Source organism: Oncorhynchus kisutch, linkage group LG16, assembly GCF_002021735.2.
Source record: "Oncorhynchus kisutch isolate 150728-3 linkage group LG16, Okis_V2, whole genome shotgun sequence".
NCBI classification, from domain to species: domain Eukaryota; kingdom Metazoa; phylum Chordata; class Actinopteri; order Salmoniformes; family Salmonidae; genus Oncorhynchus; species Oncorhynchus kisutch.
In genome coordinates this window covers 38,383,413-38,527,591 of record NC_034189.2, presented here as the reverse complement: position 1 = coordinate 38,527,591, position 144,179 = coordinate 38,383,413, and the positions used below count along the sequence as shown (strand labels likewise).

At 43.0% G+C, this 144,179-nt stretch overlaps 1 protein-coding gene and 1 long non-coding RNA gene across 7 annotated transcripts; one reads left to right on the top strand and one right to left on the bottom strand.

Moving 5' to 3' along the window:
* Positions 1–24,916: 24,916 nt before the first annotated feature.
* LOC109906779 (zinc finger E-box-binding homeobox 2) lies at positions 24,917–105,842 on the bottom strand. Of its 6 annotated transcripts, none has more exons than XM_031792354.1 (11): positions 105,621–105,842; positions 103,941–104,102; positions 83,916–83,921; positions 45,810–46,061; positions 40,157–40,225; positions 37,644–37,862; positions 36,319–36,533; positions 32,668–32,776; positions 30,231–32,323; positions 28,574–28,754; positions 24,917–26,995 (listed from the first exon to the last, which is right to left on the bottom strand). In XM_031792354.1, the coding sequence occupies exons 2-11, from the start codon at positions 104,011–104,013 to the stop codon at positions 26,418–26,420; spliced, it is 3,795 nt and encodes a 1,264-aa protein (XP_031648214.1). In that variant the 5' UTR covers positions 104,014–104,102; positions 105,621–105,842; the 3' UTR covers positions 24,917–26,417. The 6 variants fall into 6 exon arrangements, with proteins under 6 accessions (XP_031648214.1, XP_031648218.1, XP_031648217.1 ...); XM_031792358.1 differs by having other exon boundaries at positions 28,652–28,754; XM_031792357.1 differs by having other exon boundaries at positions 40,163–40,225.
* An 82-nt stretch (positions 105,843–105,924) lies between these two features.
* On the top strand, positions 105,925–124,055 carry LOC116353992 (uncharacterized). Its single transcript, XR_004203438.1, has 4 exons — positions 105,925–106,453; positions 106,809–106,921; positions 107,246–107,300; positions 123,610–124,055. It is a non-coding gene; the product is annotated as an uncharacterized LOC116353992 (long non-coding RNA).
* Positions 124,056–144,179: the final 20,124 nt, after the last annotated feature.

Here is a 144,179-nt window from a genome sequence, read left to right as displayed (position 1 = left end):
ATTGTCTGCCAGCCCGGCTTCCTGCTAGCCCAGGTCAGTCCTTATTAAATTACGACTTGTCAATGTCTGATTGATGACTGAGCATGCCAAATGAAGGACTCAAACAGTTTTGTGCTCCTCTATTTCAGATCCTTTCAGATTGATATTGACATTGAATTGAACTAAGGTGAAAAACTTCCTCCGATAGAAAGCAAGTTTTTTCATTTTGAAATCGTGGTCCTGTGAAATAACAATGAAAAAATTGTTCAAAGGATAACAACAAATTTTCACTAGCATTTATGTAAGTAAGCATATCACAGTAAGGTCTACCTACACCTGTTGTCTACGGCGCATGTGATAAAATTTGATTTGATTTGATTTTATGTGTATTTCTTTTGTAATGGAAGGGGACAAATGAAAGAATACTTCAAAGAAAGGAGCATTTAAAGTCATCTCCCTTTTTTTGCCTTTGGTCTCTCCAAGCATGTTTTTTTCAAACACTGGACAAACTAGAGCAGTTTGAAAAAGACCGGAGGCATGTTGAATGATTGTCAGCCATGCAAATAATCACTTACTTACACTCTATGAGTTTGCTTTGGATAAGGCAAATTACCATTTGAAAATGAGCTGAAAAACACTCTGGGCAACAAGCTTGCATCATGAATTTCAGCTATTTCACCACAGCTACATAAATAACCATACACAAATGCTTACAAACATACACAATCACACCTCCATCTACAACATATCTCAGAAGTCTGTTACAGAGATATTACTGTACATGTGAAGATGACCTGCCGCAGCATTGCCTTGCATTTAAGGTCAGTGATGATCAGTTTCTGTCTGAAGAGTGAAGCACTGGCACTGTATATCGTGAAAACAAAGTCTCCCTCAACATTTCTTTTATGATGCTTACTATCTTTGTCTGACAATATGGTAAGTTAATTTCAAAATCCCAAATCAGTCGGTTTAGGGTCTTAATGGTTGATACTACAATGCAAATAGTTATTCACGACACTACTGAGTTAAACTCATCCTACTCTTCTGTTTCAGCCTCAGCCACTCCTCCTCGGGGAGGGTGCTTCAACAATGTACTGCTGGTTGTTGCTTAGAACAATGTTCAGATATGTATACTGTTTACATAATGCTTTAAACTTTCCTCTGTGGCCAAAGTCTGGACTATATGGGACACTTACTATGAAAAAACAGGAAGTTGCTGAGCTAGGTCGAATGTAGCCACAATGCTGTTATTTGTCTCTCCAGACCTGACATCGGGAAATTTGATTGTAAAGCACTGCTTGACACTGCATGTCTGTATGAGCCATAGAGTTAGCTAGAGGACTCATCATATAACAGGTTTGGGTCCTCTAACTAACTCTATGGTATGAGCCATTCCAACTCTGTAGGCCCGTGGTCTAAGTCTGGAATGAGCACTGCGGTGGTGGTGGGTGGAGGGACTCATTCGGTGTTGACTCCAAGTTAGAACCGCACATCTGCCACAAAGTTGGAGTGAAAAAGGAGAAATTAACAATAGACCTGATCAGAAAACATTGTCCGTGCAATGGGTACATTACATGTTTTAGGAAACAGAATCAGTCTTTCCAATGCATAGTAAAAGTGTGAGATTAGAAAAGGAAGACTACTAAAACACTGCATTGTTATTGATTAACTTGTAACTAATTCATCTGCAGAAATATGTATTGTGGAACATTATGTTAACGGTCAGGCCATTTCTTGTTTTTTTATAGCAGAGTCTAAAAGAGGTAATCCTCCTCCCTCATCTTCTTTGTTGGTCTAGTCTCCAGCTTCTAGACAGGTGTGACGGGCCTATGAGCCTGAATTGGATTGCACTGTATCCATGTGAATAGCAAGGTGGTAGAAGAAAAAAAAGAGTATTGCTCCAAGCCCATTTCCCATCTGTCCTGATGATCCGTTTACTTGCTGAGTCTCTGGGATGAATTCAGATCTCCTGAGCACAACGTTAAGAGTTTCCCAGCTTCCAGATTCAGAGGTAAGCAACGCTCAAGCTACAGTACCAAACTAATGCCAGTTTGATTAAATGGTTGAGGACACGAACAGCAGGGGCGAGTATCTGATCCCTGCAACAGTGCAACAATAGTTCTCTGGTTTACACTGGGATCTGTCATTACACTCCCACGACAGCATATGGAGCCTCTTCGAGAGAAACACCCAACACTGTCTGCAATAAGTTATTAAGACTGTAAATACTATACGTTCATAACAAACAAATATTTTAATTACAGTAGAGTAATTATAGTGTGTGTAGACTCTTTTCGGGCTATGGTTAAGCAGAACTTCATGTCTTCATCACAGATCCATTCCACAGTTTGTTTTCTGAAATGTACCACAGACTGTAAATAACTTTTGTTTACCACTACTAAATTAAAGCTTATTTGTTTGAGATTATAAACACAAATCATAGCGATGGCAATTCAAGTCCAATAAGGCCTATCTTAATCCCCCATTGACTTAAACAGTTCACTGAAAGAGTCCAAAAGGACTGTCATACAGTATTTAACAGGGTTAAAGAAACAAACAAGGATAGATTGGCTGCATCATTTAGGAGAATAGCAATTCTATTCAATGGAAAAAAATTACAATATTTCTTGCGACATTCGTCTTCTTTATCAGTGCGATGAACAATCCTGCTCTTTCCGAGGAAGTGAGACAGACAGCCCCACTTTGAGCTGTCATAATTAACTGTCTTCCCTCGACAATGGGCTTGTATCTCTCAAAGAGGATGCTTATTAAACGCATAGACATTATGTGAGATTGAAGTGCACGGATCTCTTAGGGACCACAGAAGCAACTGTAAAGTGTTTTACCCTATTGTTTATGTTTTGCATTGTTGTATGGTACCGTGGCGCCAGGCAACCAACCTATAGGCCATTTCATTTCTGCTGGGCTAAGCACAGAGATAAGACGAGGCCTGTGCCCCCTGGTCTAAATCTGTCTGGCATGGCATGGCTCTCCCTCCCTCCCGTTCGTTACCCATGGGGCACATACACACCTCATTAACAACAGAGTGACCCTTGGCTATGCATGTGCGAGATTCACCGCCCTAGTACATAACAAGCACATTGCTGTCATGTTAGGATGAGGCCCACCTCATGTTTAGGGTCTTTTCTCCTAACATTCCAATAACAATGAAAAACTGTGACTAGGTTCACGCCCCTGGGGATTTTCTTTTTTTTTAAATCACACAAAAACGGGGTCCAAATGGAACAGGTAATGGAGATAAAGTAATACTAGCTGCATATTGTCTCAATATACGCTAATAGGAGAAATGTACATCGAAATGGTTATATGATGAATACATATGAAGTAACCAATGCTTAATCCTGAGTTTGAACTAAATAGGCTGATCCACGGTGTGTACATCAAGGTTGATTCGAAAATTAGATGTAGGGTGACATCGACCTAGTTTTGTTTGCATTGAATACCCATACCCCCCCCCCCCCAATTTGATTTCCCTTTTCTCTCTCTCTGCCATGCAGGGCTAGGTCAGGTCAGGGGCGATGTGGTTCAGGCAGGTTGAGGCCGACAGGCCTGGTGAGAAACAACCTGGAACAAAAGACAAAGTGTTCAAGTTCTGTCACTTTCTCCAAACATTCACCTTCACCCTCCAAGGCCTCGGCTCCCACTCCAACACAAAAAAAAGATCCCCTGCGGGGATGCTTCAATGGAGGCCTCTGAACGACGAATCACCGAGGTCTCGCCTGTGAAAAGTTTTGATCTCGTCAAGGGAAGTCCCAGTGGGACCTCATTGGTGAGCTCTAATGCAGGGAGTAAACGGTGGAAAAGGGTGGAATGCACCTGTTTTCATATGACAAAGTCTGAAGGGACAAAGAGTCTCAAAGGAATGATAACCTTCACAATCGGTTTCAAAGGTTGCATGGTGACCAAACATTCTGACTCTGTGGAAAGAGTTCTTCCTGTGACATCGGCACACGGGAGATTTAGGAATAGCAATACATATGCATGATTAGATTTGTTGGGCTAAATATTCTCAGTACTGAGAGGCTGAAGGGTATTTACAGTTTCAAAAAATTTCAATCAAGTAATACATATGCTAATCAAAATCATATATGCTATGAAATTTGATGAAAGAGTATTATTTTCATAGAGCCTCTCATATACTGATGAGAGAAGGCAATCCTATATATTGAGTTTTGCAGATAAGACTTTGAGAAACATTGGCATAGGCCTTCTACTCATGTCAATCCATTTAGAAAGCGACACGGGAGACCAGGGTTTTAGTCTTGAGAAGAAGAAGTAAAAGAGTTTGTTGTTTCACCGCCTTTGACTAAGGTCATACCAAATTAACAGTCTTTCTACAGCATAAAAATAGCACACCATTAATTTTTTTTCTCATAAATCTTAAAGGTTGACCTGATTTTTAATGTTAAACTATGTGAAGAAATGAAAGAGGAGAGGGGGGAAAAAGAAGAGAAAAAAAAACATTCCGATAAGCAGCCTGCCTGTCTGAACTAATTTTAGCAGTATCGTCTGCACAAGTTTTCATATGGGATCTACAAACCCTGAGATACTTTGGGTTCTGGCATGGAAACAATTAACAAAAATCAAAGGACCAAAAAAATTACTTGAGTGTTTCTCAGTTGTTTGAATTCAAATGTTTTTTGTTTTTTAAAGGGCATTTTTTTCATTATGTTTGCAGAGATTTGGCAACTTTGTGGTCAACCAATACTGCAATCCCTAGAATTGTAATCAATTTTCAGGTGATAAAGCAATAGCTAACAGTAGGGGGGATAAATTGTTTAATTGCCACCACATTTGTTAGCTAACAGGCTTAGCTCTGTCTCAGCACTATGGTCAGTATTCAGTATTTAAATAGATACTAATTATTTCCAGTTGAAGGACTTAAGATTTGTCAACTCTTGTGCAACACAATGATAAAGCACGGCTTCTTTCAGAACCTAATCATTACAAGTACATTAGATGAGCATAACAGGCTAAGAGGTTACGACTTTATTAACATGTGTACCCACTAGTAAAGAGGTCTGGCATTAGCCAAAGACAGATTATGTCTTCAAATCAAGCCAGAACTGATGATCGAGTCCCCCTAAACACAGTCAATTATAGAATTTTCATTAGGGTTCTTTTGTGCTGTGTATTTGTTATTGTTAGCTTGATAACATGGAACACTGACTTTGGATTGACAAGGATTTACAGTGGTGGATTGTATACAGAGTACAAGCCCATCCCATTCCAAAGACCATGAATACCAATTGGAAAGAGTCTACTGAAAATAATTACTGCAGTTAAATCGTGATTTTTTTTCTCAAAACAAGGGAGAAAAGCGAGAGATGTTTAGTGTACAGCAAGAGAATTAATAATATGCTAATCAGCCTCTGAAATACTGATGAACTTTTCAATCACAAAGGGTAAAAATTATGACTTGAAAGCTGCAATATTATCATGATAATTAAGTGTTTTCACGTTTCAGTAAAACTTATTTTAAAAAAGAAAAAAAGTCGAGAATTACGTAAGTAATTAGAATTGTCTGTCTAATATTGTTGACATTATGGAACACATGGTATCTAGGCTAATGTAGGCCTTCTACGTGTGATTCTAAGGTCACTACATCTGGAGGAAAATACATCCAAGGTTATTTTGCACAGGCTACTGTACTTACACTGGAAAGGAAAAAGGTGGAGCGAAGGAATTGACTGGTATAGCTCTCTTCCTTCAGCTAGAGGAGTAGGATTAGGCAGATGAAGTCCTGAGGTATTCGGAATGAAAGGCAAAGGGAAGTCCACCACATTATGCTAAAACCAGACCCAACAATGTCGGCTTTACTTTTAGCAATACGAACAAGTAAAACAACGGCCCAAAAGTAATATCATACACAATGAAGTCAAAAGAAAACATGAATTTTTCAATCTCTGCAGTCTACTGTACTATTCTTTCGCACATGAACAACTATAATCCGACAAGATGCCTGTCCCGAACTCTGTTTCCCTGATAGCCGATCAAAGTATAATTTATTGCTCTTCAGCTTTAACATAGTATCTCGCTTTTCCTCCATCGACCAGCCAACATATCATGGCAATTAAAGAACAAAGGAAAGGTTTACCCCCTAAAAAAACTCAACAGTATGATGAATGCTATTAATAAAATGCACATCTAGTCACTTCCAATGTGAAAGGCGAACCTATGAGTCTTTGAAGCTCCTCGGTTTCCCTAACTTAACCCAGTCCCTGCTCATCTGTAGCTCTGCAAGGCCTTTAATGTGGTGAGCCCACGAGCCATTCCTACGGCCACACAATCACGTCACTGTACATCTTCAGAATGGGGATTATTTGCATTTCCTGGTCCATTTGAGCTTCAATCAAAAAGCCCAGGACCCACGTACAAAAGAAAAACCACCCCCAAGTAAAGTAGTCCATAGACTCAAACCAGATGAAACTTCTCTATTTTTACCTTTTCCTGCCAAGAATAGTCTGAGACATCCTGTATGGTTAAGGTTTAGACCCAGTGACTCAATTGACTGAGGTTTGCTGAAGGAACAAAGGCTTTTGGTGAAGGAACAAATTTCCTGTCCAATAGTTTTTTTGTACACCATCTAATGTATTTTGATCTTGATCTTTGACCTTGCTAAAAAATAATCCTAGAAATTGCATGTTTACTTAAATGTGGCTGTTCTTCATCTTATCAAGCCTCCCGGAGGTGTTTTATTATGGCATAGAACAGCAGGTGCAAGAGGAAAACCTTTATCACGCACCCTCACCTGAGATGTAAAGCTTTTCAGAATGTTTTGTTGACAGGTGTGAAATAACTTCATTCGGTACTGGGTATTTCAGAGTTCTCTTCTCTGCCGAACGCTGCAAATTCCATAGTGATTCGCCGCTCATTAAGGAGTGTCCCCCTCTGGCAACAATTCTACACCTGTGACCATTCAAAAGAGGCTTGCACAAACTATGTACAATCAGTAACTACCATACTCTAAATAGAAAATAGATTTTTAAAAATATAACTAGAGATACCTATCAGCTTCTATGGTTATAATCAGATTAAGACATAAAGAGGTTGAACAAAATGACTTTTATGCTGAGATAAGAGAATCCAAAATAGTTCCTTCCTTCTTCCTGCAAAATGTAAAGCACTTGCCTTGTCTTTGTACTATGGGTTTCTATGGGAGTACAATTCAAATAAAATAAAATAATCTGTTTCCTAACTACTCTCAGACCCATATGCATTCAGAACTGGAAATTGAGATTAATTCATTGTATTTAATTCTAACCTTTTTTATAAGTCAAGAGCTCTTCTGGGTTAGTTCTAATTTAAAACTGGAGCTATACCAGCCATTAACGCCCCCCGATCCTTATTAAAGACATTTCAGGGCATGCCATAGCCACAAGGCATGGTTTAAATATATATCATTTAGTGTCATTTCGAAAGGAAGGTTTTAGAGAGAACTATTGTTACTCTAATTCCGTCCTTGCTTCTATGTGTTTTAGAAACAAAGATGGCATTTTAACTCGATCCGTTTACAAAGACAATGTATTTGAATGTGATCCTTTTGATATTACACAATTAACGGGAAATTCTGAAATTGTATCAAATTGGTACCGTTTCTAATGATTGCTAGTCGACGTTCTGTGTAACACTCCATACGGTAAAGGGACGGTATAAATGTTTTGTTGCGTGGTGTGTGTTTAGAACTGTGCTTATTTGAGGCCAAAGGATGTGACAGTAGCCTGGGAATGTAAACCAGCTGGAGAACCAACCATCCAACCATCCAGCCTTACTGCTTCCTTAGCTAGCCAGACAACATGTGGTTACCAAAAAGAATCACATCAAAACACGCAACAAATCAAACCAAACCAAAGACTAACAAAACAACTCATTTGCACACAAAGGAAAACTGAATTAAATATGGCCTTCCTCTGAAAATGACTCTTGTAAACAAGGAGCTGTGCTAAGATGATACAGCTGGATATCCACTCTATACGCAACGGTAATCATCACTCACTGTTTTCCTCAGCAGCCAGCCAGTATTCCTCTCTCCCTCTACCAAACAGTCTTAGGATTCCAAAACAGACCAAACAAGGACGGAACACAAGTTCAGTTGGTAGGCTAAATTAAGTTGGCGTAACTTAATAAAATGTCATTTATCAGTCTATTTCACCTTACAGTAGCATCAAATAAAATTAATAATGGGACACGACGACATCTATGAGTTACTGTGGAAATGACTGTGGTGTAGGTCATGGTTCTATTTCTGGAGGTAATCTCTGGTTATTTCAATGTGCCAGGTGCTCACTGGAAAACAATGCATGAGTTTACTGGCCGTTCTTGAGTTCACGATGTCCCAATAAAGAAGACTGCTCCCTCCCAGTCAAGGTAGGAGGTCATACCTCCATGCACTGTGTTGCCACCATTGGGAATTACGACTCGAAGTGATCAACAACAACAGACGCTGCTCAAACTTAGCTTTTCAAAAATATTGTGCTCTAACTCCAAACTTGGAGTAGAAACCGGAATAGTAACCCACAAAACAGTTGTTATGCCCCTAGAGTGAGAAAAAAATGAGATGTTCAAAGTCTTTTTAATGTCTTGCTTGATTGAATGGATAAATATCCCCAAACACTGGAGACCATTCAAAATGGAATTATATTCCTTTTCCAAGAAAAAAAGGAGAGAAAAAGATTATCGTATGTGAAGTGTTCTAAGTTCTTTATATTCAATTTATAGAACTGAAACTACTTCATCTTCTCTTCTAATTCCCCGTGCAATGTACTCACCAAGTTTTCAGGCGCACATTTTTTGGGTGACTTTAATTCAACTTGGCACATATTTCTTAGAATACAGTGAGGCTCAGGGGAAACCATCAATGTGGTCTCACTTGTTAGTGGATGTTTTGTGCAAAAAAAAAAAAATCTGACAATGGCTAAGGGAAAGGTCCGCTGTACGTCTTGCGAGGTATTGACACAGGAGCTATTGCTGAACAAAGTAGATCCGTGAGAGGGAAGGAGGGAGAGGGAGAGGGAGAGAGAGAGAGAGAGAGAGGGAGAGAGAGAGAGAGAGAGAGAGAGAGAGGGAGAGGGAGAGAGAGAGAGAGAGAGGGAGAGAGAGGGAGAGGGAGAGAGAGGGAGATGGAGAGGGAGAGAAAGGGAGATAGAGGGAGGGAGAGAGAGAGAGCTAGAGAGAGAGAAGATTATCTTAATTATCATTCAGGAACCGCTTAGTGCAGCACCTGTGCATGAATAATATCATTTATAGGCACATTGAGATGTGCATAATTCCCCTTAAATCATACACATTAGCAGTATAACAAGGGATGAACAAGTCTGGCTCTCTCGCAGGCTCAACTCAGAGAGAGGGGTAGTCATTGTCAGCCCCTCACCTCCTCAATAATAATGTAGTTCTATATTCAAAGGTTCTGGCTTTCCTTTCATTCCAACATTTGACTACTCAGTGTAGTCTGGTAGAGAGGTCTTATTAGGCTACATATGCCCAATTTCATGTCTGGTTTTGGGGTTTCAGTTTTTCAGCACATAATATATCTATTCCTTCAACCGGCATTAACCTAAAGAGGTTACAGTGAGTTCTACACATGCCATTGTCTAGATGTGAGAACCATTTGATAAACAGTATATGCGAATGACTCAGATATTCCCATGTCACAAATAATCTGTTTCGTTTATATCAAACTTCACCAAACAATACAAACAATATTGGTGAATTATAATAAGCTTAGGTATACAAACCTTTAGGTGAACAAAGAGAATACCCATGCTGTACAAGATCTTGACAAATGATAAATAAAGCATGGAATAAGAAGATCAGAGTAACCTTTCCTACAAACTGTGTAGCATGTCTGTCTCCACAATAATGCCTACGGAATTCTGTGACACTAGAAGACCTTGGAACAGCATTTATCGTTAGAGAGTTAGAGAGTTTAATATTCACATGTACATGGTTGCAGATATAATTATAGGATACAGTGAAATGGTTGTGCTCCGAGCTCCAACAATGCAGGACAAAGTGAAATAAAACAAAAAGAGTTAATAATAACAATTTAAATAATAATCTATACAGTTGAAGTCGGAAGTTTACATACACAGGTTGCAGTCATTAAAACTTGTTTTTCAACCACTCCACAAATTTCTTGTTAACAAACTATAGGTTTGGCAAGTCGGTTAGGACATCTACTTTGTGCATGACACAAGAAATTTTTCCAACAATTGTTTGCATACAGATTACTTCACATATTATTCACTGTGTCATAATTCCAGTGGGTCAGAAGTTGACATACATTTAAGTTGACTGTGCCTTGAAACAGCTTGGAAAATTCCAGAAAATGATGTCATGGCTTTAGAAGCTTCTGATCGGCTAATTGACATAATAAGAAGGCCTACCCTCTTAGCTTGATAACATTTTTTGTAGACTTCCACAATTCCGGTTCATCCTTGGGAGAATTTTCCAAACGACCGAAGGTACAACGTTCATCTGTACAAACAATAGTACGCAAGTATAAACACCAAGGTACCACACAACCGTCATACTGCTCAGGACGGAGATGCCTTTCTGTCTCCTAGAGATGAACGTACTTTGGAGCGAAAAGTGCAAATTGGAGAGTGAAATTGGAGAGTGCGAAATTCAAAGAAAAAATCGTAACATTAAACATTCATGAAAATACAGGAGTCATACATCATTTCAAAGCTTAACTTCTTTTTAATCCAACCGCGTTGTCAGATTTCAAAAAGGCTTTATGTTGAAAGCATATCATACGATTATTATCTGAGGACAGCGCCCCACAACAAAATATTTTTTTCAAGCAGCACAGGTGTCACAAAATCACAAATAGCAATTAAATAAATCCCTTACCTTTGAAGATCTTCCTCTGTTTCCAATCCCAAGGGTCCCAGCTACACAATGAATGGTCGTTTTGCTCAATAAAGTCCTTCTTTATATTCAAAAGTCTGTTTAGTTGGTGCCAATGATCTCAGTAATCCACTCTTTCAACATGCATAGAAACAAATCCAAAAAATTACCAGTAAAGTTAATCCAAATATATCAAACAATATTTCTAATTAATCCTCAGGTACTCTAATATCTAAATAAACTATAATATTGAATATGAATGGGGAAGATAAATAACAAAGTGCGCGCACCTCATTTACGCTCAAACAAGACCACTTTTCTAATGAGATACTCCTTAGAGTTCTTCAAGCCCGCTTGTTCTTTTTTCAAAAACCAAGTCTGAAACCCTTTCTGAAGACTGTTGACATCTAGTGGAAGCCGTAGGAACTGCAAACTGGGTCCTATCTATTTGTATATCCCATAGGCAACCATTGAAATAACCTGTGACCTCAAACAAAAGTATTTCCAGATGGATTTTCTTTTCAACTGTCATATCAGTTCTGTTATACTCACAGACATTCTTTTAACAGTTTTGGGTACTTCAGAATGTTTTATATCCAATGCTACCAATGCATATCCTAGCTTCTGGGCCTGAGTAACAGGAAGTTTACTTTGGGCACGTCAGTCATCCGAAATTCTAAACAAAAACCAGTCTCCAAAACAGGTCATTGACACAGTGTCCAAAGAAGGGCCAGAAGTGTACAGAATGGTGTCGTCTGCATAGAGGTGGATCACAAAATCATCAGCAGCAAAAGCGACATCATTGATGTACACAGAGAAGAGAGTCAGCCCAAGAATTGAACCCTGTTGCACCCCCATAGAAACTGCCAGAGGTCCGGACAACAGGTCCTCCGATTTGACACACTGTACTCTATCAGAGAAGTTGTTGGTGAACCAGGCAAGGCAGTCATTTGAGAAACCAAGGATTTTGAGTGTGCCGATAAGAATGAGGTGATTGACAGAGTCGAAAGCCTTGGCCAGGTCGATGAATACGGCTGCACAGTATTGTCTATTATCGATTGCGGTTATGATATCGTTTAGGACCTTGAGCGTGGCTGAGGTGCACCCATGACCAGCTCTGAAACCAGATTGCATTGTGGAGAAGGTACGACGGGATTCGAAATGATTGGTGATCTGTTTGTTAACTTGGCTTTCGAAGACCTTTGAATGGCAGGGTAGGATAGATATACAGTGCCTTGCGAAAGTATTCGGCCCCCTTGAACTTTGCGACCTTTTGCCACATTTCAGGCTTCAAACAATAAAGATATAAAACTGTATTTTTTTGTGAAGAATCAACAACAAGTGGGACACAATCATGAAGTGGAACGACATTTATTGGATATTTCAAACTTTTTTAACAAATCAAAAACTGAAAAATTGGGCGTGCTAAATTATTCAGCCCCCTTAAGTTAATACTTTGTAGCGCCACCTTTTGCTGCGATTACAGCTGTAAGTAGCTTGGGGTATGTCTCTTTCAGTTTTGCACATTGAGAGACTGAAATTGGTTCCCATTCCTCCTTGCAAAACAGCTCGAGCTCAGTGAGGTTGGATGGAGAGCATTTGTGAACAGCAGTTTTCAGTTCCTTCCACAGATTCTCGATTGGATTCAGGTCTGGACTTTGACTTCGCCATTCTAACACCTGGATATGTTTATTTTTGAACCATTCCATTGTAGATTTTGCTTTATGTTTTGGATCATTGTCTTGTTGGAAGACAAATCTCGGTCCCAGACTCCATCAGGTTTTCTTCCAGAATGGTCCTGTATTTGGCTCCATCCATCTTCCCATCAATTTTAACCATCTTCCCTGTCCCTGCTGAAGAAAAGCAGGCCCAAACCATGATGCTGCCACCACCATGTTTGACAGTGGGGATGGTGTGTTCAGGGTGATGAGCTGTGTTGCTTTTACGCCAAATATAACGTTTTGCATTGTTGCCAAAAAGTTCAATTTTGGTTTCATCTGACCAGAGCACCTTCTTCCACATGTTTGGTGTGTCTCCCAGTTGGCTTGTGGCAAACTTTAAACAACACTTTTTATGGATATCTTTAAGAAATGGCTTTCTTCTTGCCACTCTTCCATAAAGGCCAGATTTGTGCAATATACGACTGATTGTTGTCCTATGGACAGAGTCTCCCACCTCAGCTGTAGATCTCTGCAGTTCATCCAGAGTGATCATGGGCCTCTTGGCTGCATCTCTGATCAGTCTTCTCCTTGTATGAGCTGAAAGTTTAGAGGGACGGCCAGGTCTTGGTAGATTTGCAGTGGTCTGATACTCCTTCCATTTCAATATTATCGCTTGCACAGTGCTCCTTGGGATGTTTAAAGCTTGGGAAATCTTTTTGTATCCAAATCCGGCTTTAAACTTCTTCACAACAGTATCTCGGACCTGCCTGGTGTGTTCCTTGTTCTTCATGATGCTCTCTGCGCATTTAACGGACCTCTGAGACTATCACAGTGCAGGTGCATTTATACGGAGACTTGATTACACACAGGTGGATTGTATTTATCATCATTAGTCATTTAGTTCAACATTGGATCATTCAGAGATCCTCACTGAACATCTGGAGAGAGTTTGCTGCACTGAAAGTAAAGGGGCTGAATAATTTTGCACGCCCAATTTTTCAGTTTTTGATTTGTTAAAAAAGTTGGAAATATCCAATAAATGTCGTTCCACTTCATGATTGTGTCCCACTTGTTGTTGATTCTTCACAAAAAAATACAGTTTTATATCTTTATGTTTGAAGCCTGAAATGTGGCAAAAGGTCGCAAAGTTCAAGGGGGCCGAATACTTTCGCAAGGCACTGTATCTATGAGGGTGCCCATGTTTATGAATTTTGGGTTGTACCTGGTAGGTTCATTGATAATTTGTGTGAGATTGAGGGCATCAAGCTTAGTTTGTAGGATGGCCGGGGTGTTAACAATGTCCCAGTTTAGGTCACCTAGCAGCACGAGCTCTGAAGATAGACAGGGGGGGCAATCAATTCACATATGGTGTTCAGAGCACAGCTGGGGGCAGAGGGTGGTCTATAGCAAGCGGCAACAGTGAGAGACTTGTTTCTGGAAAGGTGAATTTTTAAAAGTATAAACTCGAATTGTTTGAGTACAGACCTGGATAGAAAGACAGAAGGCTATCTCTGCAGTAGATTGCAACACCGCCCCCTTTGGCAGTTCTATCTTGTCGGAAATTTTTTAATTAGGGATGGAATTTTCAGGGTTTTTGGTGGTCTTCTTAAGTCAGGACTCAGACACGGCTAGGACATCCTGGTTGGCAGATGTCCTAAATATCTGAATATCCAACATTGTGGGGGTGCTTTGCTGCAGGAGGGACTGCTGCACTTCACAAAATTGATGGCATCATGAGGTAGGAAAATGATGTGGATATATTGAAGCAACATCTCAAGACATCAGTCAGGAAGTTAAAGCTTGGTCGCAAATGGGTCTTCCAAATGGACAATGACCCCAAGAATACTTCCATAGTTGTGGCAAAATGGCCATCGTTACGTTTGGAGGAAAGAGGGGGAGGCTTGCAAGCCGAAAGAACACCATCCAAACCGTGAATCAAGGGGGTGGCAGCATCATGTTGTGGGGGTGCTTTGCTGCAGGAGGGACTGGTGCACTTCACAAAATAGATGGCATCATGCGGATGGAAAATTATATGGATTTATTGAAGCAACATCAAGACATCAGTCAGGAAGTTAAAGCTTGGTCGCAAATGGGTCTTCCAAATGGACAATGACCCCAAGCATACTTCCATAGTTGTGGCAAAATGGCTTAAAGACAACGAAGTCAAGGTATTGGAGTGGCCATCACAAAGCCCTGACCTCAATCCTATAGAACATTTGTGGGCAGAACTGAAAAAGCATGTGCGAGCAAGGAGGCCTATAAACCTGACTCAGTTACACCAGCTCTGTCAGGAGGAATGGGCCAAAGATCACCCAACATATTGTGGCTAACCGAAACGTTTGACCCAAGTTAAACAATTTAAAGGCAATGCAACCAAATACTAATTGAGTGTATATAAACTTCTGACCCACTGGGAATGTGATGAAAGAAATAAAAGCTGAAATAAATAATTCTCTCTACTATTATTGTGACATTTCCCATTCTTAAAATAAAGTGGTGATCCTAACTGGCTAAGGTGTATGCAAACTTCCAACTTCAACTGTACATACAGTACAGCAACAAATGGAGGTAGAGTAGATCAGCACACAGAAATGTCAAGTATTCACCCACTGCAGACCACAACCCGCGCTGTCAAAAGTTCAGTGTAATAAGGGAAGCCTTTGTGTGGTACTAAAATTCAACAGGCCTCCGTCTGAGTGGAATACTTCAGGCCGAACAATGCCAACAGAGATATGGCATTTGCCTCCATACATCATTAGCCTGCCGACCGTCCACTACAGTGGGATCTGTGTGTGTGTGTGTGTGTGTGTGTGTGTGTGTGTGTGTGTGTGTGTGTGTGTGTGTGTGTGTGTGTGTGTGTGTGTGTGTGTGTGTGTGTGTGTGTGTGTGTGTGTGTGTGTGTGTGTGTGTGTTTGTGCAAACCCTCCATGTTCATGATGCTATTAATGTCATTTATGGGGAGTGAGGAGATCAAGTTTTCAACAAATAATTAATCTCATGGTTGAACTGTAGCAACCCTCTACCCCTCTATAAATAACTATGGGTTCTTATGACTGTTTTATAGCAAGCGGTATAATTAAGGGAGCTACATGTATAATTTTCATTGTAATTTCAGAAAATGTCCATAATATATCTGCAGTATATATTCTACCATGTGGACTTTCTATTTGACAAAAAAAGTCAGACAGGCTTCTGTTGTCAAGACGGCATCACTAAGAGGCGCCGTCATCTCCACGTCAAGCACAACGAACAATGACAGACTGGGGAAAGCGGTAATGTAGAAATTGCTCTGTAATTTCCTGGATACTAAAATTCTATATCCTTTATTCTATTTTTAGTTTTTGTGAGAAGTTAAGCACTGAGTAGTATAGGGAATCATTGCACCATCTAAATTGCTATAAAAAAAAAAAGTTCTGTTTTTAAGAGTGTTTGAAGTTGTTGGACAAAAGTAAAATTTGTCTCCACCATGGTCCATGCCATCTGGGATCCTTGGGACATAACCGGTCCAAGCTGTCCTTGGATGCCGGATAGCACTAACCTCTCCACCGTGTTGTGGGAAATTGGATGCGTGGGAGGGGGAGAGTTGTTAATAGTGTTGTTTCAATTCCCCTCCATTCTACATGTAGTACCTTTAAGCAATAAGGCCCAAGGAAGTGTGGTATATGTGTCACGCCCTGACCTTAGATATCTCTGTTTTTCTATATATTTTGGTTAGGTTAGGGTGTGACTAGGGTGGGTACTCTAGTTGTTGTATGTCTAGGATTGTTGTATGTCTAGGGGTTTTTGTATGTCTATGTTGGCCTGATATGGTTCCCAATCAGAGACAGCTGTTTATCATTGTCTCTGATTGGGGATCATATTTAGGTAGCCATTTCCTCATTTGTGTTGTGGAATCTTGTCTATGTGTAGTTGCCTTAGTGCACATCAGTAGCGTCACGTTTCATTTGGTTGTTTGTTGTTTTGTTCAGTGAGTTTCGATTTACTAAAATGATGTGGAACTCTACTCATGCTGTGCCTTGGTCTCATCATTACGACGAACGTGACAATATGGCCAATATAACACAGCTAAGGACTGTTCTTATGAATGACTCAATGCAGAGTGCCTGGATACAGCCGTTAGCCGTGATATATTGGCAATATACCACAAACCCTCAAGCTGCCTTATTGCTATTTTAAACTGGTTACCATCGTAAATAGAAAAGTAAACAAATAATTTGGCATCATACCCGTGGTATATCGGCGTTCAGCGAATCAGCATAAAGGATCCAAACTACCTGGTTTTAATGCACTATACTCATGTGCAATTAATGCATTATAAATAAATCCTGAGTGCCTCAAACTGTTGCCAAAATCATGAATACACTCTGCCAGTATAATTTTGTAATTGTAGTGCATTGACCTTAGTACACGTGTCACAATAAGATTAAATAGTCAGAGTAACCCAGAGGAAATCAGTTTGTATGAATACTCTAATATTATGACGTCCTGGTTTATAATTAAATATTTGAACTCTGCTTTATTTTTCTCCCCACTGTTTGATTTCTATAACATATTGCCTCACAATAAATGATTCATGTCAATTAGCTTTTCATCTTCTAAGATACAAACTCATGTGATCCTTTCAACAACTGTTCATTTCATAGCGACACAGAGCTCTCCCTAGAAGCATACTACTATTGCCCGAGGACATATCTCTTAAATAAAAGCATCAGATCTTTGCATACCTACGATTTACATATTAAAGGAATGGGAGATAAATGTTAGAAGAATTGGGCATAGCAGTCTAATCATTGCCTACCTCTGACTGGAATTCTAAATTCTTCTGGGTCTCCCTTCTGAGACATAACAGAAAGAAAATGAAGAGGATCTTTTCAAGTTCATTATTCTCGAGACTTTTACTCTGAGCGATCAGACTCTGTTGGTTGTATGGTGCTCTGATTCTATTTCTGACAACTCAATTCCCAGAATTAATGGATAGCCTGTATTCTATCAAAATGGAGTGAGTTTCGTTGTCTTGGTTCTAATGAACCTGAAGATGCTCTTGATGTTTACCAGATTCACTTTTTGTACTGTATATACACTGAGCGTACAAAACATTAGGAACTCTGCTCTTTCCATGACAGACTGACCAGGTGAATCCAGGGGAAAGCTACGATCCACTTCAATCAGTGTAGATGGAGGGGGTTAAAGAAGGCTTTTTAAACCTTGAGGCAATTGAGACATGGATTGTGTACCATTCAGAGGGTGAACTGGCAAGACAAAATATTTAAGTGTCTTTGAACGGGGTGTGGTGGTAGATGCCAGGCGCACTGGTTTTAGTGTGTCAAAAACTGCAATGCTGCTGGGTTGTTCACGTTCAACAGTATCCCATGTGTATCAAGAATGGTCTACCACCCAAAGGACATCCAGCCACCTTGACACAACTGTGGGAAGCATTGGAGTCAACATGGGCCAGCATCCCTGTGGAACGCTTTCGACAACTTGTGGAGTGCATGCCCTGACGAATTGAAGCTGTTCTGGGGGCAAAAGCGGGTGCAACTCAATAGTAGGACAGTGTTCCTAATGTTTTGTACACTCGGTGTACGTAGATAAACCTTTTGGATATATCCAGATAAACTTTTGGGATATTAGCCTGGCTTGGTATCCAGTATTTTTGGAAGAATAACTTTTGAAGGAATAATAATTTTATCACCATGAGGGTAATACCTTCGACAAGATGGAAAAAATAACCATTTATGAAGTACTATGATACCACCTATGACCAGAGTTACAGCGTAGAATATACATCTCATCCACTAATCATTGTAAGGTCATTATGATAGAAACTGCCCTTGCAATTACAACCTATGCAGATAGAAGGCCCAGAGAGATGGCACGAACGAAACGTATCGCCCTTATCAAGCTGGCACACCATTGATTCATGTGCCCTATGGGTATGCATGCCCTGTATATGGGCAGACAGGAAATGAGGTTGCCTGCCCACTAAAGATGGCTGACCGTGGCTCTAATGGGTCAACTGTGTCATGGGTGTCATGGGCATCACTGCCATACCATGTATCGTCACTTTGACCAGTCCTGAGTCTGACCCACTTGTCCGCCCGATCCACCCATCCACACGGGGCAGTGGCGCCTTCCACTACGTCATCCACAATTGGGCCTGACACTACAGAGGTCAACAGTGATGCAATCTCACCACAGGGCTAATTAGGATATGCCTTCATAGGAGGAGGAAGTAGATGAAGTCTCCCCCCATTAAAGTCCCTCTCAGGGGAGACAGCAGAGTGAAGCTCCACTGATCACTTAAATGAAGGACGGAGGAGACACTCGGTCTCAACAAACTTCATTCCTGTCCACTCGCTGGCTAACTTCCGATTGAAAGATGTCAGCAGGACAAGCAGTACCCCGGAGAGATAGTGTGTACATGATTGGATTCAACAGTTACATGTCAACATTGTCAGCATGCCCTTAATTATACATCTAATCAAGCAACATTACTCACTGAAAATATAGATGCCATGTTATTATAAATGCACATAATGTGGATAGTTCACTAGCAAATATCCAAAACCAGCATTGTCTATCTATTCAGCTTTAGTCCCTCTCGTGGGAGGTATCATGTTTCAATCTAAAGGTGCATGTCTTAAAGACAGCAGAAATAGTAGTACGCGATGTTGTCTTAACTGTGTAAATGTATTCGTTTGAAGGCGTCGGTACACACAGACACCCGTCTATGGATGGATCCCATTAAAAGTGTTCCCTGGAAGGTCATGTCTCATATTACACACGGGACAGACATGGAGAGTTACAGTAAGACTGGCTTTGTTTTACACAGAACAATCTCAGCTACCACAGCGGTACAGCCTGGTCCCTGTAGATAGCTAGCGGCTGCCAAGGTGGGCCAAGCCACCCACTTCGCTCTGGTATCCCCCTCGGCACAGCACAAACACAGCACAAACACAGCATAGAGACACTTCCCAACATTATTCTCATTCTATTCAACTCCAGTCTTAACAGAAACAATCAACTTGTTTTTCAAATGGTTCAGCGCTGAATCAAGTCTCCGGCGTGAGAGGTCTCTGGTATTCACAAACCCTGTTTTTAATGAAGTAAAGACAACACCCACACAACCATCGCTAGCTTTTCCTGGGCAAATTTGGAGATGATTATAAGTGAGAAAAGCAGAGGGGGGTCTGGCTTTCTATCAAATAAATCATGTTTTTTTCCCTCCGTTCCTCTTCTTCTTGTCAACACATATTTCTAGGTGATTAGTAATGATGTACGCTCACAGCCACAACTAGGTCTCATTTACTGTAGATACGAGATAGATCAAATATATACTTACACCCTTAAATCAGAACCTGCTTGATATTGACAACCGGTCAAGCTTACCAGTACATGAAGGAAACATACAGTATATTTTTAGAAGAAAGATATACTGTAGATGTTGCAGGGTAGTGATACAGGTGTCCACCCTACAAACCCTCCATGAATTCATAATCTAGTACTAGCAGCCTACTCAAAGGCTTTCTGTATGTCCTGGCAGACGAAATATAGAATGAATTCCTTTACATAAATACAGTTTAACCACATGAAATGACATGCAAATGAAGTATGCATAATATTATACCCAGTGAATAAGTTAGCACTACTACAGCCTCAAAACCTTCTTTTTAGAGTGAAAAGACACTTTTACAATACAGTTTTTTGTGGTTTTACGTAACAGCCTATGATTGAATAATACTTTCTCGGGGGGTCTTTGATCTCATAAAGGGGAGGCAACTTTAAATGTTGTACAGATTAACGTTTCAAAGCAAAAGAATGACTGAGAACCCTTTTTTTTTTGCAGCATGAGTCAAGTATCATTACACTTCAAAAGTGCAGGCCTCACACTGAAGCTAATCATTAAATAATTCTCTGAAAGGAAATATACCTAATTATAGGGAGTCAAATGCATATTATGAATCTCTCTTGCTCACAGAGCTGAGCACTAGGAAATACATATTAGCCATTGGGGATTATTACTATGTTCACTAGCCTCACCACTTTCTGCATTATCAGCCAGGTTTGTTCCACTGACGTTCATAGAAGATGACTGAAATTAATCCCATTGAGTACAATAATTATATATGCTTACATGCAGATGACCCTGTCCCTATCTCAAAAAGAAAGAGAGACAGAGACACTGCCTTTACAAGATGGGCAGTTCAGTTGAATAAAGTGACTTTTCCGGTCCGTCTCTATCAAAAAGTACATAAATCTCTTCAGTTATAACAACGTTAGTCCATAATTGGTCAGTGTTATAGGTCCCCAGCTACACTATATCATACAGCCTCATTCAAACAGAACAATGTGCTCTAACGACTTATTTTATTGAAGCATGAAGTTGTATCAGATAGCCAATTCCCCCTAACAAATTGATGATAATTACGTGATACGATCAATACTAGCATACATACACACATGTCCATGGAATGAAATTATACTCCCAAAAAGTGCTTTATCTCAACAATGTTGGTTATATTCTTTCTTTTTTCTTGAGATATTAAGCAATTTAATTACTGTTAAGAGCATTAAGGAGTGATTTTAAGTATAATTTGCAGTTCATGAACTGTTTTAAAAAATTACACATAATGTAATTAACTGCTGTCATTAGGCCTAATCCCAGTAGGATAGGAGTGAATGCTTGCTTTAAGAAATTACATATACGTAAAATTGCATTAATTTCAATCCAACAAAAAGGTTTGGGCTGCAAAGGTTTGGCTCCCTCAATGGCATAATTATCTATTTCCAGAGTGTGCAGTGTAAAAACAGTGCTAAGTCCATTGACTCAGGCGCTTATTCACCGTGCATACTGTAATCATATACCTACCATGTACTAACCTCGTAAATTAATTGGCAATGGCCTCTTCAGTGCCAGCGCTAAATGTTGTACTGGGGGTTAGAGAGGCCATACGAACATCTGAGCTTCAATCATTCTAGCTATTAACAATACCCTGTTTACTATAATTCAAGCTGCATACAAATCATGGCTTGACATCAGAAAGGAGGGCAAGCAGACAATGAGTCTTGCGAGAGTTAAATGACTACATGAACCGTACTTTGAATTACATCGTCCTTTTTCTGTCTGGTGGTGAAGTATCTAATTAAAATAGAGATATTTTCCTGTCAAAAATAGTGGGGACCATGTTTAATTAAGTCAAGAGGACAGTAACATATTAGTGACATGAAAGTCTCGGCAGTCATCCACCATTTGCATGATGCCTTTCATAAAAAATGCATGTGCCCATCTCGAAAGGATCACTATAATTTGGGAAGGATTATTGTGCACCATTGAAATGAATGTCCCTGGTAAAGTTTTGTACAGAAAACCCTGAAGGCGATTGCTAGCTTTCAGAAATCCAGGCTATAGCCTTATCACCCTATATGGATAGGGGATCATGTGGTTAACCGTCTCATTGATAAGGTTAAAGAAGTGTCTTGGCCAATGGTTTAATCACCTCGGAATCTTCTCATCCCTCTATCCTATGGCATGGCAGATTATCATTGTCGTCGGCCATAACTGACCAGTAATTTAAATAGATATGATTACACCTACACCGGCATGCTGGGCCTAGCACGAATTAAACTTCCCTAGAAATGTGTAATGAGTGATGTTCCCTGTACCCAGCTGAGGCCCTGCAGACACAGCCATGATCCAGCATTCTAATCACCCGTCAGCCAAAGCCGCTGTTGCTTCGCATTAAGAATCTGTGTTTGTGCATATCAAAGATTCCACAAACGCGTTGGGAAAACACATAATCACTTTCCCATCAGAGAGATGGAGAGAGGGGGGGGGGGGGTTGTAAAGGGGTGAAAGTATGGCTGGATAAACTGTGCAGACTGGTTTGCAAGAAAAGAAAAACAAAACAAAAAGAGAAAAGAAGCCTTGGTAGAGGAACTCCCTGGAAATTGTATCAATGTGTAACATTGATTCAACAACAGTGTGCCCTCTCTATGTAGGGCAATGGTTTGCTATGGTATGAGAGTGTATTGATGGACTGGGGGAGGAGGGGTCCAACTCACCACATCACAAGACCAACACTGTCTAAATGGCTTCCTTACATACAACGCTTGCTTTTCCCGACATGCCTCCTTTACCATACCACTTCAACTATGCTGCCTGGGTGTGAACAAGTGCATCAAATAATACATGCAAAATAATAAAAGTCTATGCTGGGTTCTTTGCTCCACACAATAGCCAACCCCCTCCAATTTTGGAGAGCATTGTTGTCTTTGTGTCCTTTACTGCTCGCCTGCCTCCTCCCCGCTCTGCACCTGCTGCATTCATCAGAGTAGCGAATGCAGGCAGGGAGAGGCTTGGACCTTTAGTACTCCCTCAACTGAGAGTGAAGGTATTCAGTCTGCTTGTTCTGATGCGTTACCTTGGAAGTCAATACACGAGATAACGTTGAAATACATCACCGTTTGTATTTTGTTGGTAAAGAATGTATTGTGATCAACGCAATACTAAACATCTACAGTTGAATATAGGTTGGTGTTTACAGCCCTTTTGTTAAATCTAGTATTTTACATCACGGGGCAGAAATCCATGTGTGTAAGCATCTTTGTCGCAGATGGTGTAGCCTTTCATGATATGCAACATATTTAAATCGTTGAGAACTCCTTGGCTTGCCACCATTCTCAACAGTGCCTTGGGGTACAAACTTCACGAGACTCTGCCCTTCAATGAGGATATAGTTCTGGTTGGGTGATTTTCTTTTATTATTATTATCATCATTTTTTTTGTCTGTTTTTGTCCCACCACTGGCACACTGGTGCACCACCTGCTCTGGGTCTCTTTCTGCTTGGGCCAGACTGAACAGCTAACAGCTGGCTGCTCTTCTGACACTCTGATTGGCTAATCCCTACTGGTCACTTGTGCTTCTCCTGCCTGCCTGTCATTGAACTTTCTCTCTCCCAGTGCCAGGTCTGGGCCTTCTTCACAGGGGCCGTCCTTCATACGCCCTGAGAATGATATGGGCAGCATATGGGGATATGTAAATAACTTAATGAGGTCAAACGTCTGAGCTCTCCTCTCTACCTCTCTAACCCTGGATATATCCTGGATCCTATTTGAACCTCTTATTGTTTTTTTTTGCTAAATGTTTACCAAATGTTTTGGAAATAAACTAAACGTTTTGGAAATATGCTGCGTATCCTTTATTCAGAGTTAATTCTACTGAATGTACCTTTTATTCAGTTCAGTGGTACACACTTCTATGCACACTTCTATTTGAATTTCCTTTTCATCTGAGAACTTGGGAATGCCAAGGGCCATAAAGCTTCCCTATATAATATGTCAGCGAGGTACAGTATGTGTTGAGCCAATGACAATATGAAGCAATGTCACTAATAGTAAGACTTGGAGATATTAATGGAAGCAATTGTGTACCCTGAAGGCAAAATCTACACTTAAAGTCTGAGTCTATACATATAAAACCAGTGATGAATCATCAGAGTTCATATGTTCCAAACACACCACCAATCTGGCCAAAACATACGGCAATATGACATTATTAAGAGTCACTGTAACAGCATGTTGTCATTGGGTGTGTTTTCCTCCCAAACATTCGACTAGCTCGGTTAAGTATTTTCAAATAAACTTTTAAAGGGAAATAGTTTTTTACTTCAAAATGATTGACTGGGCTAACAAATCACAGTACAAGTACAACTTCCCTTCTGACGTCATGATCTTCCTTATTGTGGTGCAGAAGGTTACTAGAATGTGTCAAATACATTTCACCTGGAGTGTTCTATCCTCCTCCTTGAAGGTGTCTTCTCCTGACCTCTGATCTCTGTGGAAGCGTCGCATTCTAAATCATCCCAAAAGTTAACAGTCCGTGGTGAAATTCAATGGCTAATCATTTAAGACCTCCTCCCCTTTTATCTGTGAGACAGCACCGAACGATCAGATGGCATCAGGATCAATATGAAAATTGGAATATGCAAAGCATGTTCTGTGTTTGGCATTGCTCAACCTTTTCCCTTTCATCTTAGCCTTTTGATGTTACTTTGAATCTGCATATGCAGTGTGAGCGGTTATCTTCACACGAAAGTACTTTTAGCTGGTATCCACCTTTCATTTGAATGACTTAATTTGTTTCTTTGCTTTTTTCTGTCATGGTAGTATGACTGTCAATAATCATTGTCTATTGAATGTTATAAAACGTTTGAAAATAATTATAAAAATAATGAATTATTGTGTGATTCCGTGTGTAAAAAGTTAAAATAGTACTAGGAAAACTCCCCATTTTGGGGGAATGTGGGTCTTTTACTTTCAGACAACTTTTTTTTTGAGTGACAGGTGTAGTTATGTGGCACTGCTACAAAAGCATGGGAAAAAAGTTGAACATAAGGCATTTGTGTTCTGTAATTTGGCTACTTTTATTCGAGCATTTCCAAGAGAAATTACAAATTAAAAATTCAATAATACTTTTACAAAGACATTTCAGGAAAGATTTTCTTCAGTCATGGTATCATACATTGTATCTTAACAGTCCCTCTTCATTTTTTTAGCAAAAAAAAAAGATGAAGAAAGTGGAATTTTTTTAGTTAAAAATACAGTGTTTTCACAATATTGTATAAAAGTTCCCAAATTTGGAATTTCCAGTAATTGGAAAATAAAGGAAATAAAACAAAATAATATAGTTGAAAATTTGCATTTCACAATTAATGTTTCAAAACACAATAAATGCTCTCTTTACGTAAAATTTGCCCCAATGATCAACGCCAAGTTCATTTTTACTAAAATATATCTATATATTGAAGAACTATAATACTGTACACTACAGTATGAAATAAATAAAATTAGGAAATATAAAATGGGCCACATAAATAAAATGTTATTCAACCTACAAACAAAATGAATGCAATTTTGTTGTTTAAAAAAATTGTTTGGTGTAATACTGACAAAAGTTAATGACATAAACCTGAAAATTGCACAGACATATGTAAACTAAGGAACTGCTGCCTAGTGTACTAATACTGACATGGGTGCTTCAAAGATCAAGGTGAGCTATCTCTTAATATCGAAGCTGGTGAAGAGGTAACATGTGTCACCCTCCTTTCACACAATACAAGGATGGCACTTGCAGAAACACACAGATTAAAAGGTTTGCATATAAGGCTTTTTCTTATCAAAAACACCTTACAAAGGCTTTCTCCTTAATTGTTCACACGATCCTTCCATCTACTGTACTGTACTGTCAAACCATGTTCCCTTCATTTCAAGGTCTCTTTAAGACTTCATTATCTTAAAATCAAACAGGTAATATCTGTTAAGTTCCTTCACAGAGAAATTCAGAGGCCTAAAACTGTGTGGCTAGCTGGCCTGACGACAGGGCAAAACTATAGACAACACATTAAGTGAAAGATAAGTAATAAAACAGATGGACTGTAGTGTGGAGACTACTGCTTTTTTCAACACTGTATAAATATATACATAGGCAATACTTTTTTATCATTTTTGTAGTGATTATAGAAGCGAAGTGCAATTTGTACAAGTCACTAGTTTGTGCTATAAAGACTATGGAACACAGAGTTTTTAGGATGTTAGCACCACACATATTTTTAGGCCTTAATACTGTACAATATTTTAAATGTATTAATTTATTCATTTTTCATTTTTGCATAATGCAGCCTCTTCTCCCCCCCCCCACCCCACCCCACCCCAAAATCAAACTTCAAATCAATGTCTCCTTGGGCAGACATATACAACCACCACCCTTTGAGTCCTTCAATACAAAGCTTCCTAGAAGCTTCCAGGCACGTGCATGTACAGCTTCAACACAGCAGCGTTAAAAGCAAGCAGGTAACAATAATGAACAGAAAAGTAAGATGGGGAGCTTTTTAAATGCAGTAGTTTTATTACATGCCATCCTCCATATTGTCCTCGTGATCCGATTTGGTTTCTGTTTTCCCGTCCAACGAACTATCGTCCATCGAGTGCTCGCCGTTCTCCTCCTCATCCCTCAACATGTCTGGATCTGTGTCCATGCTCTTGTTCTCGCTCTCCTCTTCCTCCTCCTCAAAGTCCTCTTCCCTACGTCCTATTTTCGCGTACGTTCCTTCAACTTCCTTCTGACGATCTCTCATGCCTCCGTTCATCCCTCCTTCCCTCAGAATGCCCTCGCGGTCCTCCAGGTCGGGGTAGCCCTGAGGAGTCATGCCCTGTAAGTAGGCCCGGCTCAATAGTAGCTCTGTGGGCTCTAGGTGGCCCTTCTCCCGGGCCTCTCTCTCGGCCGCCTCCCTCTCCTCGGCCTCCCTCTTGCAGTAAGAGTAACGGTGGTTCATGTGCTGGGAGTAGGAGCCCGAGTGAGAGAAGCGTTTCCCACACTTGTCACACTGGTACGGTTTCTCGCCCGAGTGCAGTCGTGAATGTTCTATAAGGTGATGCTTGTGTTTGAATGCCTTCTTGCAGATTTGACACTGATGTGGCCGTTTACCTGAGGAGACACAAAAGGGAGAGGAAAGCAGACATGAGTTTCCCCGCTCTCCACGTTGTTACTACATTTAACACAATTAAAAGCATCAGGAGGAGAAACAAACACAAACTTAAAGTACATTCCGATGATTCGAATGGTATGAAGCAACTTGAACTATCATTACAATATCAATGCTAACTTTGTCATCGTTTAGTTGTTTATTCCAAATGAGAAGACAAACAGCTTAATATAAACCACAGGGTCTGTCATGTGTTTACACTATGAAATTCCCTCCTATCGCTAAAGCATGGAGGAACAGAATCACAAACACTTAACAAACAGAAAGCTGTGGCAAATAAATAAACAAACAGGAGATGAGAATTGAACAAGAGACTCCTATCCCTGGTAATCTCCGTAGAATAATTCTAGTTTCTAGACGCCTCTGTCCCTCAATTATTTTTGGGACTCCACTCTACTCTGCTCCCCGTGTAAGATGGGATACCCTGAACGCAGAAGTGTGAGACGAGAAACTCGAGCCGCCCTACATTGATGGAGTGAAATTTCATTACATCATGCTACCAAAATGATCTGGCTAAATAAAAACTCTCCCAGCAGCCAGCAATGATAGCTGGTCATGGTGTATATCATGGGGTGGGGAGTGTGGGACAGTTGCACCCCCTTTTTGAATTTACTACACCTCAGCACATCCGGAAATATAACAGTCTATCTGACACAAATCAAAAGATAGAGTTTCTCCTTTGGCATTTCAATCTTCTCGTGACGCCACTTGTGCCACCAAGCACAGACCCCAACACATCTGGCCAATTCCTAGCCACAAATAGCCCTGGGATGCCTTCCATAACTGCTATACTTGCAACACACACCTCCTAATACCACAACTAGATAAACCGGCATGCGACATAAAGCATGCGGTATCCTGCTACGTGCTGCAGGTAGTCACGTGTTTAAAGAATGATTCAACTTAGTGAAAGCGTTTCATTGTGAGAAGTGTAATAAATAAATAAAAATATCATCAACACATAAATGTTCAACGGGTTAAACCGACCTATCACTGATTAGAGTGAGAGTCAATAAAAGACCGGTTTGGTCAAGTGACACTTTCAGCAGTCTGTCTCTGTCTCTTTACTCGTTATATATGTGGGTACGCTTAGTGTGTTTTGTAAATAATAATAGGGTTAATAAAGTAGCATGTGATGGATATAATTTTGAAATGGCCAAGGTTGACATTTACCTCAGACAGTGCCCTCATGCATTATGCAAAGCAATGACACAACATTTAGTTAGGCTCTTTCTGCCACATTCTGATTTAAGTATGGAGCTTGTAATATTCAGAGAAAGGTATTTCTGGCATAACCCTAATAATGTCATGTTTTGCTCTACATATTTAGGTAAGTATATCTCCTCACCCCTGTCAATGAAGAAACAAGGTTAGGTCTCGATTTACATTACAACTGAAAAAGAACAAAGCAGGAAAGAAGTGGGGAATGAACAAAATAAAACAATTGAAAGGGTTAAGTAACACAAAACATTAGAAATGAAAGCAACGGGGTAAAATAAGTGTTCCAGAACAGTATATACCTGTGTGTTCATATTTGTGTCTTAGGAGGGAACTGCTCTTCTGGAATGTTTTGTCGCACAAGTCACACGCGTACATACCACTTTCTGTCTTCTTAATCTTCTTCCTGGACAGACAGGAGTCTGAATCGGTCATGTCATCCAGTCCTGACATGTAATCGGCTGTTCCGTCTAGCAGCTCCCCCTAGAAAATGACACATTTATCAATCCACACATGTCAACTACATTTAGGTACAGGACCTCCTGATGTTTGCCTCAATGAAAGACTGAATGGAAGTTTTTTGACCTAATTACTAACACTCCAATAGAGAGCGCAGGTGTAAATATAAAAGGCAGACTACACTGTAATGGTTGACAATTTACCCTGAATGTTGTATTTTATTTTCATTATTTTACATTTTTTAAATCTGTCCTCCATATATTTGAATCAGTCTAATTTTATACATGAAAGAGTTTTCATTCCATATGTATCTGTTCTTCATAAGGGAAGATTAACCCGATAGGCTTAAACTTAAATGAATGGGGGAAAGTATTATTACATTAGAAGGTCATAATAATAAGAGAATGCCCTTTGCGGGGCATATTGTCATATTCTTCTCATTTCCAACTCATAATGATTAAATCAAGAGGTGTTCTAAATGACCAATATTGAGAGGCACCACTGCTCTCATTAAGAAGTGCTCGCTCTGGTCTGACAATGACTCCTTTGGCAGGGACACTTTCTTTCTTACACTGTTTTTAAAGAACAGAGCTACTATCGTTCCGCAATCAATTTGAGCTAAATGCCCGTAGCTGTATTTTAAAAAATCTAATTTAATAACTTAGAATAGGAAACATTATTAATACTTTTTTTTTTATCAAAATGGTTCCCTCTATGTTAAACAGCCTTCAGCATTCAGTGGGAATGAACATGGAACCTGTGCATTATTAATCTGCATGTAGAAACTCATTTTGGCTTTAGAGGGCAACTCTCTTTAAAATAAAATACAAGACAGTGGCAGAGAATTGGAGTTGGAGTCAGATCCTCGGTGCTGTGTGCAGCTCCAGGGCTTACCCTTTGCCTATTGCACAGATCACATACACGTTGTCCCTCACACAATTCACACAAAAAAAAATACCTAAGGAACAAAAAATAAAAAATAAACTAGGCTGAGACAGATTGATTTTAAAGGGTACGTAGTCTATGTTTTACTCTGGAATAGACTACACTGAACAGCTGGAGATGTGATGCTGCCTGCACTCTGCGGTAAGGACAATTCACGGTGGAGTCTGGCAACAACTGAATCCCCCACATCATAACCTCCTCTGAAACAGCAATTATGTACTGATATCGCTAATGACGTCTGCTTGGAGAACTGAACAACTCCAGGAGCGTTTGACAGCTGGTTATCTACCTGACTGTGTTTTCTCTCTGGTTCAATGTGCTGCAGGTGAGCATTTGAGCTCATTAGAGTACCTTTTAATTAGTGGCACAATGAGCAGATCATTTTATAGAATTTGAGAGGAGACAGAGAGAGAGAGAGAGAGAGAGAGAGAGAGAGAGAGAGAGAGAGAGAGAGAGAGAGAAGGTAAAGATGGAGAGAGAGAGAGGGTAAAGATGGAGAGAGAGAGGATAAACCTGAGGCTTAGAAACTAAACCACAAGCGGCTTATCTATTTACCTGGAAACCAGGCTTTCGCTGGTATTTTCTCCTCTGCTGCTGCTGCATCTCAGCAAAGGTAGCTGCTCCTGTTGCATAAGTGTAGGCCATGTGTGGTAGGAAGCCCATCTGATCCAGCCCTGGGTACGGCCTCAGCCCAGGCATGCTGGCCTGCATCGGAGACATGAAGGTGGCCGGTGGGAATGCGCTCTGTTGCGGAAGCGACGTGTACATAGGTTTGGCACCGAAGGGGTTCATCCCGAACAAGGGGCTGGTGCTTTTGTTGAGGTCTCCATTGTGGTGGTTCTGGCCTCTGGCTTCAAACTCCTTCTTGAGATAGGCCAGGTTAAGTGGCTCTTCGAAGTGTTCTCGTGGGGAGGGAACACTGGAGTGGTCATGGTGGTTAATACCATTTAGTTTAGGTCTGCTCTTCACGGTCATGGCATGTTTGGGCTCCTTCATGAGCTTTGGCAGTGACAGATCCAGTGGTTGTTCAGACAGGTTCATGTTGAGGTTCAGGTCCTCAGACATCAGGCTGTTTGGAGTATATGAGCTACTCTGGGAGTTTTTGGAAGATGTGGAGGAAAGGTTCAAAGGAGAAGGTGTGCTGCTCCTTGACTGGTGGTCCAATTTGGAGTGGTCACCCATGTGTTTGGTGTGTCCACTGAACGTGTTAGCTTTCATGAGTCTGAGCTGGTTCTCACAGTTGTTGACGTTGTTATGGAGCTCTGCAATGGAGGGGGACGTGATATGGTGGTCACGGTTGCGGTCACGGTTATTAGACTTGATCAGGGACACTGGGGATCTCGCTGCCATTGAGTCTTTAGAGGGAGTGTGGTTGTGGTTGTTTGCGACTAGAACCATATCTGCATGGTTGTTCCGTTGTTGTTCTAATGGTGGAGTTCTTGGGGTGCCGTACTGGTAAACTTTCCTCTGCTCGAACCACTCTTTGACGAATTCCTGAGGAAGGCCGACTGCTATGGAGATCTTCAGTAGTTCCTCTGAATTGGGCTCCATGTTCATAGCGAAGTAGGCCTTGAGCACTGACATGTGGTCCTTGTACGGGTTGATGGGGCTTTTCTCAGACAGCATGGACGAGAGCAGGAGGGCATGCTTCTCTGTAAACATCCCCTGTTTTGTGGGCATAAGGTTCTCGCTAGTCTGGAGAACTGTCTTGATCTCCTCATTCATTTTACACAGGTAACGTTCATGCTGATGCAAGGGAATTGGACCTGGGAAGGCTTCTTTGCAGTATTGGCAAGCAAAGGGTGTAAACATAATGTTATTCTCATGCATCTTATCCTCTGTACCTAAATCTAGCATGTGGTTGGATTTCTCGCGTTTGATAGTGCTAATTTGTCTCTTTGAGTCCGTGGTCAAGCTCTGGAGACAAGCTTTGGCTTCGTTCACTTTTTCTAATGTGTAGTCGATGATGCTTTTAGTGGCACCGTTATGGCTGATGACTGGCAGACCAATCTGGTGACCCCCCTGTGACGTCAGTCCCTGTTTCTGCTCCTCGATCTGGTTCCCGAGCTCCTTCATGTAAGCCTTGAGCCTGGAGATCTCCTCCGGTTTGCAGTCCATCTTCTGCCTGCACACAGTGTTGTCCACGATCTGGAGCACCTTCTGGACCTCGCTCAGGTTGTTGCTCAGGGACGGGTAGCCCAGGAGCTGTTGTTCGATCCCCATCCCCAGGTGCTGCATGGGGCTCTGGGCTGAGCAGTGGATCCCTAGCGGGCTGCTATTTCCCCCCATCCCTCCGTTCATGAAGGGCGCAGGTGCGCTGAAGCCATGGGAGGCCATCATGAGTTTGTAGTCGTTGAAGTCTAGTGGTTCTGTTTTGATGTTCAGGTGGTGGTTGTTCTGGTCCTGATGGTGGCCCAGGAGCTTGCCGTTTCCGTTTCCGTTCTCTAGCTTGTGTCTCAGCTGGGTGATGGCGGTGTTAGTGGGGGAGGACGAGGCTGATGTAGGGGAAGAGCCTGTCTTCATGTTGTTGCGCATCCTCCCGTTGACTGCTATAAGGCCGATGCACTTCTTGCTGCTGATGTGAGAGCTGTAGGAGCCTGAGTGGGAGAAGCGCTTCTTGCAGTTTGGGCATTCGTATGGCTTCTCACCTGAAAAGAGACAACAATGTATACTTAAAAAATCTGCCATGAGCGTATTTAGAATGGCATAAGGAACACACATATTCTCAATGATTAAATATAAGTGGGCTCAGGAAAAATGTATCAACAATGAACACCTTTAATTATGCCAAACTAAAGTGTAAACACTGAACAGCTCAATTGTGAGATTGGCAGATAGAAGGAAACAAAGTAGCTCAAGTTATCCATTGGAACAGTGGGAGAGAGAAAAGAAAAACGCAATCGATTTTTGTACAACCTGTGAAGTTCACCACAGCCTTAAATCAAGGTTATGCATATTCAAAGCGGAGTGCACAGGCCCCCTTGCTACCCACCACTGTGAATCCGCAGGTGTTCCTTCAGATGGTGCTTGTATTTGAAGGCCTTGCCACATTCTGTGCATTTGAACTTGCGGTTGCCAGCCCCCTGGTTCAGTAGTTGGTGCTATAGAGAAAGAAGCAGGTATTTACATAAGTTCCACTAACAACATTACAGGGGGAAAATTGTTCACTAAACAATCGCAATCAGCCCTCGGTGCAATCGACCGACAAGCCAAATGTCTTACATTGCTACACAGCCCATCTTGCCTCTTTCTACTTCCAACTCCAACGAGAGAGTACAAGAGTGGCGCCGATAACAGAGGGAATCACATACCTTTTCATTTCCTGGCTCTCGAGCCAAGGAAGCATGCCTTTAGAATTTGGCAGCCAATAAAATAAAATAAATGAAAGGGTCTCTTTTTTTAATATAGTTTCCCCCTCATTAGAAACAAGCAATCTGATCTGCTTTTATTCATTTGGGGTAATCACTCGAAAGATATTCTGACTATTTCACAAGAAGTCCTTCCCTGTATTTCACATACCTGCAAACAACAGTAATTTTACATGAAGAAACAACACATTTCCATAAATATTGAAATGTCTTAATTGGAACAGATTTCCCCTAATCATTTGAATCCTCAAACGTCTCTTTAATAATCTCAGACTATAGGATGGGACTAGGCCTTGATTCTCTGTTCAAAGGTAAACATCAGTTGCGGCCCCTCAAATTTGCAATTCAAAGAGGGGGAGGCCTCTGCCTGTTTCAAAATCCAAATGTAATAGTAACAACAACAACAATAACAACGTACGTGTAAACGGGAGGCACACCAGACGTGCACAATTAATTCTGAGTCGGAGGTGAACACGTTAAATGCTTAGGCAATACAAAAGATCTCTCAGCAGCACTTGCTACCAAGGCAGGCATAGCAGGAAGAAGCAGCCAGCGTCCTGATCCAGCCTGACAACTGCTGGGGTGTGCTGACTCTACCCACATTCCTGGGGAGACAGATGGCGTAAGGGAGGACACAGGGAGGATTGTTCAAACGGCAGCAACCTTCAAAGATCGAGCAGGAGTGGGTCTGTCTGTCGGTGGGGCCGCCAAGCGCCAGTCAGGGACCCCACCGCTCGTACGTTGCTGAGTTGCATAAACAAACAGCAACAGCTGCTTTGGCTCCCCCTGCTTCCCTCTGAGGACCGCAGTAAACTTTAGTTGTGCCAATAAGATACAATCATTCTCTAATCCTAATTGTCAATGGCACCAACACCAGCAAATGTGTTTTTGGCGGAGGGGGACATGCTATCCTACATGACTCAGGGAAGGTTAGGGATGGGATGTTGGATGTTGTGGGCGGGGCGCATGGGCTGGGTATTCAAATATTATTGGCGTGTATTAATGACATATTTTCTCTTGATTGGTTAATTGGATAAGGAGTGTTACAGGTTATTTTAGATTTGTTTGTGGTGTTTATGGCGAGGGCATCTTTTCCTAGGTAGAGACAGTTCTCATGGAACATGGGATTAGGGCTTGCCTGTAAGCGATGACACGACTATTCACTAACTGCACAACACATTTTATCTTTCTTTTTTTTTTTTTTTACCCCAAGAGGACTTCAATTGTCACTATTGCTTTGTTCAGATTCACTTCTTTTTTTAAACACGGATGGCAAGCAAATGCAACATCTATGACTAGGCTTATTTCTTCCACACAGGAAGTTGGATGTGATGCATGCAAATTGTCAACAAATTCCCAGGTTAGTTTATCTAAAAAAAAAAAAATTGCGAGTGAGTGAGACTCAATAATAAGTGTACATGTTGAACTGACATAAACTCAGCCAAAAAAGAAACGTCCTCTCACTGTCAACTGCGTTTATTTTCTTCAAACTTAACATGTGTAAATATTTGTATGAACATAACAAGATTCAACAACTGAGACATAGTGAACAAGTGAACAAGTTCCACAGACATGGGGCGAACAGAAATGGAATACTGTGTCCCTGAACAAAGGGGGGTTCAAAATCAAAAGTAACAGTCAGTATCTGGTGTGGCCACCAGCTGCATTAAGTACTGCAGTGCGTCCCCTCCTCATGGACAGCACCAGATTTGCCAGTTACCCCACTATTCCATCAAGGCACCTGCAAGTTCCCGGACATTTCTGGGGGGAATGGCCCTCGCCCTCACCCTCCGATCCAACAGGTCCCAGGCGTGCTCAATGGGATTGAGATCCGGGCTCTTTGCTGGCATTGGCAACACTAACATTCCTGTTTTGCAGGAAATCACACACAGAACGAGCAGTATTGCTGGTGGCATTGTCATGCTGGAGGGTCATGTCAGGATGAGCCTGCAGGAAGGGGACCACATCAGGGAAGAGGATGTCTTCCCTGTAACGCGCAGCGTTGAGATTGCCTGCAGTGACAAAAGGCTCAATCCGATGATGCTGTGATACACCGCCCCAGACCATGACGGACCCTCCACCTCCAAATCGATCCCGCTCCAGAGTACAGGTCTCGGTATAACGCTCATTCTTTCGACGATAAACACGAATCCAACCATCACCCCTGGTGAGACAAAACCGCAGTTTTTTGGCAGTCCTGTATGGTGGGTTTGTGCCCATAGGCAACGTTAATGCCAGTGATGTCTGGTGAAGACCTACCTTACAACAGGCCTACAAGCCCTCAGTCCAGCCTCTCTCAGCCTATTGCGGACAGTCTGAGCACTGATGGAGGGATTGTGCGTTCCTGGTGTAACTCGATCAGTTGTTGTTGCCATCCTGTACCTGTCCCGCAGGTGTGATGTTCGGATGTACCGATCCTGTGCAGGTGTTGTTACACGTGGTCTGTCACTGCAAGGACGATCAGCTGTCCATCCTGTCTCCCTGTAGCGCTGTCTTAGGTGTCTCACAGTACGGACATTGCAAGTTATTGCCCTGGCCACATCTGCAGTCCTCAAGCCTCCTTGCAGCATGCCTAAGGCATGTTCACGCAGATGAGCAGGGACCCTGGGCATCTTTCTTTTGGTGTTTTTTCAGAGTCCGTAGAAAGGCCTCTTTAGTGTCCTAAGTTTTCATAACTGTTACCTTAATTGCCTACCGTCTGTAAGCTGTTAGAGTCTTAACGACACAGGTGCATGTTCATTAATTGTTTATGGTTCATTGAACAAGCATGGGAAACAGTGTTTAAACCCTTTACAATGAAGATCTGTGAAGTTATTTGGATTTTTAAGATTTATCTTTGAAAGACAGGGTCCTGAAAAAGACACATTTCTTTTTTTGCTGAGTTTAGTACTGCATGAAGGAAATGCTTGATTTTAAAGAACATAAAATCTACTAGTTGAAGTGAAATTAAGGAGCAGATAAAATGTCTAAATTGGAAATTAACATAATCATTTGATCGTGAACATAAGACCGCAAAATCATATCAGACGGGGCCATCAAAAAACCATTTAGGGCCTCAATTAAAGTTATTACCATTAAAAGATCTGCATCTCCAAAATGCCATGAAAAATTCATAATGATTGCCAATCAAAATGATATATTTTCCTCCAAGGGATCGTAGCACATTAGAAACGAAGTAAGTGAGGGGAACGGGAAGGGGAGAGAAATAATAAAGGGATTGAAAACGGCAACAACAACAACAACGACAACAAAAAACGAGGGCACATGATCCTCACCTGATCTCTGTCGGGCTTGTGCGTGGCCATATGTCGCTCAAGCTGAGTGCGGTAGGCAAACGTGTAGTTACACAGGGGGCAGGCGAAGTTCTCCTCGTTCTTCTCGTGGCGGTACTTGATGTGCTCCTTGAGCGATGTCAAGCGCTTGTAGCCCCGGTCGCAGTAGGGGCAGGTCAACAGTTGGGCGAAAGCATCTGGAGTTCCAGGTGGCAGGTCTGGGTAAGGGAGACGGGGGGGAAAAGGGAGGGGGGGAGGAGGGGAGAAAGCAGTCCAAAAGGTCAGCAAATCAATGGCAGCTAATGGGCGTACTGCCCGGAATGGTATGGGAGGTATCACTGCAATCTGCTCTACAGAGTGCCGTCGTCTCAGGCTGGCATCCATGCCCTGACACACATGCACACATACACACATACACACACACACGCACACACACACAGACCCCCCCCCCACCCCCCTTTTCTTATATCACATACTAAGACACACGTGAAAATTCACACATACTAAATTGAATTAGCTTTTAATTGACCTATACACTTTAGAATGTGTTGCTTAACATACTTTTAGCTTAAGTAATTGTGTTTCTTTGACTTTTGATTCAAGACAAAAATGAAACATGATATCTAATCTTACACTGTTTTACACTGATATCTTACAAATGTCAGTCTGAAATAAAGCACCTTGACCTGGTTTTTAAGAACACTACCTCACCCACCCTCCCCCCTCGTCCTTCCTTGCTCCCCTTAACCATAGTCCCCACGCCTAATTGCTTTTAAGTGGCTTATTTAATACCATTTTTCCCACACTTTCATCATTTCTGAAGTACGTATCATAAATCCATTCTAATTCAATCCCTGTTCCCCCGGGGTCTGAGAGGTGTACTATCTTATTTCAGACCTCTGGCAGCTGCTGCTGCTTAAAGACTGGAGGACCGAAGGTAAACACAGAGGCATCCAGTGAAGAATCTGTGAGACCAACAGCTGCCCATGACACAGAGCCACAGAGACCAAGAAGAGTCCAGCCACACCACTGCTGCGTTGGGTTAGAGTCTCAAAGGAGGAGCGCTGATCCAGGATCAGCTCCCCCATGTCTATGTAATCTTATTCATTGTGGTCTAAAAGGCAACACTGATCCTAGATCAGCACTCCTACTCTAAAACATTTCAAACATATGGCCCCAGCTCACCCCTGTCCATGTAGTCTTATTCTTTGTGATCTAAAAGGCCAAATTGAACCTAAATCAGCACTCCTACTCTGAGATGCTTCATACATACAGCCCCTGTCCCCGGTTCTGTTCTTGCCCTCCCTGGCTAGTCTCTGGACTCTTACCATTTTCCTCCTGGCCGTTTATTTCAGGCGCTTCGGGCGTGCCCAGACGGGACAGCTCCTCTCCCTCGGGTGCTTCTGGGTAAATGATGGCAGTGTCGCCCCGCTGCAGGTACTCAGCGATGCTGACCACGTGGCTCTCGCTCAGGCTCTCCTCCTGGAGCTTACTACGCTTAGCGAAGAACTCCTCAAACTCTGAAGTGCAATCAACAACATTCTTAACTGAAAAGAAGAAGAGAAAGAGAGAAGTAGGAGGGAGGGAGAGAGAGAGAGAGAGAGAGAGAGAGAGAGAGATGGGTTTTGAGAAATTGGATTCTTCACTCCCCAAGAGAAATGTGTGTTACAGCAATACTGAGAACGTGTCGGGTCTAAATGGGATGAAGAAACTCCACAACAGACATTAAGGTAGTAGTTGTGGGAGAATACATCTGAATTACTGTGTTATCTTGTCACGCAACAGCCACTAAAACAAGAAATATGAGTTCATCTTAGAAAAGCACCACCTTAAATCGTGGGAAAGTATTTCAGATAAACATATTGTATTTCCTTGAATCGTATTACCAGTTACACAATAAATGGTGGGAACACAATTCAAACTGGTCAAATGACTTCTAATTTTCCTTCATAAGTGAAATGAAAAGAATTTGTATTTTACCATTTTGGATCTTTGAGATTATATCTATTTAATTAAGCCTCTGGGTTTTTAAGCCTCTCGAAAACAACATTTTATTTACACATTGTGTAGCAACAGCACAATCAAATTCCCCGTGTATTGACAAGGGGTCAATAAAATGTCTCTGGTTAGTGGATCGGCTGTGGAACAGATTACTGAGGACAAACAACAACGTTGCACAAAAAAAAGAAGCTTTAAACCATAGTCCTTAAAACACTTTCTGAAGCTGTCTTTCAGAAATTGCTGAAGTCACACATTGTGCGTTTTCTCATATCCTCCAGTCCCTTCTCTTTAGGGAATCCAGAAAGCTGCAGAGTAGAGATAGCTGTGTCTCCAAAAGTAAACAAAGCTCATCAAAACCCGGCAACCTTCATTAGTCAACAGCAGATGATAGACACTCAAAGGTTCACGTTCATTTCAAACTATGCTATACGGCATTCCGACAACCTGGGGCAAGTCTATATTCTATTTCCCCCACCTATCATATCACTGTTATAAAACTCGTCACATATAACATTGTCATGCTAAATGTTACAGGAAGTCACGCAAACGGTTTGATTTGACTGGATTTAGATAGTTACTTATTTAATTAGACATGTCCAAGCCAAGGTACATTTTTATATTGTGATTTGTATGGCAGTGATTATTTTATGGGTCCAATTTGTGAAAGGTCAAGGTAGTGTATTTGGTTGTCAAAAGTGGCATGAAAATGTCACTGGTGCCAAAGGAGCTTGTCTGAAATCGTATGAAACAACTGTTAACTAGGCAGCTCAATTTCCTGCATTCTCATTAGGACTTTGTGTGAACCGTTTGAGAATCATCTAATGCATTTTAGAGACACAAAACTGTGAGGATGCTTGAGATCTCTATATTGGATTCACAACTGACCGTTAAACAAATATGTCTTAAGGTTATAAAAATACATCAAAAAATATCAAATTTAGACTAATTTGATTTTGCAAATGAAATGTCATTTTGGATGTCACTGTATTGCCAACAAGCTACAAGCTCAACCTCGTGATGCCTCCCTTAAAATGACTTTATCCTCTGTAATAGAGGAAATCACCTGGATAAAAGAGTTCTTAGGTGGCAAGACGTGATTGCGAATTTCATTTCTTAAATGAAATCACATGTAAGTCCATGGTGGGTTCTTTCTACCAATGCAGTGCCACTACATTGTTTCCACGGCCTTAACAGAAACATTTGCGATGTCTACATTTCCACAAAAAAGGTCACCACACATGCACAGGCACACTCGCACACACGTGTGTGCTCACACACACACACACAAAATCAACAAACTATATAAATAAATAAAAAAAGAAGAATAGAAGATTCCTAAGGAAGTATTCCCCTTATGTGGTGAGTGTTTACCCAAACGGTGCCGAGGCCAGTTGTCAGCAGCGGTCAGGATGATATCATGGAGGGAAAACTTAATGCCCAAGAGGCTTGTCGGTGGAAATCAGCTTTGTTTACTTAATTAAAAATGGCAGGTAGGATTAGGCTCCACAGTTTTGTGTAGAAAGGACCATGCAGGGACACTAGTGCTCTACACGGACACACAGATACACAGCGACCCACACAGGGATTGGAAGGGTGGTTGGTCTCGGCCTCGTCTTTCAACACAATACAGATGTAGGATCTTCATTTGAGACAGTTTGCTACAGCAGAAAAATAATCCTGCAGTAGCAGGAAATGTGAATTATTATGTGGATTACAATTCAATTAATTCTGGTCCAGGACTATGCTTGCATTGCAGGAAAGTTCTTCTGCAACAGGGTTATCAAATTAAGATCCTACATCTGTACATCAAATCTCCTCACAATGGATTAAATCAACTCACCCGTACCGTTTCCAACTGTCTGAAGAGGGGCGTCAGGCCCCAAAGTGTCATAATCATCTTTCATTTCATCTGTGGAGAAAAGAGGGGAGGGAGGAGGGGAGGGGAGGGAGTAGGGAAGAGAAGGAAAAGAGAAGTTCAGTTCAATGCTGTAGTGTACCAAGCAAACCCAAGCCTCACAATGAAGCCTTCAGAGGAAGGTACGGAGATATAAAGGGCTTGCTGTGTTGCACTGTGCCGAGGCTTTGTGTGGCATTCTTAATCATCAGGACCAGACAGAGCCTTATTTACCTTAAAAACAACAACGAGCAGTGGGAAAGAAAGCTGCTCTGCCATTCCGGGGGTAGTGAGAGTTGCCAGAAAGAAAGATTAATTCAAGAAGCCAGCCCCATCCACCTGAACAGTCAGAGAGGAGTAACCTGGCACAAAAGGCCTTGCAGTTGTTATTCCCTCACTGTGACACTACTAACAATCTACAAGCGGCAGAAAAAATGACAAACTATACAGGGGGTTTTCGCATAAAATCCTGGACTGTGGGCTTAGAATCTATTGCCAATCAACGTAATGCATAGTCGTAGGAACGCCAAGGGCAGACTTGCATTTTGTCCTGGCACAGGTAAGACAGCCATAAATAAAGGACCCCAGATTGACAGACAGGCTCATAAACAAGGGAGAGAACAACTTTTGACATTAGTGGGTAAATTCTCTTGCCGTGTGGGCAGCGGCGAACAAGAGGACTTTTGTTGGTGTTCATGTCCACAGACAATTAACTTAAAGGAGTCCTCTGTGACTCCTTCCTTCCGTCCTGTCTTTGAAAATTAAATCAAGGTACTTCCGAGAAGATAGTGGCTGGTAATAAAAATGGCTCTTGTCTCGCTCTCTGTTTCTCCTTGTTCTAGCCATGTGATTTCTATGGTTTCAAGGATACTGTGTTGCCATGACGGGGTAAACAAACAAATCAGTGGATTAAGGGAATAGAGGAACTCTCTCCTTTACTGTCTCTTGCACCGTGGACTTAACAGAAAACATTTTTTGGGGAAATGAGTTTGAAAAGTAGCTGACAAGTTGTGTAAAATCTTCAGAATATAACATTGCCTGAATACTTGTCATTGAATTAGCATTCACGAATCACATGCAGGAACAACAAATATAATATATATATCGTATATTTTGGTGCAGAGTGAAAAATCTGGTGTTTTAATAGTTGGTTTCATTTCAATAATTAGGAGAGGGTTTTTTCGGTTTCTTTCGCTTGAAGTGAGACTGTTTCCATCTGCACCAAACAGATAAATAAAAAACAGCCAATAGCTTCAGAGAATAAAAAATGGACTCTTTTGAACGAAAAGTACTCAACTTTCCCTTGACATGAAGCTTGACTGTGTGTTGGAGAAACATGCCAGACATTTTTCATTTGCATATGAGGGGGTTTGGAGTGCCGTTGTCTTCTCAGTAATGACATCAAACCAGGCTGCACTCTAAGGAAATGGTCCTTTAGCAATATTGTTGAAGATACACTGGAGTATTGTGAGCAATCCAGAGAAAATCCTCTTCCACAGCCACAAATATAATTCTGGCGTTTAAGAGACCAGCATATATGAATAGTTACTTTTTGTTGTCATTTCTAATTTACTGAATGTTAATCAAGCTCTCTTTTCCTCTTTCCCTCACGTTTCTTTTTCCTGGAAAGTGGGAGAGTTCGCATGGATGCAGCCATTATGGTTTTCGCAGCCTTTAGTAAGCCAATTTCACTGCATATTTTTGATATGACTCAAGGAGCACAAGTGGGGATTTGCTTTTTGTCCCTTTTTGTCCCTTTTCGTTCCCTCTTTACCTTGAACAGTCCCTATTATCTGCGTGTGGCCAAGGAATGAGACTGAGGGAATTTCCAGCAGGAGGTAGGCTAAGACCACGTACACCTACCTCACTTCTATGGGCCTTTGCACAGATCCTTTTTGGGCCATTTCTATTGCTTCTGACAGCTACACATCCATTGGAGAGAGAGAGAGAGACCCATTTTTATAGTTGAAAGTGTCATGTGAGTCAAAAAGCCAGTCTGATTTCTCGCTGTCTCTCTCGGCCTGATAAATCATGTAAGGAGAGGGGGAGTGTGAGAGAAGGCCTGCGCTGAACTGAAGGATGTTTAAGTTTCTGACTGCGACCGAGGAGGGATCCAGAATACCTTTCCCCTTCCATACGTCCACCTATTTACTTAACGCCATTGATGCTGTTTGTTTTGAATACATTCCGATTTTTATGGCCAGTTACCAGTGGAAGAGGGCGCAATAAAAAACAAAGGTTCTCCTCCTCCTTTCTGTTAGTTCTCTGAACAGCCTTGAACAGAGCCAGGCCGGGAGAAGAAAGAGACACGGGCAGAAAGGGGAGAATGCAGGTGATTTGTTTTAGAATGATAGTGATGTCATGTATTCCAGCCCACTGCATCTAGCGGCCCCATTGTGGGATGAAAGAATGTCAAGGACCTTTCTAGAACACAAAACTCTGATTGTGCTGGCACCGGAAAGGCACAGCTAAGAAACTTTTTGCAGTGCTCTTCGATTCAAAACCTGTATCCTTTGGACAGGGGTACTAAAGCTGACGTAGACAAGGCAGGGGAGAAAAGCACAGCTAATCTCAGGGGAAAGCTACAGTATGTGCTGAGGTATCATTGTAGACAGTAAGGCACCCGTGAAAGAGGGGTGGGGGGGGGAGGCAGACAAACGTTCTGCCCACAAGCTTGGGAAAGAGAAGACTCCCATCATCTACACTAATTAACTACACTAGGTCTCAGAAATATGGCCGACTACGTTTCATCACTTGAGAAGCAGATTATCTGGGAATTGCAACATAGTTGAATTACAGACATTAAGGCACCACAGACTTTTATCAAATAAACAATTACTGTACGCTTTGACTACTTGTTTATTTTTTTAAATCTTGATTGATTTGAACATTTCTATTTTTAAAGAATCCAACCCCATATGGACTGTTACGAGTGGGGGCAGAAATATAAACATGCGTAAACATAGCAAAATAACGCACTGACTGTCTACGACAACTATGTTTTACAGTTTCTATGTCGATAATCAGTAACCACAAAGTGAACGTCCTCCTTTTCAATAGATTTTTTTGTTTTAAATTGAGCATAATAACATTTTAGATGGTGAAATATTTCCCCCTTTTCGGCACTCTACAGAACCCAGTTCATTAGGAGAAATGAATAGCTAACACCGGCTCATTTAAACGGGATGTCTTACATGAGTTCTCGCTACACTCTGTTTCTGTCACACCGCTGCAAGAATCATTGACTCTTATTATACATGTAAATGGCTATCATAAAAATAAAAATTTCATTTAAGATTGTTAATGACTTTTGCAGCAGTCTGGCTTCCTTTAATGATGATCCCCTAGCCCTAATTAAAAGTATTTATCTTTCAAGCATCCATGACTAGGCTCTCTGCTATCAGTGATGCTCCAAAGAAACTAAGAAGTAAGGCGCCTCCAAAGTTGTATGTATCACGTGCACGAAATGATCTAAACTAGATTATTAGCAAATTGAGCTACAGTGGGGCAGAAAAGTATTTAGTCAGCCACCAATTGTGCAAGTTCTCCCACTTAAAAAGATGAGAGAGGCCTGTAATTTTCATCATAGGTACACTTTAACTATAACAGACAAAATGAGAAAAAAAATCCAGAAAATCACATTGTAGGATTTTTTATGAATTTATTTGCAAATTATGGTGGAATATAAGTATTTGGTCAATAACAAAAGTTTATCTCAATACTTTGTTGTATACCCTTTGTTGGCAATGACAGAGGTCAAACGTTTTCTGTAAGTCTTCACAAGGTTTTCACACACTGTTGCTGGTATTTTGGCCCATTCCTCCATGCAGATGATGTTTTGGGGCTGTTGCTGGGCAACACGGACTTTCAACTCCCTCCAAAGATTTTCTATGGGGTTGAGATCTGGAGACTGGCTAGGCCACTCCAGGACCTTGAAATGCTTCTTACGAAGCCACTCCTTCGTTGCCCGGGCGGTGTGTTTGGGATCATTGTCATGCTGAAAGACCCAGCCACGTTTCATCTTCAATGCCCTTGCTGATGGAAGGAGGTTTTCACTCAAAATCTCACGATACATGGCCCCATTCATTCTTTCCTTTACACGGATCAGTCGTCCTGGTCCCTTTGCAGAAAAACAGCCCCAAAGCATGATGTTTCCACCCCCATGCTTCACAGTAGGTATGGTGTTCTTTGTCAGCATTCTTTGTCCTCCAAACACGACGAGTTGAGTTTTTACCAAAAAGTTATATTTTGGTTTCATCTGACCATATGACATTCTCCCAATCTTCTTCTGGATCATCCAAATGCTCTCTAGTAAACTTCAGACGGGCCTGGACATGTACTGGCTTAAGCAGGGGGACACGTCTGGCACTGCAGGATTTGAGCCCCTGGCGGCGTAGTGTGTTACTGATGGTAGGCTTTGTTACTTTGGTCCCAGCTCTCTGCAGGTCCCCCCGTGTGGTTCTGGGATTTTTGCTCACCGTTCTTGTGATCATTTTGACCCCACGGGTTGAGATCTTGCGTGGAGCCCCAGATCGAGGGAGATTATCAGTGGTCTTGTATGTCTTCCATTTCCTAATAATTGCTCCCACAGTTGATTTCTTCAAACCAAGCTGCTTACCTATTGCAGATTCAGTCTTCCCAGCCTTGTGCAGGTCTACAATTTTGTTTCTGGTGTCCTTTGACAGCTCTTTGGTCTTGGCCATAGTGGAATTTGGAGTGTGACTGTTTGAGGTTGTGGACAGGTGTCTTTTATACTGATAACAAGTTCAAACAGGTGCCATTAATACGGGTAACGAGTGGAGGACAGAGGAGCCTCTTAAAGAAGAAGTTACAGGTCTGTGAGAGCCAGAAATATTGCTTGTTTGTAGGTGACCAAATACTTATTTTCCACCATAATTTGCAAATAAATTCATAAAAAATCCTACAATGTGATTTTCTGGATTTTTTTCTTCTCATTTTGTCTGTCATAGTTGAAGTGTACCTATGATGAAAATTACAGGCCTCTCTCATCTTTTTAAGTGGGAGAACTGGCACAATTGGTGGCTGACTAAATACGTTTTTGCTCCACTGCATATCAATCATATACCGAAGCTCTGATCATATTGTGATTATAGAGACAATCAAAAGAGGTCATTCTGAGAAAATGTCATGTACGCTCTTAGTTTCACGATTGAAACTATCTGTCAATATCATCTCATGTCATTCTGGTTGACTTTAGCGAGGGTAAAAATATGTGTTGTGATTTAGCGCCGGGACAAGCCGAGTGAGTTTCGGTCACGTGGGGGTGTAGGAATCTTCACCGTGCCATCTTCAGTGGCACCATCATACGTTTCCTACTTATCGTCAAGTTACAGTAACGTCTCCTGAATCTCTGCTTGCCCCCTGTCAACTCCCTGCATGTCAAAACAGGGTTTGATCTCCTCCACTTCCTTATGACTGCCGTGCACGGTCAACCTCTGCCCCTGTTACTGTGGAGGTGGGGGTGGTGGAGGGGGGGGGGGGGGGGGGGGGGGGGGGGGGGGGGGGGAGTTGGCTAGCCTATCATCTCATGGAAACCCAAATAAATCCGGAAAACATTTTGGCCGTGTGTGACGCTCACCAGTGCCGTCGACTGAGGCGTGCAGCATGTCGTTGTCATGCCAGACATGGTCTACTCCGCTGTCCCTCATGTCATCGTCCTCATCCTCCTTTGTCGTCAGGGCCTGGCCCACCCTCGGGGATCCAGCGTCGTGGTTATTCAGGCTGGCAGGGCTGCACACCCCGTTGAGTAGGCCGTCCTCCTCTGATACCAGCAGCTTGTCCTCATCCTCTGTCTCTGAACCAGTGTCCATCACATTCTCATAATTCAACGCTGCAATGGGGGAGAACACAAAACAAGACAGGTCACTAGAGGAATTCAGATTTGGTGCTCAGTGTACTGACCTTGAAATGGAAAAAAAGGTAATCGAGGATTATGTCCTTAGATGAAGTCATGATTGCACTGCACTGTTAGGAGCTAGTAACACAATAATTTCGCTGCACCTGTTATAACATCTGCTAAACTGCTTGAGTGACCAATAAACTTTGATTTTATTTGATTACAGGCTAATAAACCCATTCCTGTTTGGGACATGGGCCCTTTCTTGTGGGGGTACATCCCAATTACAACAACACCCACAGCGACAGACTGGAACCTGTAACTTTACCCATCATGGTGTGTGGAGTCAGTCAGCTGCTACGTAGACACGCCAAAATAGCCACAAAGGTGACTGCCTGAGATGCCAACCTAGCTACACCTTTCAGTTGGGCTCACAGATCTAAAGCATACACGACGTGGCTGAGATACTCTGCACTTCTGATATTTACAAATGTCAAATAGCCATACCCCCTGGATTGAAACTTTTGAACCCCTAGTCATTTCATCACATTCACCACTCCTAAATAAGTGACGCACCACCGACTGTACTGCATTTTTCCCCAGAACTTGACAGATATCAACCGTCAAGTCAAATCCTTACAATGATAAATGAAATAATACATACAAGTGTAAAAAATAAAAAAATAAAATCAAAACAGGACCTGCACCCCACTCCTTTCCCTCCGTTCCCTCTCCTCTTGTCTTTTTCAGGGAGTGTTTTCAATGAGTCATGGTTGCGGAGAGAAATGCTGCGCAGTCGAGCCCCACATTAAAATAACTCACACAAGTAGCGGCCCGCTTGATTCCACAACACTTGGTCCCAGACACATGGCAGCTTCTCTTAAAATAGGCAGCCTGTAAATAAGGGCTGTGAACTCAATTGAAGGTGGCTGTTTGTGAATTAGTCTGCCCTCACAAGGCTGGTTCTCTAGCCTCTCCAGTCTACACACAAGGCCCATAAATTGTCGGTCCTACAAAAGGAAGCCTTAAGACGTATTAGAGGAATGAACACAGGACATTAGCTCAGCGAGAGAAACAGGGCCGGCACATCACCGCATCACACCCAGACACAGCTCACTGCTAGTTCCTAAAACACTACTCTAGAGAAACAGACTCAAAACAACCACAGAGGGGGGAAATCAGAGTATGACATCATGGGAACCGATTTCAAATGTGGCTAGGGGAAGGCGAGGAAAAAGAGTGCAAACATTTTTCAGGTCTGTTTTAATTGCTGTACTGTAGCTATATATGACTACTAAATAAAACCTTTAAAACCTTTAAAATTACAAAACTGAGAAGGGAAAAAAAATCTGATATTTTCTTATATATACTATGGAGAGTAATACGATTACGTTGAGCGTATACAGTATGTCCATGCATGATCTTTGTATAATCCGCGGGTCTGCACTTGCCTTCCGAACAACAGGTGCAAATTAAAATGAAAACGGCTACGTAGACAGGGCCAGCAGAATCAGCTGACCTGGTTAGAATACCAATTGATGGGGGAAACAAAACCTTTTCAAGAGGTGTGACCACAAGGGTTTAGGCAAGTTCAGACTGGGTAATGCTCTCAGACATGAAAAAAGCGAAAGCCCAAAGAAAAGCCAAAAAGAAAGTGAGACATTCAAACTCCTGCTGTGTGGTCCCAGATATACCTTGGCACTGCACTTGATAACATGTTATTGTTATTATTATATTTCCCCTTTGGTCCCTTCCCAACTTACCGCGACACCCCCTAACCCCCTCACCCCAGAGGTTCAACCATTTCCTAGCAACACAACGTGCTGTGGACTCCCTACTCCCCTTCTCCCAGGCAGGTTTCTAAGGGTGGCCTAGCAGGCGGGCGGCAGGGGTTAACAAAGAAGCAGGAGGCCTGGGAAGCTATTACCCCTCCCCCCGCAGACCTGATCTCTGGACACAGCCTGAATACCGACGAATACCCAGGAGGAGTGAATGACATTATCTAAGGATGGACAGGTTTTAAAAGGCCTTTCTTTACACCCCAAACCTCTCATAAGACTATTTCAGTGTGCTATAGGTCCATGTGTAGGGTATAGGTTAACGCATGAAGAGAGGCGCTACAATGTGACGTCTTCAATGTTGAGCAACGGACCTGGAAACAATGGGCCTTGGACATAGAGGAGAGGTGAAGATCATCCCACTCCCTGCAAACCGCTAGACATCTACAATTGTCCAAAACGAACCGTGAAAGCTACTAAACGCCCGGTTGGGGTTCTGTGCTTCCATACAGGTCCACGTGTTTTAGGGGAGAGGTGGGGAGTGCGAGAGGGGTGCTCAGTGGATGTGATCTCCAAGCTAGAACATTGGCTATCAGACACAGCGTTACACACACCAAAGAGCTTGGAGAAGACAGAAATGACAATGTGTGACTTGTCAATCAAAGAAGCAAATAGCATTGCCTTCGGAGAGCCTGCTTTGTTTAGGTGACATCTCTGACAGATTCCTCCGTATACTATAAGCACCAGCCTGACGTTGGGCATTGTACTCTGAAACAAAGTCATTCCGAACCTACTAATGTTAGCCTACACTATGCCATTATTTTGTTCAATACCTCGCCGCTAATCAATCTTTTGTGTTTCTAGACGAGATAGACAAAGAAATCATCATGTTTACTTTTTTAGGCTACGTTTTCTTTCAGATGACACTTTCCATTTTTCTCCTCCTTTAGTTTAAGTGCCACCCTCAACAAAGGCAATTACAGCTGGCATTTTTGACTGATGCCACCTGTTACCAGCTGATTTCACCAGCTCTCTTCTGATTGGAGGTAAATAAAGGGAACGACTTTTACAGATAATTAAAATGACACTTGTAATTGCTCGCTTGAGTCTTGCTTAATATCAGGCGTATTCGTGGCTGACATAACCCTTTCAAAGCTCTGGTATTAGGCTGTCAGGCATACCAGTGCAAGAGGGCAGTTTCAAAAGTGCATTGATTATGACGTCTATAACCTTCCAAAATGACCGTTTTTTTCCCCCCCGTCGAAGGATGAGAGCGCGAGTTATCCTTTCAATGTCTGTGACAAAAAGGAGTCTGATTTGAAATCTCAACATCTTTCTTTTAAAACAAATGAAGACATTTGACAATCAGTGTTTCGACGGTGGCAGTTTCTCTGTACCCTTCTAATAGAAAAAGGCCATATAAAGTCATCTAAACCCGGAAAGTGTTCTTCCAAAGAGAAAAGACAGCACGTTTAAGAACAAAAAAATATATAACTGTGTTTTACTGTTGAGCTGTTAAACAAACCATAACTCTCACACTATGAAATGTGCGTGTCATAAACTCATACATCAACCATATAACCCTTGAGTCATACACTGACCCTCTGAACATACCCAAAACACACACTCAAATAAACATACCTTGGGTGAATGCGCTGCAAACGTGCACCTACTCTTCCCCTTTCCCTAACACTCTTCCACAAAGCCCTCTCAGCAGGCTCCCGAGCTGAGAGGCGCTGGATCTGCACTCGGTCCATAACGAACAGCCCAGAAAAATATCCAAATAATCACTTCTGTCTGATGGAACAGGTGAGACAGAAGGCGCCAGAAGATCTATTCCACCCAGTGGGTCTCTATGTCTATCACAGTACCCTCTATTTGGAGGCGGAGACTTGCCAGTTCCCAGCCAGCTTCCCGTTAGATTGTGATGGGGAAAGGTGGTAGGTGACTCACACTGAGAGCCTGGCTAACTGAGACCGCTGAGGCTTAGCTCCAGGTAATGTTGTGTTTCCTGTGGCTATCAGTGTTGGTAATGAGCAAGGACATTCACCCTATTGGAGGAAAACTGCCCTGTCTCATGAATGAGAAACATGCAGATCACCTGAAGGGCTAGGAGGGCAGAGAGGGATGGGGGGTGGGGGGGTGGGGGGGGTGGGGGGGGGGGGGGGGGGGGGGGGGGGGGGGGGGGGGGGGGGGTGGGGGGGGGGGGGGGGTAGAGGTGGAGAATGGGGGAATAGGAGAGGTAGAGAGGCATTAAGGTAGAAATTAGGTCATAGCCTTGTGGCTACCCCACTGGAAGGGGTTTTAACAATGACCTTTAAACTTTCACAATTCCTTTTCACGACAGAGTTTAGGGCTCTGAGTAGGCCATTTAGGGTAGGAAGCGTTTGGGGGTTGTAGGTGGGAGGAACGGCGGGAAGGTTTAAATATATTTTTCTCTCTTCGGGAATTTGAAATATGTTTAACTTTGGCCTTTTACTCATGAGGAAAACTTGCTGTTTTACATTCATTACATACCGAAAATGCTTGTGACTGTCTGTATTCCAGTGAGACACACAAGAACGCTTGTGACTGTCTGTATTCCAGTGAGAGACACAAGAACGATTGAGATCTTGTGCACGTCTACTAGCCTGGTGTTTCACAGGGGCCAGAACAAGCAAGCCGTAAGCTGTAAAAGGACAGTGGCAGAGGGCAAACAAAGAGCTGAAAGGAGAGGGGCAGCTTTGTAGAGGCGATGAATGGTGAAAATTCAGCGATGTGTAAACCAACCTGGGAGTGGGGAGTGTGTGTGTGTGTGTGTATGGTTGTGTGTGTGTGTGTCTCTCTCTCTCTCTGTGTCTGTGTGCATGGGAGTGAGTAGTGAGTGATTCTGAGTGTGTCAGGAAGGGGTTGGTTATGTTCAATAATGTCTGCCATGAGGCACCCACAGTAGCCTGACTCTAATTGAATTAAACTCCCATTTATTTGCAAGGGCCTGAGCAACAGGCTGGAAAAAGAAAGCTTCAAGGTTTGCTCAACTGCTCAGAGGGCCCACCTTTACTCGCCCTGTACAGATCCACCATCTGTGCAACCCTGCACATGTTCCTCCTCCTCGACAAATGTTCTGGGCCCCCGCCTCCCCAACGCAGGAGCCAAAAAAAAGGGTGGGGGTGGGGGGAAGAGGCAAGGCACACAAAAGCTCCCTAGGCTGCCCTCAGGACTCGAGGCAGAAAGCTGGGGAGGAATTAAAAAATCATATTTACAAATAAAAATAACAATCTCCTAAGATCACCGGCTCAGGTGAGATCGATTTCCAGCGGAAGGTTCCTCTGGCTGCTGAGATACATCAAGCAAAGGAAAAGGTTAAAATTAGAAAATTTAATTTATTTGATAATTTCCCAGAATAATTAGTGTTAATATGGGTTAATTAATATGCAAATCTCTCAGCAGATGTTCTGCAGCGGGTCCTTGCTATGAGAGTGTGTGTGTGTGTGTGTGTGTGTGTGTGTGTGCGTGTGTTTGTGTGTGTGTTTGTGTGCGTGTGTGTGTGCCTCTGCAGCCTCTACTTTCTCCTGTCTGATTTTGGCTGTCACTTATTGGCTATAATTACTGTAACTAACCAAATTCACACAAAACCTTTCGGAGGAGGAAGGATGAAATACTTTCCAGTTTGAGTCGTTCATCGTGGGCAAACTGGTACTTTGCTCACACAATTTCACATTTTCTTTGACTATAGTATAAAAGCCCCTTTTAGGCTTCTTACCAATTTACCCAATGAATGCAGCAAGCGGGTACTTAAACTCTTCGAAATGTGTGTGCTTTTGTACGTAAATGGGTACAAATGTAAATTGTATAGTAATCACTACTGGGAATACCAAGGGAGCACCACCTGCACATCAATGTCGATGTTGGACTGTTGACAAATCACCTATTCCTGCTCAATTTAAGCAGATATTTATAAGCAGATAAATAATGGAGTGTCCTGGAATAGGAATAGGGGATCAAAGAAGTAAATGACGGGTGCTTTATACAGAAGAATCAGGTTTCCTATCAAATATTCATGTTACCCCCAAAAGGCGCTCATCTGGAAGCCTCCCCACAAACCCTTGTTTTAGTTTTATTCACTATCAAAATATGACACATAAATCCAATGTATAAGACACAGGGAGAACTCATCTTGCAGTGCGTATAAATGTAACACACTTCTTTTGGAATCGTATTATTTCTGGTTATATTTCAGCTTCCTAGATGTTCTCAGCCTGCTAGCTGGGTACAGTGCTCTGCTCTGGAGGCCTGCTCACTCATGAAGAGAGTATCCATGTTCTTGATAGTGGAGTAGTGTGTTGCTATAAGCTGAGAATCTTATCTGGACCTGTCCTCTCTCTCGCTCGCTCTCTCTCTGTTTCTCTCTCTCTCTGTGGCCCTGTCTCTGTCGGGCCTCCCGTCTCTCCCTCTCTCTCCCTCTCCCTCCCTCCCTCTATCTCCAGCCCTCCTTACCAGTTGCAAAGGGACACCATGGCTCGCTGCCACAGGTTCACACCCCCCACCTCCACCTCCCCGCCCCAGTGTGCCCTCCCCTCCGAATGCTTTTCTATAAACACACATACACTGGCATTGATAAATACACACACACACACAGAGAGAGAGAGATACACACACACAGTTCCAGTTCCGCTCCAGGTAAAGGAATCTGCTGATGGGGCCAGAGCAGGGCCAGGGCCTGTTGTTGGCTTGATGTGGGGAATGGGGGGGGGGGGGGGGGGGGTAGGCAGGCACCAATTTGATAGTCACAGCACTGTGTTATCAGCTAGCTGTTTAATATGACCTAACTCTGTTGCTCTGTCTGTTGTTGCTGTGAGTGAGCTCAGGCCTCCAGAGCGCCATCAATGTCATCAATTACAGTCTACTGTACTACAAGTGAGTGCTGCAGTCTGAGCTCCCGTGTGTGTGTGTGTGTGTGTGTGTGTGTGTGTGTGTGTGTGTGTGTGTGTGTGTGTGTGTGTGTGTGTGTGCGTGTGCGCGTGGCGTGGGTAAAGCGTGTGTGGGTGCATGTGTGTCAGAGGGGGGGGGGGGGGGGGGGGGGAGAAAGGGAGATGTGCTTCGGAAAATGTCTTCTGTCCCATTTCTATTTATCAGGGCCAAAGAAAGGGAAGGTGCATCACGAGGAGTATCATCTACTCTTACCAAGGCCACAGAGCATGACAGAGTGACTGCAGTAGATGTCAGAGGCATGCCTCTTCACAATGGAAAGTCTCAACTCTATCAAATTGACAAAATAGAGCCATTTGTTGTTGGATACTGGTCATATTGACAGGTCCTAACCTCGTCATATAAGGCAGACCTAACAGGAAGCAGTTTTAGCTTGAGATGTTGCTTGCATAAAAATGTACATGCTATTTAATGCAACTAAAGTGAGGATGTTCTGTGGAAAAAGCAGCAATGTTTTTTTTAGCTCAAGGGCCATGTGCCCCATTTTAATAAAAAGGAATCCATGGAAATAAATGACTTGCACTAAGTATATGCAAATTCAAATGTAAGCAATCAGTGCAAAATTAATTTAGCCAGAACTGATTAAAAGATTTAATAAATCTATATACAGTATTGCTTCAATCTGATATTGTAAATGTATTACACTTCCTGTAAGATTAATTAGTATGCTACAATAACATATTGCACTGCCAGAATGGATTACTGTAGGTTTTTGTTAATAACAGCTCTGCAGAACCTGAGTTGTAATTATGCACTCTTACAAAGTCATTTGATGGTGATTTCCTTTACAATGAGAATAAAATAAGAACCAAAAAAGTAATGAAATGTATAGGCCTGAGGTTATTTTTTAATTTATTTTTTCTGGCCTGTGAGAAGCTAAAACAGCTCAAATCCTTTCACAAGTCTGACAAGTTGAGTTGTTTTGTGTTCCCACAAATACTTTTCACCTTTCCTAACTCGCCATAACTATTGTACAGACCCTGAGATAAGTAAATGGGTAAAAACAACAGTTTGATCTGGTCAAGGTCGTGATGCATTCCTGACCAGGCGGCTGTAGCCTACAGCTACATTTATCTCAGGAACACTGAGTTTGCACCTGAAGCCTAACACAATCTGTCAGTTACTCTATTCGTTCTCTCTCTCTCTCTCTCTCTCTCTCTCTCTCTCTCTCTCTCTCACTCTCACTCTCACTCTCTCTCAATTCAATGGGGCATTATTGGCATGGGAAACATATGTTTACATTACCAAAGCTAGTGAAATAAACAATAAACAAAAGTGACAAGAAAACTCTCTCTACTAGATTCCATCTCTCCCCCTCTCTTCTCTCGCTCTCTCATTATTTTCCCCTCCTATCTCTCTAAAAGATTCTAATGGACAAAAACAAGAGAAACATTTGTGTTCACACAGTTTTAAACATTGCAGGGGACAGCTTGTCAATCTGACTAAGCCCACAAGAAAAACACTGAGCAAAGCCATGGCCATACAGCAAAGTTGATTTATTACCATTTCTTTCCAAATTCTTAACAAAAATAATTTACCGGCAGCCAAAACGATGACCACGTTTAATTTATGACCTTTTACCACATAAAATATTAGAGCTCTTTGTCGCCTATGAATGAAACGTATCCAATGTATGAAATAGAGGCTCACTGTCACAAGATAGCATCTTGGAAGACTTCCAAGCAAACCGGCATTGTTTGGGATTCATTGTTAGTGGCCGGGTTAGTAGAATTTTCCTGATGTGTATTAAACACAATGAACGAGGTAAAAAAAAAACGAAATTGGTGTGAAGGCACATTTTCTGAATCGCATCTGTGCTCTGAGCTGGAGAGAGACAGAGAGACAGAGAGAGAGTATAGAGAGGATAATGAGAGAGAGAGAGAGAGAGAGAGAGAGAGAGAGAGAGAGAGAGAGAGAGAGAGAGAGAGAGAGAGAGAGAGGAGAGAGAGAGAGAGAGAGAGAGAGGAGAGAGGGAGAGAGGGAGGGAGAGAGAGAGAGAGAGAGAGAGAGAGAGAGAGAGAGGAGAATGAGAGATAGAAGAGAAAGAGGAGAGAGGAGAGAGGGAGAGAGGGAGGGAGAGAGAGAGAGAGAGAGGAGAAAGAGGTGAGAGAGGAGAGAGGGGAATGAGAGATAGAAGAGAAAGAAGAGAGAGAGGAGAGAGGGAGGGAGAGAGAGAGAGAGAGAGAGAGAGAGAGAGAGAGAGGAGAATGAGAGATAGAAGAGAAAGAGGTGAGAGAGGAGAGAGGAGAATGAGAAATAGAAGAGAAAGAGGTGAGAGAGGAGAGAGGTGGGAGAGGAGAACGAGAGAGAGGAAAGACTGCTCACTGTCATACAACTCTGCTGGTCTGCCAGTGTGTCACCAGCTGGGGGCCAGGGGGAAGGGAGAGGGAAGGTAGGGGGGTTTAGAAGGGTGAGGGATCAGGCCCCTCAGATGTGATAAAGATCAGAGGGGAGAAGGGGAACCCATCCACCCATCCAGGTGAGGACCAAGCCAGGCACGGTCCCCACATCCCCGGTCTATTCTGCGTGGCCCCCAATCTGATATGATCCAGCCTGGGTCTCAGGCATTTCATTCAGATGCTAATGAGTGTGTAAATCACATCTGGTCCCCCCTCTGTGCCTGAATCTTTGTCACCTGAATAGCATCCCCACCAGGTATCAAACGAGCTGCAGGAAATGGGCCTCTTTTCATCCGATCATCCTCTCTTCCCCGCCAAACTCTCTCCACCTCTCTCCAATCAGCAAATGAGCGGCGGGCGAACCCCCTTGACAACAGGCCCCACAGCAAGGCTCCGCGTCCTACAGGGAGGGAAACCGCCTCGGGAGACTCAGAGGAACACAGACACAGAACCTGATACTGTTACCACTTCTCAATTACTCAGAGCAGCCAGGAGGAGAGGCCTCATCACCTGACACAGATGTCAACGAGGGTACCAGGAAACACATTGGCTGCAAAAACTACGATGCTCTTATTTTAACAGAGACATTGTATGCAGAGTCATACAGATTTCAGAACCATGTGTACTTGTATGAGAGACGAGTTGCATTCGTCAATAGGTGTTCTTTAAGGAGGCAGGCGAGAGGTGTAAGTCGCCTCTCTCTCTCTCTCTCTCTCTCTCTCTCTCTGTCAAACGAAATGAACAACATCATCAAACGTCCCAGCCTATAAGTTATGGATGATGTGTGTGTGTGTGTGTGTGTGTGTAAAACACTATCAGAGACACATTTTCTCACATTTTCTGCCTCCCGCCTACGACTCCCATGTTTCACCAGCCTTTTTCACCACGCAGAGCAGAGACGACGCCTTTAATTACGTCACAGGAGGGTCTCCCCGTCCCCACTGTCGGAGAAAACAGAGCTGCTTCTTCCAAGTCAATTATAAATGTGATTTCTGACCAACAGAGCGGCCAATCCGAAAGGAGGACCCACATGACACTTGGGGACCATTTAAGGGTCTTTGTCATGCTAAACACACCTTTATAAGACCTCATCTTGAACCAGGACGTTTAGACAAAACACCCCCCCCCCCCCCTCTAGCTTATTACGTAACAGAGAGGTTTCAACATAACAAAGAGCCACCTACATCCATCCAAATCTGTTTCTTCGTCATTAGAATGAAGGACATCATTGCTTACAGATGTTGCTGTTACAACAACGTTGTACTTTCAGATTTTGTTGTTGTTGTTTGAATATCACAAATCACAGTTTAAAGTCGTACTGTGACATGTTCTCACGCGCGACGTAGAACACATGCAAAACAAATGTTGCTTTTAAATGCACATCGTCCATCAAATCTGCAATACCTGAGACAATTTGGTTTCTTCAGTCGTTTTTCATAATAAATAAATTTCATTGAATATTGCCAAAACATGACCTCTTGCCTTGTCAGGCCCCTTGAATAAAATGACCTATCATTGAAAACAGTTGTTTTCCATACTAACCACACAAACCCATTTCCCTGTCAATTATATGCATACTTAGGTAAGTACTATATGATATATGGTATATGCTCGTGCCCCTTACATAATTGAGCAGTTTCTTTGGCATAGCTGATGTGGAAAGGGACCTGGGAAACATAACAGTGCATGCATACACACTGAGAGTTTCTTTTTTCCTAAAAGAGTATAAGGGAAATTTGGATCTCAGGCTTTTTCCCCCCTGCCTTAGCTCTACCCTTGGGTTCAGCTTCCCCGTGTTTCTGTCAATCCGTTTCCTTTTTTTGATCAGGAGCATGAAAGAGTGAGCACGTGTGAATGCTGCAGGTACCTGGGGTAATGCAAGGTGCTAATTAGCTCAGCGGGATAATTGATGTGTAGACCGCGCGGCGAACAAACGCTTCGACTTGTTTGCGCTTCTCACTTTTACCCTGCTTGCTCCCTCCCTCCCCGCCTCCCCTCCCAACACCCCCTCTTTACCTCAACCTTAATTAACAATTCACCTGCCTTGTTAAGAAGATGGCAGGGCATGCCAGGCTGACAAAGCAGCAACACAAAGTGCTTTTGTAGGAGGAGGAGGAGGAGGAGGAGGAGGAGGGGAAATCAGCTCCAACAGGTTGAGATACCTTACGTTCTATAGTCTACGTCAACCCTGGATCTATTCCCTGTGCCAATAGCCCGGCCTGGGGAGAAAAACAGCAGCTATTGCTGTTATATACTGAGAGGCGAGAGCATTATAAAAGAGCAAGACAAGCACATAGAAATTCTAAACCATTTCTAAACGAAAGAGCATTCCATTAGAGTGCCTCCAATAGGCCTCTATTGTTGTCCCCCCTATAATGCTATTTCCTTAATCTTTTGTCTTTGGGAAACTATTATTAGCTGAAGCACTCACAGCTGCCTGTGAATACGTTCAATAGAGGGGGTTTGAATTCGTTCATTAACAACTGAAAATCCGCTAACACATTTGCTGAGGCTTGCTAATAAACTAATAATGACTGTTTCTTTTAATTGGGAAATTGGAATGAGGGAAGGAATGAAAAAAGGTGCCTGAGGTTTGGTGAGAGAGAGAGCGAGAAGAGAGAGAGAGAGAGAGAGAGAGAGCGAGAGAGCGAGAAGAGAGAGAGAGAGAGAGGAGAGAGAGAGAGAGAGACCAGCCCATTAGCAGGACAGATGTGAAGGCAAAAGGTGAACAGTTGAAATGTCGCCTCCTCACCTCCCTGCCAACCACCAGTAATCTGTCTCCGACTAGTTTACAAGTTAAACACATTACAGTGCTTATATAGTCTCATGTTGAGACCGCACCATGCAAACAAACACACACACACACACACACACACACACACACACACACACACACACACACACACACACACACACAGGGCTCTGTCACTGCCTGTGAGCTATCACCATTCCTCTAAGACACACCATTAGGACTAAAGGAGGAGCGCTAAGCCAGGCAAAGCATTAAGCTCAATGTTTCTTGATACTTCCTCAAAGTTCCTTGGAAACGTCCTTCTCTCTCTTTAAGAAACCCCCAGTGACTTAGCTGGTATCAAATGTTCAGCTAGACCGGAAGTCATATTAATTCTACTTTCCCTGTTAGGGCTCTCTCAGGCAGAATGATTTGTACAATGTAAACTAGAGGAAATATGTTGTGGGAGAAGACTTCCGTACTGGCCTCGTTTAACTCTATACCTGCTAGGAAACTACTTTACACTTTTTCACAGAACTAACTGAAGAAAATAAGGTTGGGACATATGGCTATGCACACAATTGTCTACAACATAATCCCTAAATATCGTGTTTTCTTTCATATATATATTTTTCCCCCTGGTTTTCTTTTCAAGATAAAAGATATGTGGGGGGAAATTAGACTAGATCTATATATTTCATTTTTTTCACCTGTCCCCAATGTGCCTTTTCTCAGACAGATGACTGTGTCCTCCAAAAGGTTTGAGAAACAGAGAAACGCATATTTGTACATATTTGAGTCAGACAAACTGTCCGTTTCCGTCACCAACCTGATAATTCTCCCAACATCCCTCACCCACCCTGGCCTTTTTGTTTTCCCTCCCTGCCCTTTTCCTGTCGCCATCTCGGTATTTAATCTAACCCAGGCAGGCGGCATGAAGGTTTTACTTTCCCCCTCCAAGACAGGGTCGGCTACACAAGAAGGCAGGAGGAAGAGAGGGGAGCTAGGAACTTGCTAGGGACAGACAGGGGAGTTTCGCAGGAAGGCACAGGGAAACCTGTCCCCGTGGGCGACTTTTAACAAACACCTTTCATCTTCCCAGCTTTCCTCAAGACAGTGCACTTCCATTTGAACTATTACCTGATAAGGAGACGTCTCTTTTTTTCGTCTTCTTCTTTCGAGAGCCACAGAATGAAAAAGGGGGGAAAGTATCCCCCTCTGTATACACGTTAAACCTCTCATCGCATTGAACACGATATATATGGCTATTAACTCCTTCAAACCAGGTAATTACAGCTGTGGTAAACAGAGCTGTGGCAGATCAGAGTAGAGTAGCAGCTCAGGACCCACGTCTTAGGCTTGCGTTCAAAATGGCACCCTATTCCCTATACAGAGCACTACTTTCGACCAGGGCCCTGGTCAAAAGTAGTGCCCTATAAGGGGGAATAGGATGCCATTTGGGACATGCATGCTACACTTAGTGCGTTAGGTAGTTAACAGGACAGAAGTAATAATGCCAGGCTGCTGTGGGATCCATTTGCGGATAACTCCTCCGTCTAATCCATTTAAGTCAGGAGGTCTTTGTGCAAGGAGAGGGCTGTGTGTGTGGAGACGGTGAGAGGGGAGAGCACCCGTGGGTATATCTGATGCGTGGGTCATAAATCACATGGAGAGAGAAGTGTGGAGCTCAGGCTCCCACAGTGAGGAGTGGATGTGGGGAACGCCCCTCAGAGGGAGAGGGTTAAAACAGCAGTGAGCTCTGAGGAGTGGAAGGGGAGAACCATGGCTACACCCGTCACCCTCTCTCTCTCTCTTTCCCCTTCCTCTGCTCTACCCCTGGCTCCTCCCCTCCTAACTACACTCAAATACAGGGAGAGAAGGAGAGATGTTAACCCAACTAAAAAGAGGTGAAGTATTAGTTTGCTTCTCGCTGATCTACAGTAACAGGAAGTCCAATGCACTTTCAGCAGTGCCCTTCATTTTTTATTTATTTTTTATGACTTTTCTATCTCTTTCATCTGTCATAAGGAACCACAGTTGGAAATTGTTCTGTTCTTTTTAACTGCTGTGTGCTCTTCTGGAAAATGCATCTAATATGTTTCAGCTTTAACTCTCTCTCTCTCTCTCTCTCTCTCTCTCTGTCTCTTTCTCTGGCTCTCTCTCGCCCTCTTTCGCCCCCTCTCTCCCTCTCCCTCTCTCTCTCTCTCACTCTCTCTCTCTCTCTCTCTCTCTCTCTCCTCTTTCTCGACTGTTGTTTCAGTTGATGAAAACAAAGAGCTGACGAGACATTTTATGTTGTTCTTGTGACACACACGACATGCAGAAGACTCCCACATGGGTGCTCAGGGTCGGACAGGAAGGGCCAGTCTGACAAGGTCCCTAAATGTTCTGGTAGTCTTTACCTTTCTGTTTATGTTGTCAAACCTCCCAGATACTGACATATTTATATATATATATGTGTGTGTGTGTGTGCGTGTGTGTGACTTGTCTAACATGAAAACACTAAATCCTCTGTAACGGACAGTTAGTACATCCCTGGGGCTAACACAGGGCAAAGATAGAGCTTTCTGTTGACTCTTGTGACAGACAGACAGACAGAAAGGTATTTGATTGGCTCAACCATTTTTCCTGTGTAGCTGCTGTGTGGTGTTTCAAAGGTGCTATGTATGTCTGTTTGTTTCTTTTCTGGTTCTTATCTGTTTTGGTCGGTGTGAGGTGTGACAGAAGGAATGGGCAACCAGTTCCCCTTTTAACTGTGTTCACAGGGTGACAACCACCCAGCCGATCTACTGCAGAGAGGGAACTAATCATGCATTGACACCTTGAACCGTTCAAGTCTCTCTCTCAGTGTAGCAACCACATCTCTCCCCCTGCCTGGCCTGTTCGCTCGCTGTCAGTGCTACAAATTGGCTTCAAACGTGAATCCAAGGTGCCAGAGAACCATTACACAGACAAAGGCTTGAATTCCACCAAGGGCCTAATGTGTCAAAATCCTTACCCTGCACTACAGAGGAATAAACCTCTTCATTATAGCTCGTTATGGACTCTGTTGTACATTTGCTTTGCCAATACCCTAGCACTTTAGACTCAGCTCAACTCAAGCTCTTTCCCTATTGCTTTTCCTATGTCTATGCATCACTCCAATATTTGTCCGTGTCTTATTTGAGAAAGGGATATTTAGCCACAAAATCACATGAGAAAACACCAGAAAAATTCCTGACAGAAAAAGATGCTGTCATTTACCCACAAGAGCAGAACTATGTAGAAGTAGGAGGCTTTTCTAAACCTCAATTCTCAACAGGGTTAAAAGAAAAAAAAACAGGAACGCAAACAAGGGCATACCCAACCCAAACAGACACCTGCACCGTTCGGTAAACAGTTTACCGCTGACAGAAAGCTGTCTGTAATTAGACAAAGTAGTAATCTTGTTCTGACAGAGAGGATTATATTTGGTCCCGGTGTGACTGGGGAAGCCGATTTCATTTCCTGGAAAAACCTTTCCTTCCCCCCTCTCCGCTCCTCTCCTCAGATCCTCCACAGTTACCTGACTCAGCTGCTTGTAGGAATCAAATTCAGTCAACAGATAACAGCTAATCATTTGTCACCCTGAGAAGCAATTCCCTGCGATTGCCAAGGAAGAGTGCGTCACTTTATTCCGGCGCTCTGTCAGATGGCGAAGAAATTGCATTCCGCCGCGCCGCGCCTAACCTCTTGCTCTCCAGAGTCCCCCGTAACAACAGTTGACTTCATCAGGAGGAAGCCACCATGGCCAACCCTGAACAGCATCGATTTAGGCGAGGCCCACCCCTGGCCCCCTAAGCTCCCCTACCAATCCCCCACTACACCCAGACTTGGCAACCCAGTGGAAATACAGACAGACTCCACACAGCTGTTCCCTTCCAGTATTCCTTAAGGTGTAACACCGTGTTGCTCCTCCTACCGTCTTAATCAACTGATCATCATCGTCGTAGCTACGGTATCAAAGTAGCAGAACATATTCGGAATCCTCATTCCAAATTGCCAAAAGAGAATGCGTCCATGTTTGTTGGGACTGGAAGTAGCCTAGGCTGCTTATTGCAGAGAAAACTGTCAGGGCATTGCTTTTCATGTGACCTGAAAAATAATTTAAGGTTTTAGAGTGAGAAAAATGTCATAAATTCCCCAGGTTCATAAGGGTTTTCGTATGTTTTTGTTAACTGGCTCCTGGAATACAGCCATATAGCTAATTAATTTCATTATACATAGCTTGGAGATGTTCGTAGCAGACAGATGGCGAGAGAAAAAAACGTCATATTTCCAGTGTGCAAAAGTACCTATAACAACTAGCAAATGCAGTGATTTATTTGAAAATGACTATTCTATTAGATTAGCAATGGCACATTAGCGTCAATTTGGTAAAAGAGGCTAACCGAACAAAAGGTATTTGAAACGGTAGAGTCTCCGAGAGTGCTCGTGTTTGATTACGCAATGCTATGTCTGTGGGGTTGCAGATAAGAGCCAGGTACAGACACAGAGCTGGGGCTGGATGGTTTGTAGCCTGTGTGTGTCTCCGTGAGTACAGAAGAGAGACAGTTGGAAGGAAGGTCAAGAGGAATGAAACATCTGTTGAGTTTTTTACTAAGAAAGGGGAATGAGTCCGCCCTTCTGTCAAACAAGTGTCTAAGAACAAGCAGGAACTAGCGAACCTGACACCTTCACAAGGCCTCACCATTTCACACTGTGGTATAGGGTGCAACATTTCTGTCTGCCTTTACATAGTGTGTCTACAGTATTGTCGATATTTCTAGTAGATGAGTTATCACAAATGACTCACTACAGCCTCCGTGTAAATGATAACTATTGGCTTTGCAGAGTAAATGCAGTCAGAAATATAATGCATCCATCGTTGAATATTTAGAGAGGATTGTTCTTCAAAATCTGGATATTTGACTATTTCAACATTTTCCCATCAATTAATTGATGTAGGCTTTAGCTATTGTGCTGGGAGGAAAGAAAACGCCCACCCCTCTGAAATGGGCAGCAAACAGACACAAATTCCCAGGGAGAAGTCACATTTTCTCAGGTTCGACTAAATAATGTATGCATACATTTGGCATGATGAAGCAATTTTAGCCTTTACAACCTAGGAGTACTCAGGAGGAACAAGGCCCAGCTTCCTGCATGGCTGAACAATGCAAAACATCCAGGTGGAGGACACTTCTGGAGGAAGAAGAAAAGGTTTCAATTGGCTAGAAGAGTGTCCAATACAATCTCATAATATTTGCCTCTTCAAACAGGGGTAAGGGGACAGATGTTGACACAAGATAATAATTGACATCTGCGCATTGACTAAAATAAACACGTTTTAGGAAATCTAACGTAAAAAAAAAGACGAAAAAAGGAAATGACAGACTAAGACGTAAACACAAACGTGGCGAAATCAAAGGAGTTGTACTGAGAGAAGGTTTGGTTACCTCCCCACTCGGTCTGTCAGTCGCAGAGCGTCAGAAGTCAGAACCCAGATGAAGGTTAAAAATTGCATTCTGACTCAGTGTGTGTGTGTGTGTGTGTGTGTGTGTGTGTGTGTGTGTGTGTGTGTGTGTGTGTGTGTGTGTGTGTGTGTGTGTGTGTGTGTGTGTGTGTGTGTGTGTGTGTGTGTGTGTGTGTGTGTATGTGTGTGTGTGTGTGTGCGTGTAAAAATGGCATTGTGAGTCAACACCCTGCTGGCTTCTTGTCAGGTTTCAATATGTGCCACAGGGAAATTCATACGCCTTCTCTCTCACAAATCTGTGATGACATGCTCAGGATCACTCACAACTCACTGCTGTCTCGAAGTTGCTGGAGTTCAGGTTGCCTTTGGTGAAAGAAAATGCTTAAAAATACATTCATCCTGACTGAAAAAAATATATATCTACAAAATAGAATTGAGGTGTTTCAGACATCAAACAAGATTGTGTCTGGCAGTTTTGATGTGGTACATGGTCTGGGGATGACACATAGTTAGTTTGTGCTCTGAATATATGTAGGCCTCTAAGATGGAAGTGTGTGGGGGTGTGTTAAAGTGTATTAAAAGAAGGACATAGTTCACTATCTGAATCCCAGGACAGCTCAATCTTATGGTTGCCAAAGTTCAAAATGAGCCGAGGTGTCCAAGAAGCCTTCTCAAGAGAGTTCAATAAGGAGAGGGAACACCTTGACTTTAACAGTTTCAATCTTAATAACGGAATAACACTGGAATTGTGGTTTCATTATGGTTTGAAACGATACAGAAACTAGAACGGGAAGAGAAAGGGGAGGAGGGAGAGAACAAATGGAAAAAGAAAACAGTGGTTTCCCGGACTAGAGGAGGGATGTGTAAGTGTTTATCCTTCTACCTCATACTTAACACCCCACCGGCACTCAGTATCTACTGCCCTTGGTGGCCAAACCAAGAGAAGTATGTCGTCAGAAGTAATAAAACTCAATAAAGCAGGAACCCCCCCCCCAACCTGGCCAAAGGGCCACAGCGATAGGTTTTATATGTTGCAAGAGCTTGGATCATTTTCCACATCCTGGCAGCTAGGCCCTGGCTTCCTACGCCAAGACAGAGCAGCGCGAGGAGAGTGGGGCCGCTGCTGCAAGGCCATCTGGGAGGGCCTGGAGCAACGTGGTTCATCCCACAGAGTTGTCAGGATGCCAGCTCCATTGCATCAGTGGAACGCAGGATCACGCCCTCTGCATGGGACAATAACTGGACACCTCTGACCCCGTTCCATGAACCACAACCCCCAACCTAGTCACCACCTACTCAGCCTGGCAGGTCTGCATCGAACCTTCACAAAGTGCTAAAAAACTTCACAGGTCCCCAGGGATGAGTTCTTGCATGGCGGACTTGGTGTAGGTTGCCCTGGCTAATTTAATAGTCAGGCCTCCACACTCCCCCGTGGTGTGTGACCTCCCTCCTTCCCTCCACACGCACACACGCGCACACACACGCACACACACACACACACACACACACACACACACACACACACACACACACACACACACACACACACACACACACACACACACACACACACACACACACACACACACACACACACACACACACACACACACACACTCCTTCTCCCTGCTTAGGAAACAAGGCAACTGGCAACATGTGGCTAAACAACATAAAAAGCTGACGTGTTCCAACAATGGTTTTAAACTAAACCTTGAATCATTCAAATACTAGGCCTATACAGTGTGTATTTGACTGAAGATCAGAGGAACCATGGCTCAACTCTTATCCAAGAGAGCCTGTTACTCTTCCTGTGTAACCACAACTAAGGGCAGGTGAGCAGTTGGATGCTCTTGTAGAAGACTGTCATATTTAACATCTCAGTCTTCCGAGGATCCAGACTAATACATTGTGGGGGTGAGGTCAGTACTACTGGGTTGGAGGCTTGGCTTGCTGTTCATTCCTGGCATGCAATCTGTATTAAAAGCTCATCAAAAGGGGAGCATCGCGCTCTCCCAGAAGTTTGGTTGGAGCGAAAAACGTGCCAATTCAGATAGAAAAAGGCGTGATGGATCCGCATTCCAAAAAAGATGTTGCATGAAGCTTACTTTATTTATTTGTTAATATTTTTGATTAATTTCACTGCGTCAGGGATAGCGCACACAGATGTTTCGGCTTTGCTTCCTCCTTCAGTGTGTAGGTGCTAAGAAGGAAGCTTTGTGCAGCATATTTTTGAGGGCGGATCCATCAAACTATTTTTTTTGTTCACGCAATCTGTAGACAGTGTTCAGCGGGCTGTTCTTTTCTCTCACAGGATCTGCTTCCCAAATGGCACCCTATGCCCTATATGGCGGACCGCAGAAGCAGTGTAGCAAATAGGGAATAGGGTGCCATTTGGGATGTGGCCAGGGTCTGGCCCGAGCATGAGCCACATTTGCCGAGTGAGATTCCTGGGATATGCTGGGCCCGCCCACACATACCCTCCTCATCATGAGTGGATATGCTCGGGTCAGAGATATGAAAACACGACCTCAATTCCGTGGGTCTCTGGGGCCAAGGACATTACAATGTAGGTGGATGTTGTGCTGCTGGAGCCTGAATATCTCCACAATGTATTGTTGCTCCCATGTGAACTGCGTACAGTGCATTCTTGGCCCACTGTGAACTGTACATTATCTGAATAAATGCTTTAGAGATTTAACGTCATTAGATATTTACCGAACAGGGGAAAGAAATGTTTTGGTACACTTTCTGGGTTTGAGCTAATTCCTTTCATCTTTCTTCATCTCTAGGTGTTACCTGAAGCTAGTAAACAACATACATCTCTTACAAGAAGACATCAACAGGGATTATCGAGCACGGTTGATAAATAAATGCATCAATAACTAGGTCTGTGGACTTTTTTGGGGGTTGAAAAGGAGCAACAGAAGAAGAAAACAAGCTGAACATTTGTATTAAGCACCGAGGCTAAAATATATTTCCTCCAAGTATATCACATCCCATACAAATATGCATTCATTAAGTCTTCCTCTGTCTTTTATCAGCTGCAGTGGGGAGAGAAAGAAAAGAGATTCAAGCATGATGTCTAATTACAGTCCCAAAAGGAGAGCTCCTCGCTCCCCCACTCTCGCCCCGCCTCCCCTCCAACCTTCCCTTTCAGAGAGACGGAACATTTTGAGGACAAGGGCAGGCATTTTTTGAAATAAACATGACCCTTGTGAATTCTCCCAAGGAAAGGAGTGACTATTTGCTATTGGCTCGGAAGGGCCTCGGAGCGAAAGAGAGGGAGGGAGAAAGGCTCTTGGGCTCTTGACGGTGACACCTCCCCTAACAAAAAGACAAGGGGCTTTATCAGACAGAGGTTGCCCGTGATAGCACTCAGGCTACGGAAGTGCCACTCTCTGGCACTTAAAGCTGTGCCACTCCATAGCCTCCATAGCCCCTAAGAATAGCATAAAGTTCAGTTGATAAATGAGGAATTATAACGCACCACAACTCTAGGCCTCCTTCCTTCTTGTAGGTTAGGATGGCAGAGGAGAGGGAGGGAAACTGGGTGAACAGAAGTTGTAAAAAGAAGCAAGAAGAGACTATTTGGAACTCTTCAATCTGATAAAGGATTATGACACAGATAATAAATATATTCAACCTTATAAATATTTTAGCTTGGCTACTCCCTGGGCTTAATGTGCTGTACAGCGTCTAATTAAGCATGTATCTGATAGATGCCACTACATAATGATGTGCTGATGTCTAGGGGGTTGGCCAGGAAGAGAAGTATCCACTGAAAGGCATGATTTGTAATAATGATAGCCATGATAATGATGCTACTACTACTTCAATTAAAAGTACTTACCAGTACAGCTGCTACTACTTCGACCAGTACAAGGCTACCCACACAATCACACACGCACGTACGCACACGCACACACACACACACGCACGAACGCACGCACGCACGCACGCACACACACACACACACACACACACACACACACACACACACACGCACGCACACGTGCGTAATCTCCTCGATTATGTAGAAGTACCTTTTCAGCAGTTAAGGGACAGTGTTATTTCAGTGCACCTATTTGTGTGAATGTCCTGCTAAATTTTGCAGTAGAGAAACTGGTCTGAGTTCTGCTGATCAGGGCAGTTTGGCCTCCAGGACCTGCTTGGCCAAGCACTTTTTGAGCTGTGATACACTGACGCCGAGGACTAACACACACACACACGCACACACATACACAGACAGACAGACACAAACACAGACACAAACACTCGCTCCAACCAGTGTCAGAATTCGAACACACATTTACACACACAAAATGGGAAGTGTCACGCTAGCAACAACATATCTTGACTGAGCAGGACAGAAGTGTGAAGTCCTGTGCTACTAAGTCACTCTAATAAAAAAGGACCAATAGCTCACCGACCCAAAAATGTTTCCTTTTTAGATAACAGATTTTTCAACTCTATGGGTCCTAATGTCATTGGTGAAAGCCCATAAAAGGCCTAACAATCACAATAAAGAAAGGAAACCTAGCATCATTCTTACACAGGATCTTGAGACAATTTATAGTCCCTGATTACATACAAAAATCACCAATCGTTCTCTACTCTGGGGAGAATTCCAATTTGGACCCAAACTAGTTGATTCTTCTGAGCTTCCCTTTATTTAAGGGTCAACGGGGCTAGCAGGGTAACATTGAGAATGGCTTTTTCAACGCCCCTTGGATCAAAAATGTTACCTATTGTCCCTTGAACTCCTGCATTAGCTCTGCCCTGAGTCAATTTGAGACACTGTGAGAGAACAAAATGCTAGCTAGACAACAACAACCAACACGACTTCATTGCTCAATTATTTATACATTTGATTCATGTGCTAACCAGCTGATCGATGCAGATTAATACATGCAAGTGTCATTTTTGGCAGCGTTCCACGCCTCCAGCCACCTTTTAAAAAGCCAAGTGAAGCCTATAGACTAGACTGGGTTAGCGCTAGTGATAGACACAGCGATGGGGACTACACTATCCCCTCCGCTCAGGTAGACCGTACACACACCTTTTTTTTTATCACACCAGTGCATTCCACTATTACACTCAGATGGTAATGCCTGCAGTTGGATGCCCCTCACTCCCTCCCTCTACATCAGTGACCTGGTCTGTGTCTGACAGGCTCTGCCCTGCTCTGCACGCAAACGCGGCTGCCAAGTGCCCACGAAACAGGCCTAATGAGAACATCATTGTATTTACCTTAGATAAGGTGTGCTGCCTGAGTAGATAAAGCCAAGATAACACTTTGTTTGAACGGAAAACGTATAGGTAGTTCATACGTAGGTCTTTCGGCATTCAACGCGCTCCTTGCAACTCAACGTTGTACCTTACTCTATAGTTTTCAGAAATATATATATATATATGGCATATTGAATGTACTATCATTCTTTTTCCGTGGTGTAAAATTGTGTATCCGGTACATATCGGCGAGGGTATAAACCGGTGGGGGTAAAAACAGTAGACAAAATAAGGGTCAGTTAGCAGTAGTTTTAAAGCAGTGTTTGTCCATGCGTGTTTGAGACCTCACATCGCCCTCTGCGGTGTGCTAATTGCTAACTGATATTTCTCGACCAAGTGACCCAGTAACGCTCACACTGGAGGAAAGGTCATCGGTGAGTCCTGGATTTGATCGTCTCTGGCCGCCCGCAACACATCATCGCATTACTCCCTGGGGCGCTCTCTTCAGATTTAAGGCATCTCTCTATTTATCAGACGGGGATCCTTAAATGTGTCACCTATTGACCAAGGTTCAGCAGAAGGTCATAAATACTATGGGTGGACCTTGACAGATAGACAGATGGAGACTTGGAGTGTCTCGCAGCTCAATAATAGACATAGGATACAGCCGTTCATAGACAAGGAACAATGCTGAAGTGTGGCACGCTCCATGGAGGAAAAGGAGATATCCACCGCTGTCAATTTTATGTATTTATACTTCCTGTTTCAAAGTATTTTGTCCCCCGGCGGCACCTATAGTGTGCCAGATGTGTGCCTCCTGCATGTGACCTGAGACAGCCCTGGAGCCAGAAGCTGGGGTAATTTCTCGCTCTCATTCTACACCGTCGATCGCTGCAGCTTTTTGAGGTGAGAGAAACTGACAGCATTAACTCTCCAGGGCAGAACTTTCCAGTCAAGTGGATCAGAGGACTGAAAAAATCGCTTATGAATAGTCATTAGGCCTTCATTACAAACCCCTCACAACCCACTTCTTCCTGTGCAACACAATGCCTTTTGTCATCTTCACAAGGTGCATCATTTAATTGCCAATTGATTTTTTTCCCCTATATGACAACGTGTCACATAACAAAATGCAGCCCCAGATTCCCTGAGGGGCAAGACGGCAGTTGTTACTCTTGGCATCCTGGATGGCTGTTGAATAGTCTTTAAAAATATATATACATAAAAGAAAGAAGAGGATGCTTCCCTAAAAAAAGTTTAAAGATCCTTACATAATATTTAGAATGTATAATAGGTTCTAAGAGGACCAATGCTTTGTGACCCCTTTTTGGTTTCACTCTATTTTCAAGGCAGAACCTTCAATCTGTGTTGGCTCATGGTTTTTACATAGTGGAGACAGACCATGTCTTCTGTTTGGAGACAGTAAAATGTACAAACATGTCCATTCACTGAGGAATATACCCATCTCTGTCCATGACACTAAGAGATGTGGCATACCTATTTTGTCGCACCATAAATAAAGGACAAACGCCCTGATCGCAATGGAGGCAAGCTATCAAAAGATGCTCAGGTTAACATTTTGGTGACAATTTATCTGACAACCTTTCAAATATATATTTTAGACATCCCCCCCCTTTCTGTCATGAGCAAGATGGAAAGAGGAATCGAAAAAATTGCAAGGGCAAGTTACTTTCCCCCTGGTGCATAGTGTGTATAAACCTATTTGATATTGCAATGCTCAACATTCTTCTACATCTGTCCTGTTATTGTTATAACCCTACTGGTGTTCTGTACTAAATAATTGGAGCGTGTGCACTCCCTATTGTAATGCCATATAGTATCCAAATCAAAAGGGTTATCAGTCAGGTGCACTTTGCCTGGCTCATTCTCCTGGGGACACCAGTATTGTGTCAGCTGGGCAAAATATTATAACATCACCGTATTTACAGAACAATTTCATCTGCCTGCCTGCGCTGAACGGATTGAGCCTGAGCCTGCCTGCGTTCGTCTAGCCTGCCTTCAAATGTGGGTAAATCAACACAGTTCCCCTTTGACACAAAATGCAGTGCGATTACCGAGTTGGTACAGCCTTAATAAGCTGAATAATGAGGGAATTTCAGAAATGCACAAGCACCATTATAGTCCAACAATAAGAGCTAGGAGTGAGTAAACCAGCGCAGGGCAGAAGGTAGGCGTGGGGATATAATGAGGCCAGTGTTGTAAGTAATGTACTCTCCATTGTGCTACCATGTAAATGCTGCTACCCATTTCTTCTTCACATTCATACACACACAGCCCCCCGGATTTAAGCCAGTCGCAATCTGAGATTTCTTCTCTTTCTTCGAAGAACGGCACAGTGGTGTCCCTTATGCTTTTCTCTCTTTCTCTTCTCCTTCACCCTTCTCTCTCTCTCTCTCTCTCTCTCTCTCTCTCTCTCTCTCTCTCTCTCTCTCTCTCTCTCTCTCTCTCTCTCTCTCTCTCTCATTTTTTTCTCTGTTTAGTGACAGGCGGTGACAGAAACTGGCACCAGTCTGGCTTCTTGAAAGCAAACATTAAAGCTCATAGGATGAGCTGCAGGTGTGTTACTGCCAGACTCGTAAACATGCCACTAATTACATATTTTCCCCTCCGAATGACAATTAAGGTCAGTGAAATAATTGCAGTTCTTTATAATCCTTGCTGCTCTAACTGGGAATGATAGGGAGGAATGGACGTTCTGCTCCTACAGTGTTTGGACTTCTCTTCCTTTGTTGATGGTGCTCCTCCTTTCCCTGGTTTACTACCGTACTAAACACTGTCTGTGAAGCCCTTTGTCTCTTATACCTGACAACCCTCTTATGATTTTACAGGAAAATGTAAACAATTACAACTGGATCATTATCATCATTAATTATATTGACATTTCACGAGACAATATTTGTCTTACCATTTGAAGTATGAGTCTGCATGATACTAAATTATGTCACGCCTCTCACAAATCACATCTTTGGCCCGGCTCAGTCATTTTCTCATTGGCAAATGGTTGGAGGAGTGCAGCATTTCAGCTCAAACCATCTCAATCTCTTCTACTCCACTGTCAAGAGGCAGGAGGCACTTTGTGAACACACACATACATCAAAAGAACTGTGAGATAATTGTCTGTTTTTGTTAATAAGTTCCAAATATTGCTGTTGGACAAGGCCAGTAGAAGTGCCTTGGTCTGCACTTCTTCTTCTTCTGTCCTCCTCCAACAACGTGTCTGTTATTGTAACACAACGTAGGTGCAGGATTTAACAACACATACTTGGTTGGTTGTCTTGACGAGGGCCATAAACTGTGCTTGAATATCAGGACCGCCCAGAGACCTGGATCTATTAAGACAAGCATCCAGCCGTGCTTGAATATCTGTTCTGTGTTTCTTGGCTTGGGCCTACGCCATCCAAGTGGATCACATTTAAAAGCTAAGTTCCACCAATTCCCCATAAAGGAATGAAGAGATGGCCCTCTTTTGTCCATAGAATTCCATAGAACTATAGTACCAACCCATAGAACTCTGCGAGCCTGAAACGGAGGATCAACCTTCCTTCCATGTTGGTAGTAAGGCAGATGCTGCATATGACATGCCAAGGAAGCTTTATAGGAACCCTAATAGTACAGAGTCAAATTATAACTTTTGAAAACTGAGGCTTGATTCAATGCACTTTGTTTAAGTATCTCTGTTCCATTTGTTGATGCTAATCTTTGCAGTGCTTTTTACAAGCTGTTAATATTGATCGCTGCAGAGAGAGGATAGGAGGGAGGTGGTTCAATCACAATAACAGCATTCCATTACGAAGACGCAACAAAGAACCGTGCAGAGTGTGCAGCATCTCTCGCTCATATACCGTAAAGCCATGGTGTTTCGAATATTACCAAGTAGATACGGACTCAAATTGATTCGGGTAATGAATGCCTGCACCTTGAAATATAATAGCCACTTATAGTAATTACCTTCACAATTATCAAGGTCACCTAACAAAACAATGGCCGACATTTTGAGGACCCTAGCTGACACACATTTACTGTGACATGACGCTATCTTCGTATATATATGGTGACTGCTGTACCAACTCACTTGAATGAATCTTAATTGGGGAAATTGGGGAAATGATTGAACTATGAGAGAAATATTTTTGTCTCCTATTCTTTCCTTTCTTTTTTTGAAACTGTCCTTCACTCTGTTTCCTTCACCCAAGCCCTTGACGCATGTCAACGTGTCAGCCAAATTGAGATGACAACAGCGACACAAGTGAACTGTCACTCAGAACACTTCAGCTTGCACCACTCCCAAACCTGTTTGTATCAAATCAAACATTTTCATATAAAATTGTGTACACGCTTGAAGAACACTGCCCTGTTTTAGAATACAAAATATATATTAGAACTTCTTAGGGATCGGCGTCCCGTCAACTGGACAGTTATAAATCATGCAGTGCATTGTGTCAAGATCTCAGACTTTAGAGAAACAACAAATGTAGGTACATACAGTTGAAGTCGGGAGTTTACATACACCTTAGACAAATACATTTAAACTCAGTTTCTCAACAATTCCTGACATTTAATCCCAGTAATAATTCCCTGTCTTAGGTTAGTTAAGGTCACCACTTAATTTAAGAATGTAAAATGTCAGAATAGTAGAGAGAATTATTTATTTCAGATTGTATTTATTTCATCACATTCCCAGTGGGTCAGAAGTTTACATAGACTCAATTAGTATTTGGTAGCCTTGCCTTTAAATTGTTTAACTTGGGTCAAATGTTTCAGGTAGCCTTCCACAAGCTTCACCACAATAAGTTGGGTGAATTTTGGCCCAAATCTCCTGACAGAGCTGATGTAACTGAGTCAGGATTGTAAGCCTCCTCGCTCGCACACGCTTTTTCAGTTCTGCCCACAAATGTTCTATAGGATTGAGCTTTGTGATGGCCACTCCAATACCTTGACTTTGTTGTCCTTAACCATTTTGCCACAATTTTGGAAGTATGCTTGGGTTTATTGTCCATTTGGAAGAACCATTTTTTACATTTTTTAATTTACCTTTATTTAACTAGGCAAGTCAGTTAACTTCTTGGATATAGGGGGCGCTCTTTTAATTTATGGATAAAAAAATGTGCCCGTTTTAAGCGCAATATTTTGTCAAGAAAAGATGCTCGACTATGCATATAATTGGCGGCTTTGGAAAGAAAACACTCTAAGGTTTCCAAAACTGCAAAGATATTATCTGTGAGTGCCACAGAACTCATGCTACAGGCGAAACCAAGATGATACTTCAACCAGGAAATGGGCAGAATTTTCGAAGCTCTGTTTTCTATTGTCTCCTTATATGGCTGTGAATGCGCCGGGAATGAGCCTGCCCTTCCTATCGTTTCTCCAAGGTGTCTGCAGCATTGTGACGTATTTGTAGGCATATCATTGGAAGATTGGCCATAAGAGACTACATTTTCCAGGGGTCCGCCCGGTGTCCTTTGTCTAAATTGGTGCATAATCTACAAGCTGCACGCAGTCATCCAGTGATTGAGAGGAGAGAGAAGGCTTTCAACGAACGATATATCATGAAGAGATATGTGAAAAACACCTTGAGGATTGATTCTAAACAACGTTTACCATGTTTCAGTCGATATTATGGAGTTAATTTGGAAAAAAGTTAGGCGTTTTGAAGACTGAATTTTCGTTTTTTTTTGGTAGCCAAATGTGACGCACCAAACGGAGCAATTTCTCCTAAACAAATCATCTTTCAGGAAAAACGGAGCATTTGCTATCTAACTGAGAGTCTCCTCATTGAAAACATCTGAAGTTCTTCAAAGGTAATGATTTTATTTGAATGATTTTCTGGTTTTTGTGAAAATGTTGTCTGCTGATGCTAACGCTAAATGCTACGCTAGCCGTGCTAGCTGTTACACAAATGCTTATTTTGCAATGGTTGAGAAGCATATTTTGAAAATCTGAGATGACAGTGTTGTTAACAAAAGGCTAAGCTTGAGAGCTAGCATATTCATTTCATTTCATTTGCGATTTTCATGAATAGTTAACGTTGTGTTATGCTAATGAGCTGCGGGGATAATTACACTCCTGGATACAGGTTTTTTTCGTAGCTAAACGTGACGCACCAAACGGAGCGATTTCTCCTAAACAAATAATCTTTCAGGAAAAACTGAGCATTTGCTATCTAAACAAATAATCTTTCAGGAAAAACTGAGCATTTGCTATCTAACTGAGAGTCTCCTCATTGAAAACATCTGAAGTTCTTCAAAGGTAATGATTTTATTTGAATGATTTTCTGTTTTTTGTGAAAATGTTGCCTGCTAATGCTAACGCTAAATGCTACCCTAGGTGCGCTAGCTGTTACACAAATGCTTGTTTTGCTATGGTTGAGAAGCATATTTTGAAAATCTAAGATGACAGTGTTGTTAACAAAAGGCTAAGCTTGAGAGCTAGCATATTCATTTCATTTCATTTGCAATTTTCATGAATAGTTAACGTTGCGTTATGGTAATGAGCTTGAGGCTGTATTCACGATCCCGGATCCGGGATGGCTCGATGCAAGAAGTTTAAGAACAAATTCTTATTTTCAATGACAGCCTAGGAACAGTGGGTTAACTGCCTGATCAGGGACAGAACGACAGATTTGTACCTTGTCAGGTCGGGGGTTTGAACTTGCAACCTTCCGGTTACTAGTCCAATGCTCTAACCACTAGGCTACCCTGCGACCAAGCTAAAACTTCCTGATGACTTGAGATGTTGCTTCAATTTGCCCTCCTCATGATGCCATCTATTTTGTGAAGTCCACCAATCTCTCCTGCAGCAAAGCAACCCCAAAACATGATGCTGCAACCTCCATGCTCACGGTTGGGATGGTGTTCTTCGGATTGCAAGTCTCCCCCTTTATCCTCCAAACATAACGATAGTCATTATGGCCAAACAGTTCTATTTTTGCTTCATCAGATCAGAGGACATTTCTCCAAAAAGTACGATCTTTGTCCCCATGTACAGTTGCTAACCCTAGTCTGGCTTTTTTATGGTGGTTTTGGAGCAGTGGCTTCTTCCTTCCCGAGAAGCCTTTCAGGTCATAGGACTCGTTTTACTGTGGATATAGATACTTTTGTACCTATTTCCTCCAGCATCTTCACAAGGACCTTTGCTGTTGTTCTGGTATTGATTTGCACATTTCACACACCAGAGTCTCTAGGAGACAGAACGCGTCTTCTTCCTGAGCGGTATGATGGCTGCGTGGTCCCATGGTGTTTACACTTGCGTACTATTGTTTCTACAGATGAACGTGGTACCTTCAGGTGTTTGGAAATTGCTCCCAAGGATGAGCCAGATTTGTGGAGGTCTTGTCTGATTTCTTTAGATTTTCCCATGATGTCAAGCAAAGAGGCACTGAGTTTGAAGGCAGGCCTTCTGGCCTTGAAATACATGCACAGGTACACCTTCAATTGACTCAAATGATGGCAATAGCTTATCAGAAGCTTCTAAAGCCATGACATAATTTTCTGGAATTTTCAAAGCTGTTTAAAGGCACAGTCAACTTAGTGTATGTACATTTCTGACCCACTGGAATAGTGATACAGTGAATTATAAGTGAAATAATCTGTCTGAAAACAATTGTTGGAAAAATTACTTGTGTCATGCACAAAGTAGATGTCCTAACTGACTTGCCAAAACTATAGTTTGTTAACTTCTTGGTGACAGGGGGCAGTATTTTCACATCCGGATGAAATTCATGCCCAAATTCAACTGCCTGCTACTCATCCCCAGAAGATAAGATATGCATATTATTAGTAGCTGTTGATAGAAAACACTCTGAAGTTTCTAAAACTCTTTCAATCATGTCTGTGGATATAACAGAACTTATTTAGCAGGCGAAACCCCGAGGACAAACCATTCAGATTTTTTTTTTGAGGTCACTCTCTTTTCAATGAGATTTCATTGGGAATCGAGATTTCTAAGGGACCTTCTTGCAGTTCCTATCACTTTCACTGGATGTCACGGGTCTTTAGAAATTGGTTGAGGTTATTCCTTTGTGTAATGAAGTGTACTGTTAGATAGAAGCGCGTGACCAGAAAGCTAGCTACAGTTTGTTTTCTTCCTGTACTGAACACAGATCATCCGTCTTCAATTTGATCGATTATTTACGTTAAAAAATACCTAAAGTTGTATTACAAAAGTAGTTTGAAATGTTTTGGCAAAGTTTACAGGTAACTTTGGAGATATTTTGTAGTCACCTTGCTGCTCAAGTTGGAATCAGTGTTTTTCTGGATCAAATGCGCCAAATAAATTGACATTTTGGATATATATCGATGGAATTAATCGAACAAAAGGACCATTTGTGATGTTTATGGGACATATTGGAGTGCCAACAAAAGAAGCTTGTCAAAGGTAAGGCATGAATTATATTTTTATTTCTGCGTTTTGAGTCGCACCTGCAGAGTTGAAATATGGTTTCTCTCTTTGTTTACAGAGGTGCTATCCTCAGATAATAGCATCGTTTGCTTTTGCCGAAAAGCCTTTTTGAAATCTGACATGTTGGTTGGATTCACAACAATTGTAGCTTTAATTTGCTATCTTGCATGGGTGATTTAATGAAAGTTTGATTTTTATAGAAACTTATTTGAATTGAATTTGGCATTCTGCATTTTTCCTGGCTAGCGTCCCACATAACCCAGAGAGGTTAACAAGAAATATGTGGAGTGGTTGAAAAACAAGTTTTAATGACTCCAACCTAAGTGTATGTACATTTTCGGCTTCAACTGTATAAGTGTCTAATATTGGCTGAACTCTTAAATTCTTGTTAATATAACTGCACTCTCCAATTTACAATAGCTATTACTGCGTCAAATGCCATGCTATTGTTTGAGGAGAGCTCCTAACAACAAAACCCTTTTTTTTTAACACGATAGGTTTGGTAAATTCACCTCTGAAGGTGAAATGTGTACTTACATTCTGAAATTTTGCTCTGATTTATCTGCCAAAGGGTCCCAGAGATAACATTAAGTGTTGATCGATTTTGTATTTCCACTTAGTTAATTTGCAAAGAAAGGAATCTGTGTCTTCACTTGAACGACTCTGACTTTGTCAAATAAGCACCAATTGGGGTCAAACAAAGATAGTTAGATAGCCAATGAGCTGGGCTTTATGTGAGTCTTCGGAAACCCTGTGTCTGTCGCAAAATGTAGTTGCAAACCTTTCGCGACAGCATGCCTTTTCCTTTTGGGCAACAATTAGAAGAATATTCAGAGTTATGAGGTTATGAAAACTGGTTGTTTTGCAAATGTTGAACTTATAATATGGCTACTAATAAGGAAAAGCTAAATCAAAGTCCAAGTATACAGATTTGACAATATTCTTGCAGAAAAATGTAATATGAATGCAACTGTCTCCTTCACGATTTGCCCATATGTACCTGGGTGACTTCACGCTAAATGTCATGGAGAACGCTCATACTTCAAGTATCCGTCTGAAACTTTACACAAAAACTGCTGCCATCTTGTGGACACCATCGGAATTACAACCAGAGTGATGGCTAGAACTGGGACTTTTCTCTTGCATTTCAAAGACGGTGGTTGAAAAAAAAATGCCGTTTTTTTTGTTGTATTTTCTTCTTCCAGATCTAATGTGTTATATTCTCCTACATTAAATTCACATTTGCACAAACTTCAAAGTGTTTCCTACAGAGAATATGCATATCCTTGCTTCAGGGCCTGAGCTACAGGCAATTAGATTTTGTATGTAATTTTAGGCGAAAATTGGAAAAAAAGGTGGCTATCCCTAATTTTAAAAAACAGTCAAACATCTCTTTTATGACACGTTCAGGCTCAGAATTCAGCGCAAGGCCAACACTCCATACTCCGGATTCAAAATGTCAATATGAAGCATAAACCAACCTTTACTAATAAGCAACTTTTTACAGACTAGAATTAACTAGCTTGTTAGGAAAACCACACAGATAGCCAAGTCAGCTAGCCAATGGTTTTCCCAATGCAGTGCTGGAGTAGAATATTACTCCCACTATCTTTTTAAGGATCATTTGACCATCAAACAATGTTGGAGTGGGTTTCCTTTCACACACATAGCCCAGTAATAAACACTTGGCCTTTGTCTCACATACGCTTGACTAGAAAGATGACCTCAGCTTCAAAACAATAAAGGCCCTGTAATGCACTCTCCAGAGGCTTGTTGCACTAACTTTGTTTCACTTCAATACAATTTCTGAGAAAAAAAAGGAAATTCGTTGGACCTTATCAACTCCTTCTGCTCTATCACAAAGTATGTCAAAACTGACATTGGGGCATACCAGCCGGAGAGGCTACAACAAACTGGGACTATAATATGACTATAATATGAGTGTAATGAGTTTCTGTGTGTGTGTGTGTGTGTGTGTGTGTGTGTGTGTGTGTGTGTGTGTGTGTGTGTGTGTGTGTGTGTGTGTGTGTGTGTGTGTGTGTGTGTGTGTGTGTGTGTGTGTGTGTAAGAGCGAGAGGGGGGAGATTGAGAGAGAGATCAACATAGAGAGAGGGAGAGTGTGACTGTGCATTTGGTGTGTGGTGATATAGTGGTATTGGGGGGTGAAGCAGGGGGGCAACCTGAACAGCTAAGAGGATCAAATATCTAAGCAAAACAAAGGCTGTGTCACAGGGGCGTTCAAGTCACAAGCTCTGTCACTCCTACAACAACAGACCCCTCCCCAAACGTCTAGTCCCGTTGCCCCGACAGCGCCGGTCACAAAGAGACCCCAGATATTACAGAGAACAAAACAGCGGACAGATGTAGGTATTGTTATGCAGAGTATCTTCCTCTTCCCCCAGGGCTGACCATTTCCACTAAACGTCAACAGTGAAAAACTCTGATCTCTGCAATCCTTACCACTAAAAAGAACAACAAAATATCTAGTGTTTCCTTTTTGACTTGGGCCTGTTTAGCAGTCTACACTCTAGGTCAAGCTGACCAACTTTCTATTTCTAAATGCTGCTTTTTGACTTGGCCTTACTATAGGCTGATGGGAGTCTCGACTAGGACAATACGGCTCCCACCCTCTCTCTTCGTGGTCATCTCGTAGGATCTGACCCGTGCTTGAAGTGGCGTAAGGTGAAGCTGTGTATTATTACAGCTGGGAGCCCAGCGAGACTCAGTGATAGGATGAGCCCTGATTGATTAAGAGCAGATGGGCGCCGTCCACCATCCACACGTGGCAAACAACAGATATAGAAAAGCTGTGTCTTCATTCCCGGAGTAACACTCACATTGGATGGTTTGATTCGACGGCGCTCCTCTATAGTAGTCAGAGCTGGACAAACATTGGATTCCTTATCCTCTTACTCCCTAAGACCTTTGATCCATCTTTAACAATGAGGGAATATTACTTACAGTCAATCTTGGGATTTTTTTTTTTTAAGCGTACAAATATTGTCCAAGCAAAAGGTTTGCTTTAAACCTGAGGCCCCGTATGGTCTTACCGTAGATAGGTTCAACCTGACCTGACTGTTGTGGGTCTGTAAGTAAAGCGCTCTTAAATTAGACATGACTCTATCTAATTGTTGAATGTCATGTGGTCCAAGCCACAGCGTAAATCCTACCCCAGTCTAGACAGAATTCTTGACAGTCCTACACTAATGTCTGCTGCAGTCAGAAGGGGTAAATGCAGAATGGCAAGGTAATTTGACAAAAGGCACTTCTCCCAGCGAGCAATATAATGTGGCAGCAGAAGCAGCTTTTTAAAGAAATCAATTAAGTTTTAAAACGGTGTTCCTGGCTGGCCAGGGTGAGGAGGGTTATTATTCTGGAGGATTGAAGGGGGTGGGAGGGAGCTGGTGGGTGGTTGGGTGGATTCTCTGGAGGCAGAGCAGACCTCTGTCTTTCAGTGGCAGTGGTCTCCCAGCCCTCACCCTTCTCCTCACACAGCACCAAGGTTTATTTCCTGCTCACACTGTGGCCTTAAACTGCTACCTTCTCGTTATAAATCTTCTCAGGTTTCACCTCCAAGTGTCTGTGCTCCTGATCTCTGACTGGGGTTCTTAGCAGCTATGTATGACTCCGCGCCTGGAGGGCACTGATGAACGGAAGCCTTCTGCCCTTGCTCTGTCATACCCTGTTTAAGATGAGCTATCACTTTTCAAAGGGCTGCTGCGATTGGTTCGGGGGGGGCTTTGTGATTGGGGTGCAGGGGTAGAGGGGGAAACAGGGAAAATCTGGACTTCTGGCTTCTGACTCTGGGGAGGGTAAATGAGATAAAGTGGATTCATAACAGTTGGGTTCTGTTGGACTACTGCTTCAGTGAGCGTAGACAAGGTGTGTTGTATTCAGCAAAATAGCCATTGCTTCTTGAGCCTCTCAACCCCTTTTCTGCCCCCCCCCCCTCCCTCCCAGTGCTTGCTAAGCTACATGGATACACATCAAAAAGGGGACCAAAGGGGACCAGGCTAAACACATAACTCTTATTTATGATGTTCAAATTCAGACTCAGCAATTCCGCAATTCATTTTCATGATCAATTACAAAACCTGAAGGCATCTGTAATGCATGTTGTATGACAGCACACACACACACACACACACATACACACACCTACACTGACGAGCTGTTCATAGTGTTTGCCTAGTGCTCCTGCAGGAATACATTCAACTGGCTAATTTTCTTTTATGACATTTGTTTTGTGTTTTCTCCAGAGAGTTTGAGAGACACCTAGATGTTTGGTAATTACTGCAGGATTTCTGTTTGCTTGAGACTGGTTCGTTTTGAGAGACACCTACATGTTTGGTCATTAGTGCAGGATTTCTGTTTGCTTGAGACTGGTGAGTTTTGAGAGACACCTACATGTTTGGTAATTACTGCAGGATTTCTGTTTGCTTGAGACTGGTGAGTTTTGAGAGAGTGCTCAGGGAGTAGTCCAACTATTTTGGAATGAGAACAAGGTGAAAGCAAGGAAAGGAAGACAACGTGTAAGAGAGCCAGGTACCAAACTCCTAAGACTTGACCTTCTACATTAAGAACGTACTTGTAATGTAAATATATATATTGGCTAATGTCAGCATTATTCAGTGCTTTATTTGAGATATTCAAATAAGCAAAACTCCCCTGCTTATGTGTTTCTCAACATTACTTCTCATAACATGTTAGATTTTTATGAATCATTACTTGGTTGTCTAGGGAATATTCTGCAGTCAGAAAAGCGGGTCTGAACAGCTTCTTTCTCATGGACAGGAAAATTCATTTCAATATATTTATCTCCATGAATACATTTTTGTCGTGGAAAAATAATACAAAATCACAGAAGTGTGTTGGGGGATGAATAATCCAGATGCATGATGGTAGTTGGAAGCGCCACAAAATATTAGAAAGGGAAATTGCACTCAGCAGGAAGAGAAATCGTTGTGTTACCCCAGGTGAAAAATATTGTTGCTTTGCTTAAAAGTGCATGCAAGGCAAAGGCAAGCTACATTATTAGAATGTTTAAATATTAATTATTCTGCTGGGTAGTAAAGATGATCGAGTCACAGTGTCAACGACTTTATTTTCCTTCCAGAAGCCAGAGGAACTATTTTCTGTGAAACGTGATCCTGTGTTATTTCACCATCTTGGCAAACAAACAAATGTTTTTAAGGTTTTGCGGTTTTACTGTTTTTACAGATTTCGAGTTCTTCTAGGACTAATAGTGCTTGCTTTTAATTTCCTCATTTTTATATATCTATAAATGTCTCAATGCTTTTAGCAGGACTACTGCATAATGTATGTGGGAGAATGTGTGCAATCTTATATTTGGTACAACGGCTTTAGTACTTCTTTCAGGTGTTTCGGACAAACGACTCTACACGGAATCCGACATCTTAATTTAAAAGAATTTGGAAGGCAAATTAGAATTGATCTCAGTTGTCAATACTTACAGGTAGCAGTCAATACCTAAGTCAGATACATTCATATCCCCTTACAACCTAGTTACGAAATGACTTTAGAGGAATTCATATGAATAGTGTCACTCCTTTTTCCTTTTCTAAGGATGCTTGTTCAAATGGCTTTCTGCTATCTTTTGTCCGAAAGGCAATACAAATAGACTGCGATACATAGGGTTTGCCCAACAAAGTCCTGTATTATTTCTGAGGATCTTTTCTAGCTCTCAGGTAAATCAGAGAAAGCTGCTAGTTTCCCCGCTGTATGTCAGAGAGAGAGATCCAAAGCCGCTGGCTTAAAGATAGGTATTAAGACTGTAAGATCTAAAACACTTTGGGAGCCTTCAGAGTGAAATGGATAAAGATACAGAGGGCTGAGGGCAGAGACTTGAGGGAGAGAAAGAGATGGGGGACTAGAGAGAGAGAGAGAGAGAGGTGGGGGGAGTGGTGGAGGGGAGCTAGAGAAAGAAGAGGCCCCAGCTTCAGCTCTCTGAGACTCCTCGCTCCTTGCTGTCACTCATGGCTGCCCTGCCAGTATTTCCCCACCTGAGACGGATTGCGATGCATGTTCGAGTCACTCATGCACAAGAAGCAATACACAAGTTTGGTGTAAAGCCACTTTAAAAGCTCATCAGGCGCATACTTTGCTTGTAGGAAATACCTTATTCATGACGGAGGGAGCCGTAGCCTAGGTAATTACTTGAATCAAGGTGGCCTCGGAAATGTTTAAATCTACAAGGACGTGCAGGAGCATGAATAATGCAAAATAATTTGCATCTAAATTTTTTAAGTGTGCTTTATTCAAAAACTAAAATGCGGCTTTGATTAAAGTTTGATGAGTGGAAGCTGAGAGCTCTGTGCATGCTGGGAAAAGCTCCTTATTGGTAGAAATGATTTAGAATGGTGATAAAGGGGCAGGGAGAGGAGAGGAAGAAATGGGGGAGAGAATAAGACCAGAAGAAGAAACTGCCAATAAATAATCATTAAGGTAGAAGAGCATTAGTGCGTCAGCGAGGGTGTATTGTATAGAGAGAGGGATATTGTAATACGCTGCCTTGTAAGAACAGTTCTTCAGACAAGATGTTTCTAACAACATACAGTACAAAAACCACACAAAGGAGAATACAGCATGTAGCTGTGTAATGCTCTTCCATACAATCATTCATTTTTCTTAAAGATGGCATTGTGAGAGATATTTGTTTTCTATGTGGATGCACGTCATATTCAAATATCTAGGGGTGTATATTTTCTCTAAAATTATGTTTCAAAATCATGAACGCTTTCATTGCATGAAATGAAGTTCACAAAAGTGGACAGTTTACCTTCTGTTTGTTTCACAAAGTACAGTTACAACGTAAACCATTTTCACAGTGCTTACCTGCTTCTTGACGAACGCACCCCACAGCAAATTGGACAGCACAGAGAAAAAAAGAAGAAAAAAACATTGATTAATTTAGTGTCATAGGTCATGTGATTGAGACAAAAATATACGGAACTCTTTCCTTTAGAAATAAGGGATAAAATGATGCTACACAACATTGTACTGACTATTGTGCTACAGAAAGGCACACGACAAGAGATAGTCATTGTAGGTTATGTAGTAAGGTCATGATAGGCGATGATACCATACAGGTCTAAACAGACATTGTACATTTAGCTCATTCTTGACAATGACCTCTTAGCTTTGTCAAATGAGCATGGCACTTGGAAGAGCAAGTGAGAGTAATTGTTGATATTATTCCTTAATAGTAAGTGTGAGTTTTTGTTGTTGTTGTTGTCATAGACACTATTTGATGTAATATAGTCAGTCATCTGTTGTCCTATAGATTGATTTAATGGGTAAATGCAGAAAATACCATCTCTTCATAACTCCCTCTGGCCCACAGCACATATATATACTGTCAGTAACATGTTAATTACTGCTATCTGGTACTCCTGTTTAATTTGCGTTTAACCTTAACCTAGTCCCTGTTTACAGCCTAGTGTTCACATTTCACAGTCTCTCATTTCTTCCAAATGTCCTCAATCTGGCTTAGCAGTCACTATTGGATATACTGAGACAGAAAAGGAGATCAAGGACTTATTTCTGATCTTAGGTCCCAGTATGATTCTTATACTAAATATCATCTGAAAAGAAACAGCCTAAACCCGAGGCAATATTCTCCCCTCTGTCCATCCACAGGCCCACCCAACCAACACACACACACACACACACAAATCAGCACACAACACACACACACACACACACAAATCAGCACCCCCCTTTTGTTAAACAAACCATATATCACCAACTTTTTTTCCTTCCTGCTTGCATTGCGTTGGCCAGCCGGACTAAAGAAGGGGGACTATTTTTAACGTGGGCAGTCTAGAAACAAAGGCCTCTCCTGAGGCAGACCCCCTGCCTAGTGGGTCACCTAGGTCTCTGCGACACTGCTTCTTTTCCCACGCTAACCCCAGGGCTCATTTGCATCGCGCTGGCTGTTGGGGCGATTATGTTCAGGTGAGCTGGTTTGTATGGGGCCGGGGCCATAAGATATGACAGGCAGAGGGGCTTGGGGGGGCTGGAGGCCTGCCGCCTACCCCTGATCCTGTCCTTAATTGCGACTGACTGGCACCAGACACAATCACCCTCTTGATTCAGCAAATTGTCCTCAGAGTAGCTTGTGGTGACCCCGACCTGCGCAAATCATCTCACAGCAGCTGGCCGAGGTAAACAAGGAGCAATCTCACTTCCCCAAGGACAAAAGAGAGGGCTTATATGTTATATATTTTTTAAATATTCGATCAGTTACAGGTCCTCCTTTAAGTAAGGACAGATCTTGAGAAAGCATAGCACCAAAAGATCACAGCTCAGTGAATCCAACTGTATTTGCAATATTGCAATATAGTGACGCCGATGCCTATACAAATATACAAATGTCCTCATTAGTTGAAAGCCAAACCCAATCTAATGCAACTACATTTGAGATGTTACATACTAGATGTGACAAGGGGAAAGGTCCTAAAGTAGCCAGTGTGTGTGTGTATAGTGTACGTGTATTTCTCAAATATAATTGTCAGCATCTGGGCCTGTCCCTCCCAGTCTCTCAGAGTGCCAACAACGTCAGACAGGACAGGGTTCTGTGTTCGCAGTGGAGTGTAATTATCATGTTTCCGAAAGGGAGGATGGAGGATGTAATCTCAGGCCTCTGATTAAAGGGGAAAGAATAGAAGTGAGCAAGTGAAGGCTCCCTCACAAGAGTGTTTACAGGGAGACACACCTTCCACAACCACAACACTTCCACTGACCACTGACCCAGGAGATTACGCTTACCAAGACGGTAGGTCAGTTAGTATTTAACCAGAGGTGGAAGTTGGACTCACACTGTGAATAAATATGGCACCCAACTGATAATAGGTTACAAATACAAGGTACTACAATGGGGCACTTCAATGGGATTCTTTGAAATATGCTGCTATGGTATCTTTTGTATTGGCAATGCTAAATCTATGATACCCGCAGTAGTTACCTTGTATTATCAGGAGAACAAGGAATGTAAAAGGGAGTGCAGCTTTGCTTCCAACGAGATGGGGAGAGGAGTAAAGAAAAAACTGGACATTTGCCCCTGCAAGGTCTTCAATCTGTCAGTGTGTCAAGCTATCTTCGTTTCCCTCTCCTCCCAGAGAACTGACCATTTGAACCTCGCCCAGAGGAACCGCTGCAACACATTTCTGATGCAACATCTCCTGTGACAGAATTCGTTTATTTTTATTTATTTTTTTAGACACCCTTTATTCACTCAGTCCAAGACAAAATAAATCAGCGTGAAGAATCGAGCACACTGCACTTGTCCCCAGAACATCGGCCTATCAGTCATGCCGTTTTATCAACGGTAGATTTGGAACTAAGTTGAATTTCAAGACGTTATACCATCCCTACCCACTTTCGAACAACTGGTACTCCCCCCCCCCCCCCCCACAAGTATATCATTTTCTACCGTTTTGTCAGTTTCGTGTCCTTTTCCATAGATTAACCTGCGATTGTGATCTGTTTTCACTCTCCCAGAGACGTTGGCATTGTGGGGAATGTGATGTTTATCTCTGGAAGACGTGCAAACACAGAGCACGACCAACAATGAGAAAGGGAAATACAAAAAAACCAAAGTGTAAGAAATGACAGATAACATCCCATGAGTTGTTGGGGGACGTTCCTCTTCCTCACTTTCTTTCTTTCTTTTTTTGTGAACGGCTTTTCTTGTTGCACTTTGCTTCAGCTTCTATAGTGACACGTATGCTGCCTCTCTGGCTGGATGAAAAGAAAAAACAACAACAAAAGCAGCCATTTAACCCGTGTGCATTACCATGGCTACATCACATGATAACTCTACAGACAGAAGGTTGACTGGATGAAAGCTGAAACCTCAGAGCCAAATCATCCATTTTAGTAGCATGGATGATCAAATAGCACTAATAAAGATCCGTAATGATGAAACCGAAGAGAACGTTTCTTGGAGGCCTCATTTGGTAAATAAATGAGCTGAAAGAACTGTGGCAAAAGTAAAAAATTGTCTTTCAAGCTCTTCTAAACACGCCTGGGCTGAGTTACGCATCACCGAGGCTATAATCTTCACTCAATCTCAGAAAATTACCCCCATCCTCCTTCTTCCTCCTCCTTCCACCCAAAAAAACCTTATCAGCAGATACTCCCCTTCACTTTATTCCATTTATGAATTACAAGAAAGATGCTATTATATATTATTAATTTTGGTGCTGTTCTTTGGCTCTGGCTTCGTTCGGCGGTGAGCTGCGGATGTCGGAGCGGTGTAATTATGTTCTAGCCGGGCAGCCATCCGTTTCCTTTCAAAAATTTACAGGATTCTTAATCACGTTGCTCATTTGGGTGCACAGTAGCGAGGATGGCGCAACACAAACAGGGCACGTCTGTTTACACAGAAACACCTGCTTAGCATTGATAGCAGATGTCAGCCAGTGAACAGAACAAAAAAGGAGGAAAATGGAATTAAAAAGGCAAGCATCACCAACTTCTTATTATTTACTTTACTGCGAAAATGAACCACTATAATGGTGGATAGAGAGAGAGGAGAGAGAGGAGGGAGCGCATTACAAACGCCAAGAAAACTAGGGCTCATAATTATGCCTATTTTTTATTTATTTTTTTCTCTCTAGTTTATTTTCTATATTTTTCCTCTGGTTTTCTCCCACCTGCATGGAATGAGAGGAGGCAAGCCAGCATCCTAGACATGATGAGATTTTGGAGCCAGCTTTTCTCCACTCATTTCCGGTTAAGAAAACATCTATGGCCTTATATTTCTCTCCGTTTGCATCAGTCTTTACTGCATTATTCAGTTGCATTTTAGCGGGTTGGGTAATTAAATCTCTCCTAGCTGGGATGCGGTTTGTTCATTTTGTATTTAAATCAAATGTGAATATTTTTGTGATGAAAATGCAGAATGCTGTTAATCGACTTTCCTCACCTTATAAATGGATGACTATGGTCGAGCAAGCTTTGAAAATACTTTATTGTGCTTGCCAGTCTCACTAAATGGTTTCTTCTTAAGAACAATAGTCACAAGTCAACAACTGCATTGACAAACATATTTCACTGGATGAATGTGCTCGGCCAGGGATATTGGATCCCATGGTGACCTGGCTTCCCCCCACCCTATAGTAAAATATCAACAACAAAATGGCCACTGAGGACCTTTGTGACACACTGAGAGACACAGACACAAAGATACAAATAGCGGAGACACTGTGCCTTTAAAGCCCATCTGGCCTGGAGACGTAATAAAATTGACGTATTGATTCCTTTGAATTTACGAATGCCTGTTTCATAAACTCCATTTCCAAAGCCTAGCCCTCTTTAGAGCGCTGTCATTTCCCCCCCCAAATGGATCAATTATGTGCCCACGTAATCCCGTTACCTGTGAAATCCACGCATACTTCTCCCATTTGCGGCGGTTCCCAGGCGGACAGACTCACATTAAGCGCACATAAACAAACTAGAGGTTTTCCCTGATATTTAGGGATTGTTTTCTCACTGTATATTATTCACTGAAGAACAGTTACTCCCTCAGGGTTTAGGAGAATAGGAGAAAGAAGCTCTCTCCTTTTTCTCTTTACATATGAGTAAGGGAGGCATACCCACCTTAACACATCCTATTCAACATCCCCTCCTCGCTTACCCTGCCTTGCTGCCCGCCACGAAAAAAACTGAACACAAATAATAATGTCTCATCTTTATCTGCTCACAACAAGTAAGTAATAATATATTACACAGCAAATAATACATCCAATAAACTGATAGATTTTTTTTTCTCTCAATCACACCGTACAATTCCAATATGTGCCACCATACCCTCTAAACATTTAACATCTACCTTTTCATCACCTTGTTTTGAACATTGTATGAAAAATGACGACACTGTATTCCTTTGCGTCCATTTTACAGACGCCTTACACGAGGTGTCCCAGAGTGAAGTGATAGCTTATACGGTATCTCCAGAACTGCAACATGTTTATGGGGTTTCTGCTTTCTCTGTGTTACATTGAAAACAAAAGGTGGGAAACATCCGAGGTTGTAAAACATTGGACCTACATTACCCGGTGTGTAGACGTAAATGTAATGTACTGTAGCAAGGCAAGGTAGCTAGGCATAATAGGATAGGCTAGGCCCACTCCCTCCCACCCCATTTCCAGCCACTACAAATCTGTTTTGCTATCTTACATTCTTGAAGTAAAAAAAAATTTAAAAACGGAAAATAATCTGTCCTGGATCTTATTTGCCACACTCCAGAGGGCAACAAGCAGCTCAGTTACACTACACTTGCACTGAACAATCTGTCTGGTGAAGGTTCACAACATTCTGAAATACCTTGTCAGATACTGCCTGACCTGTTCAGCAGAGTGACTCTGAAAATAATCAAATAAAATATTAATGAAGGGATATTCTGTGAAGAAGAGAGGTGAGGAGGGAGAGGAGGGAGGTGGTGCAGCATATATGAAAGGAAGCACTTTTTGCCTTTCTACTCGGAAGCCCACTGCTCTCTCCTCACAATCAGCCATGCACACCCCCAGCCATTGTGTGCAAGGGGCTTTAAAGATAAATGGCTGCATGTTAACCACATTTGACATGCTGTACAGTAGCAGCCACCTTGGGTCTCAGGATGCAGCCAAACAAAAAAATACAACAAACAATCCCAGCAAGGATGTCAAACATGAGGAAAAGCACAACAATTTGTCACATATCTGTAAAAGTTGTGGCTCGCTCGCTGAGTGCACCGGAGGTTGGAGAAAGAAGGGCTGTGTGTGTGTGTGTGTGTGTGTGTGTGTGTGTGTGTGTGTGTGTGTGTGTGTGTGTGTGTGTGTGTGTGTGTGTGTGTGTGTGTGTGTGTGTGTGTGTGTGTGTGTGTGTGTGTGTGTGTGTGTGTGTGTGTGTGTGTGTGTGTGTGCGTGTGTGTGCTGTGAGGCCTAGAGATTGATGTGCTGTGGATCTAAAGGCACATACTTGAGTAAATGTTGCCACTATCCCAGACTGACAGACTTGTGTCATATCACATAACCTCTTTGATAAAACACCACCATCAAAAGGTGATATTGTGGGGAACGTCATGTAACATCGTATATCCCTCTCATGCCAGTGCTGACGTCACAAGGCCAGTCAAGTGATGAACACTTAGTTAATTAACAGACAACATATTCAGAAGTACAGGCCATCGGTAGCTAGCCTGTAGTCTGCTCCTTCTATGGATTTATCTGGAAAATCGGACTGAGGTCGTAACTGAGGCCAAGAACCTGACCACAGAGTTCTGAAACCAATCCGAGTGGTTCTGGAACCTGACCATTGAGTTCTGAAACCAATCCCGAGTGGTTCTGGAACCTGACCATAGAGTTCTGAAACCAATCCCGAGTGGTTCTGGAACCTGACCAAAGAGTTCCATCCCGATATGCAGTGCTGCTAAGAAACTGTTGGATGGAACCGGGCAATGGAGAGAACTCATTGTTTTTAAAACTGGACAAGTCTTCCGTTATCCTAATGACAAACATTACCTTATTCCTTGGCCCTGCTTTTCTGATGGATTTACCTGGGAAATACACAGAAAAGACCTTTCAAATGCCACATGTTCCTGTCTCTGGTGTTTATTTTATCAGTAGCAGCTGAGAGGAATTGCTAAAGTGATGCTAACGAAGACTAAATTGCAAATAGGTTCAATGTTTTGCAAACAGTTTCACCTGCATGCTGGGAACAGGGAAGAGGAGGAGGATGGCAACCTCGGTTTGCACAGTCTTCGCAGTGCTGCTCCTTTTATAAATTACCTCATCAGTGACTGAAATTAACACCGATTCTTGCAGGCAATTTCTCAATTTCCAATGCTAATTACGTTTTTCTCTTTACTTTTAAATTCTGTACCACCTGTTTAGGGGGGGAAGACATCTTAGGCAACGCAGCCGCATTTAATCACAATTTTAATTAACCACGGTGTAGATGTAAAAAAGAAGCAATTATAATGCAGATGAATGATGATTTTCCCACATTAAATTGTTTTGTTTCTTCGTTGTGTTGATTGCATAAACACAGGCGGCGAACAATTTTTATCTACTGTAATTTTGTAATTGTTTTGCAACCAAAAATTATTTGGACAGACAGACTGAGTTCATCTGTTTACAGATTGTTTAATTTTGTTTAACCCTGTAATTGCTGCCAATACGTGTTTGGGTTAAAACGTCATTTTGACAAGCAGAAGCTAGGCAGCCCTGCTACTGATGTACTTAGACGGTATCAAGCCCAACACCTACTGTCTGTACATCTCTGTACACTCATCCTCTCAAGAAAAAAGAAAAAAGACTAAACTTAACGACATCTTTACCTCCATTGACCTTATCCAACTATTTAACTAAATGAAAGTCACTCTACCCCCCTCCCTCCCCTTTTACAATTGAGCAGACAGTTGCAAATGAAAGCACAGATGGGTACTACAAGAATGGACTCATAATCTTTACAGGCTCATGAAAATATCATTGGGTGTCTTAGAGGACTTTTACAGGCTGTGTTCTCAGGACCTCGCTTTTATATTAACGTCACAAGCACTGCCACAATAAAGACTAAAAGACATCAACATTACAAATCCCCCTAAAATGGTGTTGTTTCTTTCGCTAAAAGCATTTGTTGGCTAACAAACTCAACTGATATAGAGATGCACCTATATGTGTTTGGCACAGAGGTGAATTAGATTGACCTGAGTCAGACACACACACTGTCATGGCTTGAAATGGTGGAACCAACCGACCCATTAGAGACCAGAGGACTGTTCGCATTACTGTCCGCATTTGATGGGGAGAGGAGATATCTGGCATGGCTGATGGCTTGGGGCCTACAGGCCTTTCACCCTGACCTGGCTAGCGTGGTCTGCTACCGGACGTCTTGTCCCCCTTCCCCTGTCTACCTTCCCCCACCTAGTTGCCTGCCTCCCCCTCCCCTTCACTAATCTCACTGCAAACAGCTTTCAGTTTGAGCAGAGACCATAAAGAGGAGGAGAGAAGGGAGGGGAGGCATAGGAGTCCTGCAGCCACAGGCAGTGCAGTGGAGCTTCTCTATGAAAAAAACTTCAGTATGAAATAGAGGGGGGGGGGGGGGGCTCAACTACAGTATGTGTATGCAACTATAATTCGTTGCTTTTGTATGGGTTTTGAAAACTGGTTCGCGAGAGAGTTCGAGCACAGTGTGTAATTCCAAAAAACAACACCGAAATCCGTAATACTGGTCATGAAAATAACCCATATATACTATGCAGTAAACACAGCGCTTCTGAGCATACATCAACACAAAAAAATATAATGTTTATGAGTCTCTGCTCTTCTGACTTTCCAAGAGCACCTCAAGAGATTCACAGCAACACTTGGTATATAATCATATCTTTGGAGAAAAGAGGCAACCCCTTTCTGAATATTAGTGGTGATGGCTAGGAGTAAACAGAGCATAAAATCCAGAGGAACTGTGACAATGCCCGTATGCACGCAGACAATACCAGGCCGGCATCTCCATGCCTTTGTTCCCAGCTTAACAAAACTCTGCCGTCACACCACTTTGACTCAATGCTGCCTGTCGAACGGCCATCAACCCGTCAGGCCCTGGCTGTCACATGCAAAGCTCACAGAGAGAGAGAGAGAGAGAGAGGAGGAGGACTGAGAGACAGAGAGAGGAGAGAGAGGGCAAGAAAGCTGTGAGAAAGTGTCATACTTCTCCAAGGCTCGAAGGCTGTGAAAGAGGCGAATACATTTTAAGCATGTGTACATGGGAAAGGTTTTTGTTTTTAAAAGAGAGAAAAATACAAGAAACAATGATAGTCACCTAGATCTTTGACTTCCACTTCAATAAGAATACATGTTTAAGAGGATTTCAACTCTTGCTCCTTAGGGGATTTGAAACATTTTACAGCCGAAATTTTCGCCCTGCTTCGTGATGTCGCAGAGACAGAATTGGAGCAGCGAAGAATCACTGAAAGTTTCATCAAACAAATCCTTATCTCGATTTCTCTAAGGGGTATAGAGGAGAGTAATTCAAGAAGATAACGGTACTGCTCGTCTGTGTCCTGCTACATCCCATTTCTATGTAAGTCAGGCGATTCAAGGTGCTACGATTGCATTTGTTCTCTCTCTTTTTGTGTATGTGTATATGTGTGTGTGTGTGTGCGCGTGCACGTGTTTGAACATGCACGCGTGTCTGTGCATGCATGTGTGTGAGTGTACAACTTTGTCTGATGCACAGGGTAACTCTGAAAGCCTGACGCTCAATATCCACCACTGCACTCACTCACTGAGTGGTTTTTATCCTCAGCAATATCATCCATTGCACTAAACCAATTTTTCCAAGTCACTATTCCAGCCAAGCAACAAATGTTTGTCCTCATATCCACCCCCTCCCCCCAAAACCCAATAAAAGACAACACTAAAGATGGCCATTACCACAGAGATTTGGAAGCAGAGGAGAAAAGGGAAGGAAAAGGTAGAGAAAAAAGGCCTACTCATCCCTTCATCCCTTCATCCGATCCTAACTTTGCGCCCATTACCCCTGTGGCCTAGCTCGCTCAGGGCCCTTTTCTCTCGCTTCTCTCCTCCACCCTGGCCAAGCCAGGGAGAGATTTGTCTCACCCTCCCGCCCTGCCACTGTCAGTTCCCTGTCTCTTTCCCCGGCCCCTACCCTGGCTGTCAGGTTCTGGCCTGCCAATTTCAACTTGAAGCTTGACTGAGCTGATTTGATGCAAATACCTCAGGGGAGAATCCTGAAACTGATGAACAGTTTATGTCAAGTCGATTTTGCACCGTTGGGAAAAGGTAACCTCTGCGTCGGAGAGGAAGAAAAAAGACACAACAAGGTTAAAGAGAGAGAGAGAGAGAGTGGCTTTTGGTGCACATGTAATAGCGCCCGGCTCCGCGTCCCTCCCCCCGCCGCCCCGTGTCCCCTTGCTGCCTCTTACCGCTCCTCAGAAATGGTAACTGTCAGTAGAAGTACTAATTGCAGATGTGCCAAGCTGCCATTATAATAAAATCAGAGGCAGTGTGGACATTAAAAATGGCTTCCTCATTTGCGAGACTGCTGAAAAGGTAGGCATAACTGAATATTTCATGACTTTAATTACTAAGGAATATTCCTTTCCGGCAGTATGGAACGAGTGTTGCTGTAACTAATTATGAAAAGTAATAACATTACAGATCCTGTGATTGCCAGTTTACAAGGTAGCCTACTCGGCATGTTGAGATACTATAATATCCCAGACCCATACAATATTAGAATACATACAGGGAAAATATCTCTCTCTCTACCTCTCTGTTTCTCACACTCACACTCTCTCTCCCTCAACCTCACCACCTCTCCACATGTCCCTGCCATTTGAATGAAAACAGACAGAATATTGAGAGACTTTCTCCTCCTACACATTTTCTTAACAAAGCCCTGATGCAACCAGGTACCTGGACCGTGAAGTGCAATTTGATTAATCCTTTAATTCGCAAGACTAAGTACCTGTGTGGCTCTAACCTAACTTCCGCGTTACCAGCCATATATTTACATTACTTCATCATCCTGACTCCCTTTGATGTCAGCGGCTCAGTTCGATACGACTCTGCCCGTACATTATTCAACTATGCTGCTGCCAATGGCACATCCCAGGAGTAATGTATGACCACTGATATGGCCGTGGAGAGAAGGAAAGTACAAGGTCTGCTTTGATGGGCATGCTAAAACTAATACCCCTAAGTAGTAAGAATAACAAAGTGATGGAGAATTTATCTCAGGAATGTTGGAACAAGACTTCTGGAGTGATAAGAGTGAATCTTCCTTTGGGTAGGAAAGCAGGGAGTAGCCAGTAATTACTGACGGCTGGGGTCGAGCCTGGACTTACAGAGGGTAAACAGTCAGTGATAGTGCGGGTAGAGGCTACGGTCGTCTAGGCACCGAGTCCGCCCATGCCTTTTTTAGCCGCAACTAGTCCCAACCCCAGCCCCAACCCTAACCTTAGCCCTCCACCCCTACCCCATTCCCAGCGATATACCCGAGCCCTCAACCCGAGCCCTTTTCTCCTGACCCTGCCTGCAACCTATGGCTCTGGTCCTGTGTGTCAGAAAGGCTGAGGACAGGCCTGTCGGTGTGATTATCCTCCAGCTACCTGAGGAGGTGTTTGTTTGACATTGGTGTTTGACAGCGGCGGGACACAGGCCGTTCAGTGGGGGCTCCATCGCCAGTCAGAACCTATTAACACAAGAATTCACCTCAGAGTTTTTACAAGGCCAGACTGGTTCACACACTATCGTTACACGTGTTCTTACTACCGATGACATTTAAAGGGGGAGGTGTGCGGTTTTTTTTTCTCTTCTTGGCTCACTTTTTTACCAAAGGTTAAATATATGTTTGAATAACAAGGGGAAATGTAATTTCATACAATTTCCTCTATTGCTGCAACGTTCAGTTAAGAGCTCATTTGATCAAACGATAAGATGAAAGCATTTAAAGTGACAAAAATGTAGTGCTACAAATGACTGAATCTGCACAGCAATCAACTGCAATTGCATAGAAATAACAGTGGCACGGTTACCTTCCATAATATTCTAAATGGACCCCGTATGTCCTTAATCAAGACAGACACAACCTTCTCCATTTCCAACCAGGCAAAGGTAGGAAAGGAGAACATCTCTCTCGGTGACTTGGCTTCTACATGATTCAAACAAATGAAAGGAAATGAGCTGGAATGAGGCAACATGTTCTATTAGGTGTTGTGAAGGGGAATCGTATAACAGTGTAAAATGCATTGAGTCATGTGTGTGAAAAAGTCCTACATTTCCAAATGTCATGATACCTTAATCTGACAATCTCTTATTGATTGTCCCATGTGTCCATGACCTTGCCAGAAGTGCTCTTCCACCCGACAATCAAACATACATCAAAGCGTGTGTGTGTGTGTGTGTGTGTGTGTGTGTGTGTGTGTGTGTGTGTGTGTGTGTGTGTGTGTGTGTGTGTGTGTGTGTGTGTGTGTGTGTGTGTGTGTGTGTGTGTGTGTGTTCGTGCTTGCATTGTGGTCAGACCTGGTGGGGGAAAAAAACGAAATCTACCAACTTCAGAGGATCAAACAGGAAACTGAGGAACAGCTTTTAGCATTGTTTTTCCCATAAAGGTGACAACTTTGAACATGCAGATAACGAACGGTGGACCGAGAAACATGGCGCCATTCATACACCACCAACCACATCAAAAGCCATCTGATCGGATAAAGAGCCTTTCATTTTCTAGTGTTGATACCTTCCTTTTTTAGCTTTTTAGTAGAGCCCCCCACCCCATCCCCGACAGCAGTATGGAGCGCTATACTCTGAGTCATTATCATTAGCACACCAATATTTCTATAGGCCATAATACAGTCATTATTGAACTTGCGGAATACATGCTGTTTAGGCTATGGGGGGGTGTGGAGCAGCCACAAATGGCATGCATGTGGGCACTATACTTACTCACTCATGAGCAAAGTCCAGATGTATATTGTAAGAGGACAATCAGCAGGATGGGAGATTTCCATTGTGATTTCTATTGTATTTCTCTTGTTCTGAAGCACAGACGGCGCATTAGCTAGAACTGCCGAGTTGCTGTGTATTACGCTGACTGTGAGTCACACGCAACACACCATAATGAAATGAGATGAGATTATGCGCACAGAACGCGGTGCCTTTAAACTTGCAATTTGTTTAATTAAGAAAAGCGAAAAATGTGAGTTCACACCTGCTATGCAACCTGTCGCGAGTCATATCCTGTGTACCTTGCAAATAGGAGAGTTGACACGTGGAACATTTTGAAAATCACACGCGAGCCATTGTAAACAACTAGATGTGTGCAAACAGCGGGACCGAATGGATGGGCCAAATAAAGACTTCGCATTTTCACTTTGAGAAAATGTCAAATGAGGCATGATATTTTTCTAAAATGTATTTTTCTCACCCAATGCATAAAACATTGTGGGCTTAAGGATAAGGAAGTACACAGATAAATGAAAAGTCCAAATGCATGCAATTATTTGCCAGTCCACTGAAGTTTCAATTTCGGTGTTTGCCTTGTGTCTGCATCACACACACAGGGGGGGGAGGAAAAGAGCCAAGGAATGAACGAAAGAAAGAAGGGAAAGACAATCGACTGAATATTTTCCAACTTCAGTTGTGTTTGAGTTCACATCACCTTACAGGGGAGTGGATATGAACTGTCAAGTCACAAGAGGACGGTGACAGAGAGACGGGGCTTAGAGGACGAGTCACGGCGGAATGACGCCGCAAACACCTCTAATTCTGTCACTTCTCCTCCATCATTCAATCTTTCACACCCGCGAGTCGCTAAAGTCCTCACACACACACAACCTGAACTACGGACAACACACACACAACCAAATACAGCACCATATGATCCAGCGCAGGACAAAGAATTAGAGGTGGATGAAGTGAACCGGGTCTCAAAACAAGTCAAACTTAAGACTTAAGCCTCATCAAAACATGATCAAATGTCTATTCGCTTTAAGCATAATGAATATTGAGACATTAAATCAACATATTAAGCCCAGGGGCTTGAGGACTGCCTTCTCATTGGCTAGGATTCATGCATTTTTCTTAGTCACTGGTGACGCAAGAAACTCAGCAGTACTACTTGCATTCTGTGGTCCTCAGCAGTGACATATGTAAGCAGCACAGAAGACATTGCCAGCAGAACAGCAACTAGAGCTGAAGCTATTGCAGAGGGAAGGAATTTCAGCTATAATCATGGGTTGGCTATTGTATAAAGCCAAGCGAGTCCCCTATCCAAGATCTCGCAGCTTTTCCACACAAAAAAATACAGAGCAGAACATGGAACAGGCTGTTCTGACTCTTTACTTCAGAAAACGTACTTAAGAAGAAGGCATCGGAAGGGAGAGAGGGAAGGTTTTCATCAGAGCTGAGAAAGTGGTCCATGCATGAGAAGAGCAGAAACCTGAACTGTCCAAGTAAAGAGTGAATGTGTGTCCACAAAGAGTTAACCACTTCCCCTGGTATCGAAGCATGGGTTAATATCACGCCTGCCTAGTAAAGAATTATCCCTGCGCCTCTCGGAACAAAAGACTCCTTTTGCAAACAGACTCCTACTTTCCCCCAGTGTCCAAAGGTGTTTGCTGAAGTAAATCTGTCTAAATCCCGGTCAGCTTGGGAAGGGGGGAAGGTGTACTAATAACCCTTTTTTTTTCTTAACAAAAAGTTCTGGTTGGAAAATAAAATAAAGAATACGGAATTCATATCACATGATGCATTTAAAGTTGTAGGCTGAAGCATCCCCTCTTTGAAAGCTTGGCAACGGATTTGCATACATGATTCTTTAGTCTGATTGAGAGAGAGAGAGAAGAATTACATCTCACTATGCAATAAAGATATCTCGCCAACCAACTTAAGAGAAGAGTGGAGGCATGTGGTTAAACTTTGGTCCAGATTTCTAGGGGGAGGTGGGGGGGGGGGGGCAAATCTAATCTTAAAGTAGAAAGAGCACTGAGCTATAAAGTAAAGAGAAACAAAAATGGCAACTCTGTTTGAACAGGTTTTTATTTTAATCTCATAACACAACGACTAAACTTTTCTCAGTAAACCCAGCATAGTGTATCAACTAGCATTATACTTTGAAAGATCACACTGCAACAACTCCAGAAATAGTCTCTCCTATTGACCTCTGACACACCTGCTCTTCAGGTGACATACAAAACACACATCCACAAGGAATCCCTACAATATCACGTGAGAATGCCATTTGACAAATAACAGTAGACATAAGCACTGCTTTGCTCTCCAATTCTTATTTCAAAATGGACAAAAAAGAAACACCCCCAAAAAGTAATTGTGTCTAAACACACCTGCGCCGAGCTAGTACAGACCTCTTAAGTTGGAATCTGATCCGTCTCAGACACGTTTTCATTTTTTTTTCTTTAAGTGTGAGAGTGAGTGTCCATGAATAGTACAGGCATGCCATCTCGTAACACTATCTGACCGTCAGGAGGGCCAGGCCTACACCGGTAGAGTAGGAGCTATATTAGGCTAGTAACCAGGGGACGCCCAACAAACAGCCACAAACACCTAAGTTATTTTGCTCACCACCCACCCTTCTGCCATTTTTTGTTGTTTTTTTTGTTGTTGCTATTGCTCTCCTTTCTGCTTTCCTTTTTTCCCCCTTTTCATCTCGGCCTTTCTGATGCTGAATGCAAATGTAGCCTGCTGGCGGTGAAAGGGCTGAATTGTGATTAAGAAGAAGAAGAGCTCCTTTCTTTGTTCTCCCCTCGGGGGATGTTTACTGGGAGAGACACGGCGGATCAGATATGAAAGACATTCAGGTCAGCATTGATGTGAGCGAAAGTGAAATCGTACCTAAGGCATTCCAAAGACCGCGGTGTCAGGGGTTCAGCTAACGGTGCCTCTGCTGTGTGTGTTCTCCCCGTTAGGCGAAAATATCTTCACAAGCCAGAGAGGGAGAAGAAAATAGAGAACCCAAAACAAAAAAATAAAATGGGAAAGATTTTTTTTTTTTTAAACAGACAAAATTTTGGGGATAAAGTTGCGTATCGTGTCCGATTGTAGAGATGGTCATGTTCTGTCCGATTCAGAATCATCTGATACTTGCGTGAATCTCGTTCATCACAGCAAACACAACATGTGTTTGTGGCTGAATGTGATGTTAAGGATATCTATGTGGTTTTGAATGAACTAAAACCTTTACTAAGTCGAAAGTCACCACACTAGGCAATGGAATGTATATGTTTTTTAATTTTTTATTCCGGAAGTTCTGAAATCTAACAGGTAGAGATCCGGTAACACAAAAGTGTTCAGTGGTGTACGTCCGACTACCGTAGTTTGAGCAGAAGGATATATTTAGCTTAATGATGACCCCCGTTTGATAAAGAATTATAAACAACAAACTACAGTGATGCATCAATCAACTGTATCTGCTTGAAAAGGGTGAAAAGGGCAACAAAGGCCTCGCATAACGACATGCCAGAAATCAGGATCAGGATGTTGTTTTTGGGAAAAGTGCACAAAAACACACATCCTCAACATGCTGTATCTACCATTACCAGATACCATCTTAAGTAAACAATCTAATAATACCTCATCATATGAAATAGCTTTTCTAAAAACCCTGAGTCTGTCTGGACACCTCACGCCTCACCACTGTCACTGCTGCCATGCGAACAGTGCAGGCCCCTGCCGAAAGGAGATCATTTCTTGCTGGCTCGTAATATCTGCAGTAATTATTTCACTTGCTTAGACAAAATAATCCTTCTCTAAACACTGACGCACGACGGCAACACCGCCCTTTCCATTTTTGCCCGAGTGAAAAAGCCATCAGAAAAGGTAACTAGCTTTGGCTGCTTAGACAATTGCACCCTTGTGGGAATGGCAGCATGAATGGTACAGTGGACACCCCAGCACTATTGACGTTATAAACATGTAAATGAAACACATTACGACTGACAATCAATTGTCCGTGAGCGCTAGCGAACCTGCCCTCCTTTTCCCTGTGACAGCAACAAAATAGTGCCTACCTTGGGAAGAGGAGAAATTTGTGAAAAGGGAAAGGGGGGCGGGGGGGGGGGGGCTTTTTCTCTTCGGCTGGGGAGTAAATGCACCTTAAAAGCAAATGAATAATAGAGATGGACAAAATGTTTAGACTGGAAGGAATCTGCCATTGTTTGGGCTGAAAGCAGGGCTGAGGCTAAAGAATTAGTAAGACTCCTTTATATCTTTAGCGTGAATGCACACAGGCTTTTATAATCACATTCACAGCATTGTATTAAACTATTGGAGCCAAAGAAAGAGAGAGAGAGAGAGACAGAGAGAGAAGCTGGAAAGCTTCTTGTTTTTTTATACCTTCAATTATGTAATCAATATATTCTGGAGCATGGGAACATCTATGGAGAGGCTTTCTGTTGATTGAAAAAAAACGTATAGGTCTTTGTGTTGTATTACAGGAACTATCAGATAAACAGACCTTTGGGAAAACTGAATTTCTACATTTACATTTTAAACTTCCCCTGGAAAAAAAGTGGTGCCATTTTATGTACCACCTCATTAAATGGCACACCCAAATACAAGCAACCCCACATAACACGCACACAACTCCAACATTACTCCAGAGTTGAACGTAAACAAAATAGATGAGCGGGAGATGCCGACCAGTACCCCTGTCTGTCATTCCCAGAGCAAATGTCTCTTTACCCATACTGAGAGGGCAATAAAAGTGTGGAAAGTGAAAGTGTGCCATTCAAAAGTATTCATTTTTAACAGTATTGATGGACTAATCCAGTTAGATGGGAAAGGGTTTGTGGAGTACTTTGCCAGCGGTACTTATAAACACACAGTGAGGTCGAGCCCCACAGCTGGGACTGACTTGCAACACCTAGGAAGGCAGGCAGAGAGAAAACTCCAACAAACTACAGGGTTGCCAATATCACCTTGCACCGAACTGTGAGATTGACTTAAACACTCTTTAGCTATGGATACGATAAGTATGTATCGTATCATATGTGGGCCTATAGAATCACACGCCAAAGTTGTGTTATCAACAAACAGCGAAGCCAGAACCACTATGCATGGCTAGAAAAGCATTATTACCTATGATAATGGGACCAAATAACCTAATCTGAATAAATGTACCTGGAATTACAGAATCTCACTCTAAAGTCAGAATACTGGCAACAAAATGTAGCCGTAAATGTGAATCAAAATGTTGAAATCCTACTAAAAAAAAAATCTATAACTACAGAGAAATGTCTTCTGGATAACATGACAGACTGTCATGCATAAAATAATGTATTTTTCTACCCATATCGTAAATAAATCATTTACATAATCAATCTATCAATATTCAAAATATTTAAATTGATGGTCTATGTTTTCTGTCTTGCTTACTGCATTCAAGTAACCTCAGTATGTAGGCTATCGTCCTGATAAGGATCCTCATAGATAGCTATATAGTGGTGTTATCTAAACGGCCAGACACACAAGCTCAGCTCCTATGACATCTCTCCATGCATCCAGGGGAGAAAATGAAATCCACTCTGTCTGAATAGCTCAACCACAGCATTCCCAAAGGAAGAGAGCTATTGAAGGCATCTCGTGACGAGAAAATGTAAATAGGGAGGGCAACATCAGTGATCACAATGGCATATTAGAAAAATATGATAGAATCAAGAATGCCGAATTTCTACTTGCTCAGTCGGCCTATAATATGTGCACACTGCACACCACATCAGCTCTGGGGGGGAAGCGGCTAAAATACCATGCTAATTATTTTTGCATTGAGAGTGTGTGAGGTTGCTGCTGCTGTTTTTCTGTCTGACAAATGCAAATGTCAATCATCAGGTGTGTGTTTGTCAGAAAACACTTACTTGAATGGAGTGTTTGAAAGTAATCCAAACTTTTGTTTACTGGAACAGGTGGGAACTGGTGCTCAGAGGCAAGAAAGGAATAAAGAACATTCTTATCTCCTAAAAACTACAGTGAAAAGGGGAACTTACTTTCACTCCTACCTTTTGTTATTCAGAACAACAACAAGCTGGAAGCTACGCTTGTAATTTTCAATGACTCTCCTTGTATTGATTGTACGAAAATCAATACACAACATTTAATAAGGAAAAGAGACACATAAAGGGGAGACATTTCACAAGTACAAGGCCACTTTGAACAGCAAGAGAAACTGAAAATACCAGGTACAAAATAAAATGCAAGGCATTCCCGTGTAAGAAAAGATCTCGGGACCCAGACATGTGGTGATGCTGGATTTACTTGTGCACGGGGTGTATTGTAGTGTACAGTCCACAAAAGGGAAAGGAACAAACCTATATTCCCTACGAAAAGTCATCCACGACATGGTTCAATAACTCCCAACGTGTAACACAGTTCGGTGGGTGAACAAACAGTTGACAATAGAGTGACAAACGTATCCTTCACCGCTATTTGCTCCATACAAGCACTTCATATTGCTAATAATATAATAAATGACACGAGACACACCACCGGTCAATATCACCATCTTAGCGCACATGCCATCTTATTTGTTTATAATAAATTAGTCAACTAAGCTATTACAGCGTGTTCACAGCGAATTGTCCCCCCATGTTCTGTTTCATATTCTTGTCAGTTGCCAACGGTGTGGGACACTAATCATTCCTTACTAAAAAAGGGGACATTGTTTCGAGAGAAAGTAGATGTAACACTGTAACAAATAATTTGGGTACAACGCGAGAACTTAAACATAACAATAACGTTTAGACATATACAAACGAGTTACATTAATGAAATAATATACTCAGGAGTGTGAGAATCTAAGCAATGTGTAGCATAAGGAACAAACACTTGCTGAAAAAAAATATGCTCAAACAACTAAATCTACAGGTACGTCAACTACAGAACAGCAAATCAAATCAGTCCTCGTCTAACGGGTTTGTCTTGGTGGGCAATAAGGGACTTCGCGACTGAACCGTTATGTGGGATGGGAAACTTTCTGAAATTCCTCTCACTGCTACTCAGTCTTTTAGCGTAACGATAAACTCTCAACTCATTACAACTTCCGTCTAATCGTCTCTGTAAAAATTACGAAATTAGCAAAGACGTTGTGCTCCTAATTTCACAATGAAGGATAGACAGTCCCGCCTGTGTACACAGTACAATACGGACACATTACGCATTATTTCCCAGTTAGAAGTGTCCCTGTATTTCCTATGAGACGAGAGCAGAACAAAAACACGCATTTGGTAATTCGTAGCTAGCCCCTCTGAACTACAGTCACAGTGACAACATTACAGCTCTAGATCCACAACAAACATATTTTGCAAATGACAGTATGTCATTTTTATATGTATTTCCTTACCGTTTTTCCTTCTTGGGTTGGCTTGTTTTCGCCTCTTACACCTGGGGCCATCCGCCATGATCTCGTGCTTCATTGATAAGAGTGGATCAGATGGCAGCTCGCATGGACTCGACTCCTTGAATCAGCAGCAGCAGCAGCAGCAGCAGCACGCAGGCTCAATATCTAACAACCAAACACAGGCAGCAACAATGTGGGTACACTGGACTGACTGGGAGAAACCATTTAAATTTCAGGCGCCAAGTAAAAGAGAAAATAATAGAAAACCCAATATACACATTTTATTTGATTGTATACCTGTGCTAGAGTACGATAAGGGGTCGATCAATGTATTGTTGATCTGTATAATGCCAGTGATCGGGGATGATGATAAGTGGAAGTGAACATGACGACGGGGAAGGAGAGGAGGCAGAGAAAGGGGGAGACATGGAGTTGCACCTTCAGTATGAGGCATAATTCACTAAGTCATGGCCGTGCTGGGTTAAGCATGCGTTTTACATTCTGTTCATTCAAATAAGAAAAGTTTTACCATTGATCATTGTCTTTCTTTTGTGGTGTTTTCAGTTAATGTTCTGCTTCGATATATATATAAAAAATAAATAAAAAATAACTCGTATATCGCAAACAGTAGGCCTACATTGATTTCTCTGGGTTTATGTTTTTTTTAACCTTACATTTTTAAAATTGAGAGTAACCTACATTGATGATGACAGAGGCAATGTTAAAGTTATGAGTTCAAAAATAGGCTTTGTGTCAAATGTAAATATTACAGGGTGGAAAGAAGAGCAATTTCACTCCGCTAGGCCCATATCACTTACAACACAAAACAATAAAAATGAAAGATGATACAAAAACTATGTTGTGAAATACGTAGGGCTAAATGCATAAATGTAAATGTACTCCACAATTAATTTACGAATATTACTACATTTGTTCGTTTAAGTTTAATTTTAGATAGCATGCATATTTTACGTTTTAGGCCTGTCATGTTGAAAAATGTACATGCATAAATAAGTAAAAACAGACAAAACATGAAAACATTCATGCTTTCAATGGACTAATCGTGCGAAATGAGTGGGTTAAATTCTGCCAATGGATTGTATTACTATGAGGAACGACCCACGACAGGAAAAACAAATAAACACACAAAACTAACAAATACCACAAAATGATGTGTCAACAAATATACAATTATCCAGACAGGAATTGAAACATAATACAGCTATCTGAACAAAATCATGTAAATAACGTTGATATGATAAGCGAATATTTACCATATTGTGAGACAGACAACTTCTACTCTACGAAACCAAAAAAATACAGAAAGACACTAACAAGAACGAGTTGGACACAAAAGGGTGCGTGCTTGGCTCGGTGAAAGTGAATCCAAAGCTGAATAAGACCGGGCTTGTTTTTTTGTTAAATTTTCTCGTGGTTTTTCGGCTCGAAGAGTAGGCTTTTCATCATATTCTATAAAACTGCATATTTTCTGCTGGAACGCACTTGCCTAGGTATTTAAAAGGCACCACTACCTCATCCACCTGTGCAGGTAGAGAAAGTTTAAAGTGAACGCAATACTACATCAACAAATCCCTTATAAAAGCTCTAAGTCGCAATCTCTAAAATGATAAATTACCTATTTTATAAAGGTTATTTAGTCGAGGTAAAGAAATGGACACATACCTGATTTCGTATAGTAGTATCTTTTCGTTTGACTTCGGTTGAAGTGATAACACAAGACTGCAGCGGTAAGCAATTGCGGAGAGAAATGTGCAGGGATCCTTGCAACGATAATAAAGCCTTAGAAATAGTGGTTCGAGAAGGACCGTTATTCCTGCTAGGGCAGGTTAGGACTGATCTCTTTCAGACACTCCAGGAAACAAACCTGGGGACGGACTGACGTGTTACGCCTCTTCTAATGACATTTTTTTCTTTTTCTTTTCTGTACTACGGAGGAGAGGAGAGAACCAACTCTGGGACACGCGCCACCTGTCTTCACGGGAGGGGATAATTGAGCAGGACCAAACGTGAGCATCTTTTGGTAAACGTGATACGTTTTTTAAAATGTATTTGATCTCCCAGGCTGTTTGATCCGAGTGAAATGAACTGTGACTGTCGGACTATGACTACCACGTATAAGCAGCCGAAGAAACAAGAATATTATCCGGAATAAGAAAAGTTGGAACACTCTCATATTCAACCCACACGACCACAACTGAAAGGGGGAAAAGGGACCGAAATGATAGCGTTGCAAGTTTGACTGACTCTCACACATACCAGGGATGAAAGTATAAGGGTTGCAGAGTGTTAAGGAAGTGAGCATCAGCGGTTTGGGTTGTTAATGTTTTATATTTGTAAACGTTTATTTATTTGCCTCTATGGACGTCCGTTTATGTTGTACTATCGTAATAACCACTATGAGTGGAGCATGTATAACGGCGCATGCCCCATGCACCTACAAGAGCGAAAGAGATGTGTATATTGAGGTGCTTCTCGCAAGTGCCAGGTGCAGTCAGGTGCGTACAGGTACTTTATTTGAAGTTTTCCCTGTGTGTTTTAAACAAAGTGTGTGTGAACTCATCACTCTGACCAGGATTGAAACACCTCAAGTGTGTACTTTAATCCTTTTTTTTCACAGGTGTTATTCAAGGTTATATCGACCAAAATATTTCTCTCTATTGCAACTATATGACATGGTTATTACTCCAATTAAGGTTTCTCTATTTGATTTATTCATGTGTTTCCTTGTGATGCTGTTGTTTCTATTTCTGTCTGTCTCTCACTATAGATGGAGAGGGGAGGCTCCACCTTTTCAACGCTGTGATTGGCTATGTAAATAAAGTATTATATTTTCTGTCCTGTCCTATGCAGTTATCAACTGTATGGATAATTAAATCATCAATCAAGAGGCTCGACTGTTTGATGCCTTTGTCCAAAGCCAATCAGATTCCAGAGAACTCGGAAGCACAGCTCGAGAGGAAAAGGTGCTCAACATCTTGCATTAAATATTCCAAAAGGCGGTCGATATAGACAGCACAGCTGAAAATAGATTGATATTAGAGTATTTTTCAATATTTTTTAAATCTGCAATTCATTTTAATGAATTATATATAATTGTATTAATTACAATTATGATTATTATTAAGAATATTATTATAATTTTTTGTTGTTGTAATATTATGATTATTATGTTTATTATTACACGTACAGTATTGTGTTTATTTGTAGCCTACTACTATATTTATGTTGCACTGTTATATTTTAATTAGCTAGGTATGTACAAAATAACTTTGTTGTCATTTATGCAGTCAGGTGATAGTGCGTTACAGACTTGAAGAAGGGGATCCCGCTTTACTGCAGCTGGTAAGTAGGCTACTCCAAACTCAAGTTTTGCAGCTCCACGGAGTAATCTGCTTTGTGTGTTAATGTTATGTACAGCATGTGTGTGAGATTAAGACTGATGTAGGCGTGTGATTCGCTTCCGATTTTGACAGCAAATAATAGCCTGCAATTGCACGCCAGATAAAGACGCAAAGTCATTCATTTTAAGTGCGCACTGAATGTATGTCAAGCAAGTGCATGGTCTCTGTCTGACTTGCCAAATCCCTCTGTGCTGCCGCTCAACAACTGGAGCGGTGTCCCTGCTCATTCATTCCCGCGCGCTCTGAGTGACACCGCTCCTTGCTTCCAGCTTGAATATTTTATACAAACACATGCAGCGTGAAAAGGGATTACTGACGATGGTTGACCTATAGGGGGACCTTAGCGTTAATGAATCTGTTCATTTAATTGAGAGGAAACACAACACACTCTTGTGGCTCTGGAAAGCAAGTGTCTTTATTTTTACGTGCCATGTTTGCCGGTATGAATTATATCAATACAGCAAATATATGCCCTTTGTCAGTTTTATCATTACTTATGCATTTAGCAAGGAATCAAATATGACCGTTTTATGAAGCAGTAAATACATCTAGGCTATGTCAATTTCAACTAGGTTGACATTTAAATGATCGTGTGGCGCAACAATAAAACTGTATAGCTTATATCCTATGCACCACAGAAGCAGTGTAGGCCTATGGTTTATAACATAGTGTTGCAGTACAGAATACACAGTGGAATCAGTAATGATCCTGGTATTTAACCTGGTAGTTATTCAACCAGTCAACTCACCTGTCAGGTATAAGGATTCTAGCATTACAATACGGTGCACTTGTATTTTTTAACAAGTGAGGATAGAAAAATAAGTAAAATAATACAATTGAAATAAATAAAAAATTTAAACATTTTAAAAACTCATTACTGACCGTTTAGGGTCCCGAAATCACCCTCATCAGGTGGAACACATTTTGAAAGAAAAATGGGGGAAGGGGGAGGATGATGAGTGAAGCCCAAGACCGTTTTTTGTCTGCCACACTTTGAATGCAGAGAACAAACGGTGACTCCGTTCAGTTTATAGACTCCACTGCTGAAGCACACTACGGTTCATGATTATATCAGGCGCCAGATGTGACCTCTCACCTGCCATAACAGTATAATAAGCATAACACGTCGTTTCTTTGTATACTAATAAGACCTTTTATCTGACTATTGCCAAGATAACTTGTCGGGTAAAAGTACAGCAGCTACACAAATCCTAGTCTATTGTATAATTCCAAACCAGCCACAAATTATTATATTTTCCAAAGATATGTAATTGATGTTGTCCTCCCCATACAGTCGCATGGAAACACAGCTATCTTTGGATTCCAACTCCCTGCAGGGCTGCTGTTCTGTGCTGGGAAAGGAGCAGCTATCATGATGGAATTGCTCCCCAGAAATGTTACATCTGTGCTAAAACTTAGGAGGAGGAGGAGGAGGAGGAGAATTCACAGGTGGTGGTGGGAAAAGAATCTAATGGAATGGAATCCCCAAACTAAATAAGAGAGGGGGATGAGAGGAGGAGGAGAACAGGACGGTGTCATTTCCTGTACATGAGAACATACCCCAAAGCTGCTCTACATTTCACTGTTTCAATGTCGCCCCTAAATAAGTTCACAAACCACAAGTACGGTATATGATCCATTACGGTAAGTAAGATTTATGTTGAAGATAATTCAATGTCTTACATAAAGTATGACTACTTTTATGACTACATATATCCTATATACCGCTGACAGCTTCTAACAACGATGGTGAGTATCTAGTATGTCTGAGGCCCTAAGCATAGAGTTGACAGCCTTCTAAAGACGTTTGGTATACAATACAATGTATAAGGGCCTAAATGATAATGGTGTGACACAAAGCATCTTCTTTACCAGACCATATCTCTCCCTCTCTCTCCGTACACTACAGTCGCCACAACAACATCGACTGTAGGTCTCTCTATGGGACCCGTTCTGTGATATTCTGATCCCACTGCTGTAGACAGCCGCAGATATTATGCCATTCAATGCTCCACCGTTGCTCGCAGTGTAACAGAGTGAAGAACATGAGAGATTGATGGACAATTGGAGAACAGAGTACGACCGTGTGTGTGTGTGTGTGTGATCTTCGGGGAAGAAGTCTCAAACACGGGAAATGGATTTAGTTTACATTCGATACAGGCCTTACAGGCAAATGAGCACTTGTCCTTTGCTTGTGCTTTTCTCAAAAACACTTCAGATGTTTCTCAGTGTATATAAAAGAAAGTGAGACAGAGAGAGAGAGAGGAGAGAGAGAGAGAGATCGCAAAGTAACAGATTGCTTAGAAGCAAAAAGCTTACATCAGAAACATATAGATTATTCTTCTGTTAGTTGCTCTTGTTAAAATCAACAGTGTAAGTGCATGGTGACTCGATCTGAGACTGTGGACATAAAGCTTACATCAGAAACGTATAGATTTTTCTTCTGTTGGTTGCTCTTGTTAAAATCAACAGAGTAAGTGCATGGTGACTCGATCTGAGACTGCGAATTACAACTTGTTCATTTGAGCTGCACAAATAAGAGACAGATCAGATGTTCTGCTTTACTTTGAATCTTTCCTGTGGAAAGAGGTCAGGTCCCCAGTGGCCAGAAAAGTAACAGATTGGTGGAGGGAGGCTGTGAGGGACTCAGAAAACCAGTATTTCTGTTTTAATATTTGGATATTCCCTCTTTGCGAAGTATTTATACCCAGAAGTGTGCTTTAAAAAAAAGGTAAGCTGCTCAAGGAAAACAGGAAAACGCATTTCACTCTTGACTCGAAAGATGACTTATCGCTCCCTGGAATGAATAAATGACGGTGGCGATGATGCATTATTAATCAAACATTTGAATAACTGTTGTATCTCTAATCTCTTCCCTACATTTGCATATCAGCCTTTTAATGTCTGCTTCCATATATGATGCTAGCTACTTCCTCTTAGGACATAGAAATATAATTAATTATAACTAACTTATTTCCAAACCATGTCTACTCTCTCTCTCTCTCTCTCTCTCTCTCTCTCTCTCTCTCTCTCTCTCTCTCTCTCTCTCTCTCTCTCTCTCTCTCTCTCTCTCTCTCTCTCTCTCTCTCTCTCAATTCAATTATATTTGATTTATTGGCATGACGTAATTGTCACCGGGACAACAGTAACAACAAAAACTAAGGGTCAAAATACATTGACCAATAACAATAGGCATAGAGGACATGTGCAGGTTGGTTGGTCTGTCAGACACTGTCCCTATGGCAGACAGCAATGTAGTGTGCTGCCAACCCATAGCTCTCTGCGTCCTCATCCAACAGGATGGGTAGCTTATTCTCATCAGAGAGGTCTTTCAAACCTTGAATAAGGGTTTTGGGGAAATTACACTCTCTAATTGTTAGACTTTTTTTGGACATTTCGTCAGGAAATGCAGCTCTGTCTCAGGTTCTGCTGTTGTGCAGTGGTTGCAACAGCCTTTCCTCTACAGGGAGCCAGGTTTTCCTGTGTCTACCCTTCTCATTGGCAAGGCTGTGCTCACTGAGCCTGTATTTTGTTAAGGTTTTTCAAAGGTTTTGAACAGTAAGCATGGTCAAATAGTTAGCCACTGTGTACTGTCGATTTAGGGCCAGATAGCACTGCATTTTGCCTTGTGCTTCTGCTTGTGTTTCCCAATAAGCAATGTAGTTTTGTTTTTAACTGTGTTGTAATTTGTTTTATTCTGATTGATTGGATGTTCTGGTCCTGAGACTTCAGTGTGTTAGTAGAACAGGTTTGTGAACTCAGCCCCAGGACCAGCTGGATGAGGGGACTCTTTTCTTTGCTCAGCTCTTGGAATTGCAGGGCTTGGTAATGGTATGAGAGGGGGTCACCGTATTTTAGATGTTCCAAAACTGAATTGCTCTTTGTTGAGTTTTTATTATTAGTGAATATTGGCCTAATTCTGCCCTGTCTCTCTATCTCTCTCTCGCTCAACAATTTCAATACGGTGTGTTCATTTACACTAACCTGATGCATAGCAAGGGTAATATGTCTTGGATAAAAACCCAATAAACTCAAATTGATCTGGCTGAATAACAATGCAGAAAATGACATGTAATTCTCCCCACCCTCCCAACTACCAGCCACTGTTTATTTAATGGAATTATGGTAGGACAATTATCAGGTTGGATATCTACCAAGCATCAGTGTTCATCAAGGTTTAGTCCTCCTAAAGGGGGGGGGGGGGGGGTACTTTGACTCTCAAATGACCAGGGTGTAAAATAATAGAGAATACCTTAGTCATTGTGAGTTGTAACACTGTCTATTGTTTGTGATTTATTTTCATCCTGAGAAAAGTATTAATCACAGTGGAGCTGCTGGTCACCACAGGGTAGGTAAAGAGTGTTCACAGATTTTTATTTGATTTAACTAGGCAAGTCAGTTAAGAACATATTCTTATTTACAATGACGGCCTACCCCAGCCAAACCCTCCCTTAACAACACTGGGCCAATTGTGCGCCACACTATGGGACTTCCGATCACAGCAGGTGGGGATTGAACTAGGGTCTGTAATGACACCTTTAGCACTGCTATGCAATGCCTTAGACTGCTGCGCCACTTGGGAGGCCCACAGCTAACAGCTAAATGGTTTCTCCTACACTGGCAAATGTAAACGGTTTAGGCAAATACAGGTGTAGATACAGTCTTGTTTCGCTTTCGCCAAGAAAAAAATAACAACTGCTATTAAAATACTCTGTCACACAAAACATAATGTATCAATATGTGAGTCAAGCCTGTTATCAGCAGTAACTGTCCTGTGTATGGAGCACGTCAATATAGGAGCACTGTCAAATATCAGGGTTATAGAACTGTAATGAACAAATGACTATTGTGATGCGATAATTCCCTCTCTCTCTTCTCTCTCTCTCTCTCTGTAAAGCACTGGTCTAGTGCCCTCTCACTCTCACCTCTCACTGCAGTCTTTTTGGCACTTCCATAAATAGAGAGAAATTGAAGGGAGTTGATTCCTCTTTGATCCTGGTGCTTGTTGTCAAAGCGCCTGGGATTGAAGAGACTGTTGGCCACAATTGACTGCGACAATTAGGGGATGATCAGAGCCCTGGAGTGGAGCACTTAAAGGGTAATTTACATGTCAGTTTGTTGAATAATAAAAAAAAAGAAGAGGGACGAAAAAAGATATTCAGCTCAGAATTATATATTTTTTCATTTTATTTTTCTTCTATGCCCGCCTTGTAAACTGTAATTTGTCCTCCTGCTAAGGAAAAACCTGGCAGAGGAGCTAGGATGCCCATTACCATTTGAAAAGAAGCAATCATGGGACCACTGCTGAGCCTATTGTCCAGTGAAAATGCTGATTTGCAGGCAGTGAGTAAAGGGAAACCTTCTGCTGAGGTAACTCCTATAGTAGCATCCTAATGGTCTCTTCTCTCTTCTGAGGTTTCTATTCTAAACATCTTCAACCCCCAACACTGCCTGTCCCATTATTGGGCTGTTTTATAGCTAGGGGAAGACAGTGGACTCAAGGCAACCTCCTGGTCACTGAAAAAGAAGAGAGGAAGGACGTAGGGATAGAGGGAGGGAGGAAGAAGGGAGGGTGGTGGTGTAAAACGAACAGCAGGTTGATAGGATAATACCCGTTATCTGTTGCCTAGGATCATTCATATTGTGCCCACCCCTGTGCCTGGTCGCTCCCTTCGCTTCATTTCTCCTGACTGCCATGTCAAGTCCGCTACCTCTGTCTGACTGGGGTTGTAAACTCAGTGGAACAATACAGGGACTAGGGAGAGAAGGTGGACGGGCTTTGAGCTGTTTTTGTCCAGATTATTCAAACAGGTCTCCCTGTTTGAATAATCTCTCACAATAATCTAACTCCCCTCTTTTTTGACTGTATATGAACTAATCCAGATATTCTTCTTTCCTGTCAACATATAAACATAGCCATAATCTAAATCTGTCTAATGCCCATATAAGTGTAAATTAGTAAAACAAGTAACAGATTCTATACTGAAAAATATATAAATATAAAATCTAAGCGCAACCTTGAACAATTCCATTGGTTTTACTGAGTTACAGTTTATATGAGGAAATCAGTCAATTGAAATAAATGCATTAAGCCCTAATCGATGGGAATACAGACATGCATCTGTTGGTCACAGATACCACAACAATAAAATGGGCTAATGCGCACCCACACGACGCCATACACATTGTCTGCAGTTGTGAGGCCGGTTGGACATACTGCCAAAATCTCTAAAACGACACTGGAGGCGGCTTAAGGTAGTGAAATCTATCAAGGCGAGACCCAGATGCAGACACAGGAGGCAGGAGTCATGCAATGTTTAATCATCAAAAGGGGTAGGCAAGAGAATAGACGTGGACAGGCAAAAGGTCGAAACCAGATCAGAGTCCAGGAGATACAGAGTGGCAGACAGGCTCGTGGTCAAGGCAGGCAGAATGGTCAGGCAGGTGAGTACAGATTCCAGAAACAGGCAAGGGTCAAAACCGGGAGGACTAGAAAAGGGAGAATAGCAAAAATAAGTGCAGGAAAACATGCTGGTTGACTTGACTAAACATACAAAACAAACTGGCAAAGAGAGACAGGAAATACAGGGATAAATACACTGGGGAAAATAAGCGACACCTGGAGGGGGTGGAGACAATTACAGCAACAGGTGAAACAGATCAGGACATGACAATACCCCCCTCCCCTCCCCCAGCGACGCCACTTGGCGTCCTGCCTGGGTGCATATCTGGCTGACCGGAGTGTCCGTGGTGGAAATCGGCAATGAGGACCGGGTCCAAGATGTCTTTAGCCGGGACCCAGCACCTCTCCTCAGGGCCATAACCCTCCCAATCAACTGGGTACTGGAAACCCCTGCCCTGTGGTCGAACCTTCAGGAGGCGTCTCACCGTATATACTGGCTGGCCACCGATAACCCGGGGGGAGGGATGGGCCTGGAGACAGAAAACAAAGGACAGTGAGACATGGGCTTAATCCTAGACACATGGAAGGTAGGGTGAATACGGAGGGTACGGGGTAACACAAGATGGACAGCAGTAGAATTCAGGACTCTGGAGATGGGAAAAGGCCCAATGAACCTGACAGACAGCTTGTGGGACTCTACCTGAAGGGGCAGATCCTGAGAGGAAAGTCATACCCTCTGCCCAATGCGGTAGTGGCGAGCTGGGGTCCAGCGACGGTCCGCTTGTCAACGATACCTGGAGTTGGTCTTGAGAATCGCCACCCTGGCTCTTCTCCAGGTACGTCAACAGCGGCGGACAAACATCTGGGCTGAGGGTACGCTGACCTCCTTCTCTTGTTCAGGGAAGAGTGGAGGCTGATACCCCATGGAGCACTTGAAAGGGGAGAGTCCCGTGGCGGAACTGGGAAAGTTGTTCTGGGCATACTCCACCCAGACCAGTTGACGGCTCCAGGTAGTGGGTTTGGTTGAGCCCTGGCACCTTAAGGTGGTCTCCAGGTCTTGGTTGGCTCGCTCCGACTGATCGTTAGTTTTGGGATGGAATCCGGATGACAGACTGGCCGACGACCCAATAAGGGTGCAGAATGCCTTCCAGAACTGAGATGAGAACCCCGATCGGAGACCATGTCTACCGGGAGTCCATGGATCCGGAAGACATGCTGCTCCATAAGCAGGGCCATCTCCTTGGTAGAAGGTAGTTTGGGGAGAGGAATGAAATGGGCAGCCTTGGAGAACCGATTGACTACCATCAGCGGGTGGGGGCACCAGGGGCACCAGGCTTCACATTATTTGACCCTGGGAGGTAGGAGAGGGTGAAGTTAAATCTGGTGAACAGGAGAGCCCACCGGGCCTGCCGGTGCTTGGCTGTATGGAGATATTCCAGGTTATTGTCAGTCCAGACCAGGAATGGCTGTTCTGCTCCTTCCTGCCAGTGCCTCCACTCTTCCAATGCCATCTTCACCGCCAGGAGTTCTCAGTTACCAACATCGTAGTTCCTTTCAGCAGGATTGAGACCATGAGACAGGAAGGCACAAGGATGAAGCTTCTGGTCCTGGGCAGATCACTGGGACAGGATGGCCCCCACTCCAACATCCGAAGAATCCACTTCCACCACAAATTGATGCGAGGGGTCCGGATGGATGAGGATGGGTGCTGTTGTGAACCGATGCTTCAGGTCCACAAAGGCTTTGTCAACAGCTGGAGACCATTTGAATGGTACCTTGGGAGAGGTGAGTGCCGAGAGGGGGGCCGCCAGGGTGCTGTAGTCCCGCGTGAAACGGCGGTAGAAGTTTTGAAACCCAAGAAACCGTTGCAGCTGCACCCTGGACGTTGGTTGAGGCCAATCCACCACTGCGTTCACATTTCCAGGATCAAGCTGAACATTGCCCTCAGCAATGACATATCCCAGAAAGGTGATTGTAGAGTGGTGGAACTCACTTCTTGGCTTTCATGAAAAGTTGATTCTCCAGGAGGCGCTGAAGGACCTGTCTGACATGAAGAACATGTTCTTGTGCAGATCGGGGAAAAAACAGGATGTTGTCAAGGTACACAAACACAAACCGGTTTAGCATGTCCCAAAGCGCATCATTGCCCAAAGCCTGGAAAATAGCGGGGGCGTTGGTGAATCCAAATGGCATGACCTGGTACTCATAATGTCCACTGGATGTGTTGAAGGCTGTCTTTACCTCCTCACATAATCCGTGCAAAAAAGTATCGAAAAGAGACTCCGGATTCCAGGCACTGTTGGCGGCCAACATGCGAAAATCTAGTCTGCCACACTACAGGAGTTTTGAAGTAAGTCAAGTAGTTTTTGTGTCTTTACTATCATTAACTGAAGACTTATAGTTTTTATCAAAGTTTCTCTGTAATTAAGTATTACGCGATTAGACTGATTAATCATGTAACCGTAATTACTAGGAAGTCGGGGCACCAAGTAAAAATATTCAGATTACAAAGTTTCATTTCATTACAAAGTTTCAAATCATTTCCTAAAATAACTTTTCAGATATTTTATCTGATCAATTAGTCTTCAAATTAATGAATTATTTACTTTACCTTACGTTAGTCTCATTCCAGTCTTCAATATGAGTCATCCATACATCAATTGTCTTAAATTATTTATTTATTAGTAACTAAGTAATTCACAGAAATGCAAAAACAAACAAACAAGGTAAATGTGGTTACATGAAATGATAGGAGAATGTGCCCTAGTGGGCTAAACCGGCATGGTGGCTTGTTAGACAAAAGGGGAAGTGGAGGTCGACTAAGAAGTCAGTATAGAGTGATAATTATAACAATTGAAATGCTAATCCTTTGCACTTGAACGCTCACTCATTTGGGAACAATTGCAATCAATATATATATTTATGCTCAGTGTGTCATCTTGATCGCTGGTGAAAAGTTCATTTCTTTTGTAGAATTGTCCGTCTCTCTCCCTCTCTATGTCGATTGTGGTTAGAGGGGATTGTTTCGTTATAGAATGGATGTTTCGGCGGTTGTCGTTCTTCGCGTTCAATGATCCCGAATTCCTAGCTGCAGACTAGTAATTCATATCAAAGACTTGTTCTTATTCTGTCGGTATCGATAGTCTAAGAGTTTAACCACGTGGTATGGTCGGTCATGGCCAGTTCATACTATCAAGGCACAAGGCGAGACCCAGATGCAGACACAGGAGGCAGATGGTAGGAGTCATACAATGTTTAATAATCCAAAGGGGTAGGCAAGAGAATGGTCGTTGACAGGCAAAAAGGTCAAAACCAGATTAGAGTCCAGGAGGTACAGAGTGGCAGACAGGCTTGTGTTCAAGGCAGGCAGAATGGTCAGGCAGGTGGGTACAGAGTACAGAAACAGGAAGGGTCAAAACCGGGAGGACTAGAAAAGGAGAATAGCAAAAATAAGTGCAGGAAAAACATGCTGCTTGACTTGACTAAACATACAAGACACATTTTTATTTTTATTTTACCTTTATAGGCAAAGAGAGACAGGAAACACAGGGATAAATACACTGGGGAAAATAAGCAACACCTACAAGGGGTGGAGACAATCACAGGAAGAGGTGAAACAGACAGCAATTAACATTAAATTCTCTGGCAACAGCTCTGGTGGACATTCCTGTTGTCATCATGCCAATTGCACACTCCCTCAAAACTCCCTCAAAACTTGATGCATCTGTGGCATTGTGTTGTGTGTAAAAACTGCACATTTTAGAGTTGTCTTTTATTGTCCCCAGCACAAGCTGCACCTGTGTAATGATCATGCTGTTTAATCAGTTTATTGAAATGCCACACCTGTCAGGTGGATGGATTATCTTGGCAAAGGAGAAATGCCCACTCACAGGGATGTAAACAAATTTGTGCACAATAATTGAAAGAAATAAGCTTTTTTGTATGGAACCTTTCTGGGATATTTTATTTCAGCTCATGAAACATGGGACCAATATTTTACATGTTGTGTTTATATTTTTGTTCAGTGTAGTTTACTAATCCCAGGAAAATCTGATTTATTAATCTCTTTCATTAAACTCGGCTGAATTAGGAATATAGAGACAGGTGGAGGTGGGATTACAGATGACAGATTTCCCCAGATTGGGAATATACTGTATGCCCGTTCACACTCGAACAAGCATACTGTATGGATCTACACAAACATACACAATAATAAAAACATGCATGAATACAAATATCATAATTTGTAATGCATTTATTCCTGAAACACCACAATTTGTGTTAAAGTGTTTAAACTCTTAAAACCTCACCACTTAATTATGGTGTTAACAATGGACTGGCTATGTATAATGTTATATTCTAAACAGGCAAGAAGGTATTTGGTAAAACATACATCAATAAATACAAACACACACACACACACATTGTCACGACTTCCGCAGAAGTCGGTTCCTCTCCTTATTCGGGCGGCATTCGGCGGTCGACGTCACCGGTCTTGTAGCAATCGCCGATCCACCTTTCATTTTCCATTTGTTTTGTCTTGTTTTCCCACACACCTGGTTTACATTCCCTCATTACGTGACGTGTATATAACCCTCTGTTCCCCCCATGTCTGTGTGTGGAATTGTTTGTTGTAAAGTGTATGTGCATTATAGACTGGTTTGCGGCGGGTTATCTCAACCCATATTTTGTTGTTCTGTGTCCCGTCGGTTTTGCCTCATTAATTAAACTGCTCCGTTTATTACCCAGTTCTGCTCTCCTGCGCCTCACTTCCATGCAGCCAGTTACGCACCTCTTACAGAATTCCACACCCGTATATGGAGTCAGCAGGAGCAGGTGCTCCTGGTATAGGGGTCGAGGAGCGCGTCCGGGAGCACGCGGCAATGCTCCACCATCTCGGCGCCGCCATGGACCGCGTCGTCCAAACTATGGACCATTGGGAGAGACAGGGAGTTCCTCAAGCGCCTCCACCAGCACAACAGGGGTCTCCACTACTTGCCTGCTCTGCACCCGGGCCCAGTGGGATTTGTCTCGACCTTCCCCGGGAGTATGATGGGACGGCTGCACGCTGCCAGGGTTTCCTGTTGCAGCTGGATCTATACCTGGCAACTGTCCACCAGGCTCCTTCAGGCCGTGAGAGGGTGTCCGCCCTCGTCTCGTGCCTCTCGGGGAAAGCACTGGAGTGGGCCGATGCCGTGTGGGGGGAAGGAGATGCGACGCTGGACCATTTCGAGTGGGATCCATGTGAACATCTCTTTCATCTGAGGCAGGGGATGAGGAGCGCTGAGGAGTTTGCGATGGACATTCGGACCCTGGCCGCCGGCGCAGGATGGAACGACAGGGCCCTGATCGACCACTATCACTGCAGTTTGCGCGAGGACGTCCGTCGGGACCTACAGGGACACCACCCTCACCTTCGACCAGCTGGAGGACCTGTCCATTCGGCTGGATAACCTGCTGGCTACCCGCGGACATCCAGAGCGGGGTCTGTCGGTTCCATCCCCCAGCACCACTGCTCCGATGCCCATGGAGCTGGGAGGTGCTGTGCTCAGGGAGACGGGAGGGGGTTCCTTCACATGCACCATCTGTGCAGCAGAGATCACACTCCCGGTCGGTTCCGGGTTGGTTTCTCTGGGAGTCGAGGCAGCAGGCAGGGCACTCTGGCATCACCCCAGGTGAGCCGGTACCATTCTCACCCAGAGCCCTCTGTTTGCACACATGTTTTTGTATGTTACTTTTCCTGAGTTTTCCCCGCATTCCCAGCATAAGGCGCTCGTCGATTCAGGTGCGGCTGGGAATTTCATAGATCGATAATTCACCCATAGTTTAGGGATCTCCATTGTTCCAGTGGCTATGCCCTTCCCAGTTCACGCCTTAGACAGTCGACCATTAGGGTCAGTGTTGATTAGGGAGACCACCGCACCCCTGGGCATGGTGACTCAGCGTTTCCTGTGGTGCTACCATGGTTAGCCTGTCATGACCCCACTGTTTCATGGCAATGGAGGGCTCTCACGGGGTGGTCGCGAGAGTGCTCGGGGAGGTGTTTAGGGGTTTCTGTTGGTGCTACTATGGTGGAAAGACCAGACCAGGTCTCCACCGTTCACATTCCCCCCCAAATATTCTGATTTGGCTCTCGCTTTCGTCAAAAAGAAGGCGACTCAATTACCACCCCATTGTCGGGGGGATTGTGCGATAAATAAATAAGTCACATGTATCCCCTGTCATAGGCGGAGATGGCGGCTATGGAAACATATGTCTCCGAATCCCTGCGTCAGGGGTACATTCGGTCCTCTACTTCACCCGCCTCCTTAAATTCCTTTTTTGTGAAGAATAAGGAGGGAGGTCTGCGCCCATGTATTGATTATCGAGCTCTTAACCAGATCACTGTGAAGTACAGTTACCCACTACCTCTCATAGCCACAGCGATTGAGTCAATGTACGGGGCGTGCTTCTTCATGAAACTAGATCTCAGGAGCTCTTACAATCTGGTGCGTATCCGGGAAGGAGACGAGTGGAAGACGGCGCTCAGTACTAACTCAGGGCATTATGAGTACCTTATCATGCCGTACGGGTTGATGAATGCCCCATCAGTCTTCCAAGCCTTTGTGGACGAGATTTTCAGGGACCTGCATGGGCAGGGTGTAGTGGTGTATATTGATGACATTCTGATATACTCCGCTGCACGTGCCGAGCATGTGTTCTTGGTGTGTAGGGTGCTTGGTCTGTTGGAGCTGTATGTCACGGCTGAGAAATTCCTGTTCTTTTAGCAGTCCATCTCCTTCCTAGGATACTGCATTTACACCTCAGGGATGGAGATGGAGAGTGACCGCATTTCAGCCGTTCGTAATTGGCTGACTCCCAACACGGTAAAGGAGGTGCAGCGTTTTCTAGCGTTAGCCAATTACTACTGGAGGTTTATCCGGGGTTTTGGTCAGGTAGCGGCTCCCATTTCCTCACTGCTGAAGGGGGGCCCGGTGCGTTTGCAGTGGTCGGCTGAGGCGGACCTCGGCTCCCGTGCTGGCCCATCCGGATCCCTCTTTGCCGTTCACAGTGGAGGTGGACGCGTCCGAGGCTGGGATAGGAGCCGTGCTCTCTCAGCACTCGGGTATGCCACGAAGCTCTGCCCCTGAGCCTTCTTCTCGAGGAAGCTCAGTCCGGCGGAGCGAAACTATGACGTAGGGGACCGGAAGCTGTTGGCTGTCGTCAAGGCTTTGAAGGCATGGAGACATTGGCGTGAGGGGGCTAAACACCCTTTTCTCATCTGGACTGACCACCGCAATCTGGAGTAGATCTGGGTAGCGAGGAGACTGAATCCTCGCCAGGCAAGGCATGCCATCTTTTTTACCCTTTTTGTTTTCACCCTTTCAGATCAGGTTCCCAGACCAGGTTCCCAGAATGTCAAAGCAGACGCACTGTCCCGAGTGTATGACACAGAGGAGCGGCCCATGGATCCCACCCCTATAATCCCGGCCTCCTGCCTGGTGGCGCCGGTAGTATGGGTGCTGGACGCGGACATTGAGCAGGCATTACGTGCAGAGCCCGCTCCCCTCCAGTGTTCTGCTGGGTGTCTGTATGTTCCATCTGCTGTCCGTGACCGGCTGATCTATTGGGCTCACTTGTCACCCTCCTCTGGTAATCCAGGTATCGGTTGGACAGTGCGCTGTTTGAGTGGGAAGTACTGGTGGCCCACCTTTGCCAAGGATGTGAGGGTTTATGTTTCCTCCTGCTCGGTGTGTGCCCAGTGTAAGGCTCCTAGGCACCTGCCAAGAGGTAAGTTACACCCCTTACCCGTTCCACAATGTAAACGGCCATGGTCTCACCTGTCGATAGATTTTCTCACAGATCTCCCTCTCACAGGGTAACACCACGGTCCTAGTCGTTGTGGACCATTTCTCCAAGTCCCGCCGTCTCCTTCCTCTGCCTGGTCTCCCTATGGTCCTACGGACTGCAGAGGCCTTGTTCACTCACGTCTTCCGGCACTATGGGGTGCCTGAGGATATAGTGTCTGACCGAGGTCCCCAGTTCACATCAAGGGTCTGGAGAGGGTCTCGATCAGCCTTACCTTGAGTTTTCACCCTGAGAGTAACGGGCAGGTGGAGAGAGTTAACCAGGATGTGGGTAGGTTTCTACGGTCTTATTGCCAGGAGTGTGCGGCATTCATGCCTTTGGCTGAGATGGCCCAGAACTCGCTTCGCCAATCCTCCACTAACCTCTCCCACTTCCAGTATGTACTAGGGTATCAGCCGGTTCTGACTCCTTGGCATCAGAGTCAGACCGAGGCTCCTGCGGTGGACGACTGGTTCCGGCGCGCGGATGAGACATAGGACGCTGCCCATGTTCACCTTGAGCACGCCGTGCTGCACCAGAAAGCCAGCGCAGACCGTCACCGCAGTGAGGCCCTGGTGTTCGCACCAGAGGACCGGGTCTGGCTCTCGACCCGAAACCTGCTCCTCCGCCTGCCCTGCCGGAAGCTGGGTCCGTGGTTTGTGGGGCCGTTTAACTTCTTATGGCTGGGGGGCAGTATTGAGTAGCTTGGATGAATAAGGTGCCAGGAGTAAACTACCTGCTACTCAGGCCCAGAAGCTAAGACATGCATATTATTAGTAGATTTGGATGGAGAACACTCTGACGTTTCTAAAACTGTTTGAATGATCTCTGTGAGTATAACAGAACTCATATAGCAGGTAGAAACCTGAGAGGAAAATCCAACCAGGAAGTGGGAAATGTTAGGTTTTCAAGTCTTTGCCTATCCAATATACAATGTAAAATTTGGTCCGATTGCACTTCTTGAGGTTTCCACTAGATGTCAACAGTCTTTAGAACCTTGTTTCAGGCTTCTACTGTGAAGGGGGAGAGAATAAGAGCTGTTTGAGTCAGGTGTCTGGCAGAATGCCATGAGCTCAGTCTCGCGCGCGGCCGTGAGCACGAGCTCTGTTCCTTTTCCTTTCTAAAGACAAAGGAATTATCCGGTTGGAATATTATTGAAGATTTATGATCAAAACATCCTAAAGATTGATTCTATACATCGTTCGACATGTTTCTACGAACTGTAATGGACCTGTCGTCTGAACTAAGTGCCTGCGCTAAACGTGCAAACAAAAAGGAGGTATTTTGACATAAATTATGGACTTTATCGAACAAGAAAAACATTTATTGTGAAACTTGGATTCCTGGGAGTGCATTCAGATGAAGATCATCAAAGGTAACTGGATATTTATAATGCTATTTCTGACTTCTGTTGACTCCACAACATGGCGGGTATCTGTATGGCTTGTTTTGGTCTCTGAGCGCTGTACTCAGATTATTGCTTTTCCATATATAAAAAATTAAATCTGACACAGCGGTTGCATTAAGGATAAGTATATTTTTTATTCCATGTGTAACACTTGTATTTTCATCAACATTTATGATGAGTATTTCTGTAAATTGATGTGGCTCTCTGCAAAATCACCGGATGTTTTGGAAGCAAAACATTACTGAACATAACGCGCCTATGTAAACTGAGTTTTTTGGATATAAATATGAACTTTATCGAACAAAACATACATGTATTGTGTAACATAAAGTCCTGTGAGTGTCCTCTGATGAAGATCATCAAAGATTAGTTATTCATTTCATCTCTATTTCTGCTTTTTGTGACTCCCCTCTGTGGCTGGAAAAATGGCTGTGTTTTTCTGTGACTAAGTGCTGACCTAACATAATCATACGGTGTGCTTTCGCTGTGAAGCCTTTTTGAAATCGGACACTGTGGTGGAATTAATCCCGAGGAGACTGAACGAGGTGTGTTACAGGTTACGGCTCCCCCCAATTACCGTATTAACCCCTCGTTCCATGTGTCTCTCCTCAGGCCGGTGGTGGCTTGTCCGCTCTAGGAGTCTGAGGTGCGGGACGTTCCTGCGCCCCCTTTGGACATCGAGGGGGTCCCGGCGTATGCCGTTCACTCCATACTGGATTCAAGGCTTCGGGCGAGGGGCCTGGGTTCCAGTGGAGATGCTGGGTTCCGGTGGAGGACGCCCTTGTTCCGGCGACATTCTGCGGTCGACGTCACCGGTCTTCTAGCCTTCGCCGATCCACCATTCATTTTCCATTTGTTATGTCTTGTTTTCCCACACACATTCCCTCATTACGTGACGTGTATAAAACCCTCTGTTCCCCCCATGTCTGTGTGTGGAATTGTTTGTTGTAAAGTGTATGTGCATTATAGACTTGTTTGCGCCGGGTTATATCAACCCATATTCTGTTGTTCTGGGTGCCGTCGGTTTTGCCTCATTAAACTGCTCCGGTTATTACCCAGTTCTGCTCTCCTGCGTCTGACTTCCCTGCAGCCAGTTACACACCTCTCACACACACACACACACACACACACACACACACACACACACACACACACACACACACACACACACACACACACACCTCCTTCACCTATCCTTTGCCTTGTTTATCTCTAAAGTCTTATTTTCCTTCGCTGCAAAGGTGACAAACAGAGAGCAAAGTAGCTCTGCAGGGGGAATATAAGCAAACATTAACACACACACACACAAACACACACAGGGTAATGAGAGCTGGAGAAACACAGACCGATATGTGTGTGTGTGTGTGTTTGAGTCTTCGCCTTGTTCCGTCAGAGTAGACACAGAGACGTGCTGGCAAATCTGTATCAAACCTCAGCCACAGCAGGAGGTGTAGTTCTCCCAGGTAATGGTTAAATGACGAGCAGATGAACTGTCATCCTATTGATTGAAGTGTTTTGTTCCAGCCAGTCACTATTAACTTTGACTTGTTTTGTCCCTTATAGTCACAGTGAGGTGCTGAATAAATAGGTGGGTGTAACAAAATACCAGGAATTCAAAGACCCTTTTGTTTGTTCGATGTGTGTGATGACAGACAAATAGAGGTGTTACCTTGAGTACAGACATAAATGGTTATGTCTGTACTCTGCGCATGGGGCCTTTCTGCTTTTGTTTAGTGCACACAGTATCTGTTGTCAGAGCATTAAACTACATAAACTACTATCCATTTAATAAAACATAACAATAAAGTTAGCCTTTTTCTAATCTCCATACCATCTGCTGAATGTTAACCATTGCCCCTGACCTGATCTTTGACACTGGGGCTAATCAGTTGTCCCGACACTCATTTTGTAAAGTTGTTTCCAATTACAGGTAGGTTGTGGGTGGCTCAAACCTTTTCTCATCCCTATGTTCACCTCTTTGGCCACTTTGACATGTTCTCCCTCAACCCAGTGTACAAGTCTAAGCCACGGTATCAGAGGCCTCGGTAGCCTGGTCTAAGGGACAGGACCAGGGCCTGAGCTTGTGGGTTTTGAGGTCCGTGGCCTTTGACCTGTTCACTTTGAAAACACTGTTAGAATCCCCCTTCTCTGTTCTCGCCGTCTCTCCCACTCACCTGTATCACTGCCTGGTATGGCAACTGCTCAGCCTACAGAGGGTAGTGCGTACGGCCCAGTACATCACTGGGGCCAAGCTTCCTGCCACCCAGGACCTCTACACCAGGCGGTGTCAGAGGAAGGCCCTAAAAATTGTCAAAGACTCCAGTCACCCTAGTAATAGACTAGTAATAAACTTTCTGCTACCGCACGGCAACCGGTACCGGAGCACCAAGTCTATGTCCAAGAGGCTTCTAAACAGCTTCTACCCCCAAGCCATAAGACTCCTGAACATCTAATCAAATGGCTACCCAGACTATTTGCATTGCCCCCGCCACTCTTTTATGCCGCTGCTACTCTCTGTTATTATCTATGAATAGTCACTTTAATAACTCTACCTACATGTACATATTACCTCAATTACCTCGACTAACCAGTGCCCCCACACATTGACTATGTACCTGTACCCCCTGTATATACAGTAGTCTCGCTATTGTTATTTCACTGCTGCTCTTTAACTACTTGTTACTTTTATTTCTTATTCTTATTCATATTTTTTAAACTGCATTGTTGGTTAGGGGCTTGTAAGTAAGCATTTCACTGTAAGGTGAAATCTCCATACCAGTTCTATTCGTTGTATTCGTTGTTGTATTCGGCACGTGTGACTAATACAATTTGATTTGATTTGACTTCCACTCCCCCCTCTCTCTTGCTGACCCCCCCACCTCTCTCTCACCCCCTACCCCCCCCCCCCCCCCCCCTCTCTCTCTCTCTCTTTCTCTCTCTCGCTCATTCACTCACTTCCACTCCCCTTCTTTCTCCCTCTCTCTCACCCCCCCTCTCTCACTCCCCCCCCTTCCCTCCTCCCTTACTCCCTCTCTCCCTCTTTTCCTCAATCCTGTTGGTTTAGCTCTATCCTATCAAATAGGATTTTGTATCCCAAACAGTGTCACGGTAAATTCATGTTTGATCCTATGCCAGCGGTGGCATGGTCCACGGATATTACAGTTCATTGTCTGACCTGATGCTTTCTTAAAGGTGGAATGCTTTATCAATTACTATTAATGTTCTGTAAATAGATAAATACTTGCATTTTCTCAGATCATTTACATAAAAATGAATTTGTTGTATTTCAGTGCGCAACAAAAACATAATAGTTTCACTACCTATAAAGTGCCAATAGGTCTTTGAAAGTGGCAGGTAGCCTAGTGGTTTGAGCGTTGGGCCAGCAACCGAAAGGTTGCTTGATTGAATCCCTGAGCTGACAAGGTCAAAATCTACCCTTCTGCCCCTGAACAAGGCAGTTAACCCACTGTTCCTAGGCCGTAATTGTAAATAATCATTTGTTCTTAACTGACATGCCTAGTTAAATAAAGATTTAAAAAAAATATATAAATATTTCCCCAAATATTTTCGTGAAATAATTAGGTGACGATGAATGTTTTTTTTACTGAGACTAATCCAATTATATATTATTTTTCTTGCCAAAATAAAAAAGCTTTTACAAAAAAATTCCACATGAAAATTCACCCTAAACACAAGAATTGTTCTCTGCCCTAGTATCCTGTCTCCCTCCCCAGCTTCCTCAGCGAGTTATATTTGGCTTTTTTGCCCCTCATTACAGAATTGTTTATCAATAGGTGCACCAAGTGTCAGTCGTTTTTCTCATCAAACAAGGTCTGACAAAGAGAGTGCGGTGCATGGGAAAGAGGCAGCTAGGTGAAACTAATGCCATAGATGTTTGATTCATCAGGGGCTTATTGTTAACAGGGACGTCTGATTGTAAAGGCTCAGTCAAGCAAAAGAGTGCAGAGTAATCAGTCGGATTTATAGTTTGCAGGGTTCAGAAAAATCAACGGCACCAACGTTTTGGTCTGGCCGAGATGGGTCTGACCAACCCCCCCCCCCCCCCCCACCCTAACACCCTCACGCACGGGGGCACGCATCTGGTGCACACGCATACCCACACACACACACACACACACACACACACACACACACACACACACACACACACACACACACACACACACACACACACCCGGCAGTTCTACTAACCTGCACCCTGCATGCCAAATACAGTGCCTTGCGAAAGTATTCGGCCCCCTTGAACTTTGCGACCTTTTGCCACATTTCAGGCTTCAAACATAAATATATAAAACTGCATTTTTTTGTGAAGAATCAACAACAAGTGGGACACAATCATGAAGTGGAACGACATTTATTGGATATTTCAAACTTTTTTAACAAATAAAAAGCTGAAAAATTGGGCATGCAAAATTATTCAGCCCCTTTACTTTCAGTGCAGCAAACTCACTCCAGAAGTTCAGTGAGGATCTCTGAATGATCCAATGTTGACCTAAATGACTAATGATGATAAATACAATCCACCTGTGTGTAATCAAGTCTCCGTATAAATGCACCTGCACTGTGATAGTCTCAGAGGTCCGTTAAAAGCGCAGAGAGCATCATGAAGAACAAGGAACACACCAGGCAGGTCCGAGATACTGTTGTGAAGAAGTTTAAAGCCGGATTTGGATACAAAAAGATTTCCCAAGCTTTAAACATCCCAAGGAGCACTATGCAAGCGATAATATTGAAATGGAAGGAGTATCAGACCACTGCAAATCTACCAAGACCTGGCCGTCCCTCTAAACTTTCAGCTCATACAAGGAGAAGACTGATCAGAGATGCAGCCAAGAGGCCCATGATCACTCTGGATGAACTGCAGAGATCTACAGCTGAGGTGGGAGACTCTGTCCATAGGACAACAATCAGTCGTATATTGCACAAATCTGGCCTTTATGGAAGAGTGGCAAGAAGAAAGCCATTTCTTAAAGATATCCATAAAAAGTGTCGTTTAAAGTTTGCCACAAGCCACCTGGGAGACACACCAAACATGTGGAAGAAGGTGCTCTGGTCAGATGAAAACAAAATTGAACTTTTTGGCAACAATGCAAAACGTTATGTTTGGCATAAAAGCAACACAGCTCATCACACCATCCCCACTGTCAAACATGGTGGTGGCAGCATCATGGTTTGGGCCTGCTTTTCTTCAGCAGGGACAGGGAAGATGGTTAAAATTGATGGGAAGATGGATGGAGCCAAATACAGGACCATTCTGGAAGAAAAGCTGATGGAGTCTGCAAAAGACCTGAGACTGGGACGGAGATTTGTCTTCCAACAAGACAATGATCCAAAACATAAAGCAAAATCTACAATGGAATGGTTCAAAAATAAACATATCCAGGTGTTAGAATGGCCAAGTCAAAACCAGACCTGAATCCAATCGAGAATCTGTGGAAAGAACTGAAAACTGCTGTTCACAAATGCTCTCCATCCAACCTCACTGAGCTCGAGCTGTTTTGCAAAGAGGAATGGGAAAAATTTCAGTCTCTCGATGTGCAAAACTGATAGAGACATACCCCAAGCGACTTACAGCTGTAATCGCAGCAAAAGGTGGCGCTACAAAGTATTAACTTAAGGGGGCTGAATAATTTTGCACGCCCAATTTTTCCGTTTTTGATTTGTTAAAAAAGTTTGAAATATCCAATAAATGTCGTTCCACTTCATGATTGTGTCCCACTTGTTGTTGATTCTTCACAAAAAAATACAGTTTTATATCTTTATGTTTGAAGCCTGAAATGTGGCAAAAGGTCGCAAAGTTCAAGGGGGCCGAATACTTTCGCAAGGCACTGTAAGGGCTTCCTGTCAGGTGGTAAGAGGTACAGTGGGATTGCAGCTGTATGGCGTGGCCTATCAACCTATCATACCTTCTGACCTTCTGCTTTGTACTCAGCTGTGTTCTTGTTTTCCTGTTCTTCCTTGTGGACAAAGTTTGTATTTTTGTTATTCCTCGCTCACCTCGAGAGATCAGGGGGCACAGAAATAGGGCCAGTGGTGTGGCGGGGGTTGGGAGTCATTCGGAAGTGTGTGTGTGTATGTGTGTGTGCGTGCGGGTCTGTATTTGCACATGTGAGGAAGAGAGAGAGAGAGTAAGAGAGAAAGAGAGCAAGAAAGAGAGATTAAGAGAGTAAAATGGACAGAGAGAACGGGTTAGATGGAGATGGACAGAGAGAGGGAGAAAGAGGAAGTGAGGGAGGGAGGAAAAACTGCCAAGTGTATGAACACATGCTATGATGCACTGGATTCCTCAAAGCTGGCTTTGTGTTTCCACATTCTCAGATTTTGAGAGAGCGAGAGAGAGATGGGCTACTACGCCCACTCCTCCTCCTGCTTCATCCACCCACAACCACCCATCCCCCAACAACTGTCACACACTGCCTACCCTGCCCCTGACATCCCTTTCTACAGCTCTGCCCCCTCCCCTTTTCACTCTGTACCTTGCAAATTAGAGACAGGCCTTATTGAGAGGCAGATGTAGGCCTCCTAGCGAATGAGCGGTAAGCTGTTGTACTTTAAGCCTAATGGGAAGTTTTATATGCAAGAGGCCTTGAACTGATTAGTATAATTCCTGCTTTAATACAGCAGTCCCTCCAGATTAAGGTAAACCAAATGTTGCAATCAGAGATTAGTGTACCTTGCTGGTTATTAACATCCCTGCTTGTTCCCAGCAAAACACGTCAGAGAGAAGAGAGAAAGAGAGAGAGAGAAGGAAAGTGAGAGAAGGAGAGAGATAAAGAGAGAAGGAGCCTTACTGAAGCTGTGCATTTATTCCAAGGGAGCTCCCAAAACAACGCTGGAACTTGAGCTACTGCACCTGTTGGGATCTTGGCGGTGTGCGCTAGGAAGGAGCTTGCTATGGGGGAGGTGTGGGGACTGGAGTGGAGAGAGTAGGGAGAGTGTTCTGAAGGAAGCAGAAGTGTTCTAGCTGAAGTACCTGTGCACCTGTTTGGTCGTATCACGTCTTCAGGGGAGATGCTCTGCCAAATGTCACATCCGGACTGGACTCTTAGAATGCTTTGTCCGTCGACACACTTGGCCTCTTGTGTCTCTAATCCCATTTCCTTCCACTTCAAGACGCACAACATAAAACAAACACGGGTCAGCAGCAAGCGGCACATGCAAGACAGACGTGTTAGGCTTCATAAACAAGACGTTTCTTCTCACAAATATCCCAAAGATGTGTCCTTGTCGGGTGTCTAAAAACGTTTCCGAAAGCATAGACGAGAGAGAGCAACCTTGTGTTATGTTTAACCATTGGCTGTAACCTGTTTGCTGGCTGAATATGTGCCAGGATATTTGTCTTTTGGTTCGCATTGTTTGGAGGAACATAATTGGAGTTTTGCAGTTCAGTGAGAATGCTGAAATGCCTCGGCAGCCTTTCCATAGCTAACTCGCTCGCTAAGAGCATCTATGAGATCTACCAAAGGTGGCAACGCCACTCCTTCTGCCTCTCTGACATTGGTGAAGACGGTTCGCTAGCTAATCCTCTATGATAATTCAGGATATCAAGGTCAGCTGTGCGACAGAGGAGAAGCCATTATTATGGACACTGACCCAAACAAACAGATAATTAGAATACAAACAACGCTTCACCCCCCCCCCCCCCGTGCAGGAATATTTTAGACGATTTGAACATCAAATGGCATGTTTAGACATTCTGCGCTGCGTTCCAGTTCACCTGAGTATCGGACGGTTGATTGCAGACAGGCTAATAGGTGAAAGGTTAACAACACTTGACTCATCAGCCGCTGCAATCGTCTATGCAGCTTTAATGTCGAGCACAGGCTTCCCACTGTAGATCCCATTAACCTGGCAAAGACCATTTAAACACTCCGACTGAAAAGCCTATTAGGTTCAATTTGAAACCCTTTACTAACTGGTCTATACCGTTCGACTGAAGTGATCCTTAAATGACCGTGTCATCTATCGTGTATAGTTAAACTTTCCGCCGAGGAAATGACTAAATGTCAACATTAGCACAGACTTCGTTAGTACAAGGTGTTCAATGATCGGTACCAACTGACTGTTGACGAGAACATTGTACTATCTAAAACACTTGTCCACATGCCAGTCAGCCTGCAGTATGTTCCAAGTCAATGCCCAGATCAAAGACATCGCAGAGGTAACAGGAGAAATGTGTTTCCTGTAACGTGTTCATGTCGAAAGCCTTGCTGTAGAGGAGCTGCTATGCCCACGAGTTTAGATGTAAGAGTGAGGCTCAACATTTTCACCACTGCACTGTGCCGGGCCTGATTGTATTAAGGTTCGATGCTGGGGTGGAGGTAAGTGAGGATGCCTTCCATGCATCATGCTCCTTCACAATGTTCACACACATCTGATTCAATCTGGGCGACGTACAATCATGTGCCCAGCGCAAGGTAGACCTGTGTTAATGTTCTGCCCCATATTTTAGTATAACATTCTCATGTAACAAGCACACTTCTGACTCACTCTACCGTGCCGTCACCTTATGACGAGGCCTCTAGGCTACCTAGGAGTTAGGAGTTAGGAGCTAGGAGAATTATAATAAGATGCATCACTCTGGTTCATTAACCTGTTCCGAGGTGAATCAAAATATTAATGAATAATTCATTTTGTTAATAATAATTGTTAAGAGAAATATTGTGCCACACTATTCTTATCCTATGTTTGTGCTTATCTGGTGCTGTGCATGTGCTTCTAGTGTCTATTAAAGTATTCAAAATATTCTGTTATAGTCTTCATTCATTTTCTAGAGAGAAACGGATACAGTTGAGCTCTTCATTTCAGAGCCGTACTGAAACATGCAGGAGAACAATACAAAACCGAGCCCCATGCAACCCCTCACAACATAATCAAATGGGGACATGGTGACAGTACGAGCGTCTGACAGGTCGACAGTTTGGATGGGTGCCTGCCAAGCAAGACATCGCTAAATATACACAAGGGTCAGTCTTTGGCAGCTCTTCTCCATTGTCAGTTGCCGGGGCTTCAGGTTTTCTGATAAAAGAGGGCTGGTTGCGAAAGTCAAGTGACAGCCACGACAGTGGAGAGGGCGTGGGTTGGGGCCTCCTCGGCTGGGCTGTGGGTGTGGGATTGTGTGGGCTGGTGGTGGACGTGTGTAGAGGGACCTGGTGGTCGTGACCTGTGGGAGGTTAATAGCTAGGCCCCGGGCGGCCGGTAGGGAGATAGGACTTGTCATGGAGGTCTCCAGACGTTGTGGCCAGCTAGAGTGATGGACCTGACTGCTGTGGTTGTCCTGCTCTTTCCTGTCCTGTCGGGGATGTGTGGCTCTGGGCCGCGGCCACATTGCTTTGATGAACTCAGCACAATGTTGAATGGGAGTGTTTTGGCAGCTGAGACAGTGGGGCTAAAGCTGCTGGTCAGAGATAACACAACCTTACAGAGCTCCCTGCGTGCGCCCACTAGTGATGGCCGTCCCATCACAGAGGAGGAACTGGAAACAGTCCAACAGGCTGTAGTTAAATAGGCTAAACTTCTGAGCCACTCTTATCCTTTTGTCTTCCTTTTTTTGGGGGGGGGGTTGTTGTCTAAATGTAGTCTGATAAATAGGGGTGACTCCTCCCCTTACTGTACCAGTTAAACACACACACACATGCACGCGCACGCGAACGCACACGCACCACTTTTGGTATTAATCTGAAATTGTGTCACCCAAATACGTCCTTTAAGAAACGGAAAAGCTCTCAGTATAGTGACGCAGGTCTTGAGATGTTGTACACATGAAATTGTTTCATTATGAACTTAATCCTCAACGTCATATTCCATTTTGTGCGACTCGAGCTGTTTCCCCTATCCAACTGTTCCATTCTCCGTGTAGCCTGCTGCTAGAATGGACAGAGAGGTTTCGCTCTAGTCGCAACAAAATGGAATATAACATTGCGGATACAGTTCGTAATGAAACAATTTCACGTGTACAACATCTAAAGACCTGCATCCCTATACTGAGAGTTTTTCAGTTTCTGAAAGGAGGTATTTGGGTGTTTTTTCAGAGCCGAGGATGCGACTCACTGGTTGAGGTAAATTTCTCAAAAACAACTGAAATCCCTATAATATGCCATTTAGATTTGGTTGCGAAAAAAGCTACATTCTCCTTCACCTCTGAAGTTGTCATCAGGAAGCAAGGCCTAGTCTCAGTAAGAAGGTGATGCTTGATTTTTCAGTGGAAAACAGAGAGGATGTGACTGGCCAATGGAAGCACGTAAGACCTGTCGACCTTATCAATGTGTGTGTGTGTGTGTATGTGTGTGTGTGTGTGCACGTGCGCGTGCGTATGTGTGTGTGTGTGTCATCACATGACAAGCCAGGTCTCTAGGAGAAAAACAGGACTGTGTCTCAGTCAGGAAGGAAGTGAACACAAGGTACGATAATAAAACACTATCAATTATAAATGTGCACATCTATGTAAGTCAACAGTTCATGCCTCTGTCTATGTCTCATCATGTCCAACCATTGTTGTGAGATTTCATTACTGAAATATTTATTTAATGCAATAGAAATGGCACATTTCACCGAAATTGCAGTGTTTTTCATAAGAACTCGGAGAAAAGCGGTATTATCGCACAAGATTATGCAGTGTTTGCCTTGTTCAGGAAATCCCACACATGCTGTATCTATCACACAAAAATCGGACAAACGTTCAACAAACATAATCTGAGCGACACTGCGCTCACGCTCCGTTTTGACGGCGGCTGATCTCTCACAAGGTATCAAAATGTTGGATTTGGCCTATTCGCGACAACATAGGAACCTCAATGCTACAGTTACTCGGCAACACAAGAAATGGGATAAGTGTTTGATCTCCCCTCCGAGAGAAAGAAGAGAGAGAGAGGGGGAGGAAGATAGGGAGAGGGAACTAAATAGGGGGTGGGGGGGTGGGGAGTGGGGAGTGGGGGGGGGGTCTTCCTGACAGTTCCGAAACTGAATTAAATCAGAGGGATTAAGGTTACCTGTAAAGAGCTGTCAGGTAGATTTACAGGGCCTGCTGATAAGTCGAGCAGGAGGGTCTAAATACATGCTGGCATCCCGTTGCTAACAGCCAGTCAAAGGAAAAGAAAATGCTCTCATACACACACCCAGAGCACACACGGACGCACAAACACACACACACACACACACACACACACACACACACACACACACACACACACACACACACACACACACACACACACACACACACACACACACACACACACACACACACACACACAAGCACACACACACACACACACAGCCACCACCCACTATAATATCTGCCTTAATGGGGGGGGGGACAGCTGCCTTGATCCAGGGGAAAATACACACATTTCAGGCAGAGAACACTGACATACATAGGATTGGTTTCCAACATACACAGCAGCGCGGCCCAGAACCTGTTCCCCATGAACCCCTGCTTTGCTAGATCCAAGCCCTGGCCTGGCCATGGAGGCACAGCTGCAGTGTAAGCAATCATTCAACGCCACCAGATAGCTGCACCATATCACTGTCGTACGGGATCTCTTCTTCTATGGGCTTTCAAGAGCTGCAATGAACATTTAGTAGAACTATCAATTCGAAGGCATTGGGGGTATTCAACGTTTCTTACAAGGGAAACACACGGTTTAGTACGTATATTCAAGACACAAGGTAGCAAACCAAAGTAGACTAAACTGTGAATCATGGATTGTTATGTCACGTGTACAGCTAAGACACCTGCACACTCTGTCACTGCTTTGGAGAGTCTTCACCTGATAACACACTGTGGGGAAGAGTGATGAACAGTGTTGTGGTAGAGAATGTGCCATGGGTGGAGCACTGTGACATCACCAGTAGGCCTACAACAACATCCACGGTCCTCGCAAAGGAACTGTACAGTCATCTGAGAGCAAAAGTGACTTAAGGTTCCTCCCACTAATCTTTGCATATCTTGAACTGATATTTTCAGTGAGACTTTGCAATATGAGTCTTTGCTATATGAGTCTTTGCTATATGAGTCTTTGCTATATGAGTCTTTGCTATATGAGTCTTTGCTATATGAGCCTTTGCGCTATAAGTCTTTGCTATATGAGTCTTTGCTATATGAGTTTTTGCTATATGAGTCTTTGCTATATGAGTCGTTGCTATATGAGTCGTTGCTATATGAGTCTTTGCTATATGAGTCTTTGCGCTATGAATCTTTGCGCTATGAGTCTTTGCGCTATGAGTCTTTGCTATATGAGTCTTTGCTATATGAGTCGTTGCTATATGAGTCTTTGCTATATGAGTCGTTGCTATATGAGTCTTTGCTATATGAGTCGTTGCTATATGAGTCTTTGCTATATGAGTCTTTGCTATATGAGTCTTTCAGCTAGCTTGAACTGATACTCAGGACAATCATAACTTTCTGTTGGCCGTCATGGACAGAGTTAAGGAAAGTAATTATTTGGAGCTAATCAGGTATGCAGGGTTATCTCCTGAGTAAAGCAAAGGATTTTGAAAGTGTTTTCCTACACGAGGAGGTCAACCCCCACCCTAGCAGTCTGCACAGATAGTTAAAGTTATTTTCCCCAATGTAAAACAGATTTAACATATGGTAGGCACCAAAGGGCAAAGTAGCTGTTAAAATGCAACATGAATGGCAATGTACAGTATTTGTTAAGATAATGATGTAGTATAATTTAGTTCTAGTTCAAAAAATTCTTCCTACAATCAAATCAACCATGCTGTAATCTACACTCGTAGAGAAAAAGGTACTATCTAGAACCTAAAAGGGTTCTTTGGCTGTCCCCATAGGAGAACCCTTTCAATAATCCTTTTTGGTTCCAGGTAGAACCCTTTTGGATCCAGCTAGAAACCTTTGGGATACCCTCTGTGGAAAAAGTTCTACATGGAAGCCAAAAGTGTTGCTACCTGGAACCAAAAACGGCTTCGACCTGGAACCAAAAATGATTCTCCTACGGGGACAACCGAAGAACTCTTTTGGAACCTGTGTAGTGTGTACACTGCCATAGTATTTTCCATAAGAATAGGGGTGAATTGCATTGTGTAAAATAAAATAAATCTCATTGCAATGACCTGTCAGCTAGTGTCAGGTCATTACAGCATCACGTTAACCAGTCCTTCAAGACCACTCAGAGGCTATGTGAAGTGGTTCAGGTCCAATTGGTGCAAAGATCTCCTTTGGTGTGTGGCTAACTTCACCTCCCCTATATGCTGTCTTCCCCGTGAAGCCATATTTCCTCATAACATCTGAGTTATGGCTTGCTGAATTCTGCTTCCCAAATGCCACCCTATTCCCCCCCCCCCCCTCCCCCTTGGTATCTGGTCAAAAGTAGTGCGCTATATAGTGAATAGGGTGCCATTTGGGACTACACCGAAAAGCCATTAAAGCTCCGAGGCAATGGATTAAAAGGCCTTTGCTTATTTTAGGCATCAAGGGTACGAACCCAACCATTTCTGAGTCGTTCTAATTGAAAACATCAGTTTGCAACATTTACAAGGCCGCCGTAAAAAGGGTATTCCCCCGTGCTGTATTAAGTCACTGCACCTCGGTGTATCCACAAAATATATCATCCCTCCTCTCACCGCCTGCCGCTGAGGTTTGTATGGGAAAGCAATTGATGATTGTTGAGCCATTTAGCCTACTTTCTCCACTTTATTTATGTCCTCGGTGTAGCCAAGCATCCTTGCAAGGGTTGGCTTAGAGGGAATTGCTACAGGTCGACTTTCAAAATGCTAGAGGCCAAGTCCCTGGTGGAAATGTTCTCACCCCTACACGATTAGGTAATACATAAGGTATACAAATGTTATTTTATTTGATATCATTTCAGTGACATGTAAGTTGGGAATACTAGCTAGGAACTAACGTTACAGACTGATTTTGCATCAGGTGGTTTGACTCAAACAAAATTTGAGCGAAGCTTGGAAAGGGTATGTACAATGAACAAGAAAAGGTTTGTTGGTTCATGGTTCTAAAGTAATATTTATGAGCATAACCTGTTATTGGTTCCAGAATCTGTATAGATTCGCATATTTAGGTGTATTTGGAGACATGATAAAACAAAACAAAATTCAATACATACACATGAATATCCTCTAGAGCATAACTTGGCAGACTGATATACAATAGGTGGTCACAGGTGAAGAGAACAGTCTGTCACAGTTCTCCAGGATATGTCAAGAGCAATACATTACGTTAACAATCACCTCAACCTCACCAGAACCACCCACCATCCTGCTCTCCTCCCACTTCCTCAGAATACTCTACGTCTGAGAGAGGTAATGTTTTCTAACCATGACAAAATGTGTTTAGCTTGGACCAGGGATTTAACACAGACTAGGAGCTGATTGGTTGGTATGGGTCAGACCTATTTTTTTTTTTTCTTCCATGAAGATTGCTGGCGTCCCACACGATTGGTCATAGAATACTAGACAGTCATAAAATGTTTGGTTTGAACATGACACTGACAGGTATTAGCTGCTGGTACAAAACTGTACAGAGCCTTTAGGACATTTCTTGGAAAGCATTTTGAAGTTTCTGACAGTTATTTTATCAAGAACAAGAAAGATACAATATTGAGGGATGCAATTGTATTGAAGGCAGCAATTTATTACATCAGCGCACATGGCACACGTGGTTGGCTGTACAACACAGTGAAATAAAGCTACCAGTAGGCCCCACGCGACCATGTTTCCAGCGATTCCACTGATAATCACTGCAACTCAGGAGGAGCTTTTTGAGTTTTCAGTCTTTGTTGAGTGTCTGACGGAGACAGATGAAAGCAGTGGGCTAGAGTTCACATCGCACCTGTACAACAGATACGTAAGCGATTGCATTGACGGAACACAAAGAGCTTTACGCGGCGGCAAGGCTTTGCCAACATCAGGAGCTTCATCAGCGAGCGATCACAAAGAAACCGAGAGCTAAATGGCCTCTCTTGTTGAAGAGGGAACAGGCATTGAAATGCAGATTGGGTAACTATCAACTGTCACCTGTTCAGAGCACTCCGACTCCGACGTTACATCCCAGACGGCAACATAGTCCCGATGTAGTGCACTGCTTCTCAAAGGGCCCTGGTCAAAAGTAGCGCACTATATAGGGGATAGGGTGCCATTTGGGATGAAGCCCTGATGTAGCTGCAGCAACTGAAATGGGTATGTTCAAGGAACACTGTTTGATTTTTATCAACCGGCAAAGCCAATTGGGGTTGATAGCTCTATTGTTGCTGTCATGACGGAGTAAGGTGTTTTATCCTCAGTCACTATGAGTTCTAGTGCCATTTCAGTTATGACCAAAAGGGATAGCCTACAGCCATATGTCACAAGGGAAACCATTTATCTTCACTATAGCTTCATAAACCTTTCGAATTTTTACAATATTAAAATCAGAGATTTGAGCTACAAACCCCACTGCAGTACAGGTTTAATGGTTGCTCTTTACTGTGTTAGCCTAGTGTGTTTTGTCCTTTTTCCAAGTTGAAGTACTTCCAGCGATTTGACACAATTACACCGTCTCTTCCCTCTGCATTACCGTACGTCCCATTGGAAATGGCTCATTATCACGAGGCTTTGCCTTTTAGATAACTTATAATGAGGATGGTGGTGTTACATTTTGCTTTCCTGAGTACAGCCGACTTCAAACAGACCTACTTCAGCCCAATTAGCATTAGCACTGAAATGCCTTTTTTCTCCCTTCCACATAGATATACTGTAGGGGCAAGCCACGGTCAGCCAGTTGCCACTTGATATCGTGACACATTCAGTCAGTCAGTCATTCATTCATTCATTTGTTTTTTAATTCCGTTGTTTTTATTTTCATGCATTCATTCATTGATGTTGAATCTACGACACCTATCATTCATGCCCTCTTGTAACAATCTCATTGGGTGTCATGGTAACTCTCTGATAGGTAGATATTTCACATAATTGCAATAATAAAGAGGACCCCCACCCCCCTTGCCCTTGTTTGACTTGACACATTTCCAGCTTTGCGCTTGAGTAAGTGCTAGGTGTGTTTGGTTCGCCAGATTGTTTCAGTTAAAATGAGCAGCACTGAGCTGGTCCCTGAGCCCAGTGCTTTACCTGACTGTCTGTCTGTCTGTCTGGGACAAGAGCCAGCTTCCTTTCCCATAATGCAGTTCCTCTCTCCGGGGCACAGAGCCTATAAAGCTGTCAGTGAGCATGTAGGCCACCTCGCCTTTGCCACGGTTTTACAGACAAATCCACCTTACTCACACACACACATGGACGGACGGACTTGCAAACGCCCACACATGCACGCAGACAGACAGTCCAACACACACACATGCACACATACACGTGCACACATGCACACATACACGTGCACACACACACACACACACACACACACACACACACACACACACACACACACACACACACACACACACACACACACAAGAGAGAGCGAGAGCGAGAGGGAGAGAGAGAGAGAGAGAGAGAGAGAGGCCATAGACTAGCAGTCCATCCAGTGTAGTGGGGGAGCAGGAGGGAGGGCAGGAGGCCTGCAGTCCAGTCCAGGCAGAGTAGAGTATGGTATGCAGGGCCAATGGCTCCTTGCCCTGACAGGGGATTATAGAAAACAGATGACTTACGCTTCTAATTTGTGGGCTTAAATTGCAAACAGGGTTTCAGGAGTCTGGGAGAGTAATACATGGCAGGAGCGGAGAAGCCACACACAGCCACATCACTATGTGGTCATTACAGGTGAAAGTAATTGAGGACAGACAGGTTATGACGGAATAGCGTATTACCATACACAAATTCTGAATTAGAACAGTGGCTATGGAAGGTAGGTAAGACGTTGTCGCCGTGACGGAGACATCGTTATACCGAATGGGGGGGGGGGGGACCAACAATAACAGCAACGATTTACTATCCGTTACTTAAGCATGATTATCTGCTTACTGTCATAACCCCAGTACATATTGAAAGTTCAATCCCATACCAAAAGATAGTGGCTAGTAGGACAGGCAGTAGAAGTGCATATTTTCCTTGTAGTGTGGTCTTGGTTGCATCTACGTTAATGGAAGTGCTCAAGCAAAGTTGCATTGAAAGTAGATGTAACTCAAAAATATTCAAGCGATGTGACTTACGCAGCTGCAGCGTGATTTGTAGGGCGTTCAAAGCCACAGTCAGCAGCACGTTAAACCTCCACCTGTTGGCAATTACCCTCTTTACTGGTCTTCGATGTATGGAGAGAGACATGTCCGGTTCCTGTGGCTGTTCCTGAAGAGTTGCGTGAATGGGACTATGAATGTGGCACTGGATTCTTTAAAAAGGTCTCGGGAACCGAAACACTGACAATAGATGTGAGGTGAAATAGGCACGGGGGGGGGGGGGAGCAAGGGGAATGGGAGAGCAAGGGGAATGGGAATGTACTCCTCGTCTGGGACAGATGGAGGAGGGTGGGTGTGGGGGGGGGGGGGGGGGGGTTCCACCTGGCACCTGTTTGGGTCCTGCTGGGGGGGGTTACAATGTTGGCCTTGTGGCCAGGGGGTTCCTGGATACACCACAGGATTAGCCCCTGCTGCATCATCTGAATCCATAGTCCTGTGGTAGCGGAACACGCCGGTTGGTCAAGCGTTTCATAAGCACTTGAGTTATTATGAAGGCTTAGAGTCAGTGTTATAACACATTATAGGCGTTTTGTAAGGCATTGTAAAGGATGTTGTATGCATGTGCTTCAAATAAAGTGTTACTGGTGACTGTAAGCAGATTGCTTATGAATTTAGAGGAGCTTCTGTTCTGATTCTGATTGAGGAACAGGGGAGAGGGGATGGAGACTGACTGTGACAAATGATAAATATGTTATGTCTTGATAAATATGTTATGACTGTGTAATGAAGTCCGTATGTAGCTATTCTTAAAAAAGGGTTACCCCTTTTACTGCGTATGTATTTAGAGGGCTTTGGATCTCATTGTGAATGAGGAACAGGTCAGGGGAGACAGGCCACATCACTGACTGGTCTGTCTGACAGGGAGTTAACCCCTGTGTGGTTTGAGGGATCAGCCCTGTCCAGTCTAGTTGTCAGCAGTAGAATGGTTGGGTAGACCTGGATAGACACTCATTTCCACATTGTGCACAACAAATGACATCCCATCAAGTTGATATTGGACTTCAAATGTCGATCGGGGGCTTGCTGAGAGGGCTGGAGATTCATGTACAATTTTATTTGAACTCCCGGGTTAAAGGAGATGTCATTGTGCTGATTTCATTGGTGTCTAAATAATAGTCTTGGGATAAATATGTCCCAAGCTAAACATACAGTATATTACATCTGGGTTTTCACTTGGATTCACATGGAATGCAAATGTGGAAGAATAGAGAAGGTATTTGCTAACACACACACGCACACACACATACACGCACGCACACACACACACACACACACACACACACACACACACACACACACACACACACACACACACACACACACACACACACACACACACACACACACACACACACACACACACACACACACACACACACACACACACACACACAGGGTAAATGCAATTTACTAGAGTGCCATACTTTATAAATTCAATGTTAAGAGGCCTGTCTTTTTACAATGTTAGTGGTGAATCCTTGACAACCATCCAAACACTGAAAGAGATATAAGACCTCTTTTCGCAGCGTGGGTTCTATATTTAACAGAAGAATGTTGTGCTCTTAGAGTAAAGGGTGGGGGAATAAAGGGCCATTTCAAAGTAGCTGCAACCGAAAACACACCAAATGTTTTACGCACTTAGGAACTCACACACACAAAACAACTATATAAAAAAAGGCTTTTGAAAGGGTGACTTGATGTTGAAACATTTTTCCTCAAACATAATAAAACATCCCATTCAAATATGAGTGGATTATTCAGCCTGGTAAAGTTCCACGATCATAAGTGAATTAATAAGCAGGACTAGTCCTGTAAAATTCCCCATTAATGTTCCTGGTTATTCATGGCGTACAAGGAGATAACAGAATGCTAATAAAGGAAATATTCATTGGGCAAGGGTAAGCCACATTAGAGCTAGAACGCACACACACGCATGCACGCACACACACACACACACACACACACACACACACACACACACACACACACACACACACACACACACACACACACATATACACACACACACACACACACACACACATATACACACACACACACACACACACACGCACACACGCACGCACGCACGCACGCATGCGGTCCCGCAGTCGGCCCTGTTGAAAGGTACATTTCTCCAGACATCACACACGCTATTTCACATTGCCCAGACAACACGGCCTGGCGTCCATGGTTAATTGTGCAAAAGTTGGCGGACAATCGCAATGGTGGTCCACACTGTACTTGACACTGGGGGTGAAGCTGGCTGCCTGCTCAACGTAGTCCATTTAGCAGCACAGCTGAAGTGTTTACATTTGGTGTGTCTGTCGCCCCATTGTCTCAGAATGAGGACATTGAAATCACCTGGTGGGAGGAAAAGGGTCCCAAAGAAGAAGGCCTTTGTCTGAGCCGGAGTTGGACTGGGGGAACCCAGGCACCTTCCCTGTCGCCCTCTCCCAGGGTATTTTTTTGTTGTTGTTAAACCCTTCCTCAGTCAGTCATTAGTCGGCTACAGTGGGGAGGGAAACGTGAGGCCCTTAGCGGGACCTCAGCCTTTTCAAACAGGAGGAACGCCTTTTGTTTTTGCACCCTGTCAAAAACGGTCACCTAATTAAACCTGATATCTCTGGCCAAAGAGAAACCATTTGTTAATGGCTCTTTTGGAATTTACTTAATGAGTTTAGATGCCCATTGTGTTGGCACGGGAGCTCCTGTAAGACAACGTTCTGAACAAGAATGCACACACAAGCACACACACACACACACACACACATAAATGAGGGTTGAAGATTGAGCAATGGAAGCAACGAGCTGACATGACTGTGGTCTAAGTAGACAAGGTGAAGCATGAGGGAAGAGGGCTATGGAATCAAGTCAGGTCATTAAAGGGGGAACAAAAGGGTACAATACCCAGGGGCCTGGTTCTACAGTTCCAGCCTGCCTGGCAAAGTGTTGGTGCACGGCGGACATTTCAGGAGCTATCTAAACAACACCTTGATCATATCAAGTCGCTGACCCCATTTTCTTCCTCAAACTCCAGTGGCTTCTTTTGGGGGCCCTATCAGTTGTCGTCCCCGTCCCCGTCCCCCGCCCCCCGCCCCCCGCCCCCCGCCCCCCGCCCCCCGCCCCCCTCCCCACGCACTTCTATGCTTTTGTTCATGGCTCAAGGCTCCGGGTCTCTCTTTCTTCTTGGATCTTTGGAGAGGGAACAAGCTTGTTAGCTGGGGTGGATATTTTGACTGGAGTTACACTTTGGCCACTTGCCTATGGAAACAGTGTCAAGGAACAACCTGAAATAATTGTGAGGTTCAGCCTGATAAATATCAAAAGATCCTCACATCTCTTTTCTTTATCCCTCCTTTGTTTTTCCAGTGAAGGAAACTTGTAAATTAATCTTAGAGTCAAAAGAAGATGTATTTATTTTTTGCTTTGGATTCTTTCTCTAGTTATTTTTCAGTTTTTTGTCCCAGAAGTTTTCATCAAAGGGGGATAGTGTCTGAAACCTAGTGTAAGACCATGCTTGCAATTCAAAGATTGGATGTTTATTGAGGTTTGCAGGCCACAGTTTATTTAATGAGAGTCAGACTCTAAGCTTCAGGAAAGAAATAAACAAATAAAATGTGGATTTTGGTTTGGGAAAGACCATGGAATGGAGAAAAAGTCAGAAAGAAGGGTGAATGACATTACTGCAGACACAAACAAATAATTAAGGCATATAGTATGAGGATATGTGGAAATGTGGAATATACAGGTAGAGTTATGTTGCATGTACGCACGTTACAGCAACAACTGTGCGTTTTCACTTATGCGGCATAACAAAATACGTTCTGTTTCAATGCTATAATATATTCACAAACATAATATACATAATCAATACACTTTCGAACCTAGTCTTCAATATAATCATATTAATAGTATCAAATATTTTTTCATCATTGCTATCTGAATGATGGATGATGCAATATGTCCAAAATATATTTGAACCATTTTAATGTATGCTTCTTAGCATCATCAATATGTTAT

Bases quoted from the DNA above. Each gene is read 5' to 3' on its own strand.
- LOC109906779 (XM_031792354.1), bottom strand. From the start codon at position 104,013: ATGAAGCACGAGATCATGGCGGATGGCCCCAGGTGTAAGAGGCGAAAA. The intron at 36,534-37,643 runs GTAAGAGTCCAG...TCCCTTACCCAG, and splicing joins AAACGGCCAGGAGGAAAATG to ACCTGCCACCTGGAACTCCA. The intron at 32,777-36,318 runs GTGAGGATCATG...CTTTCTCTATAG, and splicing joins ACAAGCCCGACAGAGATCAG to CACCAACTACTGAACCAGGG.